General features: G+C 48.6%; 9 protein-coding genes and 1 long non-coding RNA gene across 30 annotated transcripts in view; 8 read left to right on the top strand and 2 right to left on the bottom strand.

Moving 5' to 3' along the window:
* Positions 1–6,941: 6,941 nt before the first annotated feature.
* On the top strand, positions 6,942–14,497 carry LOC122390504. Of its 4 annotated transcripts, none has more exons than XM_043383517.1 (6): positions 6,942–6,960; positions 8,896–10,260; positions 10,666–12,681; positions 12,957–13,426; positions 13,705–13,762; positions 14,102–14,497. In XM_043383517.1, exons 2-6 carry the CDS (start codon positions 8,983–8,985, stop codon positions 14,210–14,212), a joined length of 3,933 nt encoding a protein of 1,310 aa, XP_043239452.1. In that variant the 5' UTR covers positions 6,942–6,960; positions 8,896–8,982; the 3' UTR covers positions 14,213–14,497. The 4 variants fall into 4 exon arrangements, with proteins under 4 accessions (XP_043239452.1, XP_043239451.1, XP_043239454.1 ...); XM_043383516.1 differs by lacking the exon at positions 6,942–6,960 and adding an exon at positions 7,180–7,284; XM_043383519.1 differs by lacking the exon at positions 6,942–6,960 and adding an exon at positions 7,180–7,284 and having other exon boundaries at positions 14,105–14,497.
* A 945-nt stretch (positions 14,498–15,442) lies between these two features.
* Positions 15,443–16,270, bottom strand: LOC122390500 (NAD(P)H-hydrate epimerase-like). Its single transcript, XM_043383511.1, has one exon. The coding sequence runs from the start codon at positions 16,268–16,270 to the stop codon at positions 15,443–15,445; it is 828 nt and encodes a 275-aa protein (XP_043239446.1).
* Positions 16,271–20,602: 4,332 nt separating this feature from the next.
* Positions 20,603–31,705, bottom strand: LOC122390505 (phosphoenolpyruvate carboxykinase, cytosolic [GTP]-like). Of its 2 annotated transcripts, none has more exons than XM_043383521.1 (3): positions 31,387–31,705; positions 27,282–29,733; positions 20,603–20,751 (listed from the first exon to the last, which is right to left on the bottom strand). In XM_043383521.1, the coding sequence occupies exon 2, from the start codon at positions 29,722–29,724 to the stop codon at positions 27,793–27,795; it is 1,932 nt and encodes a 643-aa protein (XP_043239456.1). In that variant the 5' UTR covers positions 29,725–29,733; positions 31,387–31,705; the 3' UTR covers positions 20,603–20,751; positions 27,282–27,792. The 2 variants fall into 2 exon arrangements, with proteins under 2 accessions (XP_043239456.1, XP_043239455.1); XM_043383520.1 differs by having other exon boundaries at positions 31,140–31,540.
* Positions 24,641–26,411, top strand: LOC122390507. Its single transcript, XR_006258167.1, has 2 exons — positions 24,641–24,773; positions 25,924–26,411. It is a non-coding gene; the product is annotated as an uncharacterized LOC122390507 (long non-coding RNA).
* Positions 31,706–31,856: 151 nt separating the features above from the next.
* LOC122390506 (organic cation transporter protein-like) lies at positions 31,857–42,558 on the top strand. Of its 8 annotated transcripts, none has more exons than XM_043383529.1 (13): positions 31,857–31,897; positions 34,371–34,549; positions 35,032–35,248; positions 35,431–35,534; positions 35,916–36,073; positions 36,276–36,444; positions 36,991–37,192; positions 37,601–37,716; positions 38,282–38,385; positions 38,852–38,962; positions 39,447–39,628; positions 40,479–40,615; positions 41,292–42,558. In XM_043383529.1, the coding sequence occupies exons 1-13, from the start codon at positions 31,883–31,885 to the stop codon at positions 41,338–41,340; spliced, it is 1,743 nt and encodes a 580-aa protein (XP_043239464.1). In that variant the 5' UTR covers positions 31,857–31,882; the 3' UTR covers positions 41,341–42,558. The 8 variants fall into 8 exon arrangements, with proteins under 8 accessions (XP_043239464.1, XP_043239461.1, XP_043239458.1 ...); XM_043383526.1 differs by having other exon boundaries at positions 31,889–31,986; XM_043383523.1 differs by lacking the exon at positions 31,857–31,897 and adding an exon at positions 31,907–32,095.
* Positions 42,559–43,416: 858 nt separating this feature from the next.
* On the top strand, positions 43,417–45,559 carry LOC122390509 (UPF0729 protein AGAP000931-like). The gene is made up of 2 exons (XM_043383531.1): positions 43,417–43,524; positions 44,670–45,559. The coding sequence occupies exon 2, from the start codon at positions 44,679–44,681 to the stop codon at positions 44,934–44,936; it is 258 nt and encodes an 85-aa protein (XP_043239466.1). The 5' UTR covers positions 43,417–43,524; positions 44,670–44,678; the 3' UTR covers positions 44,937–45,559.
* Positions 45,560–67,004: 21,445 nt separating this feature from the next.
* Positions 67,005–76,457, top strand: LOC122390510. The gene is made up of 3 exons (XM_043383532.1): positions 67,005–67,397; positions 71,213–71,486; positions 75,370–76,457. The coding sequence occupies exons 1-3, from the start codon at positions 67,380–67,382 to the stop codon at positions 75,732–75,734; spliced, it is 657 nt and encodes a 218-aa protein (XP_043239467.1). The 5' UTR covers positions 67,005–67,379; the 3' UTR covers positions 75,735–76,457.
* An 11,237-nt stretch (positions 76,458–87,694) lies between these two features.
* Positions 87,695–135,213, top strand: LOC122390512 (oxidation resistance protein 1-like). 2 transcript variants are annotated; one of them, XM_043383535.1, is made up of 16 exons: positions 87,695–90,084; positions 90,387–90,484; positions 97,135–97,202; positions 110,322–110,484; positions 110,796–110,965; positions 111,692–111,876; positions 112,114–112,629; positions 113,107–113,229; positions 113,388–113,491; positions 113,784–113,952; positions 114,307–114,419; positions 114,578–114,657; positions 129,754–129,904; positions 131,782–131,903; positions 133,860–134,029; positions 134,330–135,213. In XM_043383535.1, the coding sequence occupies exons 1-16, from the start codon at positions 88,367–88,369 to the stop codon at positions 134,463–134,465; spliced, it is 4,086 nt and encodes a 1,361-aa protein (XP_043239470.1). In that variant the 5' UTR covers positions 87,695–88,366; the 3' UTR covers positions 134,466–135,213. The 2 variants fall into 2 exon arrangements, with proteins under 2 accessions (XP_043239470.1, XP_043239471.1); XM_043383536.1 differs by having other exon boundaries at positions 87,718–90,084; positions 110,799–110,965.
* On the top strand, positions 98,274–106,943 carry LOC122390511 (mucin-5AC-like). Its single transcript, XM_043383533.1, has one exon. It carries the CDS (start codon positions 98,509–98,511, stop codon positions 106,078–106,080), a length of 7,572 nt encoding a protein of 2,523 aa, XP_043239468.1. The 5' UTR covers positions 98,274–98,508; the 3' UTR covers positions 106,081–106,943.
* Positions 135,214–135,778: 565 nt separating the features above from the next.
* LOC122390513 (vacuolar protein sorting-associated protein 52 homolog) overlaps positions 135,779–141,163 on the top strand; it is an 8,268-nt gene continuing 2,883 nt past the window's right edge. Inside the window, exons 1-9 of one of the 9 annotated variants that reach the window (XM_043383540.1) lie at positions 135,896–135,970; positions 136,316–136,381; positions 138,062–138,180; positions 138,596–138,688; positions 139,092–139,267; positions 139,583–139,680; positions 139,963–140,116; positions 140,262–140,394; positions 140,664–141,005. In XM_043383540.1, coding sequence (XP_043239475.1) covers positions 138,082–138,180; positions 138,596–138,688; positions 139,092–139,267; positions 139,583–139,680; positions 139,963–140,116; positions 140,262–140,394; positions 140,664–141,005 — 1,095 coding nt within the window. In that variant the 5' untranslated portion in view covers positions 135,896–135,970; positions 136,316–136,381; positions 138,062–138,081. Of the gene's footprint in view, positions 136,136–136,315; positions 136,382–138,060; positions 138,181–138,595; positions 138,689–139,091; positions 139,268–139,582; positions 139,681–139,962; positions 140,117–140,261; positions 140,395–140,663; positions 141,006–141,163 lie in introns of all 9 variants that reach the window. The other 8 variants (XM_043383537.1, XM_043383544.1, XM_043383538.1 and 5 more) reach the window with 8 other exon arrangements.

Here is a 141,163-nt window from a genome sequence, read left to right on the forward strand (position 1 = left end):
GGTTTATGTGAACCCGGAAGCAATAGCAACGTGGGAGCCTATCCTTAGTTGTGAGCAAATCTAATGGGGGAACTTACTTTTGCCGAAGTGCCGAAAAAGCCGGAACAAAACACAGATGAACACTGAAAGAAAAAATGACACCCTGTACGGGGTATTGACGGTCATGTCAAAAATAACACCCGAGTGGGGTGTTTTGAGGGGAGTCACTGAGCTATTATAAATGGGGTGTTTGGCGTACACCCCAGGAGGGTTTCGACGCATAGTGGGGAGTCGCAGCCGCTAAAGGGGGGTCAGCGCCGGCCCACATGGGGTTCCGTTAGACTGCAGGTGACATCCCTCAAATATCAGCCGAGCACCCCTTTTTGGTCCCTATAAGCACCCGACAGGGTGTCAAACTCCCAAATGAGGGTGTATAATATATCAGCTCGACTCCCCCGTTCTTCTGATATACCTCCCTATATTGTTCCAGATCCCCACGCGGGGAACCGCGTGCCTTCAGCAGGGAATCGCTCAGAGCAGCTCTACTCCCCTATACTTCCGAAAACCTCCCGGCGAGGATTAAATATATTCGGAACGAGAATCTCAGACTATATTTATAACCGGGTGAGGAGTTACTCTTTCCGTTCGCGGCCTTGCGGCGCCCTGTAGTGTGCACGACCAACGTATGACACGGTAATCAGTCTAGATATCATCGTGATATAGTTGGCCACTCTACGCTATGCACACTTTTGCCTTAGCTCCAAACATGCACCAGCCATTCGTGAAAAACAGGTCCCGATTTTACCAACTTTAGTTTGCGCCATCTATCGGTAGGATTTGAAGCTCTACCTTCTTGGTCCCTAAGCACCCGACAGGGTGTCAAACTCCCAAATTAGGGTGTAAAATACAGCAGCTCGACTCCCCTGTTCAATTATGATATAACTCCCCACATTGTTCCTGACCCCCACGCGGGGAACCGCGGGCCTTCAGCAGGGGGTCGCTCAGAGCAGCTCTACTCCCCTATACTTCCGAAAAACTCCCGGCGAGGATTTAATGTCTTTCGGAACGAGAATCTCATAGGGGAGAGTGGGGTGGGTTGTATCAGTTTTTACTCCGAGACCCATAACCTCGTAACTATCCGTGATAAACTCATTATTTCCATACTATCTCCTTCCTTGATTCTTCTGCTTTTTTGTGCAAAGTAACTTTTCCGCTACCTCTACCAGTTTTTCTTCTACGGTCTGCCGAATAGAACAATGTTTTTGATACAACTTGCCCCATGGCTTGGGTGAGTTGTATCACATGGTGGGGTAATTTGTATCACTAGGTATTTCACGTTTCAGGGAGTGTGCTTGCTACTGGTTTTGAACATAACAACAACATTAAATGGGGTTAATACAATGTATATGCTCAAAGGCTTCACTTTTATGAGACCAAACTTAGGTCAATGCAATCCGAACGAAACATCGAAACGAACGAAACATCAACAGACTAGATGCAAAAGTGGCCCGTTAAGAGCAAAGAAGTCAACACATTTTGTGCCGAAATGGAACGAGTATTGACTAGCTACCTATACAAACGCGAGACAGCGCTTAGCTTTCGCGATCAAAAGCAACATACCCATACATACATACATGTTACAACATACCCCACCCGGCTCTGATACAACATGTACCTCGCCGCCATCTTGGAAAAAACATCCTCGTGCTCAAAAACAGCGGACAGCTGGAGAAATCCATTTTCACTAACGCAGCCTTAGAACCTACCCTCACCACCGCTACGGAGATCTTTCAAATTCGTGCACATCTAAATGCCCAAAACACACATTTTCTTGCAACTCAATTTTTTAGAATGACATTAAAAAAACATAAAATCGGCTCTCACCTCGAGACGCGTCCACCCAGCCACACGACAGAACAGGGAAAGATGGCGCCCGGAAAACCTCGTCGGCTGGTCGTGTCACGAGCGCTATCTATTGGATAAGTTTGGCACAATTCGCCCTGATACAACTTGGACATGATACAACTCTCCCCGCTCTCCCCTACTATATTTATAACCGGGTGAGGAGTACTCTTTCCGTTCGCGGCCTTGCGGCGCCCCGTAGTGTGCACGACCAACGCATGACACGGTAGCTTTTTTAACCAAGAACTTTTGTAGGTTGGAACAGATTTTTTGCGTATATCTCAACTTCTAGACGTCCAATCGGCTCAGGGAAAACACCACGCGAATTCAATTTTTTTCGCCAACCATATATATCATTTCCATGCGTAGCGATAGCGAGCAAAGATTCCCTAGCGGGCCTTCGGCCCGCGAGGGCACTTTTTTTATTTTTGCCCAAGGGGGCCCCCTGGGCACGTCGCCGCCAGCCATACCGCATTTGCGGTATTTGCGGTATGGGCGGTACGCCCCTGACTGAGGGTCGCAGCGACACTTTGGAATGCAACACGGGGTGTCACTCCAGGATAATGACACCCCAGAGGGGTTTCAACGGGGGTGTCTCAGCGACACTCCAATTTTTTGGCCTGCAATTTTTGGGGAGTTTGCTAGCCGAACCTCTCCCAAGGGGGTCATGTACATTTTTGGGGCGTCAAAAGGTAATGGGGCTCCCGTGTCGGGTGTCACAACACCCATGACATCCTAAAATCATGAAAACGGAGCCTAATTTAGGAGTATTTTGGAGTATGGGGTGTCAGATTGTAAGAAATGGGGTTCCACGATTTTTTTCAGTGAAGAAACGGTAACATTTATTTACATCACATATTCATACACTTGTGTAAGGTGTCAGTGTACTGGTGTGGGGTGTATTGGTCAGGGAAAAAGTCCTAAATAACAAAAAACCTGACGCCTATTGCAAAGGGGAAAACCCCGCGCTGTAGCCAAAGAGCGCGGGGAAAAAACCCCTACAGTTGTTTAATCTAATGTGTAGGAGGTAAAAGGGAAGGGATAATGACGGCCCGTGCTGGGGAGGGGCGCCCGGCGACCACAGGCGTAAACACCTTGGCTGCCAGTCGGCGTTGGCTCTCAACGACTCCGCCTTAGCGGGTCGGAGAGCGCAATAGGGGGCCGCCAGTTACACATGCCAGTTACACAGTGCAAGAAACATCAATGGCTAGAGCGCGAGCACACGATGCAATCAAAAGGAAAATGTAAATAAACGACCGGGATTTAGGTTGTAAGAGTAAGGAACTGGGCGCCGCGTTACTATCGTCCCCACGGCGCCCACTCATGCCCGTGCTCGGGGTTCCTTTTGTCTCAGTGAGGTGGTTTCTATATGCTGTTAATAAGACGTGCCTCCTGGAGAAAGATAAAAAGCAAATCATGAAGCTCTGGGTGATGGTCGCCAAGGATAGTTGGCAAATCCAGACTGAGGCCATGTGTGGTAATGTGTCTTATAATGTGTCTTCTGTGGTGCTGTAGGCGTGGGCAGTGGAGTATGAAGTGTTGTATTGTGTATCTTGGATGTGTGGGGCAATAGTGACATATTGGAGGTGGTACACGGTCGTATATATGCGAGTGTGTAGGATACGTGTGTCCTAGCCTCAGTCTGGCCAGCACGGTTTCTTTTTGTCTTGTAGGTTGATTTGAAGAAGAGAAATGGGAAATTGATGGTTTAATCGGATAGAGATGTGGATGTGGCCCGGATGATTAGGTAGATGTGCTCTGCTCATGCGTGATTGAGTTGACCTCATCGCGAGTTGTCTAGTAGGAGTGACCGTCCTCCAGGACAAGGAAGTGTGGTGTTCTTTTTTTGGCGCCGAGAACATTCCGCATTTAGCGTCGCATGTTTGCCTGTCGCACGGACGGAGCGAGTTAGGTTTATAATTTTCTGTATAGGTATGCGAACGTGACAATATTCGTCATTCAGTGTCCCGTGCCTACATACGTACCCGCTATACATATGAGTACCTACTGATTAGGTATATAGGCATAGTGCCTACTCTTTAGGCAGGTCTACATCCGGTTCCGCACAAGGAATAGCTGCCCACGCCTTCATGGCATGACGGATCGCATTCGGCCGTCACCGAGAGGCAATAAGTCGCACTAGCGCTGACCCGGGCGGCGCCGGCAGCCCGTGCCGTAATGCATTACCGGCCGGCCGGCGTATACATAGTTCGTTACCTGCGCGTCGTCATGGGAACGGTGGGTTCGCGATCGCCACGGAGCGGCGCGCACGGCCCTATTCGTCCCGGGAAACCCTAGGCAGCCCGTTCTCATCTGGAGACGCCCTGGCGGCGGCCTATACGGTGACAGCCGGGTCGATTGGTCGGCCGGCGCACTAGTTAATTGCGCCGCCAGTAATAGAACACTGACTGACTGCGTGTCTCCTGTCCGAGACCAAGAGCTATGAGCGCACGTCTTCTCTGGAACACTTTACGCTCCCTTCCATCCACCTATACAGTTTAAGCTGGTGGCTATTTCTGTCTCACTACTTTTAATTGACGTAACTGAATTAAAGTTTTTTTCCTTTGCCTACCCTAAAATAAATAGGTAGGGTGCCTAAGATGCCTGTAAGATCAGGTCCGTACAATCGTTTTCTAAGTCGTCCGTCTGTGTGTTCCGAAAACCATTCAATTCATCTCCTTCAAATGAAGTGTTTTGTAACATTTTCGATATGTTTTTTGGGCTTAATTGCTAGCTATTCATCCTTTCTTGCGTGAGTAATGAGTATGGTCATTACTCGGGGACTAGTCGTTGAAAGCAAGAAACAGGCGAACAGCGACGAGGAGAAGGTCTTGTAAAAAGTCGTGTGAATTTTATTGTTTTACTTTGCCAGCTTGGCTTCACGCGTTAAGTGTCTGCTGAGCAGGTCGTTTGTCTAGGGGTATGAAAGTTTTTTATTTTTAGCCCAACTTCTAAAGCATTCGTCCCTTTCGGATGTAAACGTTACCAACTACAAAGAATTTGCTTTGTCTTGGAACAGGTATATTACATTACAGGCTATAAAAGACATGAGATTAGATTCGAGTAAAGCAATAGCACAGTTACCAGGCAATAGGCAGACAGGCGCAATGTTACCCGCTACACGCACAGTGAAGAAAACACTACTGCGTCACTCGGGCACAAACAGGTCCTGACTGGACCGGCGACCCACCGGTACTCACATTACTGCGTGGCGAGGCCGCGGAGGAGCACCGCTCCGTCCGTGACGAGGCGGACGAGTGCCAGCGAGGGCGAACAAGAGAGAGCCAGAAGCGAGCCAGTAGAGCGAGCCCCGAGCCTACGCCACGCGCGCGTATTTATACCGTCACACGCAGTGTGACGTCACAACCCGCGTACTTTCACGCAATCCGAGGGCCACAGTATAACATATAGAAATAATACACATACACGCACGTTACAGGCATGGCCGTGAGAATCCGTCCTTATTCGCGAATGACGACACCACCAGCGAAACAAGCGCTAACTCACAAACTCACAAGATGTCAGATTTTCATATAACTTGAATACCAGATAGGATATAAAGTCACACACTTTTTGTCAACAGTTAATATCATTACAATAAACAATGCGACCCGGTACCTCATCGTTGTTTATTGTACCAGAAGGCCCGTATTGTTTCTCGTAATGTTACATTGCCAATTTTTAAACGTACCTAATGCAACCGACAAACAATGAAACTAGCATTATGTTTTCTGCTTTCATGGAAAACCCGTGAAACCACGTAAAATAGTGAACATTCCGTGACACAGTCAGTTTTGTCTCTAAGGTATCTTATGTTATATGTGCAATAGACTATGCAACCCGTATCAAATTGGGCGACATACATCAGCTTAGAACGTGGCATATCGAACACTGTAAAGTACAATAAATCATGCAGTCCGTGAGGGTCGGTCCTGCAATAAGTTATTACGCACGTATTTACCGTAATACGTCGTAATCTATTTCACACAAGGAATAATGCGATCGATCCGTATTCCAGGTCTGCTCCTATTTATTCGTTGTTAGGTATACAGAGCTACAGGAGAAAAAGCCTGTTCCAATCCATCGCAGGGCTAATTACATAAATATAGAAACTACATGTTCTAAACGTCGGAGAAACGCGTACTTCACGTGGCACGGCTGTGCGGCGTGAAAGTCGTGACCTCGCGCGCCCGCCCGGTCTCGCCAGCGCGCCCGGCCCCAGGGTCGGGCTAAAGCCATCTCCTCGCGCTCCGTCCCGGGTTCACCGTCACGTCCCGAGGGGTCGGGCGAAGGTCGGTCAGTGGCCAGTGCGTAGGTTGCGACACCGTGCCGCCTCGCCGGTGCGTGTGGGCGGTACGGTCTCACCACGGCACCGGCCGCGGTCCACGCCGCCGCTGCGTGGTGTTGCAGCGAGCCTTGCGCCACCAGAGGCAGTGATGCAGGACGCAGGTCACATCCACCGCGATCGTGGCACGGTCACCGAAGGTGGCGGCGCCGGTCGCGCCCACCGCGACCGTGATTTTCTCACAGTCGCAGCGATTGCATTGAGCATTAAATGACGAAAATATGTTTACCCTGCCCATAGTGTTTACCCCCTACCAGATTCTTACAGATAAGGTTGGGACGCTAGTCACGTGATCCTTTTTCTGCTTTTCCCAACCCTACCCACGATTTTCATAAGCCTTGATTTATTCCTTGCACAGAGGCGTTGTAGTTATTGTATATACAAAAACTAATTCAATGTTATTTGAAATTAATAAACACATTTTTACTTGCCATCTCAAGCAAAAGTTAATTTATTCGCGTTTCATTAATTTAATCAGCTGGCAACCATCACCCATCGTCCTCGATGTAGTCGAACATGGCGCACTCAGATAGTGTTCGAAATTTGTGACGCTCGCTTGTTGCTATGGCGACCGGGCAGAACCTATGATTTTCATTTGTCATCAAGTGCTTGCGGAGCTGCCGCTCACACTTTTGAACAGTCTTTATGCGTCAGTTTGTTTGACGCGTCATATCTGAAACATGTTTCGTGAGGCTCCAAAACCATTCAATTCATCTCCTTCAAAAGAAGCTTTTGTAACATTTCCGATATATTTTTTGGGCCTAAATGCTAGCTCCATTCATCTTATCTTGCGTGAGGATAGTCATCACTCGGGGACCAGTCGTTGAAAGCAAGGAACAACGACGAGGAGAAGGTCTTGTAAAAAGTCGCAGCGTTTGCATTGAGCATTAAATGACGAAAATATTTTACCCCCTTCCGCCTCAGGCGGTCACGTGCCGCCTAAACCATATACCCTGGCCTAAACCAAGGCCTAAACCATGCCTAAACCTGGCGCATTTTGTCTTAACTTTGTTTCACTGAACCTTTATTTTTACTGCTGAAGCTCAAGGTGCAGTATAGTAAGTGACATCTCCATTTGACTATTGACTTTGATATGTTCCCGAATGGTCACCAAATTCAGTGGAAGGCATTTCATTTTTATTTTTTATTTTGGCAGTTACCTTCTCTGGCATATTCTGATTTATTTCAAAAATGGATACAATGATGATTGACATTTTCCATTCTTGCAACTTGCATCAACATGAAAATTGAAATCATGCTAAACAGCAATGCATGAGAAAAAGAAAGTTGGTGAATTTTGGGAAGTTGATCATTTTGGCTTTTTTTGATGAGTGTACGGCTCTCGCGAGATTTAGCGGTAGGTTTTGCCCTTTTACATTTCCGGCTAAATCTCAGAAACAAATCGATCTACGATTTAGCCATTTTATACAATAACGGCAGGCAGAAATGCTGTAGTTGATATGCCAATGATGTCGCCTTGTTTTCACCACTTTTACTTGCTTGTATGGCTTTGGGGTTATGCCTGTTACATTGTGGTAAATGTTAAGATGAAGTCCAAATAAAAAAACATAATTTAACCTGACCTAACCTCATCTACTAACCTACCAAACAATCTAGGTACTAACCTAAAACCTACATCCCTCCAGTGACCAGTTCAACTACCAACGTCCAACCTGCAACCTACCAACCTACAGTATATGTGTAGATGAAGTACAGTTGGTACCTATATCGGTAGGTCTAGGTTGTAGGTTTTAGGTTTAAGGTTGGTAGCTGTTGTAAGCTTGTGGCCTGTAGGTTTTAGGCACATTTTAGGTTGGTAGGTTTAAGGTTGTAGCTCAGTAGGTAAGGTTAGGTCAGGTTAGATTATGCTTTTATCTTCAGCGTGCTTCATCTACACATTTACTGGTTGTTATGAATTTTTATTCTGGTTTGAAAACAGCCATACAAAGATTTTCTCCTGAATCTGAATCAATTTGTATCAATAGGAGGAAAATATTTTGTTTTGTATGGTTTTTACATTTTTAAATCCTTAATTTTAAATTTAGTGTTTTGGAGTGTTACTGTGCAAAAACTTTCATTTTTTCATAAAGCTGTTGATCTTTCTTATAACACAAGGAAAATAATGCATTTTCATATAATCTAATTGGTTCTGTTGGAGCCTGTGAGGGTCACATGCCCCAACTAAACCAAATGACCCCCTGGATCTGTCATTGGTAAATATTGGCATGTTAGTAGGCATGGGCTGTTCCATGATGACCTGAGACCAAAAGTAGCAGCATCAATATGTCTGTTCTTTTTATCCTAATAACCATTTTTGGCTATCATCTTACTTTTGCGATTTTGTTCTGTTTGTATCTTTTAAGTATCTGATTCCACAAGGAATTGAATTGGGTATCATGAATGTCTCTCAAAAATGTTATGACATTGGCATTTGCTTTTCTTGGTATTGATTTATCTCAGTAGCAATGAATCTGTCTGGATAATGACAATGAACAATAACAGTGAATTGGTACAATTATGAAATATTCACTGCTGTTTGAATGTAATAGACACACTACTATACTCTGTTTGTAGAATGCAGTCTCTGCAGAGTTCATGCTATCTATTAATCAGTTGCATGTTGATATCTTTGCCTAATTTGTATTTACAATTTCCTACTTTCTTTTCAGTTGACTGCAAATCTGAAGTCATGACAGCACTCAGCTCCAAAAAGTCCTTAAGCTTTGTTTATCACAGTAAGGGAGTGAGCGGCAGCAATGGAGGTGTGTCCAGCTGAGCCGCCAGCGCCGCCCGGCGTCCGTGGGAAGCAGACGTACTCAGCGATCCATGGGGAGCGGCCGGGGTCCCCGACACCAGTCTGCCCGCCGGCGGCCGGTGTGACGCTCCGCCGCGATGCTCACGTCGTGGGGCAGGGTGACGCTGCTGGTCGGGGCGCTGGTGTCGCCGCGAAAGACCGTCTGGGAGTGCAAGAACGAGCTCTGGGTGCGCCACGACGCCCTCTGGGTGCCGCAGGGGGACGGCTGGACGCGCCGCAACGGCCTGTGGACACGCGAGAACGGCAACTGGGTGCGCAAGCAGCAGTGCTGGCGCCGCCAGGAGGACGGCCACTGGACGCGCGACCTGGAGACGTGGCGGCGCGCCGAGCAGACGGGCGTGTAGTGCCGCGACACTGGCGCTCCGAGTCGGACTTGGCCGGCTCCTCGGAGGGCGCCGAGCCGCCCGCCGACAGCGACTCGGACTCGGAGGCGGTCGGGGCGCGGCAGCGACAACCGTGGCGCAGCGAGACTCACCTGGCGCCGGCGGCCGGCCGCGGCACCCTGTCGCAGCGGCACCGCAGCCAGCCGTGTCTGCTGGCGGCGCGGCCCGACTACAGCGCAGTGTCCAGTCGCGTGGCCGCCTACATCCAGCGGCGCCGACAGCAGGACCGGGCCGCGCGGGCGCGCCGCCGCCGCGACTCGGACCGTTCACCCGACCCGGCGGCGGACGCCGAGCCGGATGTATCCGCGGGCGGCGCCGAGGCCGGCGACACGGCCACGCCGGCCGCAGACTGTCGGGCGCTGGCCGAACGGCTGGCGGCCGAGCGGGCCGAGCGGAAGGAGCGCGAAAGGCAGCTCGAGCAGCTGCAGAGTCAGTACGAGCAGCTGGTGACCAAGTACGCCGAGGCCGAGACGTACATCGACAGGATGAGGTTCCAGCGGCCCATGGGCGCAGGGCGGCCTGGCAGCCAGGCGCCGAGACCGTCCTTTCACGCCAGTGACGGCTGGGAAGTCCATGATGGAAAGATGATTATGATCTCGCCCAATGAAACGCACACTAGTCAGAGTTCTCGGTTCTCCCGGCTCAGCGGTGTCAAGAGTGCAATTTTGAGACGGCACAGCGATGAGGAGTCTAGTTTTCTGAGATTTGTCAAGTCGAAGAAGGAATTGTTCCCAGAGGGTGTGGGATCAAAGGACTCTAGTTTTTCTGAGCGTGGTAGTGTTGATTTAAACGATAGTGTGAAGAATCTCGTTGAGGAAGGCCACCTTTATCACATGGTAAGTTATCCCTTTCTGGCTTTCCGTGAATGACCGACGTGAGACTAAAAAGATTGCTGTTGTCACGATTCCTGATCTGTGTCGCGGTATTTACCATATCAACTCCTTTGATAGCGTCAGTTACTCATAGTTCATCGTCTTGGAAAAATGTACTGTTTCCGTGTTTACCATATGTCTGAGAATCGTGCTCACTTACAATAGGCTTAGGCTCAAAAAAGATTATTGTGACAGCCTGATGCGAACTATTTTAGGACTCAATGCTAGCCTTGTAAGGACGGTTATATAAAGGTGGACGGTTATAGTGAGAGATGATGTTAGCGATAGGTTATATAACTTATACAGCCACCTGCTTCACGCAGCACAGAATACCCACCGTGCGGTTTTGACGCGTGCCGTCCGTTGCAGCGCTGTTCGCCGGTGTCTGTCTCCGGATGTGTGCTGGGCGGCGAGCGGTCTCCGTCAGCTGAGCTCCGGGCCGCACCTGCCGGCTGGGGGCCCACCTCGGCTCCGCCTGTCCTGCCCCAGTACCACAGTCGGCACCGCCACCCGTCCCAGGCACTGGACTCCGGAGACGACGACCGGACCGGGAGATATCGGCGAGAGGGAGAGGGGACGGGAGAGACGGGACGCGTGCAGAGCGGCGAGGAGGGAGAGGGAGAGGAAAAGGAGGTGAGGGAACGAGAGAAGCAGGTACGGAGGTCTTCGGGATCAAAGAAAGGAAGAGGAAGCACAGGGTCCTCAGCGCATAATCGGGCTGTGAAGGCAGATGTCCGTGATGAGAAGTGGCACTTTGAGAATGGCGTGAGTATTCGTGTAGGAAGTCGATCACGTGGTTCTTCATCGGAGGACTTGCATCGGTCACGTGGAGAGTATGAAGGTCATGCTGAGCAGTCACATGACCTGTCGGCGGAACATCATCACCGGTCACGTGATTCCCCATCTCTGAATCTGAACGAGTCACGTGACCATTCCATAGAGAAAGAACTGAGTTCACAGGATTCCGAGCCATCACCCTCGTCCGTGTCATCACGTGACCCTTCGCCGGAGCAGCGGCATTCGTCACGTGACTCGGACATGGTCAGTCCAGAACCGAGACCGAACAAGATGCACGGGTCAAAATCGCACAAGCATCACTGTCTTTCCAACTCGGCCGAGGAAAACTCTGTGGGGAGCCGCCAGTCGTCGAGTGACCGTAAAAGGAAGACGCGCTCACTGTCACATGATATTGTGCCGAGTCCCCGTCCCCAACCCCGCGTATCGTCTCCAAGAGACTCCCGTTCATCTCTGATCTCAGAGCACTATGCTCCGTCCGTGTCGCGGATCTCAGAGCACAACAATCCGTCCGTGTCGCTCACCGCTTCCCGGGCTTCTCGATCTCATATCTCTGACGGCAGTGAATCACCAAGACACAGTGACAGACACGCCAAGCGCCGTCCGATGTCGAGCTCTCTGTCCCGCCTCTATCGCCGTCGGCGCCGCCGCTCCTCCTCCGAGCCTGGCTTCCGCGGCGCGTCCCACACCTCCACCGACACAGCCGCGGCAGTTCAGCCCGCGTCCAAAGACCCTCCGGCGTCCCGTGACCGCTTGCAGGGCGTGCTGAGTGTGCTGGCCTCACAGGTGGAGGTGATTCAGGCGATGGTGGCACACCGCGGCCGGTCCAGCCGCACGGCGCGCCGCTGCCGCAGCCTGTCGCGCAGGATCTCACGGAATAGGGTGTCTGTCTCACCAGGAGGAGTGTTAGACCGCGCGGAGGTAGTGGGTGTGCCCGTGACGAGGAGGGTGACGAGCAAAGGGCGTTATGAAGGAGAGGATGCCGGGTGTGAGCGGTCAGAATCTGTCGGCAGAAGAGTCGTGGACTGGTCAGGTGGATGTACTGCGGTGGACTGGACGGGTGGACAGTCGGTGGTGGATAGGACAGGTGGACGCGGCGAGGGCGAGACGCCGACCGGTCGGAGGAGTAACAAGAGCGCCGTTGAGCCGGCTCGGAGCTGTGCTAAGGCGGCTGCCTGCCGTGAAGAGCGATCTCAGTCTCCTAGTCGGTGTGCTGGTCAGAACGGCGGTGATCCGGCGCCTCAGGAGCTGCCAGTACGACGACGCCACCCTGCCGGTGTCGGCTCGGTACCGGAGGGGGACCTCGCCCTGGGCCGACTCTCCCCTCACAGCGTCAGTGACGGCGGAGTGCCGCCACAGGACGGGCGCGCAGAGCCCTCTGCCGGCACGGGCGGCGCTGCCGAGCGGTGTGTGGCGCCCCCTGCTGGCTGTCAGCCGGGCGGCTTCCGGGGGTCGGCGTCTGCCGAGGGGGACGCTCAGAGGACAGCCGTGCCGCCCCTGCCGCTGTCTGAGCTGGAGTCGGAGCACGGAGACGGAGCCGGCTCTTACTGCAGCCTGATGTCGCCGCGCACAGTCAGCCCGACCAGGAAGGTAGGTGGGACGGGGATGATTGGGCTGTAGTGTATCTGACACAATAGTTGCATCTATCCTGCTAGCCCATAGTTGCCGTCAGATACTTGATCTCTTTGAGAACTGAATATCGCCTGTGCTTGTCAGGATATTAGTGAGCTATGATGCTTAGTGGACGTATCATCAATATGAAAGGCGTAGGCGAAGAGCTTTTATTATGGCACAGCGAGGCATGGCCTGTGTTTTCCCTACAACCTTGGCACCATTCCGTGACGGTTCTGTCTGTGGTCGGTCAGGTGGAGCAGTGGCGGGCGCGGCTGGCAGAGGTGTCCCCGGAGCCCCCTCCTGACGGGCGGCCGGCCGCCGGCGAGCCCACACCCTGCCGGCCCGGTCCCGAGCTGCGGCGGCTGGCCGGAGCCGTGCGCGGTCTCCAGCGTCAGATGAGCGGCTTCTGCCGACTGGTGGACGAGCTGCGCACGCCAGTGACGCCCGTCACTCCCGTCACGCCCGGGTCTCCCGGCTCCTCGGAGGCGAGCGGCGCGCGCCGGCGGCGCCGCTACCTGCGCGAGCGGCGCGGCCTCCAGCTGCCGCTGCTGCCCGACAAGCCGGCGCCGCTGGCCGCCGAGCCGGCTCGCCTGCAGTGCTCGGCGCCGCCGCCGGCCCGCCGCTGGGACATCCGCCGGCCGGCACCGCGCCGCGCTGCCAGCTGCGAGCGGGCCGTGCAGACGGAGACGGAGGCGGCGGCGCCGACGGCGTGTCAGCCGCGGTGAGAGAGGGTGCGAGAGGGAGAGAAGGATGAGGAAGGGAGAGAGAATGGAGTATCGGAGCGGTGTCACTGACCCCAAAGGATGCCGTCAGCAGCAGTCATTATAACACCGCTGTTGGAGCTGACGGTAAAATTGAGTGTTTATTCTGTCACCTAGCAACGCTGTGGTAATATCATTATCCCCTCCTTCCGCGTGTAATTCCCTCTGAGTGTGTCGCGACTCCCGTGTCACACAGTCGACCATGTGATACTGACACTCCTGTCTTTGTTTTCCGCAGTCCAGCGGCGGTCTCCCGTAGTGACGGGGAGCTCACATCGGCCACGGCCTCCGCTAAGGTGCGTATGTACGGCTGACTGATAAAGTATGTGAGGGAGGCGGTGGAACGCTGTTCCGCCAGCTGTCTGTGTAACTATTGACTCGCTATCAGACGAGATTATCATCGAGTGCTCTCAGCGACGCCGGGCTGTCCAGATGCTACAATACCACGCTTGTGAGATTGCTGCTACGTGGGAACAGTCTGCCCACTGCTTCGCTTGTTTTGATTTTAAGTCAAGCTTCCTGTTTCATTTGTTCTTCATGTCAAGCCTAATGTTGCGTCGCTTTCTATGTATGGCCCTTCCCCCTATCAGCCGTCCGAAATCCCGGCTGACCGCCTTGCGCCGTGTGTTCGGCAGCAGTACCGAGACGTTCTCGCCCCGTGGGACCGGGCCAGCCTGCTCGCCAGAGAGGTGAACCTGCGCTCGCGCTGTATCCTGGAGGGCGTGATCCGCTCTACCGCCTGCTGAACGCACACAGGCGTGCCCACAGGCGCAGCGACCAACACCGCCCGCTGCAGCACTGCCTCCAACGCAGATACGTGCCATTCCCATATGCATTCCGTGGGTCAGTATTTTATTTTGCAGCTCATGCTCACCATAGCGATATTCTAGTCTCTCAAACGTTTGATCTCATAGTATTGGAATGTTCAGGGTCGAAGGCGTCAAGTTTTCGTAAGCCCAGTGTTGAAAGATGTTCTGAAGTCTTATTTATTTATGTTATGGAACGGAGAAATATACTGTGCGATTGCTCAATGGTTTCCGTGTGGTCGATGCTGGTCGGTATCTGTATGTAGGCCAGGACGGGCCGGGAGCCATGACACCCGCTCCCAGCGTCGCACGCTATTCTGATTTACACCCAGCCTTCTTACCCGGCACGCCAGCTAGTGATTACGGGACCACATCCTGGCGTTCTTAGTACGGTAAATGGCCGGCAGGTGGCCAGGGTCGAGCATCGACCTTGTTTTTGCCGTCTGGTGAGTGGTGTTGCATATGCAGCTGGTATGGCCAGCTGTTTGTTATTATGTAGTTTGCCACCCTTCCCCTCCAGCCCTCTCCGGCGGTGTGTGTAACCTCCCCTCCCGTCCCGTCCTGTCCCTCGCGGCCAGAAGCCGTCTGTACGGCCGGGCTCTGCAAACAAAGTATGGTTCACGCTGCAAGATCGGTTTATTATCGCTGCAGACAGTGCGTTGCACGGTGTAGTTTTCCACTCGCTAGGCGCCGTATCAATCCATACAGCCGCACAGACCGCCCTACTTCGAACGGCTATTGTAACCAAGATTACTTTACTTATACTGGAAATCATTTTCCGACACAACTGGAGTCCCATGAAAGCGCAGACGGCACTGCTAACGTTTCTCGGCACTGTTGCGATACATGCGTCTGTCTTCACTGCTAATTGTCCACAGCCAACAGCTCACTCAAACAGAGACAAGAGGTCTTCTAAATGGTTCGAGATACGGAAAGTTTATCGGATTGCTTTCGTAACAAGCGACCGTGTCACGTGTCTCAATGCCGGCCGTCGTGTCTATTTAGGTAGCGTCGCTACGTTGCACAGCCCTTGCTCCTTGCTCAATGCTCCTGTTAGTGTTTATATCGTCACTGGGGTGAGAGGATAAGGGGAACGGGGTGATCATATGATCTGACCGAGAAGGGACGACACCGAGATCGGCATCCACCTTTTGCCGCCCTCTGCGGAGATTAGGCAGCGGGGTCGCCGGCGCCGTCCAGCCTCACCACACAGTCGGTGCCGGGGTACTCGGGCAGCCGCATGTCGTACTTCTCGGCCAGCGCCGTCGGCACGAAGCGGCCACCCAGGTAGTGCGCGCCGCTGAAGTGTTTGGCGCACACTTTGGGCGCCGTCAGGGAGACGAGCAGCGCGGGGCGGAGTGCCTCGGGGCCGTCCGGGCCGTTCTCGACGTGCCAGCCGGACGGCACGTCCACGCTACAGACGGGTACTTTGGCCTCCGCCAGCACCCGCAGCGCCGGCGCCAGAGTGTCGCGCACCGGCGGCCGGAAGCTGAATCCGAACAGGGCGTCCACCATGATCTGGAAGTCGGCGACATCCGCCGGCGGGGCGTCCAGTACCTGAACGCCGTCCCGCCGGCACTGGTGCGCCAGCCGCGAGTACAGCGGCACCTCCTTCTGCACCGGGTACAGCACGGTCGGCGCGAACCCGAACAGCCGCAGGTGGCGGGCGCACACCAGGCCGTCGCCGCCGTTATTCCCCGGCCCGCACACGACGAGCACGCGCGGCGCCGGCGCGGCGCGCGCCGGCGGGTAGTGGCGGGCCACGGCCGTGGCGCAGCTGAGACCGGCCAGCTCCATCAGCTGGTCCACCGAGAACTGGTACTCGTTGAAGAGCTCCTGGTCAACGGCCGTGGCCTCCTGCTGGGTCAGGTGGCGCACGGTGCTCGGCCGACGGGCGGTCATCGTCAGAGGTCGGCGCGCCGCATACGTCTGCGGCACAGCGGAGGAGCAGCGGCCGGTCAGCGCCACGCGCAAAGCCAGACCGAGCAGAGCGCGCATACCGCCTGCGGGCAGGTCACGGGCCACACCTCAGGGGACGGTGGGGGAGGGACAGGGCACACGAAAGGGGCGGTACCTGGGACGGCGACACCTCGGGGTACGAGGTTCGGTGAGGAGGGACAGGGTGGACAAAGGGGCGGGACGAGCCTAGCGTGGTTAGCTGACGCGAGGACAGATTGCAAAATGTGAGGCTGTGGGCTATCGATCTTATGCCATCTGCAGAACAGTGCCGAGTTGTTGACAGATGTCATCAATCGATAGGATCGATTGCCGATCGATAGCAGTGTCAAGCTCCCAACACAGTCAACGTTAAACCAAGCATACCCCGTCCCGGTGAAAATCACGTCTCCGTTTATGGCCTACTCTTCTGCATTACCTATAATTTAGACGGTTCATTTAGAATTTAGACGGTATATGGGTTAACCAATGACCAGCACATGATCGTCAGTAAGCACCGCTTGTACAATGCATCGATGCAATGTTGGCGATGCAGGCAGTCCAGATATTTCCGCCTCTGGTCTGGTCCGGTCTGGTCCGGTCCGGATCATATTGACCCTATACAACCACCAAACGCTAGGTGAGCTTGGCGGTCAAATGTATCACTATCAATGATTCAGTGTGTTGTCGGCCGACTGTCAGCAGCCGTGAACTGTTGCTAGCCAGCCGGCGGGTCCACCACCGCGCAAGACCCGGCCGACATGTGTCGGTCTATACCGGCTCGACAATGAAGTCTGACGGTGTCTTGACTTTACCTTCGCCTGCATAATTGTAGGACTAGGAATATGTTCCGCTGTACTTTCGTTCGTTCGTTACGTGGGATCGAAAAACACGCTACTCTCAAGAGCGGGGCCTCGCCTACCTACCGACCGAAGTATGATACCATCGGACCATACTATTCCAGCACCTGAGCTCTGTCTGGGTCACTATTTTGCACCTCCACTGGGCCTACGGGGCCAATAATCCGGTTAGGGCCAGCTACCGGCGGCCGACAGCCCGGGCTCTGACGTCACGCACCGCCGGCTGACGCAACCGGGGGTGTGTGTCGGACGCGGCCGGCCCGATAGGCGCCGAGCCCTCCAGAGAGGCGGCGAGGTGACCAGCCGAGGCTGCACCGCCCCGAGCGCCGGCCACCACTGTCGGGAATGTCGGCCGCGCCGAACCGCGCCGGCGAAAGGGAGAGCGTTGACCCCACCTGACCAGACTGAACCAGCGAAAGGGTATCATGCAAGGCGGTTGTGGGAACAGAGAAGCGAATAACTCCCGGGGAATGAATTCACGCGGAACGATATGCCATGAAACGGAAATCACAGTCCGCGGTGGGAATGAGAATGTCTGAGATCACGGACATCTTTCCGAACTAGCCACGAATTATCTTATCTAACCGTTCATCAGTAGTCACATAACTATAAATAGGGCAGTGGCGCAGCCAGGATTTCATTTCGGGGGGGTCATCGCCTCCAAAGCGGGCCCCCTAGTGTGCGGGCCCCCCACCCATTTTTCAGAATCTCTCCATATTTCATACACATTCTGCTGAGCGGGCCCCCTTTACCTGCACGATAACCCTGAGCGAGTTTGAATCAGAACATTTGGATAGAACAATAGCTCGGTAATCACCCGGTGTTCAATTTTTGCGCAAATTGACCACGACAAAAATATGTTCTATGACGTAAAAATTCGTATCTTTCGAGGCCGAAATGTGCCTCTTCCGCAATATGCATAGCATATATGCAATCGGAACTGTTGCCTGCTTCCGTCGGACAATATTTAACTAGTCCCATGTGCCTGTTCTATGTCAGCTATTGGCTGCTGTAGTAAATTGTGCCTTTACTCTTCTTCATTACGTGAATTCGCTCACAAGAATTTTTAACCCTCGCGGCACAGAGGGGAAGGGTCTGATGCCTGATGCAACCCCCCTAAAGTTTTTTTTTCGCAAATAACTCGCGTAAAAAGCGGCTGATCGCGACGTAACTTTCAGTACCCTCGCGTTTATCAATTTTACACCTACCCTAGAAATTTCATGACTCTGGCCCAAATGACCTAAAGGTCAATTCAAGGTCAAATTCCGATCTAAAGGTCGGAAAGTAGGCGAAAGCTGGCCGACTGTCCGAGACCATGTTTGGCCAGAATCGCGGTTCGGCGTATGCCGGCTCGCATTAGCGGCGCGTTTGCAGTCCTTTCGTGGTTTCAAGCGTTCAAACATGTGATTTGATGTTGCTCCCATGCATAAGGGTGGATGTCAATGTCACCTGAAGGTCAGGTCAAGAGAAACGTACCGCCTCTCATGGAAAAATTATGAAAAGCTAATTGATCAAAAACAAGGTGGAACAAATCGCTGAAGAAAATGACATTTGTTCATGACTTACCTACTTAATTACACGGGTTTTGCTGCATAAACTGGTACGTTTGACAATTGAAAATGGCATAGTTGAAAAGAGCATGCAATTTTGTCCAAGATCCATTCATCGCTTTTGCATGAAGAGCAACAATATTCTTAAAAATATTAACATTTCAAACCTCTACATAGTAATTCATCGATGGCCTCCATTTTTCAATAGGTAGCCTACGTCAACCTATGCTATAAAATATACTTAGCATGTTCTATAGTAGAACGCATGGTTATCAGTTATCACTAGACACGAGCACCTCTATCATTGTCTCCGATGTTTCTTGTCCTTGGTTAACAAAACATACTGTACTGTAGGTACTGTACTGTACTGTACTGTACCTCGATGCGATGGATATTTTTTTCCCAAACCAAAATACTTTGCCGTCAAAAGGCAATCGACCGAAATGGATGCATAACCCACGGACACAAGACCAACCAAACGCCCACCGATCGAAAATACCCCTTGTTCGCGTTGCGGAGCAAGCGGGTCACCCTAGGGGGCCCCATTCACCCGAGGGCCCGGGTCCTATCCACACGGGGGCCCGAGCCCTATCCACACGGGGGCCCGGGCCACGTCTGACCTGGGCTCCGGGCCCCATCCACCCGGGGCTCCGGGGCCCGTCCACCAGGGGGGGGGGGGCGAGCCCCATCCACCCGGGGCCCGGGCCCCATCCACCCGGGGGTCCGGGCCCCGTCCACCCAGGGGCCCGGACCCCATCCACCCAGGGGGCCAGGGCCCGTTCTCCCAAGGGCCCGGGCCCCATCCACCCAGGGGGCCAGGGCCCGTTCTCCCAAGGGCCCGGGCCCCATCCACCCGGGAATCCGGGCCCCGTCCACCCAGGGCTCGGGGTCCGTTCTCCCGGGGCCCGGGCCCCATCCACCCAGGGGGCCCGGGCGGCGGGCCCGTTCTCCTGGGGGCCCGGGCCCGTTCTCCCGGGGCCCGGGCCCATCCACCGGGGGTCCCGGGCCCCATCCACCAGGGGGCCCGCACCCGTTCTCCCGGGGTCCCGGGCCCCATCCACCCGGGGCCCGGGCCTCATCCACCCAGGAGGCCAGGGGGCGTTCTCCTGGGGGCCCGGGCCCGTTCTCCCGGGGGCCCGGGCCCATCCACCGGGAGCCCCAGGCCCCATCCATCCGGGGGCCCGGGCCCGTTCTCCCGGGGGCTCAGGTCCCGTCCATCCGGGGCTCGGGGCCCGTTCTCCCGGGGACCCGGACCCATCCGCCGGGGGCCCCGGACCCCATCCATCGGGGGTTCGGGCCCAGTCCACCCGGGGGCCCGGACCCATCCACGGGGGCCCGGGTCCCATCCACCCAGGGGGCCCGGGCCCGTTCTCCCGGGGGCCCGGGCCCCATCCACCTGGAGCCCCAGGCCGACCCCTCACCCGTGGTGTCCCAGTAGGCATTTCTCGAAGCGGGCTCGTCCAATTAGATTGCGACCTCTCTCCTCTCTCTCTCTCTCTCTCTCTCTCTCTCTCTCTCTCTCTCTCTCTCTCTCTCTCTCTCTCTCTCTCTCTCTCTCTCTCTCTCTCTCTCTCTCTCTCTCTCTCTCTCTCTCTCTCTCTCTCTCTCTCTCTCTCTCTCTCTCTCTCTCTTTCTCTCTCTCTTTCTCGAGCGGGCCCCCGACAGAAATTTCGGGGGGGTCAGCTGACCCTCTGACCCCCCCCCCTGGCTGCGCCACTGAAATAGGGTGAATCGACACTGGGTGAATGGAGTGAATTTTGGGAAATGCTGATCGGAGATGCCCGCATCCACATTGCACATCAACCCGTGGGGGTCGAGAGTTGATGAGCTATTGGACATCGAGGCGTACAGAACGTAGCTATCGGTAATGCAGTCACAATTACAACGTGAGCCGTAACCTCACATTATTTCGCTGAAATTGATCCAATATCGTTCATAGGCGGCGATCGTAAGCTATTCTCCTGCGGGGTGGGCGCAAACGCACATTTTCAAGAAATCAGATATATTTTTACACGACTGCGTCTTGGTCACAGGAAGAGACGTAACGTTTTTAAGCACCGTTCTGGTCTTGTCATGATCTAGGCGCCCATAAGATGTTACAAAAACAATGCAGATGACTCAGCCTAGGTGAAACCATGGATGAAGTAGTACCTGGATCGGCAACTCCTCGATGTTTGTGACCACCGCTAGGTGGCAGTGGTGTCGAGCGCTAAGGACGCGGGGGCAGGGGGGTTCGCTCCCGTGCCTTCAGCATTACGAAAAATGGCAACAGCCCGTGAGCAGCATCAGCGCTCACGCACATGTTCAAGGAAAACAACATGTAATTAGCTGCTGACGACGGCCCTCTCCACCAATCAGCGCTCGGTAACTCGAGCGCTGATTGGCTGGTAGCAAACGCGTCATATGTGGGTCTCATTTTTTGCTATCAGTGAACGCGTTATTTAATACACAGTGGCCTATGGAGAATGGCACGCGGAATTGAAGGTCAGTGTTTTATTGTTTCATACATGCGAATGGGGGTATTTGAGTGGCATTTGACACCATTTTCGAAATCTACAGTGAATTTCTGATCGACTCATGTATATATTTTTATGAATTTGACAGTATTAGTGCTACATAGTCGGTGTTTTATGTTGGTGTTGTTTCTCTCGACCTTTGTCTTGGACTTTAATCATATCTTTTCTCGAAAGTGCTTGCCATAACCAGGTCTAAACTGTATCTGTATAAAGGGAATATGTGTTGAATATGAGGGGAAAGTAGTAATGACCATTCTGCCTATCAAACTGCCAGAAGGTGTGCTTGTAAGGTGATTGAAACTGCAGTACGGGTTGCAGATGTGGGTTTGACATCAGCATTGTTGTTGTAACCCCACTTGCTCTAATAAAATGGCAACATGGGGTTATGTACTCACTATTGCACAGCCTGGTATCAAGCTGGTTGATATGTGGAGGATAATGAAAGCATAAAAGAATAGGAGCGTTGCGTCTTGTGACTTATGTTGTCATTTTAAATCAAATGATTGTGATTGTAACTTTTACTTCAATTATTATTGCAAGTTTTGACCTTTTTAATCATCAAATTTTATGTGTACCAATTTCATATGCCTGTGTAATGTCTGTGCGGCTTTGTGCAGTGTGCATGTCTTGAAACAAACCAATTTATTTTGTACCTTTTTGTACTTCAACAAATGTATGTCAAAGGACAAAAATGTCATGTCTATTATCATTGACACTACTACAGCTAACCCTGCCTGTATTCCTATCTTTCAGAGGCATTCAATTCAATCTGCTTTCCAGTGCAGTACCAAGGAGGCTGCAACTGAAACTCGCACAAAGGCAATCAAGTGTCACTTCATCAGCCTACAGTAACATCCCATCTGTAATCAAGATGTGGATGAAGGGGCATAGAAGAACAACCAGTTCAAACATGAAAAGATTGTATTTTGTTTTGGATTATTTCTTAGCATAACAGAACAGTAAACTTGCTGCTTTTTATGTTTGCCCTGTGTGCAGTTTTGAATAATTTTAACCATGAGATGCTTTTGTCAACTATTCTCTTTACATAAGCTTCCTTTGTCATGCATGTGTAATTTTGAGTTTACATGCATGATGTAGGCACATTTCCTTTGGCTTCATAGAAGTTAAAACTACTTGCAAGCTTTGGTTATGGACATTGGTGCTATATATGATGCTTTAAATGTGTCCAGTAGTTGATGAAGGGAGAAGAGAAGAGGAGTAGGACAGCTGATAGCTATTACCAAAAGTATGTGCTTGTCTGCACTTCGGGCTGTTTTACTTCCTTGAGTTAAAAAACCCTCATCTTTTGTTTCTTTCCTGTGTGCCCATTGTTTCCATGGTGCTATACATAGGGGAAAGTGGGGTAAGACGGTCAGGGTAGGTAAGACGGGCACCCCTTCTGCAGACCAAACCAATAGCGCTACGAGCAAGAAAAGTTAGGACCAGAATTGCCTTTCCCACTACACACCACCATTCAAGTCTGGTGAATTTGTGTTCAGTCGATAATCTTTTATTTTGATTTCTTTAAAACACTCATTTCATTGAAAACATCCATAATGTATTGTGCAAGCTTTTGTGTACAGCACTATAGAGTTAAAAACTCGCAATCACTTGTGGTACACTCATATGCCAACAGTGTTCATTTACGGCGGATTTGCTTTGTCTGCATCAAATTGTCCACAGCGAAAAATCGTGCTGAACTTCTGACATTGAGTTTGGGGTAAGACGGGCAACTATGAACCCAATGGGTCTGTAATGGTGAAAATATTTTTGTTGCTGTAGGAAAAAAGAAGCATTTCTAATAAGAATATGTTCGATTCCGATACTCACAGACATGTTAGCAATATTCCTTCGGCACAGTTTATTCTCGAATAATGAATGTGAAAAACGGTTCTACATGGCTTCTGAACTAGGGCCTATATAGGAGCATACGCCTTCTGCACGAATCTCGTATACTGCCATTTCCGAAGCACTTGAGACCAACGAGCGACTGTATAAATGCGGCTAATCTCGGGCATTTGTTGCGAGCTGCGCTGATCGGTGAAAGAAGCTGGCCGTCTTGCCCTACCCATGTGACCGTCTTACCCCATGGGGTGGGGTAAGACGGGTTTTTGCAAGGTTTTGCAAAAATAGCTGCAGTTTATTTGTTGAATCAGGTCTAAGTCTCATCTTCTGGCAAATGAAAGTAAAATGTCTGAAAAAGGTTTTCACCCAGTTTCCCGTTTCTATGATGTTTCTAACCGGCCGAAAAATGGCTCCAAAGTTAAGGTGCCCGTCTTACCCCACTTTCCCCTAAACGTCAAGTTTGAAGTTGGTATCCAAGTGAGCAAAATGTGTATTATTTCAGTCCGTCTTGAATCATTCGTCTTGAATTATATCCCTAGCTGACATCCTGTTATTTGTCCTGCAATGTCTGTGCCTGTGTCCGCCCTTACCTCCGGCTCCAGCCTCCAACCAGCCCTACTGAGCTCTGTCGCCGGCGCGGTGTGTCGCAACGTGCTGTTTCTCCACTCCAGCCGACAGCTGCAAGGATTCGTCCTGTGCCATGCGCCATGCGACACAGCAATTGTAAGCTGCAGGTCACATTCGGACTGATTGGCTCCGCGTATGTGCATCCGGCCGGGAGCTAGTCGATATCAGGGACGTGGGTCGGACTGTTGTGGCGGCGTGCACTGTGCTGGTTGAAGTTGTATTTCTGTTAGTGAAAAGCATTAATACATAACCGTGGCCGCAGCCCAATGTTATTGTGGATTTCAGAGGGAGTGGCCAGTCAGGAGGGCCCCATGTGGGTATGGATCCAGTGTCCAGTGGGATTGGCTAAGATTTCCGGCGATTGATAAACGTTTCTATGATAGTAAACCTATTGAGTTATGAGGGGAGGTCACGTGACGGACCTGACCTTACTAAACTCTTGTGAAAACACGACACATACGAACGGTAAGAAACCGACAACTCTTCTTTCTGCCAAGTGTCATCTTTCTCTGAAGGATTTCTTGGCACTGAGTGTTCAGAAATTGCGTTGTTTTTGGACTGTGCAGAGGCTCACGAGCGACAACATAGGTCAACAACCTGACCTACCTTAAATATGCGACTTGTACCATAAGATCCAGCTTGATCAAAAGATAGGACATGTCAAATTTCATCTCTTTATCTCAAAAGAATTTTGAGCTATCGTAAAAAACCGCCAGTGTGGCACCATATCGCCTCCGCGCGCGGTCGGAAGGTAAAAGTTCGCCGGCTCTAACTAAACAAATATTCGTCGTATCGCAAATTCATTGACGGCGTTCGAAGCGTCGTTCAATTTACTTTCGAAACATATCCTAACATTACCATTTAACTGCCTAGCGCAATCACCAACAAGCAAAAGTTCCGCGCATCCCTCCTCATACAGTGTTAGCGGAGGCCGGCCGCCGGCCGCTGGCCCACATTCGCGTCATCAGGGAATGCCGCAACTAATTTATTGTTTCCAACTTTTTTCCCGGAGCGTTCTACCTGGTTTATATAGCCTTGCGCGGGGGAGCGGGTGCTATTCAAAACAATGGTCGGCGTCGCGTCGTAGGATCGTTTGCCTTGTTTTTTGAAAAGTTAAGCCCCTTTGGAGCAGATTGGAAGGTTTCAGAAGATGGAGGAAGATGGCAAGGTAAGATTGGTAAGGTTTTTTTGTGGTTGGAGGGTCTGAGTGGCCTAAAATATGACTGTAAAGAGCGGCTGTTGACGATACTGGCGCACATTGCTTCTCGCCATATGTCGTTAAAAATCGTATAATTTCCGTAATTGAATGGTTAATCACTTATTTATATGTTTAATTTTATGTTTTTATATGTTTGTTATATGTTTGACACATCATATCTCAAGCTTATACATGCCGCTGATATAGCCATGGTTTTGCTTGTGATACAATTTCGGTCTTGGCAGCGCATGATAGGTGGTGGATGATGCATTGTTAGTTGTGAATTGCTTAAGTTTTTGTGAAGTTTTTAGTTTAGCAAAATCAGTTAGTGTGCCATTATTTTTTAAGTCAATATTTGTTCAACTATTGAAAATGGTTTCTGTTTTATATTGTGTAGTGCCAATACCTACCTATAAATTGGTCAACTGCTCACTGTTCAGACTCACTGCTCACCCATATCAGTTTCCTACGTATTTCTCTGAACGGCTGACTAGAGTGCAACACACTTCAGGAGCAGTTGACTGGCATCATGTCATTTCAGCTAATTTTTATAACCTGCTTGCCAATGCCCTGATTTCATAAATAGTTGAATGATATTGAATAAAAAAACACATTTAAATAAATCATGTTCTCAGCCTGAAAAACTGAACCATTTGACAGTAAAAAGAAAGCCTAATGGCAGCCAGTGCCATTGTCAACCACAAATGACAAAAGAGTGCCGACCCTGCTCCCTGACATCAGCTTCCTTCTTTTCTCAAAGCCAAAAGGTCCAGAGTAGTACGAAGAAGTTTGTGAGTTTCCCTCTATTGAATGATATATAACAATCACCTTTTTAGAACGAGTGCTAGCCAAACTGTGTGTAGATAGCAGATAGATTTAAGTAAGATAAAGCCATTTTAAACTATGTAAGCCTAGCAGATAAGGTGTTAAGCTTTTGGGTACTTTTGTTTGGGAGTATCTTGTCAAGGTATTATTTATTTTATTTTTTGCTAACATCATCGCAATGTAAAATACTTTTTGTGATGTTGTGGGGAAACAGTTTGCCTTGGAATGCCCTCACTCTCCATTTCATTACGGTATGCTCAGGTATCTAATTTCCCTCTCTCACTCTTCGTTTCAGATCAAAGAGATGGGTTCAGTTTCCACGGTGTGCTGACTTGAATTGGCATCCTGTGATTTGTGATGTGAATTATGATGCACGCACTCGCAGGTGCACGCCCACTGCGGACACGTGTGACGTGACGGCAGCAGGCAGCCGGGGTGTGAACTGTGAACTGGCTCGGCCGAAAATGTTTAAGGTATCACAGCGTTTGTAACTGACTAACATACCCACTACGGGCATACCCATTGAGCGGATAATGCGTTCGTGTGCATCGTGTTTGCATTTATTCCCGATATACTCTGGTGGTAGGTGTGAATGGAAACCAGCTTGGTGCTACGACACCGTTTAGTAGGCATGTGGCACGTCGTTTCTCGAAACCTACCTATCAGTCTATGCAATAATATGCATTGTATACATTGTGTGTCATCGTTCACCTTAGTTGTCATTGAACCTGTGTTAAATTCTGAACTTCAGGCCGAGACAGACTATTTCCACAGTCAGGAAATCGCATACGAGAACCTATTCAAATCCATTAAGTTGCAATAGCATCAATCGCACGCAAGGAGGTGCGTGTTATGGATGCGAGTGCGACCGGGGTTTATTTGAATAGGCTCTCGGTCTCGCACATGATTTCTGACTGCGGAAAGAATCGGTTTCAGCCTGTACTCAGTAGGCAATTCGCTCATGCGACGGCAAATATAAGTTCAATATGGAAACAGTTTTTTAACGAAACGGTGTATGGTAAGCTTATAATCCTGGAATGCTTCTTGATAGAAATTGTCAGTGGTGCAGATATTCGTTAATCGATATGACAGCATTTGTCTTGATCTTTATAAGTCAGTCAAAATGGCTGTAGCAATGATTCGGATGTTTCACGGCGGACGGCACATTTCCTCTGCGGTCTACCGACGACTGAGTTGGAATGCTCAAGCTGATCAGGGGCAACCCGAGTGATAGACAAAGTCGTTTGATCGAAGGTATTTTCAGGCAGCTGGCAGAAGGCGCCTGGCCTGGCCATGAGAGCTAACAATACGACGTGCTGAGGTAAAATCGGCCAGTCGCGCTCGGTAAACGACCCACCACACCATTCTTTCCAAAACGATACATAGTCTATGGAACCGCCCTGGACCGCTCTTCCGGAACCCGACACTGTTGGCCTATGTCAAACTTAGCCGCGGCTGGTTCAGGCCATGTAACTTGCCGGTCATTTTCGGACTTTGCTGGTATCGGCCGCTGTCTGACTGGGCGGCGGCGGCGGGCTGTCCTTAGCAGGGATCAGTCTGCTCGATAGGTGGCAGCACTTTCGGGCGGTCGCGCAATACAATGGGAATTCCGCGGAGTTGCCGATCCAGGTAGTAGGTAATCCATGGTGAAACCATTGAATGGTCGAAGAAAAACTATAAAAAGGAAGAAAAGTGACATCTGGGAGGTGGGACCCTCAGTTGAGACATGCGTAATCAAACTAGGAACTGCCCTTAGAGGGAGTGGTGGAAAAAAACACATTTGGAATCATTGATCACAGTCTCATGAAATGCGCCACGAGTATGTAAATAATGTTAAAATATACTTTTGCCACACATAAAATCGATACAAAACACAACCAGCAAACCAAGCGCAGAGGGGAATGTGAATGGAATGTGCAATATCAAAGATGCACTCCAGTAAAGCCCTTAACCAAGTATTCCGTCTCTAACCCGCTCTAAGCCGAATGCACCAATCTTGAATACCAATACAGCCAGAGGACTTCACGTCGAGCACACAGGGCCACCACCCGCTGAGTCGCTACTGGCGTCTACAACAGGTCCATATAACGGACGGCGCGACAGCTGGCGAGTTGCACTGGCGGCAGTAGGGGACAGGAGCCACCTTCGCGTCCGGAAGGCGCCTCTAGAGCTTCTCCACCCGCTGGCGAAGGTGCTCCAGCTCCTCGACGATCGGGTATGGCAGGTCCTCGCCGACCTGTTCATCCAGGTACTGCGCCACAGCCGATACCTCCTGCTGCCAGAACTCCTTGGGGATGCTGAACAGCTCCTGCATGTCCACAGCCTCCTTCAGACCCTCCAGGTTGAGCGAGCCGGGCTTGGGCACCAGGCCGATGGCCGACTCCTGGGCGCAGTCCTCTCCGTCGACACGGCGCAGCACCCAGTCGAGCACGCGCGTGTTCTCACCGAAGCCGGGCCAAAGGAATCCGCCCGTAGCCGCCTTGCGGAACCAGTTGACGTGGAAGATCTTGGGCATGGTGGCCGGCGTGCCACGCTGCTCCATCGACAGCCAGTGGGCCAGGTAGTGACCGAAGTTGTAGCCGAAGAATGGCCGCATCGCGAACGGATCGTGCATGATCACCTTGCCCTTGTGCTCGGCGGCGGCTGTCGACTCGGACCGCATCGCGGCGCCAAGGAACACGCCGTGCTGCCAGTTGAAGGCCTCGTAGACCAGGGGCACTCCCAGAGGTCGGCGGCCGCCGAACAGGATGGCCGAGATGGGCACACCCTCGGGCGACTCCCACTGCGGGTCGATGATGGGGCACTGAGCGGCCGGCGCGCAGAATCGACTGTTGGGGTGCGCGGACGGCGCTCCGCTGCCGGTCGTCCACGGATCGCCGTGCCAGTCGACGATGCCCACGGAAGTGTCCACCTCCTTCTCCAGGCCTTCCCAGTAGACGCCGCCGTCACTCGTCTTGGCGACGTTCGTGAAGAGCGTGTTGGAAAAGATGGTCTTCATCGCGATCGGGTTGGTGGCCGACGAAGTGCCCGGAGCCACGCCGAAGAAGCCGTTCTCGGGGTTGATGGCGCGGAGCACGCCCTTGTCGTCGAACTTCATCCAGGCGATGTCGTCGCCGACGCACTCCACCTTGTAGCCAGGAAGTGACGGCTGAAGCATGGCCAGGTTGGTCTTGCCGCAAGCGGACGGGAATGCGGCGGCAATGTAACGTTTGTGGCCGGCCGGGTTGGTGATGCCCAGGATCAGCATGTGCTCGGCCAGCCAGCCTTCGCGACGTGCGATCGTCGAGCCGATGCGCAGCGCGAAGCACTTCTTGCCGAGCAGTGAGTTACCGCCATAGCCGCTGCCGAAGGAGATGATCTCGTTTTTTGATGGCACGTGCGCGATGATTGTGTTCTCCGGGTTGCAGGGCCAGTTATTGATGGGCTTCTTACTGACGGGCACCGGCCGGCCAACCGAGTGCAAGCACTTGACGAAGTCGTCGTCACCAAGCGTCTCGAGGACCTTACTGCCCATCCGGGTCATGATGCGCATCGAGGCGGCCACATACGGAGAGTCGGTGAGCTCGATGCCGATCTTGCTGAGCGGGGAACCAACCGGTCCCATTGAGAACGGCACAACGTAAAGCGTGCGGCCGCGCATGCAGCCGGGGAAACGCTCGGCAACTGCATGTTCCAGCGCCTTGGGCGACATCCAGTTACCGAGCATGCCCTTGCGGCCCTTGCGCGGAATCGGCACGGTCTCGCGTTTCTCCTCTGTGACGATGAATGTCTTGGATTCGACGCGCGCCACGTCGGCCGGGTCAGTGCGGGCCAGCCAGCAGTTGTCGTACTTAGTCAGCGGCTCAAGCACGCCGCTCTCGGCCATCTGGTTCAGCAGGTTGGCGTTCTCGGCTTCCGACCCGTCACATACGTGTACCTCAGCCGGCTGGCACATACGCACCGTCCGCTCGACGAACTCACGCACCTTGGGCCGCAGCGTGTCCATCTGCCGCTGAGCCTGCTGGCTGATGGCGCGTGTCGGCGGCGGCAGTAGCGGCGAGCCCACTCGCCGCGCGCAGAGCGCCCGCGCCCCCACCAGCCGCAGCAGGTGCACCATAGTGCCGCACTGTAGGCAGAAGGACGGCAGTATGGTCGGAGCTCCACAAGCCAGCTGCCAGCAGGTGCCATAGTTCAGCAATGTGCTAGTGCACCCAGCAGAAACTATTTGAATTGATGTTGTTTATGGACTTTATCCAGCAGACCACAGAACATTTATCATTTGTATGGCCTAGTGGATATGCCATCATCCCCCAAACTTACACTGAAGCTGAGTCAGATGCAAGTCATTTGTGGTTTGAACACTTTCAGCAAAGCTAGCTCAAATGTTTGTATGAATGGATTGGCAGAGCTGGAGTCCACACAAAGCAGCGCTAGCTGTGCACTGTGCAGGCCAGGCCCCAAACCTTACAGTCTGACTCTGATCATCAGACAATGCTGGGCTGTTGAGACTACAGGGACAAAACTTATGCTAATCAAAGCTGAAAAGCTGCTTGTTGAAGCTGGACAATGGAAATGGTCCTTTCTGCTAGTGGACAAAAGTAGGTGCAGCTGCTCCTGCACAAGGCTCCTGATGAAGATGGCCTGTGGCTAAGACTAGAAGATTACCTGAGTCTCAGCCTATGCATCAAGCACCAGAGCAACTCAGACTTGAACCCAGGCTCTTGCCAGTTGCCACCAGGAGTCAGTGCTCTATCATCTGTGCTGAAGATAAAAATGGATACCTAAATCCTGATGTTATTTTAATGTAACTATTTTAGGTCAAGCTCTTTTGGACTGAAAAATGTCATTACAATGCTAGCTATGGAATGATTGGATATGATGTAGGTAGATTATAGACTGTAGTCACATTGGCCAGTGACTGCAGACAACCATGAGCTGCAACAGCAGACTATCCTAGTGGGACAAGAATGTCCTGATAAGAAAACCAGCCCAGTCTCTCAAATTGAAATGGTCACCCCAGAGATAGGACTTCCCACAACACTGGTTGTCTGGTACTTGGTAGTGGTGACTGGTGACTGCTAGCCTGGAAAGAGAGGCATGAGGGGATCAGGATGCAAATCAAGATGGGTTTGTCCTGAGAAAGGCAAAGGCAGATGATTATTTGAATGTGCTGACTACTGCCTTCAACCGCAAAATTGGGTGGATGGTGAAAACAGGGCATTTTAGTCATGTGACTATTACAAACTTCTTCCCATCTTATGCCACCCACAAAACGACTTTCACATGCTCATTTCGAGAGCCTTGATCAAATCGCCCATGGCGCCCTGTTTTCACCTTTCACCCAAAACTGCTGGGGTGTTTCAGTTTCCTCACCCAACACAGCACACCAGCACCCTGACCCTGGGCAGTGGGCATCAACATCCCAATTTGCGGGGGCTTGGAATATGAAAAGGAAAACACTGAATAGATGATTGCAATGTGAAAAGAAAATGTAACGTAGCTCTTACTTTCTGTGAAAAAAATAACACCCACCTTCAGCTATGCAGGCAAAAACAAATGACACCTGCCGCCCCGAGGCAAGCTTGAGCTTCCCTGCAAACATACACACACACAGCAGACACAAGTCTCGCTATCAAGAATTTTGAGGACCTCTCAAGGCTCTCTTTGAATCATTGTCGATTGATTTCTATTCCATCCAATAGTTTTGTTCCGTGACGTCATTTACTTTTGAGCAGCTCATTTTGATGAAAATGTTTGCATTTCTGGTATTTCTACTTACATTTTACAAGAATCCAGCAAGACTTTAGTATGTTCCAGTCTGGATGAAAAAGAATCACCGGCAAAGATTGAAATTCGAGATGCGATTAGGCTCATTTCAATCTTCTTGCTAGAAATCAGCAAATGGTTCTGGAGCTGTTTGTGTACGTCATTAGATCGTTTTCTCCTCCAGTCTGAATTTTCGAATATCAACAAATATTAGGCACGGTTCACACCACAGAAATAATGTGCAAAGAAAACTTCATGTGATGAAAGTATAAAATTTCGCAACCATTTTTTTTCTATTCTTCAAGGTTCAATTTTGAATATTTGAATGAAGATGAACAGAGTTTTTCCCAACATCTAAGCGTTTTTCCAAAGATTGCTCTTAGGTAAGCATAGCAGCAAATCAATGGAACTGACCTACCAGAAATGCCTAATGTAACTCAGATCAGAAAAAGTTGGTAGCAGTCTCCTTCAAAATATGGAAGCAATTATAAATTGCTAATGCAGTTTGAATGCAGTGTGGACAGGTTCTTTTGACGATTATCTCAATTCTCAATTCATTCAATTGAATTCTAGGACTAGTCCAAGTCAGGACTAGTGGAATTCTATTGAATTTGGAATTCATTTTCCTCCTCTGTTTTTGGTGATACAAATTCAGATAAAACAACTTCCTAAAGTTTAAAGCATTTTAGTGTAAGCACTTGCCCTTGTGGCACAGTTGGCAAGTGCGTTTGCATTTCAATTTAGTGTGGGAGGTCTTTGGATCAAAAGCTGGGTGAAATCCAGAGGTGGAAATGACCAAAAGCTGACCTCTGAGTTCTGTTCGGTCACTGTGTTTATATCAGCGTGCTGCCAGTTTTGCCATATTGATATAGGGAAGTTATGGTATCGGTAACCCTGGCGTCACCGGTAGCGTTTTCGTTCAAGGTTAAGGTTTCCTGCATTAGGCAGTATTAGGCCACCGTGCCAAGCCGTAGCATGCTGTGACGTCACTGGGTGAGAGAACGTACCACGCTATCAGTATCGACTGAGACTCACATAGACTCAGAACGACTCAGGCAGACTCAAACTGACTCAGGCAGACTCAAACTGACTCAGACCGACTCAAATCGATTCCGATCGACTCAGATCGACTCAGAACGACCCAAACTGACTCAGACCGACTCAACCGACTCAAATCGATTCCGATCGACTCAGACCGACTCAGAACGACTCAGGCGGACTCAAACCGACTCAAATCGATTCCGAGCGACTCAGGCAGACTCAGAACGACTCAGGCAGACTCAAACCGACTCAGGCAGACTCGGGCCGATACAGATAGACTCAGGCAGACTCGGACCGATACAGATAGACTCAGGCAGACTCAAACTGACTCAGGCAGACTCAGACTGATTCAGCTCGATTCCGAGCGACTCAGAAAGACTCAGAACGACTCAAACAGACTCAGGCGGATTCAAACCGACTCAACCGACTCAAATAGAGTCAGTTTGAGTCTGCTTGAGTCGGTTTGAGTTTGTCTGAGTCGTTCTGAGTCTGTCTGCGTCGATCGGAATCGATTTGAGACGGTTGAGTCGGTCTGAGTCAGTTTGAGTCGTTCTGAGTCGGTGTGAGTCGATCGGAATCGATTTGAGTCGGTTGAGTCGGTCTGAGTCAGTTTGAGTCGTTCTGAGCCGGTCTGAGTCGATCGGAATCGATTTGAGTCGGTTGAGTCGGTCTGAGTCAGTTTGAGTCGTTCTGAGTCGGTCGAGTCAGTTTGAGTCTGCCTGAGTCGGTTTGAGTCTGCCTGAGTCGTTCTAAGTCTGTCTGAGTCGATCGGAATCGATTTGAGCCGGTTGAGTCGTTCCGAGTCGGTCTGAGTCGACCTGAATCGATTTGAGTCGGTTGAGTCGGTCTGAGTCAGTTTGAGTCGTTCTGAGTCGGTCTGAGTCGATCGGAATCTATGTCGGTTGAGTCGGTCTGAGTTAGTTTGAGTCTGCCTGAGTCGTTCTGAGTCTATCTGAGTCTCAGTCGATATTGATAGCGTGGTACGTTCTCTTACCCAGTGACGTCACAGCATGCTTCGGCTTGGCACGGTGGCCTAATACTGCCTAATACAGGAAACCTTAACCTTGAACGAAAACGCTACCGGTGACGCCAGGGTTACCGATACCGAAGTTATTGCTTATTGTTTTTGGCCTCTCATCATAATTGGTCTAACGAATAGACCACTTGAATTTGACTAATGACGAGCATGCTTGCAGCCTGCTGATAAAAAAGCTGTGACCGAACAGCGCCCTGGTAGCCTTTTTCCCGTCCAGCTGCTATCCGGGAGATGGGGTAGTTGTAAAGCAGGCGTCACAGTTGTTTTTTGCAAACAAGGAGATGTGCTATGCCCAGAGGCCAGAGATGCTTTCTAATCAAGCCAAGCCAAACCAAACCTAACCAAACCTGGCCTTACCTTACCTACAACCTACAATCTAAAACCTACAACCTAACACCTACAACATACAACCTAACCTATCACCTAGTTACAACCCACAACCTACGACTTTACCTATAGCACTTCTCCTTGGCTGCACAAAACAAGTGTGACGCCTGCTCTACTACTACCACTGGTGTAGTAGTAGTCTACCAGAGCTAGCAGTAGCCAGTAACTTGAGAGTGCTTGTTGGGACAGGGATGACAGCAATGAGCAACCTGAACTGGGGAGTGTGTTTGGTTGCTGGGATTAATGCTTGTCAGCCAGTGCCCCGGCTGTATGGCATACAGTAACAGGCCTGTTCCACCTTTAAACAGATCCTTTGGTCCAGACCAGGGACACCTCCTGAGAGCACCCGCCCGCCCGGTATGGCCTTGCCTCATGTCATGTCCCAGATTGGCCTGCTGACATGCCAACCCGAGCAATTGGGATAGCATCAGGGTGCCTGGTGCACACCAGTGCTACCAGGGGTTAAGTTTCAGCCTTGGTTTGATATGATTGACACACCCTCCCAATTGTGATGACATTCAGTGTCTTTTCAGGTAAGAGTCATTTTAGTCATGCCTCGACACGAAATTGATTTTGACAAGATACTCTCTGAGATTGGTGACTTTGGCCGCTACCAGGTGGTATTTTACTGCTTCCTCTGTGCTGCAACTGCTATTGCTGTTTTACCAGGGGTAGTGGCTCTGGTGTTTCAGACATATGTACCACACTACAGGTAAGAGTAGTTATAAATATGGAAGTTCCCCTGCACTCTGCAGTCTTAAAAAGTCAAAGGCTTGGCTTGGGGCAGTCAGGAGCTCCTTGGCCCATACAATACCCAGGGCCCTCAGCCCAGACCCAGAGGCACTTTTTACTTAAGTCCATGAGGTAAGCCTAACACTGACTGCAATCTGTTCAGGTTCTGACTTGCATCAATTTTGTGGGTGCCTGTCACTCATTGGTTAAGTTTTCTTCATGCTGGCATATTTTTGCATTTAATTGTTCCTTGGAATTGACAGGTTACTGGAATAGAATAAGCTTACTGCAATCAGATAAGGTTTCTGGAATAGGATGAGCTTTATATGAAAGTGGTAATTGACATCCCAAGTGAATGGCAATTATTATGTTTGCGCTTCTGTACTACCATCAGTCAACTCCCGTCTCATTTGCTGCAGCTGCGCCAAAATCATCCTAGAACACTCATCCCTTCTGCCACAGATGTATGGTACCGGGATGTGACAATGTCACATCACCGCAGTACGTCGAGCCCTTCACCAACTTCACGATCCCTACCGGCGACGAGTGCCGCCGCTTCTGGCGCTACAATCTCACGGCGGACACCTGCGCCGACGCCGACTTTGACGATAACATCACCGTTAGCTGCACCGAGTTCGTGTTCGACGACTCCATGTTCAAGACGTCCTTTGCCACTCAGGTCGGTCTCCGGAGGGCTGGGTGAGTGCCAGTGGGACAGGGAGAACCTTCTGCTAGTGAAGATGGCATTATGATTGAATTATTTAGTGTTTTAACGCCGTCTCGATAACTTGCGAACTGTTACCGACATTGATCAATGACGCTGGGTTTTAAGACGACTATCCTGTCCCTTCACTCTGCCAGTGGAACCTGACGTGCCACTACCAGCCGCTGGTGGAGCTGCCCAACACGCTCTACTTTTCCGGAGTGCTGCTCGGCTCGGTGGTGTTCGGTGTCATCAGTGACAGGTCAGTAAACTCAGCATCAATGGGATCGATCGGCGTAACTGTCGCCAGATTGCCGTAAAACGTCCAGGTGGTACGAATGCAGAGAAGCTTGCTGCTCGTCGGGCCATATGCTTTTACCAGCTTTGGATGGGTTTTCTTTTAGAAAATGATGAATGGAGTTCTAAGGAGTGGCATGGTAGGCATTCTGCATGGTGTAATGTTCATTGTGCAATGTGTGAGTCTCGCTCCCATTTGCCTTTGGCTATCCACTCTCCCAGGTCATATCTTCTTGATATCCGCAGTCGTCAGCATATCCTAACAGTATATCCTACCCACAGCCCCCGACGGCCGCCAGTCTGTCCTCCTCCACACGTCCTAATCGCTGTCCTCTCTGGCCGCCAGGTTCGGCCGCAAGGCGGCACTGATGTTGGCTGTGCTCATTATAAACCTGGTGGGCTACCTGGTGGTACTACTGCGCTCCAGCTTCGTGGCCGTCTGTGTGCTGCGCGTGCTGCTCGGCCTAGCCAGCTGCGGCATGTTCCAGACACCGTTTGTCATGGGTGAGTGGCGAGTGCTTTGTAAAGAGGAATGGGTTTTGTGGAGCAGGCTAGGAAGTAGGATATTCCTGTAAGTGTTGCCACAGAATTGGGGGGTGTTTGGATGAATGTGGTGTGCAAGTCATGCGATGAAAGCATACCAATTACCATCCACTGTGTTGTATTTTTATCTCACCAATCTGGCTCACCCTATCTTCCCCTGCAGCGGTGGAGCTGGTCGGTAAGCGATGGCGTGTGCCGTGCGGTACGGCTCTCAACTACTTCACCACTCTGGGCGCTCTGGTGGCCGGCGGCCTGGGGTACGCCATCCGTGACTGGGTGCAGCTGCAGCTGGTGGTCACGGCGCCGCTGCTCCTGCTCTTCGCCGGATTCTGGTCAGTGCGAGCGAATTACCGAGGGTGTGGGATGAACGAGGGAAGAGGCTGGGATGGCGATAATGGTGGAAGAAGAGCAATTTAAAAGCCCGCAAATAGTGATGACAGTGATGATTGCTAACCTGCACAACCCTGTAACGCAAATAATAATGACCTTTGGTCGTTCAGTCTCAATTACGGTGTGCGGGAAACGATTATCGGCTCTCTGTCCCATGAATTCTTAATTTCGACATCTGAACTCTCTGGTGTTCCAGATAATAAATTTAAAAAATACGCGATCTCAACTCGATACGATACAAGTAATCCCGTGGACACCACCGTCTACACATACCAGTCTATTAGTGACCACGTGCCCCCTCCCCGTGCCTCAGGCTGTGTCCGGAGTCGGTTCGCTGGCTGACGGCTGAATTCCCCGGTCCCCCACCGTGCCCTAGGCTATGTCCGGAGTCTGTTCGCTGACTGACCACTTTGCCCTCTCCCCGTGGCCCAGGCTGTATCCGGTGTCAGTGTGCTGACTGACCACTATGCCCTCTCCCCGTGCCCCAGGCTGTGTCCGGAGTCAGTACGCTGGCTGCTGACCCAGGGCCGGACCCGTGACGCCGAGCGGCTGATCCGTAAGATAGCCGAGACGAACGGCACCACCGTCTCGCCGCACCTGCTGGCCGACTATGACGCGGGAGGCGAGGAGGAGGAAGGGGACGGTGCACCGTCACAGCGGGAGCTGCGGGATCCCGTCAGGGATGCAGAGGTGAGGGCGGCGGTTTTGGGCAGTGGAGGGAGGCAGACGCCATGACGGGGAGAGGGGAGAACGGTCAGTTGTCGTTAATTTGTGTTTGTTTTATGTATAAGAAGGAGATTATCGGCTAAATGTCGTAAATATCGTTTGATTTTATTGTTTTCTCGGCACCAAAGCCTGTGATTTGCGAAATAACTCGCAGCATCAATACGATCAACACACATTGATAACGTAGCACTAACACACTGATAGTGCCTGCTCCTCGTCAGTGGCTCAAATTTGCAGCAATAGTCACGGTCACTGTCGTATCTCGCTGTCTCGTTGTTTATATCTGTCACTGTCTTGTCTGTCTTGAATTCAGACAAATGTGTCTGCCACTGTCATCTATCTCTTCCACTGTCACGTGCCTTTGGCCGCCAGGAGACGAGCAGCTCAGAGGAGACGCTGATCGTGCCGGCCGCTCCCAGTGAGACGTTCCTGGACTGTATGCGCAGCCGAGTGCTGCGACTCCGCCTGCTGCTGGCGCTACTCGGCTGGTAGGTGTCCGTCGGCCATATAACTGTAGCATGCACTCCTATATTTATTCACCTGACATTTCGAGTTCCGATTCTTAGGCACAGTCATTCGGTCCTGACTGTCGTCGTTACCGAAGCCTCTCAATTTGTACTGGGTTTGCACACGAGTTTCTCAAACCCTACTGAATACCGAGCCGTGATTGACTCTTATTTGATTGAGACTGAAAGGAATTCATCGCGTCTATTCGAGTCTCGTCGCTGTCAGTAAAGAAAAATGGGACCGGCGGAACAGCAGCTGTGTGATGATTCATCCTTTCGTATTTGGAAACAGCTGCCGATGGAAGCGGTCATTGTGGCCGGGACACTTGTTGGTGTGTTGGTGTGACACCTCTTTAACCGATCAATGAACTAGCCAGAGTTTCATCGTAATTCACCAGTTCATGGCCGCCTTTGAAAAAAAAAAATGTTTCGATAATAGTATTGCTAGTTATCAGGTCTCAGGTCTATCTTTTACGATGCTTGTTTTTTTATATCTTCATTAGTGTGATTAATTTTAGTATTTACCGCTTTCCGACATGATTTTCAGGTTTGCAGTGAACTTTGCGTTTTACGGCATGGTGGTGGACCTGCCTAACATGCCGGGTGACTTCTTCACAAACTACTTCGTGGCCGGTGTGGCAGAGATACCGGGTCAGTGGATAGTCCGGGGATGTAATCTGGGAGATACTTGAACAGTGGGATGGTGGTCACTGGGGAGATACTCAGTAGGGTCGGTTAGTGGCAAGACGACCCGGTCAGTGGGATACTCGAAGGAGACGCATGTAATGGTGATGTATTTGCATTCGGCATTTTTTCAAATAGCTTCGGACATTTTTACGTCTTATCAGGCTCATCACACCACATCTTTCGGCTTCTCGCATTTCGATAATTATCTTTTGTGTGAGCTGCGATGGCTCCAGCGTACCAGCTGAACTCTGAAGTACCCGACGACCCGTTAATCACGCGGCACGCTCTCCATCCCCCGGACAGGCTATACTCTGAGCTGGGTGGGTAATGGGTATGGACCGACTGGGCCGTCTATCCCCTCTATAATACCCCTGTCCCCTCTATAATACCCCCGTCCCCTCTGTAATACCCCCGTCCCTCCCTTTGACAGGTTACACTCTCAGCTGGGTGGGTATGGACCGGCTGGGCCGGCGGATCACGTTCGTGCTCGCCACCGTGCTCGGCGGAGTGAGCATCATGGCGTCGGGACTCATACCCAACGGTCAGTGATCGTCGGGATCATAGCTTATGACAGATATTGATGGTGTGAGACAGACGACGACTTTTTGGCTGCTGTGTCAATTATAATGTGACGTTGTGCTTCCTGTCATAAGTGGCTTCATTGCTAAAGCGATTTGGAGCAGATATTCGTTAGAATTAGAATGCTGCACAATAAGCATTGCATGTAGTTAAATACCCCGCAAATATTCGGTATCTCAGAGTGTCAGACTGAATATATTATCAGAACGGTTCAGCTGCACCTTTGTGAGGCTGCTGTCTGCTGTTAGTTGCTACCACTGATCAAAGACCTTCGTTTGAGTGTTCACTTCTTTATCGCAATCACAAGTCACAACGAATGATACTGGCCTCTGCAATAGAGAAAGGGTATCAGAAAGGGACAGTATCAGGGTATATACAGTAACACATACAACCACTAGGTACCCCAACCCGACCTTACACTGATCGTGACCTCCGCCGCCCCGCAGCGATGCCGATTCCCAGCGCGGTGCTGCTGATGCTGGGCAAGTGCGGCGCGTCGGGCGCGTTCGCCGTCATCTACATCTACACGTCGGAGCTGTTCCCCACGTCGGCGCGCAACACGGCCGTCGGCGTGTGCTCGATGACTGGCAGGATCTCGGCCATGCTGGCGCCCCAGCTCGCCGTCCTGGTAAGATAATAAAGTCATAATATGGCCCCCTTACTAATATTATTGGGGATGGTTTACGGATACCTCGCGCGAGCCCCCGCATTGTTTAGGTAAAAATAAGGCGGGACAGTGGTTTTACGTGTGCAAGTCGCAGCTCCGTTCTTCCCACTGGAATGTGTGGCGTAGTTTTCGCTCCCAACTCGCAGCGTTTCAAGCGGCGATTTGGGAGCGAGAAATATGACCTGCATTCCAATAGGAGCGTAAAGCGATTTGCACGCTGAAGCCTGTGATCCAGCGTTTAGTCATACAAGAACGAATTTTAGCCGTTATTGACCCCGAGTGACCCATCCCTACCTCCTCAAAGCCCTCATGAAATTCGTGACTGAACTCTAGATGGATGATTTCATAGGCTCGTAGAAAACAAAGAGCTTAATATTGTTTACTGGCATCTCCACTTCAGTTGCTTTTCTTGTGGTCGGTGGCTGACATGACCGTGACAGCTCTATCGGTATGTCTATACAGCCGTAAATCAGGAAGGGTGCATCTCTTAATTAGAATCTGTCTTTGACCTTTGATCAGCAGACGTTGTCATGTGCATGGATAACTATCCTTTTGTTCAATTGACGGTCAATAGTAAGCTTTTGATCCAAAGCGCTTTAAAATAAAATGGAATCAAGGATATGATATTGGGACATGGAATTGTCGAATATTGCCGAACACCATGCCAAATTGCTTCCCACCAAAGTTCGAATAACCAACAAAGTTATATGCCGATTTAGAGCATACGGGTTACGTTCAGCAGTAGTACCCCAGTTTGACACCAGCGTACCGTGTTTCCTCGGCCGTGACACACGCGTACCGTGTTCCTCAGTCGGTGTACGGCGAGAGTATCCCTCTGCTGGTGATTGGCGGGGTGTCAGTGGTGGCCGGCCTGTTCACTCTGCTGCTGCCCGAGACGCTGGGCCTGCCGCTGCCGGAGACCATGCACGACGCCGTCTCGGCCGCCAGGTGAGGCTAGCGACTAGTGGGGTTAGAAAGGAGAGACTGAGAGACTGAGAAGGGTACATACATCGAGTCGGGTAGATGCGGTTGAGACGCTACGGCAGGTACTAACCATTAAGTTGCAAGACGTCATGTGCAGCTGTTATGGCAGATACGCTGCGTGCTACTTTGAAGTGTTTAACCCACAGTTATGATACAGACTGCAGTGTTAACAAACGTCACAGAGCTAATATTGAGGCGTATTACTTCAATTACTAGCTGAGATGGCCATCTTGCTTGTTATTAGCTCAGATTGTATCAGAAAATACTTCCGGTCGTAAAAAGCGCCATGATGTTGTCTCAACTCCTCACGACAGCATCCAGGGTATTTATGCGATGAGGTCACCGCTAGTTATCCCATTTTCGCGTTTATGGTGTGCTCCCACTAATGATCCATTCATCCGGCATACCACTCCCGACAGATGCCCAGATTTGTGGTTTACTTAGTGGAAATCCTCTGTGGTTCATTCGAACTTCGTGACGACATCGTTATGCCTTCTAACGCCACACCTATTTGAAGGCGGTCGGAAGGGCTGGTCGTTTGCTTATGGGTGAGACTGGTTGTCCCGTACTTCTGAAGCATCACACGGGTCACGACTGTCAGACTGTCCACTGACAGCTCACCCCTCCCCTGTCCCGGCAGAACGGTGGAAGTGCGCACTCCGCCCCATACCGACGAAGACAGGGAGTGATCTGTCCCAGAGACATCGATGACAACGCCTGAAGGAGGCGTGTGTTGGCAACGTCGGGTGGTGATCGACATTAAGCGCATGGTGCGGCTACTGGCTAGAATGATCCGTCACCATTAACGCTCAGGTGTACTTTATTGTGACATGGCCACATTGTTGAGGAACTGATGCTAGGTTTGAAGGAATTGCTGAGGATTGTTGCCTTCCGTGCGCTTGTACTTAGGCTGTTTTATCAGTGCCTAATCATCGTTCAATGTCTCAATAGCAAGTTTTTAGATTGAAGCGGCCTTCGCTAAATTGAGATTTTTTACTTTGCATTCAAAGCTCGGGTTGTAGGATGTTAGCTGTGTGTGTTTGCTGTGATACTCGCCTGGGACTGCCTATCTACAAACACACGGTCGTCGGTCAGGTACCGGTGTGCGCGAGCTCGCTTGTGCTCATGCTTGAGGGTTGCATTTTACCGTTTGGGTTGACTCATCACTTAATCCAAATGAGTTTGTCGTTTATCTGGAGACATTTAGGGTGGCCTAACTTCATTTAATTATTTATGTTATATTGCTGCCATATTCTCTTTGCATGTATCAACATATGCTATTATTTATATATTCCAGTATTATTGTAGCTGACCTGCTCGCCTCTGCAGTTCTGCACTGCATATTTGATGGCAACTGACGATATACCTACTCAGCGTTATGTTATCAGCTTGCTGGCGTTGAGCGTATGTTGCGTCATATGTTATTGTGTCAGTTCGGGCGCCTTCCATTTGTATTTCACCGTTCCCCTATCATATCCGAGTTGAGATCTCAGTGCATTTGATGAATGCATTCAGATGCATTCTGATGAAGAATGTGTATGTAATTAGGTTTTGCGTTGACGTCCTCACTTTGTTTTGCTCTGCTAATTCACACTATTCCATTCCGATGGATATTTAAAGTTTCTCACTCGTCGGACATTCTTGTTTCTGTTGTAAACGAACTTTGCATGCCGGGGATGTATCACGTTTTAGGGAGTTATATTTTTAAGCTTCTATCCATGTTTGTTTTACGTGTGTTTTAGTATTTGTGTATTTTAACTAAAAGATTCCCATCAGCCTCGCATTCTCCATGCTTCGATGTGATAGGAAAAACCATATATCATCTAATAGATTACGACATGCATGGCTTTTAATTGACGAGCGTGTTACATCAATCAGTTGTGCAAAATATAAAGACCGAATGCTTATTTCATCTTCATCAAGTATTATGATTCGGTGTCACCCAACTCGCGCAACTGTTTCGCTGAGCTCTCTGCCTATCATCGCGACCTTCATTGCTATTTTCCATTTCATGAAATCGCTGACCGTACGGGTCGGATGTTGCGGATATCGAGTCATGGCCCAGCATTAACTGGTTAGAGAGGGCAAGAAGAGGGCTTGCCCGAGCCCATTTCTCCCTGGTATTTACGATGATAAATTGACTTAAACTCGTGTGAGGTCTCGAGGAGTCGATGCCAGCCGCTGAGGGCTCCATCTTAGTTCGACAGCAGGACCTGAACGACGAACGCCGTTCTGTGAGAGGAATCGGGAGGCAGTGCTACTGGGTAGACGGTTCGAAGCCAACGAATGTCTAAATAGTAAAATAGTGCCACACTGACACGACTCTTTCATGCTCTCCAACGACCAAGAATCTTGGAACGACCATGCTCGTCATACAGTAGGTAAGTGCTTGCAACTGCGAGATGCTTCAGGAAACAACGCATGAATATGGAAATGAAGTCGATTCGATTTACAACCGGGCCTACAGCTTAAGTGGCCAGTCGCGACCAAGGTTCTTCGGATAGTCGCGACTTTAGCAGTTAGCACCCTATTGTTTGTATGCATGCTGTTAGATTGTTGTGCTGAGTGGACCGACATTCCATTCATAATTAAAATCCCCGCTCAAAAAGTGAGCGGGCATATTTTCCTTGACATGGCATAATCAAGGCATAACATATGAAATATATTTAAAACTAAAAGAAATAAATCTTAGAGAAGTCTTTATTTCTGTGTTGGGGACAATCCATCGGTTTTATGACGTCATCGTCACTGAGCGGAACAGTGTGGAATGTGGATTGCTACTTTCATACGTATATTTACGTCACCTTGAAGGAAAGCATTCGTGGCATTGTTTTGTTCCTTTTTCGTTAGATCCGTTTCTCGCGAATAGTGTGGTAAGTTGCACGCTAATAAGGCTTGTCATAATTGTTTCTTGAATTCCATCATACGTCTGAAAAGCTGTATTTTGTTTGTTTTAAACCTGGTCATTCCTTTCGTTGTGAAATATTGACTGAAGTTTTGTCGGTTTTGTCTCAAAAGCGTCACATGAGTTTCCCTAGCAATATTAATGTATTTTAGTCAGTTTTTCTTCAAAATATACAATAATTTGTTTTTAATATTTTGTATTTATGATCATACATGTCACAAATTGATTTTTCCTTGCATGAATTTTGTCATGAGTTGCAACTTATGCCTGCTGCATTTACGATAATCAACTTTTTTATGTAGGTACCTAGCTACTTACTTGAGAAATAAATTGATTGTTGCAAAGGTGGCCCTCAAAATTGTTCACTGATATGTTGAGTTGTTTTTTATTTAATTTTTGGCATAGCTTTATTTATAAAGGTTTATACAATAAATACAAATATTGCGTTGAATTTTCATATATTCACAGTCATTTGTCTTAAATTATTTATGATGTATCCACCCCTCTGAAGCTTAATTGCTTCAGTTGGTTTTTTAGAATAACTAACTATGCTTCATTGTTGATCTCATCCTTTTATTTTCATGTCTTAGTTACCTTTTTATGACATCAACAAACAGTATATTTTTTCTGAATTTATTTACAATATCATCCAAATTCTTTTTAGATCATCCAATATCTAGCTGTGTCTAGCTGTGTCTAGCAAGTGTCTAGCTGTTTTTTATTCCAAGCTCTTCATTATAAAACTTGGTTGAATGGATGAGTGGGTGGGTGACTGGGACTTTGAGTGTGACTTCAACTTTGGGTGGGTGACTTTGGTGCCTTGCTAAGTAGTGACTGTTGTGAGATAATTCAAATATAGTGTTGTTAAGCTGGATTTAGAGTTTAGACTTAGACCTAATCTGAGTTAAGTTGTGATCATAATGGACCATGTCCAATTAAGTACGTCTCATTATGTAGATATGATGTTACATCTTATTCTTACTGCATCTAAGTGCTTCTAGCACCTTACTAAAAGAGTACTGTTGGAACAGTTAAGTCTTAGACGTCCTGAGCGCATGAGAGTACCTACTCCCTATTTTCTGAATTGGTTTATGACACCTGGCTGTGTTTCAGGTCGGCATAATGGTGTGCATCTCGTGTGTCGTGGTCCCGGTGGTGCTGTACATCTGGCACCGGTTCCTGCAGCCGCTGATACTCCGATTCTGGAACCCGTGGGGCGCAGTGGAGGCGAGCGGCACGTCCCAGCCGGCCGCAGAGCCGCTCAAGTGTCCGTTCAGCGGGCCGGGCGCCGACACGGCGGCCGCCGGCGCCGGGGAGAAGAGCGCCGCAGCGCCGCCGCCGGCCGCCTGTCCCGCCTCCGGGCACGTCAAAGGAGACTGACGAGCCGGGCGGGTAGCGGCACTGGGGATGACACTTGCGGACTGGAGACGGCATTAGGGTCGGGACAGCGACTTTTCTGCACTGGACGAGCGGACTGACCGCCGCCGGCGTACTGATCTGACGCTGGCGTGGGAGCGACTGTGACATCGCGAATAGGAATATGTTTATGTTTTATCTATAATGAACAGCTGTGCTTGTGGAACAATAGATCCGGGGTCGAATGGTCCTGTGCGTCAGTAACTATAATTGGAAGGCAAGATGTAGATGACTAGCCATGCCATATTGTGGTGGTGTTAGCGTCAGTTGGTTGTTGTGCTGGTGTGCATCGTTTTGTGTGAATGTGCATCGTCACCCGTCAGTTAGTTCATTGACTGGGCTGTCATCGCCCAGTGGCATTTATTTTTGGATCTATCAGTTATTTGAGCTATTGAGAACCTGTCAACAATAATCATGTGTACCGTGTAATTCGCGAACTAAGGTCAAGAACCCCACGATATATAAAGCTATAGCCGATAGAAATCAGAAGCACATAATCTTCCGTCGTCTGTCGATGTTCATATTTTCAAATGTGCATCGTTATGGATCGTGGGAAGCATGCAATACATAATAAAAATATGTCTATTTCCACGCGTACACAACGTTCGAAAGTGCTTAGCAGGTGCTGGGCTTCAACTGCTAGGTTATACTTATGTTTATGTCCGTGTGTTAGCGTTGAAAATCATTTAGGTGCGTTTCCGGATATTTACGCACAAAAGCTTGTACAGGAGAAGATATTGAATGGTCTCCATATTACATTTATTATGATGCTACGTACGCAAGCGCTGGGTAACTGAATGCAATTTGTTTGTGTCTTTAATTTCCCTGCATCAAACTCCATAAACCCTTTGACAGATTTAGTCATTAGGTATATGAAGCACTCATTTAGCAAACATTTAGTCTTTGCCGGTAGGTAAAGCAAGGAAGCCAGCGGAAGGGTTTGAAGCGCTAAGATTTCATTGAATTGAAATTCAAAGAATATTGGAAGACAGAAATGGATTGATCCGCAGATACCAATACGCCCTAATATTCAAAACGTTGCCATTGTCGAGATATAAATGACCGTTGAGGGCAGCCTTCTGAGCTCAAATACCAGTCAGTCGTAGAAGGCTGGAAGCAACAGTGGAAGCCGGGAAGAGCAAGGACATCCGCACGGTAGCCGCCGGAATGGGGGGATAATATCCGGCTCTCCTCTTAAAGCGCAAGTTCAGGCAGCTGGTTGGCGTGTATGAAATGCGGAATAAATGCCTGCCCAACAGGATCTGCCAATAAAGCTGACAGTTGATCATTTAATCAAATGTAGTTAGCTCTAGTAGTGCTTATGCACTGCTCGTCGCGGCTCTGAGAGGCCGAAGAAGGGGACACTGAGACGGAAATGAGACCTGTACAGGCGAACACTGGCCGCTGAGGATGTAGTGCCTATGGGCGCGAGATTTACGCGACATTGACACGACAGACACTTACATATTGCAATATATTATTTACTGACTCGAGATCATAAAATACCTACAAATGTCATGAAGTCTTATTGTGCAGCATTGGTGTTACCGGTATTATGTTTTTCTACTTTCAAAATGTCGACTGAACCCTAATTTGAACTTTTAAGGTCGACTAACCCGCGCCGGGCCGGGGGTTTTTGAACACACACCCCCCCCCCCCGCGGTTTTTCGGAGATATCTCAATAACGGCGGCGCGGAGCGCCGCCGTTTTTGGCACACCTGTTCGTGCATCTTTTCCGCACATGTGAAAATTTCAGACCCAGGTCGCCGTAGGTCAGGTCACCAGGTCACGCCAAGTGACCTCACCTCAGAAAAAAATAAGAATGAGCTCATCATAGCTAAACCGACTGATCGATTGCCTTGAAACTTTCAGCGATTGATAAGAGCACCATTATCTATAAAATGTGCATCTCGGAATTTTGATATCGGTGACCTAAGGTCAGGTCAATTTTGCGGCCTCTCCATTCCTAAGTCAATGGGAGAAAATTGAAAAGCGTCTGTTTTGCACGAACGCTATTCTAGACACTCTCAAACATCGAGATGTAGGTAAAATTGACGCACTGAACCGGAAAGTGGCAACTGTGACCCCTCGTTATGTCCCAGAGGTCATCTCGGGTCACGAACAGAAAGTTTTTCGCTAAAAACTTCTGATAGAGAGGCGTGCTAGAGCGCTGAAAACGCCTTACATGTGTTCGGCTCGACGTTGCTAATCGACTGACATGCAACATGACCTTTTCCGGTCAGGTCATGACCTTGACCTGGGGTCAAATGTTCAAGTTGACCTATCAAGATCAAATTACAGTTCATTCGACGCGTCTCGACGAGAGGAACACGATGCTGGCAAAAGAAATGTCATGGCTCTTCTGAGTCAAAAGTTATTGCCGGAAAAAAAAAACGTTTTTCGTAAAAACGGCTAATTTTGGAGTTTTTGCCCTCTGGAGGCTAAATCGTTGACCTGAGGTCAAATCTGAGAACAATATTCAGAAAGTTCTGTAAAAGGGCTATCGAATGCGCTTTTCCGCGGCGTTGTAGCTCTATCGGCTCCCGAGATAGCCGTCGGCAGTTTCCAAAATGTTGAAATAGTCAATATTTTACCTTTGGTGACCTCTGGTGACCTGACCTTGGACCTGACCCAAAAAAATGACCGAGATGTTTTCGGCTTTATTTTGGACGTTCTTTCGGTTGCCGCTTACCGCGTGTCGCTACGTGACCCAGGAGCCGAGTTAGAAGGGGGGGTGTTCTGACACCCCCGGCCCGGCGCGGAATCTCGGAGCACCGGCCCGGCGCGGGTTAAGGTTCGATTGAAGGTCTAGGCCATGACCTGTCCGGGAAAAAAAATCACGTTGCATAACATTCGGTCCGTATCGTTCCGCTGAACACATGCAAGCTATTTTCGTCTCTCTACTCTCTATAACATATCAACCAAACAAACGTTATTATCGAGAAATGCTGGTGACTTCTCACGACTTCGCACATGCAGTCATGATGACCTCAGGGGTATAAATATGGTTCTTAGATAGATCCGAGGTCGCGAAATGGACCTGACTTCATATCACTACATAACGAGATGAAGAATAGGTTGCTTGCCTACATCCTGTCTCCCTAAGCAATAACCGGCTCTAGGGCTCCTGGATTTCCACGAGAGGCGGCTATCACGCTGGTTAGAACGGCTATTCAAAAGCTTCCTTGCTAACTACATACCTGGGCCACGGAGCGATAGGCTGAGAGGGTGGCGTTCGAAAGAGCGTAAGAAATTCACCACGAAAGTTGGTCGTTGTCTAGGCAGGTCTGATCATTGTGTTGCAAATATTCATAAAAAAAAAATATGCAGGATTAACAAGCAGATTCTGGGACATTCACCGTCTTCTGCTTCTTTCGTTGAAAACGTTCGTTCAGAACAGCAAAACGGCCTTTTTACAACAAAATCTAAATTCAAGGGCAGTATCGTCAATCAACCAAGTGCGGTGCACGACGTTGAGCCATTCAGCGTTAAAGGGACCCTCCCACCTTAAAGGGACCCTCCCACCTTAACATTAGTTTTGAGCTGAGATAGCCAAGTTTGCGGCCAGGCTCAGAAACCACCATTTATCCTGGTCGCAACCCCCGCAGCTTTATGGTGTTCAAGAAATTTCTTCCCTTTACTTGCAGGGTGGGACCAGCGTGGTCCCTATCTCTTAACCATTACGGGAATCTGATGACGTCATCAGGCTTCCGAACGTCCGTTAAATATTTGACTAAAACGTTTTGTAGCACGCGGTGGTATATGCTGCTTTGCGCGCAACAAATGCCGCACTTTCAGATAAAGTCGCTAGGAACAGCGGAGATCCCAAAAAGTAAACAAAACTAAAAGTCTAATATCTTGAAAACCGGTGAATATTTTTCGATGAAATTTGGTAGATATTCGTTTTTGCTCTTTCTGAACCGAGCGACATCACTTTCATGCCAATTCATTAACTTTTTTGAAGGTGGGAGGGTCCCTTTAACATTAGTTTTGAGCATAGGCGGCGGAACGATTTGAGACAAGGGGGGGCACCATGGCTCAAGGAGCCAAACCTAGGGTACCCCCAAATCCTGTTTTCTCATCGGATTTAGGCCACTTATTTTTCGTCACAGCCCTGACACGATGATTTTTTTTTTTTTTTACTAAACGAAAATTGCAGTTCACCCCCGTATGCAGGGGTGTACCTAATTTTATATCTCTTTGTGGGGGCATATGCACCCACAATCCTGAATTATGCCCCCACAATGATGAAAAAGCACCCACAAGTCTTTTACAAGGCTGCAAGCGTCCTTTCGAGAGCACGGTGCCCTTCGCATGCTCTAACGGCGTCCTCCTAACCGTCTCGCGTTCATGTACCGGGGTTACATGAGCAAGTAAATGCGTATCAGGAACGGATTTTCCTATTCGCTCACCATTGTAGTCCGTTTGTAATGCGTATTAACTCTGCTCATGTAACCCCGAGCATGGATAGCGTTTTTAATCATCACTCGGCGCCCTTCTGGGAGAATGGCGCACTTTTGACAGCACCGCGCCATTCTCATGGTCTAACGGCGCCCTCCTGACCGTCTCGCGTCCTTAGGTCTCTGTTCACCGTGCATCCCTCGACTATTCGGCGCCCTTCTGGCCTCTCAGCGCCCCTGAACCACATATAGCGTTTTCAATCACTCGGCACCCTTTTACGAGAATGGCGCCCTTTTCATGATCTCAAGGCGCCCTCGTAACCATCTGGCGCCCCCACGTCCCCACCAACGTAGCACTACTGACTGTGCGGCGCCCTTCTGGCCTCTTAGCGCCCCTAGACCACATAGCGTTTTCAATCACTCGGCGCCCTCCTAAGAGAATGGCGCCCTTTTCATCGTCTCACGGCGCCCTCGTAAGTCGTAACCGTCTGGCGCCTCCACATTTGGTGCCCCTCCTACTGGATGGCGCCTCTCTACATATTTTTTACGTCCTTCCGGTCAGTTTCCACTTTTAAGCGTGTATTTGCTTAGTCAGACACGTCACTTGAAGCGCCATTCGGCTAGCAATGTTATCAAATTCGGTGTTAATTTAGGCTCCCACATAAAGAATATCTATCGCGCCCCAAAACGGCCTGGCGCCGGGCGCCCCTACAGCTGGGCACCCACAATCATTTTAGGAAAATTACACCCCTGCCCGTATGTGTGGTTAACTTTAAGCTGATCCTCAAGTACCTATGTGTTTGTCTCTTCCTTATTGTCGTTTGATAAATTCCATTTATCCTACATGTATAATTCCCAAGAAGCCATCGCAGTACTAATCAGTGGCGAATCCCAGGGTGGAGGTCACATGTGTCATGACTTAGGGCCTGGGGTCACCACATGCCTGCCAGGAGCACCACAGGCCTGACAGCCGACAGGGGCACCACAGGCCCGCCAGGGGTGCCAAAGGCCTAGCAGGGGCACCACGGGCCTGTCAGTGGCACCACAGGCCTGTCAGGAGCACCATCGGCCTAGCAAAAGCACTACAGGTCTTCCAGGGGCACCACAGACCTGCCAGGGGCACCAGAGGCCTGTCAGGGACACTATCGGCTTCGCAGGGGAACCACCGGCTTCTCAAGGGCACCATGGGCCTGTCAAGGGCACCACAAGCCTGTCGTTGGCAATTTAGGATTGTCAGAGGCACCACAAACCTGTCAAGGGCACCTACGTTCTAACAGGGGCACCACAAACCTGCCAAGGCCCAGGGACACCACATGCCTAGCAAGGACACCACAGGCCTGTCAGGGGCACCACGGGCCTGTCAGGGCCCATGGGCACCTAAGTCATGTCAGGGCCCACCGTAGGCTTGTCAGGGGGCAGGGTAGGTAGGTACCACAGTCTTTCCAGGGGCACCAGCGGCTTAGCAGGGGCACCAGTCATCACATGACTAACCAAAAATAAAGCAAAAAAAACTGAAAATAGGGCACCACCAAAATTAAGTGGGCGAAATCCGTTGAGGTTTTAATTTTGGGCATAGGTACTAGGTAGGGGCACCACTTCGATTCATGAACCTCCCCTTTCCCGAATTTCCCGAGTTTTCCCGAATCCGCCCCTGGTACTAATACATCAAATTTAAGGGGGGGCACCTTGCTATTGGTGCCCCCCTTGCAGAATCCAAGGGGGGGCACGGTGCCCCGGTGCCCCCCCCCCCCGTTCCGCCGCCTATGGTTTTGAGTTGAGATAGCCAAATTGGTGGCCATGGCCTGAAAATACCGGTTTGGGCACTCACAACATCGAAAAATGCTTTAATTCGGAGATATGGAATTTCAAACTTGCAGTTTTCGGATTCTAAGGGGCTAATGTATTGGTATGCCCCCTTAGAATTTGTGACGTCAGCGGAGGTCTAACGATTTTTAAATCTTTTACTAAAACGTTTGGTAGCACGCGGTGGTATGCGTATTTACAAATTGCAACCGAGCTCCGCCGTGCGTATTTACAAATTGCAACCGAGCTCCGCCGTAGGGTATTTTATTTCCGCCGTAGTGTATTTCGCTTGGGGGATTTTCTACCATACATCTGCCTGGGATTAGGGTAATTACAATTTGTCGGCGACGTTAAAAAATGATGCACTTTTTTTCGCAGTATAGGATATCGCATGTGCATATTTCTGCCTTTTTGGGTTTTTCGTGAGTAACTCGCGTAAAAACCGTCCGATCGCGACTAAACTTTCAATGCCCCCGATTTTATCAATTTTACACCTACCCTGAAAATTTCATGACCTGACCCAAATGACCTTTGACCTGTGACCTATTTCTCGAGACCATGTTTGGCCCGAATCGCGATTCGGCGTATGTCGGCTCGCATTAGATGCGCGGTTGCAGTCTTCACGTGGTTTCAAGCGTTGAAACATGTGATATGATGCTGGTCCCATGCATTAGGGTGGGTGTCAAGGTCACCTGAAGGTCAGGTCAGCTCAATAACCTTTTATGACCTCGGTTCACTTTTTCGAGTTTTACATTCCTCTAGGCTAGTTTTTGGAGCTGATTTCGAATTTAGCAACCATTTGAACATTACAGGGAGTGTAACGAAATTATCCGGACACCTTTCTTGCAGCTGTAATTAAAAAGCAAAACAATCTGGTACTTTTTCTTTTAACTGAGCTTGCAGCCACCTTTCATAAAAACACAGTGGTGAATGTTCTGGAGCATTTCAGCCAATGAATTATCCAGCACACTGGCTTTGATGCGGACCAACGCCGTCTAAACCTGTGCCTGCGGTTGAGCAGTGCTTATGGCGGGTGGCTCTTCATGCACCTCCTGCTGAACAAGAGCCCACAGGTTTTCGATTGAATTGGGATCGCGACTTTTTCCAAGTCATAAGCGTTAGCCCAGAATGATTGAAGGTTCTATCGGCATCACTTCCCGTTCTTTTAGGGACTTTTAAGTAGCGCGCCGCCCCGCATGAAGACACCGTGGCTTGAATCAGGCATCAGTGCGCGTTCAGAAACCGTGCCCTCCTATGCCGTCTGGTTGAGCGCCTCTTATCATGCTCCACCACCTTCCCTGGAAAAGCTCCACCCTTGCCTATGGGGCAAAATATAAGGGACAAAAACATAAAACAAGACAGATAAAAACAAAGCAAAATTAACTCATTACCTAATGAAATTCAGGCTGGAGCAAATACATAGGTAACTAATAGGTATCTATGTCAAATTAGAATGAAAGATTAAAATCAACCTGACCAGTCCTTACGGTCTGGCCTGGTCCTAACCACCTTACTTCGCCTAACTTAACCCAATTCAACCTAGCCTACCACAACACCTGCAGAGGTACCTTCCTGGGAAAATGACGCCCAGAGAGGTGACTGTCCAACTTATTGGAATACTACCATGATTGCTTGTCAAAATGTGTGTCATCAAGCTCTTGTTTGACAAGTGATGTATAATAAATGTGATATTCAAAAATTATCTCCTGACTGCTCACTGTTGAGTGGTCAAAATATTCAAATAGGGGAGAGTGGGGTAAGATGCCCAGGGTGGGTAAGACGCCCCACCCCCTCTGGCGGCGAAACAAAGAATCGAACCTGGAAATTTATGTTCTTAGCGTAAAGCAGAAGCCTGCCTTGTTAACTGCACAAAAATTTGCGAAGCTAAGTTGGGCAACGGCTGGCTGGTGATTGCATGTTTTTTATTTGCTGCTTTCAAAAAATATTTTGGTGTCAAAACATTGTAAATATCAAAGAAGATAGATAATGTTTGGTCCCTTGCTATAGTCGTGATACATTAACATGCGTGTACTGTGTCCCAAACAGTTTATTTCAGGGTGTAGTTTTATGGCTAACAAATTGTACTGATTTAATGTTACTTCGGTACCTTGGGGTAAGATGCCCTCTGACCTGATGGGAAAAGATGCCCCCCTAAATCCGTAGGCTGTCCTTCAAGCAGCCCGTCAAATCATTTATTACATACTTGTGATGAGAGACAAAAGCCGATCTGGGACTATTGAGAGTCCAGTACGGTCGGGTGCTCCCCATGCCGGTCTCTCGGCCCACACAGCGACTTTTTGGGCGGCATTTGACTCTGAGAGCCCTCACGACGGCCTCTGTGGGCCCCATTATTGGCTCCAGGGCCCCTCACGACATCCTTTGAGGGCTCCCACGTTGGCTCCACGGGCCGCGCTGGCATCTGAGGTCCCCACGATGGGCTCGAGGGCCCTCAAGCATCATGAAGACCTATAAGGGCTCCACAGTGGTCTCCGAACGCCACCACGGAGGCTTGTTTGGCCGCGCTGGACTATGATGGCCCTAACGATGACCCCTGAAGCCCCTTACGACTACTTTTGAGGGCCCTTACGATGACGTTTGGTGTCTACTGCAGGCTCGAAGGGACTACTGATTCGTTCAGGCGATTTACGTGCCCATTTATGCCACTTATAGTGCAGGGGGGCATCTTCCCCAACGCCAGGGGGCGTCTTTCCCACCCTGTGGGGTAAGATGCCCCCTTTCACTTCTTCAGGAAAATGCTTAATAGCAAAAAAGTTATCATATTTCAGGCACGAAATTGTGATATTTTTGGAGAAAAATGATGTCGGCTTCCGTTGAAACTCCAAGTTTTTGCTTTCCGATCGTCATTTTCGAATAAAATATGACATAGTAAAACCCTGGGCATCTTTCCCCACTCTCCCCTAATCAGGGTACAATGCTGTGCATAGTGCACACTTATCATGTTGTTTTGTGTAGGCTCTCTGCACATTGTTGTGTGCACTGCTATGTGCACCTTAAGTAAAAAAGTGACTGGTGGTACATGACAAAAGGTTGTGCAACTGTGAAGTTCATGCCCTTGATCAAGCTGGTGCCAAATGCCTATAGCTATGGCAGGATCAGTAAGGGTTGTAGACATGCTACATAGTACATACATTGTGCATTGAAGATATTGGCACAAAGTTCATCCATAATTACTATGCTTAACACCTAATGTAAGAAGCGACATAAATGCCCAGATGATAAAACTCTCTGGTCAATATCACACAAATTTATTGACATACTTTGCAGGTACATATTTACATTCATGGCAAATACTTTCGATTTGATTCTGATTCAGAAACTAGTTGCTAGTAAGCTTGCATTTTTGTAGGTACAACAACGACCATATATTAAATAAAAAACCTTCTCATGGCATTCATCACATACCTTTTTACTGAACAAGTACCTAGCTACCATGCAATGATTCTAAATTTTTTCCGCAATCCATCTATATCTCAACTGACACAATGAATTTGAAATACGCTAACAAAACCTATAACTGTACATAAGAAGAATGCAATACTACAATGAATTTCTGAAATTATCCTCACATGCTGGAATGTTGAAACTCTACTTTTGTCGTCCATTTCCACGTTTGATTGAGCCATCATATCAAACTGTTTTCGTTCTTCAGTCACAAGCTTTCGCACAAATCTTGAATTTTTACGCATCATCTTGAACCATGCTCCAGTCTTTCCAACAAGGTACTATGTAACATCAAAGCAATTTGGATTTGTTACAACAGCTTCAGATCATGATAGGCTTGAGGTTTGTTACACCATTTGCCAGACAAATCTCTACAAAATGTGTATCAATTCCCAAACTAAGTAATTGATCATATCGGATCAGTATTTGCAGTTTCCACAAAATGTTTCATAATACTATACTATGTTTATATAAAGAAACTCAAATAATCCACAAATTGTTATTGAAACACTCCCACTTCAAGAATTCACAGCAATAACAGTACAAGTTCAGAAGCAAACAAACATTGCGCCACATTTCGTATGAAACGCGCCATCGTCCTGAAGTTTCTACCACAGACGGTAGTTCAACCGCAGCCGTAGTGCAAAAACCCCTGCCCACCTTACCCCACGGCGGAGCTCGGTTGCAATTTGTAAATACGCCTCCGCCGTGGGGTAAGTTGGGCGCATATTTACGTCTGGACAACGAGTTGCGTTGGAGAGGCCGGAAATAGTGGCGATTTCAGGACCGCAAGAATGGACCGTCATTGGAATGATTCTTTTTTAAACCGTGCACTGTTTTCGGCCGGAATTTAATAGTTACTACAAAATATTTTGTAATTACGTTTTCACCAAGAACGAATGCCATCAGGGCTAAATTTTTAATACATTTTGTCAAGAAGGATATAGTGCTGTTATATTGCAGTTTTAGCGCGTTTGTTACAAAATATGAAGCGAATAAGCGTCAGTTGTAATTCATCAACAGTGCCAGAAGTGAACTTGAGGGAAAGCTATGCTAATTTGAATTGCTCTTGTCCATCCACTAAAATTTATCAAATATTTTGCTTTGTGTATTCCAAAAGGAGAGGGAACTATTTCATTTGTGCCTTCATGTCAGAATTGAAGGTGGATCATTAAATTTTCAACGCAGTTTACAAACAAGCATTTGGTCTTTCTCGTTTATAAGCAGTGGCTAAGAAAAGGTTGATCAATCCTGAAGTTCATTCATCGTACCTCAACTTGGCAGCAAGATCCCCCAAGGACAAAGGATATATTGTATACATGTCCTGTAAATCAAAACAAACAAGCATTTGGTCTTTCTCGTATATAAGCAGTGGCTAAGAAAAGGTTGATCAATCCTGAAGTTCAGTCATCATACCTCAACTTGGCAGCAAGATCCCCCTAGGACAGAGGATATATTGTAAACCTGTCCTGTTAATCAAAACATTTTGTGCCTTCAAAGGCAATTAAGTTATCTGTGGTGTGTTCGGAGTTAGGCTATATGGCCGTTTTTGTTGTATGTTTATGTGGAGATTGAATATAACTGTGACCCTGTGCTTGTTTGTATACTTACGGTCAAACAGGGAACAGCACATTCACATAACATACTCTACTCACCTAGCACCTAACTCATAGCTGTACCCTGCAGGATCTGTACTTGTTCATGTCTCGAGCATTAACAAAGCACTTAAGTAGCTTAGTAATCATTTCCCACATTTTCTGAGCATCTAACATGGCATACAGCAGTGCAGAGCAGCTTCAGAGAAGAAACACTTTAAATGCACAGACTCACACCAGCCACCCAATGAGCCAGTTCCTCAGTTGACTGTTTCCCTGGGCACAGCTTGGCAATGTGAGCTAACTTTTGGCAAGTTGAAGGTTAGCAGGTAAGATTGAGTTAGGGTGAGTACCTACCTATAACTGGGTGCTACTGCCATGCAGGTCTTGGGTAGGATGCAAATATGTGTGATGATTGAGGTTAGGTCAGCCGTCGGGTTAGTCAGGTTCAGGTATGCTCATTGCTCAGGTCACATTTTTATGGACATTTGGCAAATTAAAAAACTAACAATCTGATCTAAGCTAACCCGACTAAACATACACAACTGTCAACTACTGACTATAGGAACTGAGCACCTACCTACTTGTGCCTACATCTCATACCATGTCAAAGTAGAGTTCCTTGGTGGAAGAAGATTACCCTCAGTACTTTTTATTCCAGCCCTGTGAAGAAACCTAATACTTCTAAGCTCTGAGTCATTGCTGGCCATCCACAGGAAGAAACGCTGAGACTGAGAGCTTTGCCATTGTATATTGGACCAATAATGACTATTACGAATGACTATGAACACATAATATGATCACATCATTGCATGTATTGTCACATTGACAATTTTACTACAATCCTTTTTTAAAGAAATACAGTGATGATGATTAACATCAAAATCAACATAAAGTGGATTTAGTGATCCAAGCTTTCTCCTCCAGTAGCAATGGAATGATTGCATGTTTCATTTGCCAGACACTGAGTACCGATGCACATTACAATCTGCATAGCATCTAAATATAGTAAGCATAGTAAAACTGCCCAAGTCCATTCATTCTAGATTTTAACTTGATAGTTAGCACTAATTTATCTTGCTGCTGTAAGTTACCATTCATTATTCATACCAATACATCAATATGCGCTCATCAGTCAACATTTTCTGGCATGATCCTGCTCAGCGTGCTCTTCAGTATTGCTCCAAGGTCTGCAATATTATAGCTTGTTTTTGGACAATAAGCTCTTTTAATTTTACTTTTTCTTGCTTATATATGAGCCCGATCAACTTGCGTTTATCAACCAAAATTTCACAACTTGTTCAACTTGATATTGATATTGCTCAGTAGTCAGGACCTCTGTCAGCCTCCTGGATACTTCAGATTGTTTTCAGTCAACATGCTTCTTAAATATGATATAAGTCAATCTCAAGGGATTCAAAACATCCAACAAAACGACGTACAAAAACTGGCCTTGGAACAGAGCCAGGTTGTGTGCTCCATTTGTTTGTTTACAACAAGGTTTACAATGATTGTAGTGCTGGTGTATTTTTAGGACTCTGAACGTCGGCTTATAAAAAATGAAACGTTTTTACAAAAGTTGTAAGGCGAGTAATATTTATCTGAAAGAACTAAAATATTCAAAAGCCAAACACTATGAAATACATGAATCGGAACGAAAAAGTAACCCAAAAATCCAGCCTAATCACCGGCTCCTAAAACTGCAACACAATCAGCACTTTTCCCCGCAACTCGTTGTCCAGACGTAAATATGCAAGTTGGGCAGGGGTTTTTGCACTACGGCTGCGGTTGAACTACCGTCTGTGGTAGAAACTTCAGGACGATGGCGCGTTTCATACGAAATCTGGCGCAATGTTTGTTTGCTTCTGAACTTGTATGTAATGTTATTGCTGTGAATTCTTGAAGTGGGAGTGTTTCAATAGGTAACAATTTGTGGATTATTTGAGTTTCTTTATATAAACATAGAAAAGTATTATGAAATATTTTGTGGAAACTGCAAATGCTGATATGATCAATTACTTAGTTTGGGAATTGATACACATTTTGTAGAGATTTGTCTGGCAAATGGTGTAACAAACCTCAAGCCTATCATGATCTGAAGCTGTTGTAACAAATCAAAATTGCTTTGATGTTACATAGAACCTTGTTGGAAACACTGGAGCATGGTTCAAGATGATGCGTAAAAATTCAAGATTTGTGCGAAAGCTTGTGACTGAAGAACGAAAACAGTTCGATATGATGGCTCAATCAAACGTGGAAATGGACGACAAAAGTAGAGTTTCAACATTCCAGCATGTGAGAATAACTTCAGAAATTCATAGTTCTTGTAGTATTGCATTCTTCTTATGTACAGTTATAGGTTTTGTTAGGGTATTTCAAATTCATTGTGTCAGTTGAGATAAAGATGGATTGCGGAAAAAAATTAGAATCATTGCATGGTAGCTAGGTACTTCAGTAGGCGGAACTATGGTCAAGCGTACCCATTTTCGGGAACGCATTTTCGTTCCCATGTTTGGGAACGATAAACCCAAATATGGGAACGCCATGTAGGCATTATTTAAAACAAGAAAAAGAACCGTTAAATGACGTCCAAAAAATATAAAACGATCGTGAACCACCTGATATTTGTCTCAATATTGTTGGGAAAGAGTTTGATATTGTAAGGCCCATCGTAGTTAAGTTAGTTAAGTTAATAGTTCCCCTATTTCTAAAGCAGTCCATCATCCGGGCCGCGAGCCCAAATTTGGGAACGCTCTCGTACACTGGCGCTGCAAGCGTTCCTTATTATGGGAACGGCGTACCCAAAATTGGGAACGATTTCACCGACGCCTTTCAGGGGCTCTTTTCATTAACAAGCATCACGTCCAACGCCGCAAATTATTTACCGGGGTTACATGAGCGATCCGTTCCAAATACGCACTACGCTAATGCGCATCAGCTCCCCACAAACGGATCTACGGCACCGGTTACATGAGACTAATTCGTTTTATCTACGTCAAACGGATCTTGTTTGGCTCACCCGGGCTGACTCCTCGACGGCCGGTAATTCGCATCACAAACGGAATAGGATTAGCGTACAGTCATGGCGCAGTTGCGGCATTTACCGGGACGACTGAGCTAAATTTTAAATAATTATATCATTTGATAGGCTCAAAAACATTTAAAATTAACATGAAATCAAAAAATGAAAACAAAGTTTTCTTGTTTTAAGTCAGTGGGCACTGATTCGCCATGCAGCGACAGCAGGGTGGTCAGAAAAAATTATCTATCAAAATATTTCATTCATTTTATTTCACATGCAAAGACTAAACCAAAATACCAACATTTTTTTATGTTATTTTCTACGAGGCAGCCAATAAAAAAATGCTTAGTATTTTGCATTTTGACGCTTCCAGTCAGCAAAGAATAGTTCTTGTGAAATACGGCCCGAATCGTGTGCCTCGGACGTTTCGGTTACATGAGCGATCCGTTCCAAATACGCACTATCGCTAATTCGCATCAGCTCCCCAAGAACGCATTCAGTGCACCGACTACATGAGCAAATTCGTATCAGTGACGTCAAACGGATCTAGTTTGGCTCTCGGCCCGATGCGCATTACAAACGAAATAGCATACAAATGTGGCGCACTTCCGTAGCAATAGAGGTGACTAAATTAAAAATTTATTATCTTATGTCTTTTTTGCATTTAATCTGCTCAAATCATTCTCAATTAACTTAACAAAAAAAAGTTGAACATAAAGTTGTCCTGCTTTGACTCATTGGGCAATTGCCTCTCTTGATTCGTCTGTAGTGCTGTCAGAAAAATGTTTCAACTGAAATTATGTGGATATTTACTATTTGGTTTTCACAATAATTATTGTTGAAAACTTGACAATATACCGACATATTTTTTAAATATTATTTCAAAAGAAGAAATTGAAAAAATACCTATTATTTTGCATTTTAATGTTTCTTTTTGCAAAGAAATAGTTCCTGTAATACGTATCTTGGTCCTATTCGCTTCTAAGCCTGTTTCTCAGCGGATTTTGTTCGGACCGCCGATTCGTATTAGCAGGTGGATACATGAGTCGGTAGTACGCTCCTGATTCGCATTAGCGGTGAATCCGATCGTGATACGTATTTGCTTTGCTCATGTAACCGCGGATCGGATCGCCGATTCGTACTAGCAGGTGGCTACATGAGTCGGTAATGCGTTCCTAATTCGAAATAGCGGCTAAATACGTATTTACTGTGCTCATGTAACCCCGATAATTGTTAACGCAACAATCATCAGATGACCTTTCCGGCAAGACCGTCGCATGTTTCGCCCGGTCTTCTGCGCTTTTATTCCCGTCGATCTCGCAGCGGGCACGCCCCCCTCTGCAGGATTACGTAATTCACAACGCTCAGCGATGTTCAACAAGGTCTTCCATACCTATATCCAACGTCCGCGCCGAGGGTAGAGACATGTCAAGCACCTGTCTGTTTATCACCGATAGTTGACGAGCACAAGGAAGTATCCAAAAATGGGAACGCTGAATATGTTACACCCTCAAAACACCTAGTCCCAATGAAAATCTAGTTTTTTCCTTTCTTGATGAGTGTAAGTGGCAAAAGGCCTGGTAGGATGGGCACGAGGAATGATCGAAATCAGCATAAAAATTATAAATAAGCCACACAGAGCGACCTATATAAGAGAAATTCCCCCAAAACGATCACGCTTAGAAACACGGAAGACAAAAACCACGCTCATGACGCTCCTTATAAAACAACTCTAAACAGCTAGCATCCAAATAAAATATGTCTATCTGGGATGATATAATACAGCTGAATAATTTTAAACCACTGAAACTGAGTTTACAACAGTAGTTCGGTAAAATCACTGACGTTCCATGCGGTCGTGCGCCCCGACACCAAATGTCACCAATATTACCCCCGGACTGTCCGCGTGTTCGCTTGCATATGTCAGCATCTGGTGTCGCTAGTATGAAACTTCATAACCAGGCGAAAATTATTATACTTGACCTCAAAATGTAAAAAACGCTTCATTTTCCTTAAAATTGCAAGTTAAATGTAGTATAACCCACGTTTTCACCATTCCGTCATTTCAAAAAATCATTAAAAATATCATTCGACGGTCAATTTCCTTGTGCAACGGTCAGATTAAAGATAATTTTATAGAGACTTAGTAGATACTTAAATTAACGTGCACTTTTTTGAGACGTGATGCACTAATGAGTTTTAGTGGGCGAACGGCCGAAAAATTACCTTCCGTTCCCATAAATGGGAACGCCCGTTCCCATATTTGGGAACTCCGTTCCCAAAAATGGGAACGTTCCTATATTTGGGTACTCATGACCATAGTTCCGCCTACTGACTTGTTCGGTAAAAAGGTATGTGATGAATGCCATGAGAAGGTTTTTTATTTAATATATGGTCGTTGTTGTACCTACAAAAATGCAAGCTTACTAGCAACTAGTTTCTGAATCATAATCAAATCGAAAGTATTTGCCATGAATGTAAATATGTACCTGCAAAGTGTGTCAATAAATTTGTGTGATGTTGACCAGAGAGTTTTATCATCTGGGCATTTATGTCGCTTCTTACGTTAGGTGTTAAGCATAGTAATTACGCATGAACTTTGTGCCAATATCTTCAATGCACAATGTATGTAGCATGTCTACAACCCTCACTGATCCTGCTATAGCTATAGGCATTTGGCACCAGCTTGACCAAGGGCATGAACTTCACAGTTGCACAACCTTTTGTCATGTACCACCAGTCACTTTTTTACCTAAGGTGCACATAGTGCACACAACAATGTGCAGAGGGCCTACACAAAAACAACATGAATAGTGTGCACTATGCACAGCATTGTACCCTGATTATTTGAATATTTTGACCACTTAACAGTCAACAGTCAGGAGATAATTATTGAATATCACATTTATTATACATCACTTGTCAAACAAGAGCATGATGACACACATTTTGACAAGCAATCATGGTAGTATTCCAATAAGTTGGACAGTCACCTCCCTGGGCGTCATTTTCCCAGGAAGGTACCTCTGTAGGTGTTGTGGTAGGCTAGGTTGAAATGGGTTTAAGTTAGGCGAAGTAAGGTGGTTAGGACCAGGCCAGACAGTAAGCCTTACTGAGTAAGGACTGGTCAGGTTGATTTTAATCTTTCATTCTAATTTGACATAGATACCTATTACCTATGTATTTGCTCCAGCCTGAATTTCATTAGGTAATGAGTTAATTTTGCTTTGTTTTTATCTGTCTTGTTTTGTGTTTTTGTCCCTTATATTTTGCCCCATAGGCAAGGGTGGAGCTTTTCCAGGGAAGGTGGTGGAGCATGATTGGAGGCGCTCAACCAGACGGCATAGGAGGGCACGGTTTCTGAACGCGCACTGATGCCTGATTCAAGCCACGGTGTCTTCATGCGGGGCGGCGCGCTACTTAAAAGTCCCTAAAAGAACGGGAAGTGATGCCGATAGAACCTTCAATCATTCTGGGCTAACGCTTATGACTTGGGAAAAGTCGCGATCCCAATTCAATCGAAAACCTGTGGGCTCTTGTTCAGCAGGAGGTGCATGAAGAGCCACCCGCCATAAGCACTGCTCCATCGCAGGCACAGGTTTAGACGGCGTTGGTCCGCATCAAAGCCAGTGTGCTGGAGAATTCATTGGCTGAAATGCTTCAGAACATTCACCACTGTGTTTTTATGAAAGGTGGCTACAAGCTCAGTTAAAAGAAAAAGTACCAGATTGTTTTGCTTTTTAATTACAGCTGCAAGAAAGGTGTCCGGATAATTTCGTTACACCCCCTGTAATGTTCAAATGGTTGCTAAATTCGAAATCAGCTCCAAAAACTAGCCTAGAAACATGTAAAACTCGAAAAATGAACCGAGGTCATCAAAGGTCATTGAGCTGACCTGACCTTCAGGTGACCTTGACACCCACCCTAATGCATGGGACCAGCATCATATCACATGTTTCAACGGTTGAAACCACGTGAAGACTGCAACCGCGCGGCTAATGCGAGCCGACATACGCCGAATCGCGATTCGGGCCAAACATGGTCTCGAGAAATAGGTCACAGGTCAAAGGTTATTTGGGTCAGGTCATGAAATGAAAAATGATTAAATCGGGGTCATTGAAAGTTTCGTCGCGATCGGACGGTTTTTACGCGAGTTACTCACGAAAAACCGATAAAGCGCACCCAAAAAGGCAGAAATATGCACATGCGATATCCTATACTGCGAAAAAAGTGCATCATTTTTTAATGTCGCCGACAAATTGTAATTACCCTAAGCTCAGGCAGATGTATGGTAGAAAATCCCTCAAGTGAAATACACTACGGCGGAAATAAAATACCTTTAAAGGGACCCTCCCACCTTCAAAAAAGTTAATGAATTGGCACGAAAGTGGTGTCGCTCGGTTCAGAAAGAGCGAAAACGAATATCTACCAAATTTCATCGAAAAATATTCACCGGTTTTCAAGATATTAGACTTTTACTTTTGTTTACTTTTTGGGATCTCCGCTGTTCCTAGCGACTTTATTTGAAAGTGCGGCATTTGTTGCGCGCAAAGCAGCATATACCACCGCGTGCTACCAAACGTTTTAGTAAAAGATTTAAAAATCGTTAGATCTCCGCTGACGTCACAAATTCTAAGGGGGCATACCAATGCACTAGCCCCTTAGAATCCGAAAACTGCAAGTTTGAAATTCCATATCTCCGAATTAAAGCATTTGTCGATGTTGTGAGTGCCCAAACCGGTATTTGCAGGCCATGGCCACCAATTTGGCTATCTCAACTCAAAACTAATGTTAAGGTGGGAGTGTCCCTTTAACTCCGATTCCAGGCAGAACTGTCGACTCCGACCGACTCCAACTCTGACTCCGACTCTTACTCTGCAGCCCTGGTCGAAACTGCTGAAACCCTCTCATGTCCCTAGGAATAGGTATAAAAGGGTACAATTGCCGTGTAGGGTACAATTGCCGATTTATTGTTAAATGCTTGTTTATTTGAATAATGACCTTATCCTCGTATTTAAAAAGGTTAAATCAAAACACTTTTTATTAATGATTTCGAGCACAGCTCTTCATCAGAATATCAAGTCAAAAAGTTTTTTGACTTGATATTTTGATGAAGAGCTGTGCTCGAAATTATTAATGAAAAAGTGTTTTGATTTAGGTAACCTGTTTAAATATGAGGATAAGGTCATTTTTCAAATATGCTTTAATATCTTTCTCGCTCAAGCACTGAGAAACTGCTTGTTTGTTACCCATTGACTGAGTGCTTATTTATAAGTACCTACCTAAGATTAAATCCAAAAAAGGTAGGTACAGCTCAATTTTCTCACAGTTGCTTACCTACCTATTACATTCAACATCGAGAGATCGCTAACCTGACATTAGGTCACCGATAGCGAAATTCCGATAAAACTTTATAAGAAAGTAGGTTGTTATGCTATCGATGGCCAGTAGCGGAGGAACACCTTCAATTAAGAAGGGGGCACTGCCGACTTTTGGTCCCATTCTTTCCACGCAACGCCCATAGGGCTAATGTTAAAATATGCCCAAATCAAAGGGGAGCACGGTGCCCCGGTGCCCTCCCCGTTCAATGATTTTCTTGAGGGCCCACTTGACGTGACGTAGTATTGACCTTTAATTTATTTAAATATATAATATTATCAGATGTGTTGGAAAGATAAATCACCAGCACCTTGCGTAATGCGTGCCAAGCACTTAGCGCCGCTGAAAAAAAAAAAAAACAAAGAACGGGAGATCGCGTAAATAGCAGGTATGGAACATGTTCCGAGCAATCGAAATAAGACAGTCAGTTGTTAATGGCTCAGGTTGCAACCGGGCTAGATAAAGTGAATCCAGATTTTCATGTAGGCACGGAACATAACAGCTTACCCTATTTCGCTTCAATATGAACTTTATATAGGCAAGAAGGTGCTTTATTGCAGATCAATCATCAGTCATCTCCTTTAAATCGACCGTCGAGATTCGCACGGTTCTTGCATTGCCCCCCAAAAAATGGCAAACGTTAATTGGCACCGGCACAGTGCACTGGCGCAGTCAGCTCTTTTGTCCAATCCGGCTCATCTCTTCTCTCACGACTAACTGTTTTAGATGAAAAACATTCGGCGATAAGTCACTCCGTCGGAATACCACTCATGGAATTGTCAAAAAACTGTCCAAAAGTTTCTGATATTGGCGCAGCCTGCCGGCGACGCCACATAACTGCGATCCCTGCCGGTTCGTCGCCTGTGACGTCATATGCTCTGTGCCAGGAGGTGACAGATCCAACTGCCACCGCTGCCCGCTGCCGTGACCATGAGCACCAACTGTTACGTCACTGGTCGACACAACTGTATAGGCAGCCGCGGATGATCACAACGATATGATCCTGGGATTCTCAGCCCAACGGCACTGAAAGGAACAATTTCAATGGAAAATTGTCTGTCAATGTCTCCACACTGCTGGCTTTAAAATTGATGCGGCGATCTCAGTCACGATGGTACCGGATAAAAAACATACCTTTTTCTGTCCGTTTGGAAATTCTTGATGGGAAATTCTCGATAGATGACATTCAGAAAAACGCTTTCTTTTCAATGTTTACGATGCACAGCCCACAGCTAAAGTAATGTGAGGTTCTGCCAATCGACAGATGGCTTTGACTGGCGGTTTTTGAATATGGAAAACAGACTACAGACAGCAAGTTTGAATAATAGCGCTTGCCGCTTATGCTTCGGCTCTGAAGTTAGTATGCGTTTCAGTAGCCCCTGCACAAGCCCCATGACCAGAAACTACATACCTACAGACGATTGTTCGGATATTGGTACATGCTTGCGGTAGCTGAAGTACGACACCATTTCTGGCTAACTGCAGTGCTATTGCATTATTTGATTTACCTATATTGATTAATCAAATTTTGAATGAGCTAAATGAAAGTAGAAACGACATGCCCAGAACGAAGCCACGAAAAAGGCATGAGCGAGACTTCAATTAGTTTTAGTTGTTGACCCAGCCTCGGAGGTCAAAGCAGCGTATTTTGACCCATGACTCAGAGTCTCTCGCACTCGGGGTGCGTCTGGCCTTTCCGGTAGCTCCTGTCCTGTTTGGACGGACGGCTGGTATTCTCCACCAGAGGCGGACGTGTCTGGGGGACCAGTTGACCGCAGTACGGGCTGGGCTGGTGATCCAGTGAAGACGGTGGAATATGGTGATTGGTAGGAAGGGAGGGGTTTTCCAGTGAGGATTACATACTGATCGAAAGCATTTTTTTTCCTAACGAGAGCGTCATTGTCCATAAACAAAGGGCCTTTGGATGATATGCAGTATACTTCTCTCTCTCTCTATTGACATTCAGTTGGAATATGCGCACTTGTAAGATATGACATCGTTTTCTGATACTACCTTATAGGTACGCTCCAATAGGACGCTTGGATCTAATCGGATTTCCTCAGAAGTGGTTATTTTGTTCATATAAGGCACACATGCATGCCATTTAACAACAGAGTAATTGTGGTCAAACCCGTAATTCAATATACCCTGGTCAAACCTTCTTAACAATATATAATAACCCAACCATGTTATGCGGCTCATCCACAACATGGGCTGATCAATAAGTGGATTACCGGTTATAATGAGGTCGACGCACTATCATTGCAAGCTGCAACCATGAACCAGATGCTTTCGGCGACACTAGCGCCGACATAAGACTTGTTAAAATTAGAAATAAAGATCTAGACACAGAACATAGGCAGGCCTAGACGGAGTTACTTGTGACTTCAGAGTTGTCTGACCTTTTTTACAAATAAATAAGCACCCTAGATGTCCACTGATATTTTTATTTGATATAGATATGTTGTCATTCGTCACAAACTTTTAATTGACTCATTGAGGATCGTATGAAAATGTGCCCTCATTTATAAAACAAGCTTATAAATCCAAAAATGCATGTATGCGTATTGCGTACGTATTATGAGTTACGTACCCGAGTCGCTGTCGCCGCGTGCTTGCTGTCGTCTCCACCTGGACCGGTCCTGCTCGTGCCTATATAAGGCCGCTGGCCGCCCAGTCGGCCCAGACCCGCCGACATCGCCCCGTCGCCGCCGTACGATCGCAGTACCTCCCCAGCGGCCGCGCCATGGATTTCAAACTGATGGTAAGTGCAGGGGAACGTGGGGCGAGTGGTACCGCTAATTGGCTAATGATCTGATTGCAAGTGACTTGCACAAACTGCATATATTGCATCCGATGTGACCTAAGAAATTTTAAACTGAAACTGCCGTAAACGGAAATTTTGTACTTCTTGGTTTACAATCAACATCATTTATTAAAACGATTATAATTTACAGTTCATAAAAGTAAGACATGTTTTGTGTGTATAAAAGTTTGGAGCCTATTTTGGTAACATATTAGGCATGCGTAAGTGACCGTCTCGTCTTACTGTTCCGATTATTTTTTCTTTGAGCACCACGTTACAGAGACGACGTTTAACAACTATTGGGCGGTACCGAGGCATGTGTAAGGAATGCCTGGCATGACACTTAATACAGTAGACTCATGCATTAATGCCCGTAAATAAAGCGATTCTTAATTTGAATTATTACCTATAACTACATGTTAAAAAAATATAAATGATCTATTTTGCTTGCATTGTACAGCTTTAAATAACCAAAAAATTTCAGTGGAAACGAGCAGAATGGCCACTTGAACGTTAATGGCCTCAAATGTAAGTGTCCTTAACCCGGCGGCCGCTGGGCCTCCGCGCTACCCGCCGGCCACTGGGGGGGGGGGGGCATATAGTTCCCCCCTTTACTTCTGCGACGATATCGTCGTAATGCGAAAAGACAGAGAGGCGAAACTTCGCACACATCCTTCTGTATACCTACCCGAGGTTGTGTCCAAATTTGGTGTCGATCCCATTTGAAATGACGTCACAGTGACGTCAGAAGTAAAATTATAGATTTGCGACTCTCGGGTTTGTCACGATATATCCGATATGTGAGACCGAATATAAAGAACTAATTATTGGTCAGGAACTAGTTGGAAGTGTACTTAGATGCTTTAGGATGACAGCTGGTGCTGTCTGGTTCATTTACAGTTGAGTTTCATGCTCAGCGACATCAGAAACTGTCCATATCAGAAAACGACAAAAGTTTATGACGTCACTGTGACGTCATCTTAAGTGCTACAACCACCAAACTTTCCTCAAACATTGCCTGGGTATTGATTTGAAGCTATGCCAAGTTTCACGTTTGTAGCACATCAGGTTTCGGAGATATTTTACAAAACGTAAAGGGGGGCAACTTTATGCCCCCCCCCCCCCCCCCAGCCGCTCGTGGGTTAATTAAATCAGACGACCAGTAAGCAATAGGTACCTACGCATTTTTAGCAATGCCGTTCAGTTAATGTAATTTCTTCTGTAGACCAAGTTAAGTGTTCGTAAACCAAACTACTTATTTTGAAAATCTATTTTTTATTAGGTTCTTAAAGTACCTATATTTATTGTTCCCTGTCCACCGAAGATAAGAGTCGATCTCTATTTCCATTAATTCCATCTTTTTCTGCCTTTTGAAAAGGTAGTTATAGTATATGTATTTTGTTTATACCTAATATAATTAATTTTTGCTATATTTCCTTTTCTAGTAATTATTCATGCAATACGTTTTATAATATGTGTATTATTTGCCGGTAATATGCGTGTTAAAACCACTACAATTGTACCACAGGTGAAGCTATCCCACGAAGCCGGCGGATTAAATGTCGTTCATTCCAAACTGATAGTATCAGATCATTGATGGTCAAGCCAAAAAAAAAGTGCTTGCATAAAATCGCTGCTGCCCTCCCAGCGGTCGTTTTTATCTGCACGGAGCAGTAGGGAGCGATTAAGCGCGAAAGGCTCATTTTTATGTCTAGAAGTCCTTCAGTCTGATCCGAATTGGTTAGGATAAATTTGATTAGTGGGGTAAACGCCCCACGTCCCAACAGAACTGTATATGGAGGTGGAAACTCCACCCATGATTGCATCCTTTTATCACTAATCAGTGTTTTCAATCGAAATCTTGCTTCTAATCCCAAAAGTTTATGCAAGAAAGAAAATAATCGCAGTTAACAGCCGGCATACCTACAGTTAATATCCATAGCATCGGGTATCTATCTATTCAGGTGTGCTGTCACGACAAGTGCCGTTGGTTCCTGCCCTGCCGTGCGGTATATCCTGTTCTCCATCGCCCGCCGCCATATCGGAGCGTGCACGACCCAGTAGGTCGAGGCTACCGGCCGGACAGCGGCCGGTCTCACTGGGACGGCCTCCCTCGGACCACTTCCTCAGGGCGCGCCCTCTCCCCTTCTAGAAAACAGGGCCGCTTTGTGCCGTCACAAAGCCGGCCACTTAGCCAGGCGCGGGGTCACAATGTCACCATCTCATCATAGCGGTACTGGGAACGGTGGCGAAACGTCTTGTCAGGAGCGGTTTAATGACGGGGAGGATGCAACTGCATCGTTTACACATCTGCCGCGTGGGACGGTTGGTGCCATTAGAGATGCATTCTTTTGGCACCGCTATTGCTGCTGCCGCCTAAATTGCATATAGGCGCTCTTGCTTTGTTGGCTTCTCGTCTTTAGCATACCTGTTAGACGGTGATAGCAGTGCATGACGTAACGTTATGGACTTTAAGTTGAGTTCAATGGTTTGTCTTCCATGATCAATCAAATGCACTTCTTTGATTGTTCATCAAAATTAACACGTCTGCGCATTTGCATCAGGCGCGGATACAAGGGGGGGGGCCATGGGGGCCATGGCCCCCCCTTGGCCGATTTTTTTCAAAAATAAAATAAAAAGTTAAAAAGTTGAAAAGCTGAAAAGGGGGCCTCCTGAAAATAAAGTGGCCGAAATCCGATGAGTTTTTTTTTTTAACCTACCCACTTAGTTATTTCTTAGAAGACTAGCTGAGAAGACTTCTTTGTTAGAAGATTGGTAAAGCTTTTCATAACTTGGAGGTCTCTTATACTCACAGAGATGACCACTTTTACAGGGCCTCCTAACCTGCACAGAGGGCCTCCAAGCCTGCACAGATGTTGAGATGTTGTCTGAACAGCTAGATAAGCTCAATAGACGCAGTTTTTTTTTGGGGGGGGGGCCAACAAGTGGGAAGATGGGGCCTCCAACAGGTGGGATTATGGGGGGGGGGGGCTCCTGGTTTCTAATGGCCCCTCCCTTGGAGATTTTCTGGATCCGCCCCTGATTTGCATCGATGTATTTGCCGGGACAAAGATAATTCCCATGCAACAGGAAGACGCTAGATAAACAAGTTGTTAACTTGCAAACCTAATAATTGTTTATATAACTTCACTTTTATCATCAGGCCCTCACATTTGCCTGACAATGAAGATATTATGTTCTCCTCGCTGATGATATCATCTATGTAATTAGACAGAAAACAACAATTACCCCTTCATTCTGAGCAGCATAACAAGTCAACACTTCGCAATCGAGGATTTCTTATTAGCGTCGAGGAAATACCCGTTGACTACCTCGGTTCCTTGCCGTCCTCCCCTGCGCCGCTCCGTCCCGCCGTCCGGAAGTGCCGGGCGCCTCACGAAGGCCGGGAACAGGGCGCTGTTTTCTGACCGGGACCCCGACCCCGCCGTCGCCACTCACGGCGCTTCTCTGTCACTCTATCGCCGATTGTGCGTCGAACAATGGAGCGTGACGGCTGTGATATATACACAGCCTGCCGTCGTCACGGTCACTAGACAGACTGAAAAAACGTCAACGCATCCTCAGAGCGTGAACAAACGATCTGAGTGCCTCTCTGAGGTATTCAAGTGGTCTTTTTGTTAGAACTGTATGACCGCCTTGATAGTAACACTCATTAAATGCGAAACGACGTCACACTGAGGTGTAATGTGCTGCATAAATGTAGGTAAACCATGATATCCGAATAAATGTGACACTGCGCGTTTGTCCGGCAGCTGGTTTTGTCTGCGCTGGGCATGACCTGCGGGGCGTCCATCCAAGACCCGTACATCCACGACTCTGCCGAGGACCAGATCGCCATGGAGTCGGGTCCGGTGCAGACGGTGGTGATGGCGCCTCCCCACCTGCAGGCCGCCGCCTCCGAGCCCCTGCCGACGGAGGTGCTGGCCGACCAGCAGATCACCGAACCCGAGGTGGCCACCAACGAGCTTACCGAGCCCGACACCGAGACCAAGAAACAGTCGACACCCTTCACCGTGCTGGTGAACGGTGAGTCCGTCACGAGTGTGACCCGGGGTCTGTTAGTGGGGCGCTGAGAGCCCCGTGACCTGCAGTCAGGGATTCGGGACGGATCGAATGTTCTTTTACGCTTCGTTGACGATGACAGGCAGTGGCAGAGGTGACGGTATCAGCAGTTTTTATTGGGTGATTCCGTTAGGTCACCACGTCGCTCGTGGTATCGCAGGTCGCCCAACGGGTGTCACGGTGAGCTAACGGGGCCCGTGTCGACGACCGTGACCACGCGCCGCGCCGCCGCGCCGTTCGTGACATGGACGCGAACCGGAGGCGCCGCGTCGCCGCCGCCTGACGTCGCAGCTGAGTGGCTGACAGCCGGTTCGGCGGCGTTCCACCTGGCTACAGACTGGTCACGGAAGCTCGGCCGGATTGGGCACGGCGTGTTTGACGACCCGTCGGCAGCTCACACAACGTCCGTTTGCAGCTTTCTCTTGGCACAGTGTGGAGAGGTGGCCTGACGATCGGCGCACCCACTTCCGCAAACGCTCACCAGTCTGTGCGCGAGGTCGACCCGGACATGCGCCGGCTGATCGCGAAAGGGCAGGCCGAGGGTCATCCATCAGTCACGTTTTTCACGTTCTGCCACGACTGGAGGCGGGATCACCGGGTCTTAGTGTGAAGGATGCCAGCGGGAAGGGCGATGGACCCAGGAACGGAAGAGGTGGGCAAGAGCTTTCAGGAAAGAGACCGCTCAGTACTTCCTTTCGAAACGGGAAACATGACCGTGATGTTACAGGTCAGCGACATATTAGCGGTCTGACGATCTGGTTTATGCCAGTGCCTAAGAGTCAGCGGTCAAACCTGCCTTTCCCTGACCTCTGACTGGGTGAGCGGATTCATGGCTCATAAACACCGCCAGACTGGAGTCTCTTCCAGCATTGAGGTCGCACGATGATGAGCGGTATCACGCCAGCGAATCGCCGGTGCATTAAAACTGGTCTATCCGCCCGATCTGTACCGGTCGCGGCGATCTTGCAGACAGCCTGGAAGCCCTGCAGGCCCCGAGTGCCAACCAGGGCCGGGTTTCCCGAATTCCGGTAGTCAGTTTATGGCACGGATTTAGGCCGAGGTAAGCCCGTTTCGTGCCTGGACCGAGAACCTGACCGAAACAAAGTCACACAGCGGAATTGTTTCTTAGTTGTCGGAGCAAAAAACATCGTAACTAAAAATCCTTCAGAGTCGTGTTACAATTAAAACAAAACATTTCCACAGCTATTCCATTGTCAGAATAAAACAAATCACTATCAAAACACGACACGTTGACGCGCGGCCCAACTTCCTGGAACTCCAACCACAGCTCTGACTGGAAACTCCTGCGACTCGTTTCGCATGCGACAAACGGCGTACTTCTTAAACGCCTTTCGCTGCATTCAGCTCTATTGTAATACCTCACCGGGCCGGTTAATGAAAGCGGCATGGTGGCCGACCGGGCGTGGACGGGCACTGTCCCGGCATTCCGATCGTTCCCCGTGCTGAGCCGTGCCTGGCTCCGGGGGCGGCAGACGAGCTTCAAACGGAGAGAGACACCGCCTTATATGGCGGGCGTGGGCTGCAGACGCACGAGCCGCACCATCGCCAGCCATTAGCGCGTGCTGAAGGCGTTAATGTGGCGCCACAGCCAGCGCCGGCGCCCCCATCGATTAGCAAGACGCCCTGGAAGGAGGAAGGATGTCCAGGGTGAACGCTGGGGTGAATGTCCAGCTGTGCAGCGTACCTGAAACATAGGCACCGACCTTGGTAAGGTGATAGGCCAATAGCTGACTCACAAAGAAAATTACTCACTGCAAGGCTGCGACAAATGACCTTGGTAGCAATTGCTGTAAAAACGTGGAATGATTTTAGGCATGAACATGGGTTGTGATCCCTATTTGGCTCGTATTTTCATACTTTTTACATAGGCGCCAGAGCTGAGTCAGCCTTATTGCCTTTCGAATGCCGTCATCTCGGTTACCACGGCAGGTTAGCCTGCATGTAACCAGTCGTTTACGGCGTTAAGTCCGTGCGTCAGTGGCGAATTGTCCAGTTGGTCTGCGACCGAGGTTACATGCCTGTGGCTTTGGCGACATGGCATCCCGCTGTAGGCACTCGGCGGCATTAGCGTCAAAAACAGCCAACAAAAATATCAGGGGCTCAACGGTAGATCACATGCGGCGAGCACAACACATCGGGCAAGCCCATTCCGAACCCTGCACGTCCAAAAGCCCGTGATAACAGTTCCGTGTACCTCTTTTTTATTTCGGCTTGACAACAGACCCATTTATCGCTAGCACCCGCTTTTCTCACCACATTTTAAAAAGCTCATCTGAGATCACTCTGTGTATGTGGTGGGCGGTGGCCTTCAGGTCGCGTCACACCCGTCTCGGGGTGCGGCTCGGACGCCTCCTCACGAGCGGATGGTTTACGGGCTCGGATCACGGTCCAACGGGCAGAAATAGTCGTGACCGGCAGAGAGGGTCGTGACTGTCACGGAGAGGGCGCGCGGGTCAAGGGAGACCTGGGAGCATATGCGTGTGGAAAGGGCAGACGTTAGAGAGGGGAGGGTATGCAGGGGCGGGAGGAGTGCAGCCACAGACATGTGTCGCTGCTCGGAGGGGATTTATGCAAACTAGCCACTCCTGTTTTGGTGTGGCTTGGGTTTGTCCCGTCGAGGGGACTGAGTTTAAGTCTCTGACACGGTAATCGCCTCCGCTATGCTATACTGAGAAATTAACGATGGTGAGACCGCGGCCTACGCATTGTTTAATGCTACTTTATTATCCGTGTCTGGAACGACATATTTGGTTGCTGATTCCCGTGTATAACGGAGACGAGATGCGGTCTTCTGAGGCCGTCAATGATAAGGGATTCAGTTCACCCCTAGCCACCACTTCAACTGACAAATTTGTAGTTATATTTCTCAAAACACATTTTTACAGTGGTCAACGACTGTTCTGTAAGTTTAATGCCCGGGTATATGTACTTCTTTGCAAATACCGCAAAGGAAACATGACGAAAATTTGTCAGTAACGGTCGAAATTCGTTGAACCACTACTTTCCGTACTTTTATGAGGCGTTTATAAAACTTGACTGAGATGATTCTTCGAAAATACGCGACCACATGTAGCGATTGACCAGAACTAATTTACCATAACCATTGTAACGTAATGACTACTGACGTGTCTACATTCTCGTACACTTCAATTGAACTGTTGGTTTTGTACGTACCGAGAAGTGAACAGCCACAAACAAAAGTCAATCATGCGATTTACAAACATCTCGAAGCTCTGCATTATGGCACAAACAATGATTTATGACCCCATTACATGCACGACCTAATTAACGGTTGAAGGTCCTTGATTTTTAGTGCCGTTAAATTCCTTAGTCCGCCTCATGACGGCACTCAACACTACTGCCCACGGTCGGTGCGTCTGCTGAGTTCTATTGCATGACTGATACAGGGCATTAAACAAGGTGCTTATCACACGATCAGCCCCGGTGCACGCGACTTCCCGGCCGGTTTTCCATGCATCTCTGTATACGCAGTTGGGGCAGCGGTCACCTGTCTGGTCACAGATCCTTCACCTTATTCGTACCGGTATTGCCGGTTATATGTATAATTCGTAGAAACAAGCGTGTACATGAGGTCAACTCAGAGTCTGCCTCGCCTCAGTTTCCACGCTCGCCCATGGTGCTGTGTCCATATACGACAATCAGACAACGCGTAATTTTAACATTACTTTTATCGATGGCCAAATCCCCTTCCCACGAGCTCTGCAACACTCGTTTGGAGCGGAGCTCACCATGTTCACAGCGCCCATCTCTCACGTTTGAACTGCAGCTCTGACGGTATGTGTGTGTTTTTTTTTTCCGTCCGCAGATGAGCCGATCGAGTCGGTGGTGGAGGCGGCGCCCCAGCCGGCGGCCCAGCCGGCGCCGGTGCGGCCCTCGTTCAGCGCGTTCGCCGTCCGTCGTCCGGCGCTCTCCCCGCTGATGCAGATGTCTCTGCTGAGCCGGCTGCAGCCGCAGCTGCAGTTGGGCGGCGCCCTGGGCGGCTTCGGCGGCTCGCCGGTGATCCTCCTGCAGCCCATTATCGTGCCCGTGCCCGTAGCGGCCCGTGACGCCGAGCAGCGCCCCAACTCACTGGCCGACTCGGTCATGTCGAGCCTGGTGCTGCGCCGGGCGCCGCGGCCCCGTCCGCTCAGTCTGATGGACATCCTGCAGCGAGGCTACTACGGATTCTGAGCGGTCCCCTGCGTCCGACCGAGACCGCCAAGGGTCTGGTCTTGACGTGTGTCGGTCTGTCGGTCAGTTCATCTTCCAGTCCGTCCGTTCCGCGGTCCGTCCGTCCTCCATCCGCCTTTCCTCCGTCCGCCAGTTCATCCGTCATATGTTATTGAGGTGTGGTGCGCCCGGTCCCTCATCCCCGACCGCTCAGACCTCCTGCCGACCTCCTGTATCGCCAAGCGAGCATGCGAACGAGCAGAGGCACCTGTCATAGAAAGGTCACCTGTCACAGAAAGGACACCTGTCATGGAGTCAGGCTGACAGGACCGTTGGTCGAAGCAGACAGGCGGTGTGGTTGGGACCGGAGCTGCGTCCCCCTGCGGTGCCTGGTACGGGCCGTCGCGCGCCGCGTCCGAGCCTGATCGCTGCACGGGAGATTTGTGGACGAAGTGATGAGATGAGATTTAGGGTGCGGCAGAGTGGCTCAGAGGCGATCCATGGCATTACTGTACTTGTTGGCTTGTTGACAGTGTGTGAGTGGGATGAGTGGTAATTTATTGCAGGCTCTGATACAGCCAAAGATTTGAGAGTGACACGCAACTTGGCCCTCATTATCGTGACCCCGTAACGAGAAAGAAAAGATTATTGTTCTTTGGCTGCGCTGGAACGCTATTTAACACGAGTGTGATGATCAATTGGTTGCAGTGTCATTTTCATCAATAAACGGTTATATATTTCAAATATCTTTAGCATCTTCAGCATCTTTAAGATCTTTACAATTCTATGCTCGCAGCTGGCTTTAACCCCTTGCATCGTTCCGAGACGCATGCGATGACAAACTTCAACGCACTGAATCCCACGCATGAAGCATTGTGAACGGATACTCGTCTCTCACAAGCTTAGAACCTGATTCGTAGATTTACGCCAGTAATCACGCATAGAACTAATTCGTAGCGTCATCAGATGGTCAATATATGCAACATTCGGTCACAGTAATGCGCGATTATTTGGCTGTTTAGCTTATAAGCCCCATCGCCCACGTCAGATGAAGCAGGATAACGAGTTTGTGGTATTACATCCTGTAGAGGACATCACCATTTGTGTAATCGTATTTTGTGCTGGGCTCATTATGTAACAGCGAGCTTCAGCTACACCAAAAATAAGAACAATGATTTCTAACTTTCCCTCGATTGTTCACAGTTCCATTTCACGTGCTCGCACGCAAGTGCAAAACGGCATCTTTCCTTAGGGAGACCTGTGTGTCTACCATAAATGCGTGACGATCGTCGCATTTCTAGGGGCCTAATCACAAATCTGAAGAGTTTAAATAGAAAACAAGTCTACAGTCACCTTCGGCAACTTATTACCGTATGCATGTTGAATGACGTTTATTCATCCCAAAGTTTGGTTATGAGAGAATCAAAGTCTAATCAAAGATCAATAGCTTCATTGGCAAGATAAAAGTTAAAAATGGGGTAGGTAGGTACAGTATGTCTACAATATAAGTCCTCTCCGTATGCGGGCAGGTGGCGCCCGAGTAGCGCTCAGGCGCTAACTGCCCACTGGTGACCCGCATACGGCGGGGACTTATTTTGTAGACCTTCTGTACCTAACATTGAAATGACAACATCAACATCAAATAGAATACGTAAACATTATACACGGATACAAAAAGAAAATGCTGACTGTTCACAGATCTCCCAGCACACAAGACAAGACTCACCAAATATTTATGAATACACACAACATGACAAAATGAGAATGTAATTAACTACCAAGTCACGAGCGGTTCTCTGGAATCCCGGGGTGATGTTTTTTATTTTCTGCTGCCGCCACAGTCCGTCTATTCCCGCCGTATAGCGGTGGGCCGTACCCAGGGTATATTGAGGGCCGTACCCGGATTTGGGGATCAGCGCGCGGATGAGCTCGCCCGATAATAAAACCGGTCCGTTTCCGGTCGAACAGACGATCGATATAAATAACATCGCGGACGGCCTAGAGAAGAATAAATGGCTATGCATGTCATTTGATGCATGTCACGCAAACAGACTGAAACATCCGGATATCTATGTCAAAATCGGGTATTCTGTAATGCTACATATCACGATTCAGTGCGACTATTTTATTGGACGAATAAGTAGAGCAAAAGCCCGATCTAAAGGGTGAGGCTGTTAGATGTCCTTATAGTCTAATCAACAGATTCGGCAGAATGTCAGTTCAACCAAATGTCATACTTAGCTGCATACAATAATGCAGCAAATTCGGCTAGAAGAACGTTTATCATTTGAGTTGTAAACTTTGTATCATAGTTGTCATTATTTATTCCCATTTTTCGTGTCACGAAAATACGCATATTGTTACGAATACGAAAAAAATAAACTAAAATGTGAAAATGCGAGAGAAAACGGTCGGGGTTTAGATGCGCCAGCGATTTCGTCTTTGATTAACCATACTGTTGTTGAACCTTGGTGGCTCTCCAAAACTTGTCAGGCTTACCTTTAATTAAAATCATTCATAAATCTCGATTGCTCTCAGCAGTTGTTTCGCGGTGACCTCATCGTCCTCTCATGGTCACTGTTTGGCTGCTTCCGTTGCTTGCGGTCTCACATGCGACCAAACCTCGAGCACTGAAAAATATCATAACGGTCGACAAGGGACCAGAGCTGACGATGAAATAACGTTACAAACACCCCTGTCCCCAGCAGAGATGAGCGGGGACTCTCTGACACATACCCCAGGAATGCAGGATGCAGCCTCAGGTGCTGTTAGGTATATGACGAAACCAGAAAACACTTCTGATGATAAGCCGTAAGCGCAAGGTGACATGTGGTCAGCTTCACGATTTGGAATGTATCGTTCGGTGTGGTTAGGTTTAGCATAGGTATGATTGGGAAGGGAGTTGTGGTTTCAAAGCGAACATGTGGGCATACAAAATAATCGACCACGAAGGAACGGTGACGATGTGCAGCTGTTATAGATGCATTAGCATATAGCATGCCTGCCAGCAATGGGAAAAATATATTTGTGCATAATGGCGCACGATTTACATATGTTATGGACAAGGATTCAATCGAATGTCGTTTCAACTTACATTTCGCATGCATTTCCTTTAGCACGTTAGCATAGAAAGTCTCAGACCTTTCAGCTTTGCATGTCAATTCATGTCTATATAACTGATGCTTGGATTTTCAAATAATTAACATGTGTGTTTGTCGTTTAAGTTGGGAGTGCCTCATTTTATTGCGAAATTGAAAACTTCCCGCAAAAGCCCAAATACGTAGTCTAGCTGAAAGCATTTATTGGATGTATTTGGTATTTGAAATATCAGTCACGATGGCAAGTTACAAGTGAGCAAGGGATAGTATTTCTTTAAAAATAATCCCCACTTCATGATGAAGGAAGAGGAAATAGCACAAATTACCGCGTAGCCTTCTATACGGGTAATAACACATCTCGAAATGACGAGAGAACGAGGGGGGATGATGGGGATGACCTTTTCTTGGAAAACCGAGTACACTGAACAAAGATTATCGCGCAGATAAAACGTGTTTGTGAGCTCTACAGCGTGGAATGCGGAGACATCGAAACTGTTCCGTGTCCACCGTTCGCAGCGAACAATAATGTCCTCTCTTCACTGCCCATGGACAGAGAAGACGACACCGACAATAGAGACGTAGGCGACGACGGAGACAATGACGACTGCCAACACCGACAATAGAGACGTAGGCGAGTTAATTTGCAGACTAGTTCAGCGAAAAGTCAAACGGGTCAGATAAGTCAGCGGACTCGGTCTAAGTCGCGCAGACCATGACTGCTCGTCATTTAGCCGGACAGCGGAAGTGACTGCGGCCTTTGACCCATGCCGACCCCGTTTGGGCAGAGCCGCCGGTTTTCGGACCGGTACGGACCCGGTGGGAAGCGGGTGGGATGGGGAGGGGTCGGACAGGGCTGCAGACTATGCCGATCAGACGGTAGCTGGCGCAGACGCCGCACCGAATGACCTTCAGGTCACTGCGGCCACCCGCCCCGTCTGCACCGAACTGACGTGGGCTATGTGGAGAGAGGAGTGGCCTGTCACGGGCCGCTGGGTAAGCAGTTATGTTCCGATCACAATGGCCCCAGCAGATCTCTTCGGGTGACCGCAGACAGATGCTTCTTACTTCTTAGTCAAATGCATGATGGGATTTGGCTGCTTTTTTCATCTACGTTGTCACATGCCAATTGCTATTGGTTGGTATCTGTGGGACACGGATATTTTTTCATTATATTAGAAAACTGTTTTTTGATGCCGATCTTATTATTTTCACAAGTGTGCCATACCATAGGAAGTTATTTTGGCAGGTCTTTTAACTTTGTGACATTCAAAATGTTTTCAAGCTTTAATCATTGCTTTTGCTAAAACAAAATGTCAACCTAATGGAGTGCAGGGTGGCAAGCATGCTTAGATTAGCCATGAGGAGAATGAGTATAACAGTGACACTTCGGAGACATACTTTGACACCTGTGGTTCTGTGGCATTACCCAAATCCATAACAGATGACCGATAGTGACCACGGCTGAGTGCTCGTAAAACCTGAGGAATGTACGGAGACGGGCGCTGGTGATCCGCAGCTCATGATGAGGCTCGAAACGGGATCGACACGACTCGGGAAACGTGCTCGTTTTCGTGTATCAGAAAACAAAAATACCTATACGGCTCTCGGCTTAACCGGTGCCTGGCACAATCCATGAGCCGTGCCGTGTAGAGACACCTGTTACATGCAGACGTTGCATCAACAGGCAATAAAACAGCAGTGAGTAACGCTACGATTATCTTGTGTGTGAGAAAAGCTTAATGTAGGTATACATCATTTTTTATACATATCTAGGTACCGTGTTTCCCGAATGAAAATAAGGACCACTTTTTACCTGTGCGCTCCAATATCGCAGAGTCCTTCTGTTACCAGAAACTGACTCATCGCTATAACCACCTTAGAGTGTTAAACCGTTTTAAATAAACAGTCTCTCGAGGATTATCAAATGACAGATGTGACATATAAGGTATGGCCAAAACTTTTGAATTCATTTTAAAAGGGAATTATAAAATAATTTTAAAGTGGTAAATTGCGTTTTTATCCCTTTTAAAATGAATTCAAAAGTTTAAGTCATGCATGCACTTATAAAACAGTCTCTTGTTAAAAACCGCTTAGGTCTACACCATTTTCGAACCTAGTTAAGACAAATGAAGCCCAATTTAAAACTGTTGTTTTTTTAATTAAAACAATCGAAAAAATTGTTAAAACACGTGATATTCAGCTTAACCCGCGCCCAGATGGGGTCTGCCGAGCAACGCGGTCTGATGGGGGGGGGCCATTTTGGCCCCCCCCCCTCAGATCTCGAGAACCACGCAACATAGCGACAAGCGGTAAACGGTGTTGGATAGCCCCAGCGGGGAACTACCTTGTGACCCAATTTCATTGACCTCGGTCAAACCGATGACGTCACAGGTCAGGTCAAAGGTCGAATTTTCACCGTTTACAGGCATTTCAAGAAATGCGTTGTAAAATCGAGTAAAATGCATTTCATTGAAAATCATCGATGGAGAAATGTTCTTCAAACACATATTTTTCTATTTGAGGTCACTGATACCAGGTCAGGTCACAGAGGTCAGGTCACTGGGGGGGTCACAATATGAAAGTGTCGTGTGATGCATGTTTTATGGTCCATTTTACATGACAAATGCGATTATGTGGGTCAGACAGACTTTAGGGCCAGCTTAGGTCACGTTTTGGTCAAGGTCAGGTCAAGGTCAGGTCAAGGTCAGGTCAAATTAGGTCAAATTTCAAAGTTGATATTTTTGCATAAAATGGGTATCGATTCGATGCAGCTCGTCACGGGGAGTTCAATGGTGGTCTCCGTTTTGCGCTACGAGGTCTAGAATTGCTAAAAATTGAGTTCAAAAATTTGACGTCATCAATTTTTAACAGTTTTTTCGCTATAACTTGGCCAAAAAAAGAGGTATCGATCTAAAATTTGGTATGTATATCGAAGAGCGCAGGGACTATCACATATATTCCGGTTTTTTCGAAATTCGAAAATTTTTTGGAAATTTTTTGAGTTTTTCTAAAAAAATCAATTTTTTTGATTTTTTGGGGTCAAAATCCCAAAATTTCGAAAATCCGAGATAGCAGTTTTGTAGCGCCGTCTTTTCTCTACACAACCACATAAAGAACTTTAAAATTGCTTGTTAACTGTAGAATTGGTGAGCGTTTCAAGATGTCATGTTTTTTGCTCATTTTTGCTCGAACATGACCTCAGTTTGACCTCAATAACTCCTGACCTGAGGTGACCTGTGACTTGAAATTTTGTGTGAAGGTGTCAAATTGATGCCCGGTAAGGTACCCAAAATTTGGCGGCGCTGCGCGCCGCCGTTTTCTCGCTATTTAAGAAAAACCACAGGGGGGGGCCAAAATGGCCCCCCCCATCAGGGCGCGGGTTAAAACGACCAACACGTAGTTTCGCGTGTCAGTTGTTTTAAGCTAGATGGCACGTGTTTTAACCCACTTTTCGATTGTTTTAATTCAAAAATCAACAGTTTTAAATTGGGCTTCATTTGTCTTAACTTGGTTCGAAAATGGTGTAGTCAGAGATTAACGATTAACATTTTCCTTTAACAAAAAAACTTCTAGATATAGGCACCTACATGCTAACTACTTATCAACCTCCAAACCAGAGAAAACAAACAGATAGTCCACAAATTCCCAGGCATACTTTGTCTCGGTCGTGCCGTTATCGTTTATCGGTATCTGGTGACGTTCCGCCTGCAAAGGAGCTATCCCCATTATTACGGAGCGAGCGAAGCGAGCGTAGTCTTTCCTTAGATTAACGGAAATTTCTGAGTATGAGCGGCCGGCCGGCCGGCCGGTGGTCACGCTTTTGCGAGGCTTATATCTCAGCAACCACTTGACCGATTTACACGCGGTAATTTTTGTAGGGTAGCTTCATTCCTTCTCCCAAGTATTGGACTATTCCTGATGCATGTGGGTGACCCCTTATGCACGTGCCACGTGCAAAACGAAGAGGTGTCCGTTTTGTAATTGTTGCAATATCTTGGTAACTACTTGGCCGATTGCGCTGAAAGTTGGCATGTAGGTAGGCACCCACTAGGCACTGCATATCCATGTGCCAGAGTTGGGGTGCTGCTGCACGTGCGCACGTGCAGGGGTCGATTCCAGATCTCGAGAACGGCTGGACCGATGGCGCTCAAATTTGGCACATGGGTAGGGACCGGTTAGTAGGGTGCCGTGCAAAAGTCAGTTGGGACCCATTTTGCACGTGCGCACGTGCAGGGTGCCGCTTCCAGATCTCGAGAACGGCTGGGCCGATTGTGCTCAAATTTGGCACATCGCTAGAGACCGGTTAGTAGGGTGCCGTGCATAAGTCAGCTGGAGGTACCCCCTCGAAATGTCGCACGTGCAAGGCTCACCCTCTCGCTCGCTCCGTTAGTCGCCCCAAAAGGCGTTATACTGGTTATGTTCACTCAATAATTACACCAGGACTTGTCAGCCAAATGACGCATGTCTCCAAATCCCATAGAACAAAAGTAATGATGGAATCTTCTCACACTAATCAGTCCTTCTCATGAGGCTACATCACTTGATAAAGACCGCAGGACGAAGCTCGACCGATAGTCGTGAAGCATAAAAATGCAACTGGTGAGTATAAAAGTCACCCTCGTTTGTAGCCAGACAGTCGGCAAAACCGCTTTGCGTGTATCATCGATAGAAGTGTAGGTCGGTAGGTCATATTTTGTGAGCATTTTGCGAATGCCCATTTGATACAGACCACTGGATAGCTGAGGGGCAAGCTCAAGCGCAAATAATAAATGTTACGAAAATGATAGTTGTGTGACTGCTGACTGTGTCTATTCATATTGGCCTATAAGTACCGCTACAGGGACACGGAATGGAAGAATTAAGTATCAGACTAGGGGGGAGGCCAGGGGGAGGGATTCGACCATCGACTGGTAATCGCAGCCGCTGAGCCCATCCGTTGCTTGGGACGGGGCCACGGGACGGGGTCACGACGGGACGGGACTCACGAAAGGCCACCCAACCGCCCAAACAGACACTTCGGACGAATGGACCTTTCTAAAATATGCCCTCAATACCTACCTACGGTGCCAGACTGCAAAACGTTATTGTAAGGAGTGCACCTGTCACCACAACGTCTACATAGGTTAGGTAGGACTCGTACTGCAGCGCATCCTTGTGGTAAACACAGGCAACTATACTAGCTCACTAGAGGGCGACGTGGTAGCGGCCAACGACGCAAGAAAATGTGTGGTCTTCTGCGCAACACGAAAGTCGACTGTATTTTTACAGTAAGGAAAGAGTTCGAAAAGACCGTTCGACCTTTCCGTGCTTCTATCCTCAGGATACTGAAATCCTTCTCCTCCACGCCGCAACCGCCCTCCGGGCTGGACAGGCAACTTTATCTCATGCGGGCTGCTCCCTTGGAGCGGCACCGCTGCTCCTGAGGGAGCGCACCCCGTAGCCGGGTGCAGTGAGTGCCTCGGGGCTGGGTGGTCTGTCCTCTGGACGGGCTCAGCCCCGGCGACTCACTAGGGTGCCTGTCCAGACCAATGTCTCCCCCTAATTCCTATCATCCTTCCGGCTCTGCAATGGTCTTGTCGACCGAAAGGGCCTAACCCAACAAAACAAACAAAAAGACCGTTCCGTGCTTCTATCCTCAGGATACTGAAATCCTTCTCCTCCACGCTGCAACCTCCCTCCGGGCTGGACAGGCAACTTTATCTCATGCGGGCTGCTCCCTTGGAGCGGCACCGCTGCTCCTGAGGGAGCGCACCCCGTAGCCGGGTGCAGTGAGTGCCTTGGGGCTGGGTGTCCTGTCCTCTGGACGGGCTCAGCCCCGGCGACTCACTAGGGTGCCTGCCCAGACCAATGTCTCCCCCTAAATCCTATCATCCTTCCGGCTCTGCAATGGTCTTGTCAGACCGAAAGGGCCTAACCCAACAAAACAAAACAAGTTCGAAAAGTCAAAGGAAATGCTGAGGACGTTTGTAAATTAAATGAAAAATTCAGTTAGATCAAAGCGTTTTAATCGTTCAACTTCGTCAATAGCTACGTCTTTATACGGCTCGTCCGTTCGAGGCCCGACCTTATATATGTTATGTCAATTTATATCGCGCAGAGGTCGAGAGCATTATGCGGATATCATGGAGACCAAGCCTATACATAAAACTTAGGTGGAGTCCTAGTTCAAACTTCAGAACGGGACAAATTTAGCAAAACATGATACCTATAAGAGGAGCGATTAGCCGAAGAAACTCCGACTGCAAGCTTGATATGGAACAGACTATAGTCTTGTGCTTCCGGACAGTTATGAATTATGATGGCTGTGAAATGAATTCTTATAACACGTGCTTCTGATGATTCATGCACATGCAGCCTGGTCCTGATTGACTCGATAAAATGGGCTGTAAGGCATATTGAGGTTAAAGGGGAATTATCCCGCACCGTAGACAGTGTTTACACTTTACAATTGCTTCACATGCAAAGAGAGAAAATTATCAGATGTCCTGATTTGTTAACCCTCGCCCCGTTGGGGGGCCATTTTGGCCCCCCCTGTTGTTTTTCCTGAATAGCAAGAAAACGGCGGCGCGCAGCGCCGCCAAATTTTCAGTACCTTCCCGGGCATCAATTTGACACCTTCACACCAAATTTCAAGTCTTAGGTCACCTTAGGTCAGGAGTTATTGAGGTCAAACTGAGGTCATGTTCGAGCAAAAATGAGCAAAAAACATGCAATCTTGAAACGCTCACCAAATCTACAGTTATCAAGCAATTTCAAACTTCTTTATATGGTCTAGTAGACAAAAAGAGGCGCTACAAAACTGCTATCTCGGATTTTCAAAATTTTTTGTTTTTGACCAAAAAAATATTCAAAAAATTGATTTTTTAGAAAAATTTGAAAAAATCCAAAATTTTCCGAATTTCGAAAAAACCGGAATATATATGATAGTCCTAGCGCTCTTCTATATACATACCAAATTTCAGATCGATATCTCGTTTTTTGGCCAAGTTATAGCGAAAAAACTGTTTAAAAATGATGACGTCAAATTTTTGAACTCAATTTTTAGCGATTCTAGACCACGTACGGCAAAACAAAGACCACCATTGAACTCCCCGTGACGAGCTGCATCGATTCGATACCCATTTTATGCAAAAATATTAACTTTGAAATTTGACCTAATTTGACCTGACCTTGACCTGACCTTGACCTGACCTTGACCAAAACGTGACCTAAGCTGGCCCCAAAGGCTGCCTGACCCACATAATCGCATTTGTCATGTAAAATGGACCATAAAACATGTATCACACGACACTTTCATATTGTGACCCCCCCGTGACCTGACCTCTGTGACCTGACCTGGTATCAGTGACCTCAAATAGCAAAATATGTGTTTGAAGAACATTTCCCCATCGATGATTTTCAATGAAATGCATTTTACTCGATTTTACAACGCATTTCTTGAAATGCCTGTAAACGGTGAAAATTGGACCTTTGACCTGAACTGTGACGTCATCGGTTTGACCTAGGTCAATGAAATTGGGTCACAAGGTAGTTCCCCGTTGGGGCTATCCAACGCCGTTTACCGCTTGTCGCTATGTTGCGTGGTTCTCGAGATCTTAGGGGGGCCAAAATGCCCCCCCCAACCGGGCGCGTTGCTCGGCAGAGCCCAACGGGGCGCGGGTTAAACGTCTAGACGATTGTCAAACTGTTAAACGTCTTGTAGACATTTCGTCTAGTCTGAAATGTGTCGTATTTTTATATAAAAAAAGTATTTTTTTACCTTTAAGCGCCCGAAAGATATCGGCTGTCGCTCGTACGTAGAAAAATCTTTTAAACGCCAGGCCTATCGGCTCGACGTTTAAAAAAATTATTCTACCTACTCGCGGTTTAATATATACCTTCATTTGAACGGTAATGTAATAGAAAGGTCCATTTACGGTAATAGCTTCATTTGAACGGTAATGACTAATGACATTATCCTTGGATCCGGCACTATCCTTGGACGGCAAAGGACAGTCTGTCTTAAAAGTACTACGCAAAGCAACGGTGGATCCATCAAGCCTGACTAAGGAAGGACTGCTAAATTTGAGTCACCGAAGCAATGGACATCCTCGTCCATTCCCCAGGTCAATTGGTTCGGTGACTTTCAAATTATAGCACGCCCTTCCTAGTTCCTCGGTCAGGCTTGATGGATCCACCGTCACCTTGCGCGGTACTTTTAAGACAGACTGGACAGTGAGTGAACAATGCCTCGGGGAACGGACACATTTGAGCCATACGTAGGTATCTAGGTAGGTGCTTTTGAGATGTATCGCTCGAGGACACTTGTTTTCTTTTTTGGAAAGCTATTCGAAATGCCTAGCTGAATCGAATTTCACTGGCATAATGTATTAAACCCCTCTTCCCACGTGCTTTTGGCTAAAAGGTAGCAGTGAGTTGTGCAGTCAGTGGGCATTGATAAGCTTATCCCAGCGCGTGGGTGTTTGACACGCGTCACACGGTTTGCCTTATCGGTCAGTAGGGAGCCGGCGGTCGATACCGAAGGCCGCGCAGCGTTGCGTCACTGGCCGCCGTCATTGCGCCGTTACAGGCGCCGAGAGCAGAGGCAAGTCTGCAAAAGGAAACCACTGCGCAGTGAACATTGAACAGTCGTGAGATGAATGCTTGGACTTCACTCTCGATTGAAGGCTGCAATGCTACTACTGAATATGGGTGGTTACTGGTTAGAGCCGCCAGAGTAACGTTTTTGCAAAGGGAAAGCTGCTCTCACAATCGCCGTGAGTTCGGGCTTACACCGTGCGCCAAACGTGTATAATCTGGCCACTCTACTACCGAACGGTGCAGCGGCAGGACCGGCGCAAACCGGCAGCTCGGTCACGTGACTCTTGCTAGCTGCAGTCTGTAATCAGCTGTTCCCGCACCGCCGCGGGCGCCGGTCGCCGGCGAGCGGCCCCGTGTCACGAGTCTGAGGAAAGGGAAGCAGTAGTGAAGTGTGGGCCGCACAGCAACTGTGAAACACGTGTTCTACTGCGCACCGGCTGGCGACTCGCTCCCCGTCTCATCGCCCATCGGTGCCGAGCCGGACGAGTCTGCAGTTTTTGCTGCCTGATATTCTGCGCAGCTGGCTGCGGCCTCCAACGGAACGACACGGTGACGATCGACAGATAGACCCGTGAAGCACCGACGGTTCAAGCTCTCAAGCTCGTCGGCGCGACGCCCGCCAAGGTCACGGCGTCAAAACAATCGGTGGGCGGGCGCACGTGGAAAGTGCCGTGAACGGGTAGTGTTCGAACTTCGTGACCGCCAGGCGGCGTTGAGAATCCCGGTGCCGATCACGTGAGCCGCCGGAACGGAGGATCGGATCACGGTGTCTGGTGGCTCTCCTGACCGTCTCGTGTGCCGACAGGACACCAGACGCGTTTGTTTATCGTTGTGAAACGGGAGATAGATCACGTCTTGCGTCAGCGCGGGCGTGGTGTGCTGTTGAGTGGCCCATCCACTGTGTCATTACGCTGTTGCGTCGTGCGTCGCCTGGTCGTGACTTGCATTAGGTTGTGTTAGTTCTGAAGTGCTGCAATGGCCGAGGGTCGGGATCCGACCGTTCCGCGGGCATCTGAGGCTCCCCTGGGCTCCGGCTCCGGCTCCGGCTCCGGCTCGGGCCGCCGCGCCGTCTCCGGCTCCGTCTCCGTGCCCCGCTCCCGGCGGTCAGAGGACTCCTACGAGCCGGGCTCCCTGAGCCAGTCGGTGGACTCGTGTCTCTCCGCCGGGGAACTGTGCCGACAGGAGGAGCGGATGGCCTCCATGAGCGACTCCCTGTACAGCACTGCCAGTGACGTGACACTGGTCGGGGAGTGCTCCTGCCCCGCCGGCGCTCCGTGCCTCTGCGGTGCCGTGAAGGATCTAGGAGAGGAGGTGAGCAGCAGCACGGACAGCGGCGCATCGGTGAGGGAGTGTGCCAGCAGCAGGAACGGCAGTGGTGCCGAAAAACTGATGTCAATCGAGGCGGCAGCAAATTGTGAACGAGAGGGACGCGAAAAAGCTGGTAAGGTATTAAAGTCTGACACTAGGGAGGAGAAAGGTCGCTCACGCTCGGTTGGTAGAGATAATAACACGCCAACTCTTCCTGTTGTTACAATTCATGACGAGGCAGCTACTGCAGCTGCTGAAGACGATGACGAAGCGACGCCTCGAGCGCCGGCCGCCGGCCGCCCGTCCGCTCCCGTCACTGCGTCGGGAGGCTCGGGTCTCCGAGTGCCCGAACCTGAGCGAACCCGACGTCTGTCGCTGGATTCGTCGGGAATACTCGCTGCGGCCTTCCACCAGAGCGAGCAGTTCCACGAGCTCAACGACGCCCGCGACGACCGGCCGGTCAGCTTCGTCGTCTCCGGCGGAGCGGACCGGTCCCAGTCGCGGAGCACGTCGGCTTCGGAGAGCCGCAGCGACGAGGGCGAGGGGGGCGACGACGGCGGCGACGACGAAGACGTTGTTGACGACGACAGCCGGTCTGACAATGAGCTCGAGCAGGCGCTGTATCAGTTCCACCATCAGCGGCGGGAGAGCTTAACCTCGGCCTCGGATGTCAGCGTCCAGGAGCTAGAGTTGGAGACGACCGGAGACTTTCCTCACGACTTCCAGTTCCCGGGCGCTGGCGGCTCCAGTCGGCACCCGCCCGCGGTGTGGCCCAGTGAGGCCGAGGCGGCACGGAGACTCGCCGAGAGGGTCGGGATGAGTAACGGATCTCGATCGCGACGTCAGGCCGCCCGGAGATCGTCAGAGGACAGAGGGAGACGAGAGACAGCAGCACAACCCTCTAGACCTCCCGTGGTGCCTGCGGTTGTCATAGAGCCTGCCGACGAGCCTGCCGCCAGCGCCGCCGCCGCGCCGCCTCCCGCCCGGCCCCCACCCGTGCGACGGGGCCTGCTGGCCAGACTGGTGGACTCGACGGCCGCCTTTCTGCTGGGCGGCATGCAGGACGACGGTGGCGACCGGCGGCACCGCTCGTACACGGTCAGCGCCTCCGACTACCGCCGCTCCGCCGCCGCCGCCGCCGCCGCCGCGGCGAGACGGGCCGCGGCAGAGGCCGGCGAGGACCCGACCGCCTCCCCGGCGGGGTCCGCTGAGCCGGACGCCGCCTCCACTTCCTCCCGCTCCCCGGTGCTGGGCCAGGTGGAGGAGCCGGCCACGGTCTGCCGGCAGTGTCAGGAGCCGAGCTGCTCGCCTGAGGTGGCCTGTCAACGGCCGCTCGCCCGACGCCTCTCGGTACACAGCGACGATCGACCGGTCGCCATCATCTCGTGAGTGCGGGAGATGGGAGGGAGGGACACGGGGTGGGGTGGCTCCGCAAATACGCATAGGAAACATTGCCGCTTGTGTAGTGCATTATCTTGATAGCGTGTCAGTGTCTTATTGAAAACGGCATTTGATGTGATTGTTACCCAATAAGTTAAATTGGTTTTATCAATTGAAATTAATGATGCAATTGTGATATGAAGTACCTGTGAATTGCAACTATGAAGTACAAATATTGCATCTTCAATATTCTATTATTCTGTAGCAGTAAGAACTGTCACTCACCCACGCCTCGTCCGTTTTCCAGGGAGCAGCGAGACGGCCTTCTGGCGCCACCTACCGTGGTGGGTGGCGGTGGTGGCGGTGTCGGCAGCGACCGACCCCCGTCAGCGGAGGGACCGACAGGTAGGTCTACTGGCCATCCGTTAGACACGCTGAATGAGCTGGTTACAGTGGTTGGGGTGCCGTTCTTATTTAACGCCGTCCTGTTTGTGCATCTGTCTTGAGTCTTGCATCTGTCTTACCAACAAAAAGACCGTTACAACGCGAAATCAGAAACATGCTATGTAAAGACAGGTTACAGTGGGTACGGGTACCAAAATATACTTGTTTGTTGCTTAGACCCTATTTATTTCCATTTTGTCTGTACACTGAGTTCATATTGTACGCATTAAGTATGGCTGACACAATCGCTAAGTGACATGTTTGGTTTCTTATTGAACGCTTCCAGAGCTCGGACATTATTGTATCTATACCAAGGTCAAGAGCCGAGAGGCCCTGTTTTCGTTTCTCGGTCCTCCCACCGAAACTTGGAAATAAACACGCAGTCCTACTGGACTGTATCATTTGACGAATAGCAAGTTTCATCAGTGTTTCCAAACATTTGAATTTATTAGCGAATTCAAATATTTTATTATCGATATGTACAGGGGCGGATCCAGAAAATCTCCAAGGGAGGGGCCATTAGAAACCAGGAGGCCCCCATAATCCCACCTGTTGGAGGCCCCATCTTCCCACTTGTTGGGCCCCCCCCAAAAAAAAAACTGCGTCTATTGAGCTTATCTAGCTGTTCAGGCAACATCTCAACATGAATAGCCACTTTATTTTCAGGAGGCCCCCTTTTCAGCTTTTTAACTTTTTATTTTATTTTTGAAAAAAAAATCGGCCAAGGGGTGGCCATGGCCCCCATGCCCCCCCCCCCCTGTATCCGCGCCTGGATATGTAGCTGTTGCCTTGGAATATCGCCGCCGTCACCGCCGCAAAAATGTCCAGAACTGGTAACATTTGAGGCCACCAAAAATATGTTTGGTATCAACTATCAAGCGATACCAATCAAGCGATTGGACTGGATCTTGGCAGACGTCGTCGATACGCAATATAGACAATTAATTCCCAATTTGATTTAAATCGGTTCCCTGGGTTATAATTAAGCGTTAACCGGTAAATAAATCGGCGGTCATTAACTCGCTTTGTAGAAGTGGTAAAACTGTCCCCGGACGGGCCAATTAATTACCATGGAAATTTATTTTTTGACACATCGCTCAACTGCTCCAGTGTTATTCAGTCCTCAAAGAACTGTTGTATTATAAAAAACGACTTGTCGTCAAGCGCTGTAGACTGATAAACACCATTCATCTCGTTTCGTTAACGTCGACAGTCGACTACGTTTGGCTTATCCAAATATCCAGCCACGGCTTACCCCGTTTACCAATATCACCTGGCCTGTACCGCGAGAGAAGCCGCTGACCATCTTTAGCTATATCAACCTTGGGAGCCAATACGAGCGTGGTAGCGGCCTGAAAGGGAATGTCACCATCTAGCGTGGCTGCTTCATGAGATAATGCCTACTTCCAGGGAGCTACTGTACTTGGACGGGCAATGGCATTTCGTCGCTTTAAGTTCGGACGACAGGTAGATTAGCCGGAGTCATTGGATATACGCTGATGCTCAGTTCTTTCGTTTATCATTTATCACAATTCTGAGCTATTTCCTTAGCCCGATATTTTGTTTTTCCCATGTTTGATTACTTAAAGGGACCCTCCCACCTTCAAAAAAGTTAATGAATTGGCATAAAAGTGATGTAGCGTGAATCACAAAGAGCGAAAATGAACATCTACCAAATTTTACCGGAAAATATTCAACCGTTTTCGAGATATAAGACTTTTATTTTTGTTTACTTTTTGGGAACTCCTCTGTTTCTATGACGTCACATAAAGGTTTTCCTTACGTCGGCATTTGGAAGCAATAATTTGGTATCAAATTGCGACAAATATTGCGCGAATGATGCGTTTATCTTATCAAGGTCAATATATGATGGCCAACAAAGGATTCCAGGACAATTCTTCTTATGGCACTTTTTCGTATCGCAATTCTTCGTCTGCAAATCTTCGTCAGGGCATTTATTCGTATCGCATTACTTTGTCTCGCATCAGGGTATATGAAAATCGGCTCGCATTTCTTCTTCAACGCAAATATATGCAAGAGTAAGCATTGATGGACAAATAAATGCACCGACGAAGATTTGTAGACGAAGAAATGCGGACGAAGAAATGTCATGCGAGGATTCGTTCGGGTACCATGACATTTATGTGATTTCAAAGTCAAGGTTCACAGCTGATCTGCTAAATCAAGCCAAGAATCCAAACTATCAAAAAACTATAAATATTTGTTTGTCTGTCACAGAGGTCTCAAGCAATATAAGGTTGACATATGTTGAATCAAAAATCTACTGCCACAACTCACATCTCCTGCCTTAGTTTATCATTGTTGTTTTAACTTGCTTTCAAGAGAAACAGAAGCCAGTATCTGATATCACTTCAGATGATTGTTTCAAGATCTGAGTTCAAATGGAATTAAAAGCAAGATCAAGATGAAACAGGGATTATTGCTGTTAAAGTAGTTTGGCCATGATACAACAGGCACATAAATCATTAGCCAAATCAAATACTGGTTGGTTTGTCAAGATGTTTGTTGTCTGTCGTCTGTCGAGCTGCTATGAACACTGAACGCTCTCACTCTTACTTTAAAGAGAGTAGTTTAAGTTGAATGGTAGTGAGCTGTAATTAGACAAAGCAGCTATTCAGTGCTCACATCAAGCCAGGCTAGGAAATGGCATCAACTGTGGTGGGAGGAAGCAGGTTCGGCAGGCCTATGTTGTAAACTTCTGTTGTGTCTTGTGTTTGATCAACTGATGTTTTCTGCTCTGTTTTGTGCAGTGATAGTAGCAGGTAACTGCATGCTTGTCAAATTATGTGAATAAACGAATTCATAACATTGCATTTTTCTCTCCATGCAAGGAACAAGTAAGATGTTGTAGAAAATGTAATAGAGGGCTGCATTGCTGATTTCATGCACTTTATCAGAGCTTTATTTAGAATTGCTTTCCTGAAAGCTACACACAGGCCACAGCACTGAAATTCACAATGTCATAGCTTTTGGCAGAAAAAACAAAAGACTTGCCTAGGTGAAATTGGCTGAAAGTATGGCAGAGCAGGACTTGATGCGTATGCCCAACCGTGTGCTTGCCGAAGCCGAACTGACTGCAACACATTAACTCTGACCCACCATGGTGGCTGGCATATCCTGAACTTTCACCACTCTAAACAAGACAACTTTCAGCCCTCAGCATTGTATTAAAACACTGTACATGGCAGTTGACACTCAAAATTTGTTTCAGTGCCATCCACAGACAACATCAGTCGCCATTCACCAGGCCAGTAAAAACAGAATAGATAATAGCTTCAAACCCATGTAGTCAGAGTTACTAGGTCTGCACCTCAAAACAAAATCCAGGTGACATTCACCACGCCAGTAAAAAAAAAAAAAACAGGTAGGTACTTAGGTAACGTAACAGCTTCAAATCTGGTAACATGTTGGTCGGACTTAACACTACCATATGTACATGGAATAATATGATACCAAACAATAGTGCAACCATTCTGGACAACAAAAGTGTATGATAAAATTAATTTAGAATACTTTGGCAGCATGATTTACGAGCACAGGCAGGTGTTACCTACCAGCCTTCTCAATGCTCGTAAAACCAACATTGTAGTTTTGATTTTACCTTACATGATAACACACTTGGCTGCAATGGCACATTTAATTTAACACTGTGAAAAGACCAGTTATAACCACTTCACAAGCACAATTGCACCTCATGCCGACATCCTTTTCCAAGGACAGTCAGCAGCGTCTTTTGTCAAAACTGGAAGATCAATCCCCTTTCAACTGTTAACATCAAAAATATTTCTTCATGGTGTGATCTCCTATGGAAACCTTGCGGGAAAAGAATTAATGTCAATTGTCAGCTCTTCAAATTTCTTTGGACTTAAACTTGCAGTACCATATCCAGTTTGCTTTGATATTTTGTTTTTCATTCCATGTTGAAGTTGAACACCAAGCTCCAGATATAGCAGGCAGCTTGATCATCTTCGGCCTTGGTATAATATCAGTCCAAGTTCCAGTGGTGGGTATTTTCTAATATTCAAATTACAATGAAAAGCAATAGGCTTTCTCAGCGCCGACGACGGATTTCACGTTGATATAAAAGGGAGCTCAAGGTCAGCAAAACTCGGGTTCAAGGAATGGCGGGCGTTGAAATGACTGCTGACGTCATCAACAAACCGCTAATGGTTAAGAGATAGGGACTAAGCTGGTCCCACCCTGCAAGTAAAGGGAAGAAATTTCTTGAACACCATAAAGCTGCGGGGGTTGCGACCAGGATAAATGGTGGTTTCTGAGCCTGGCCGCAAACTTGGCTATCTCAACTCAAAACTAATGTTAAGGTGGGATGGTCCCTTTAACCCGCGCCCTGGTGGGGGGCTATTTTTTTGCCCCCCCCCCCCCCTCCAGACTTTTCGATATATCTCCAGAACCGCTGCGCCGATCGTCACCAAACTTTCAGTACCCTCCCGGACATCAATTTTACACATTGTGACCAAAAAATTTCCAAAGGCTATGATAGGTTGGCCACAAATGACGTCAGAGTGACGTCATGTTCTGCCGTTTTTGACCCAAAAAAGGGTTTCGCGGGAAGAGCTGTCAGGCCTATAGCTTTGCAAATACAGAAAAACGATTAAGACATAAAAGCTGTAGAATTGACAGGGCTACAAAACTGCTATCTCGGATTTTTAAAATTTTTGGATTTTGACCCCCAAAAGTAAAAAAATAGATTGTTTGAATATAATAGCCGAAAAATCCTTTTTTTGTATTTCGCAAAAACCGGAATACATGTGATAGTCCCTACCATCTTCTATCCACATACCAAATTTGAGATTAATACCTCTTTTTTTAGCGAAGTTATAGCGAAAAAACGGTTCAAAATTGATGACGTCAAATTTTCAAACTCAATTTTTAGCAATTCTAGACCCCGTAGCGCAAAACAAAGACCACCATTAGACTCCCTGTGACGAGCTGCATCGAATCAATACCCATTTTATGCAAAACTATCAACTAAAATTTGACCTTTTTTGACCTGACCTTGACCTGACCTTCACCAGAAAGTGACCTAAGCCGTACCTGATAGTCTTATAACCAACACCATTGAGTTGGAAATGAAAAATTGGCCATAAAACATGTATCGCACAACCTTAGTACCTAAAGTTAGGTTCATGTGACCTGACCTGTGACCCTTGGTGACCTGACCTGTGACCTGACCTGGTAATGTCAGTGACCTCTTATAGCAACATATGTACTAGGCAACTGACGCCCTATCGCTGATTCTCGACAAAATGCGTTTTCTTCGGTGTTGCAGCGCATTCCCTAGATGACCCGTGAACGGTGAAACATTTCATCTTTGACCTGACTTGTGACGTCATCGGTGACCCCGAGGTCAATGAAATTTGGTTTCCTTCGACAAATTTGACAGGCCTTTCGAACGTCGTTTGAATTTGGCGGATCCGTCCAGTAGTTTCGGAGATACGAAGGGGGCAAAAAATAACCCCCCCCCCCCCCACCAGGTCGCGTTATAAACAGACCCCACCAGGGCGCAGGTTAATGGAGAAATATGAAATGAATTTAGGAAAATTATTTTATCCTACTGTATGTAGATTACATCACCGCATTACATTTCCCTGCATAACCATTGCGCAACATAACGGTACACATTTATGCACAGCATCCAAGGCATCGATCATTATTCCCACCATTATTCCCATTCCCTTTGACCCTCGTCCCCCACCCTGCTCCGGCGGTTTGTCCACAACACTACACGACTCTCCACTCACGCCACCCCACACGTGGCCTGACCGCCACTCGCTGGGGGTCTGGTCTTCTGTCTGGTTCGGGGCGGTGCCCTGTTTGGACACTGAACAGACCAGGCCAATGAGTGGCGCAGTGTAGAATCAGGGGTCAGAGAAGCTGCACGTGTCTGCTCCTGTATCAGTGTAAAGGGTTTTATAGAAAAGAGTCAGAGAAGATTTGCGTGGTAGTGTTAGTTATGCTTCTCAAATATTCGATAATGGAACAATTGCTAGATTGCGATTCTCAGATGGCCATGCAGTATAGTATATCGTGACAATGGGCTGTTTGCTACATTTAATTTCAATATGATATTGTTCCGTGGTTAAATCGCGCCCCATAAAAGTAAAAAATGGAAGTCATTGGGCTGCTTCAATATCATGGTAAGTTTGATAAATAGGTTGGCTGTTTAGATCCACAAGCGTCAACTTTGATCGAAATGTGATATTTTTACGCGTAAGAGAGGTGCCACTCACCAGCAATGCTGGAATTGTGAATTTTTGTCCTGGTCCCGGAGAATAAATTCTGTCCCAAATCTGTCCGGAGAACCGGCCAGCTTGTAGAACACTCAATATGAAAATCATATGTTTGGCCTACTAAATGTGACAGTTGATAAAATGTGTTCTCTTAATGCTATAACTGCATGTTTAAGTACATTGCATGGAAACATGGAAATGGCCATTGGTGACAATAACTATAGGCATGTGTTAGTTTTTTCTTTGCTGGCGTAGCCATTGACCTGGCCCGGAAAAGTGCAAACTTCTGACTGAGACAGAAATGCCTCTTTGCAATATTTGTTTTTTCTTCTGTTTCAGATGAGAGGCGAAAGATGCGTCAGCAGGCAATGCAGAACGATTTGAGGGTGAATGTCACCTATCACAATGTGAGTAACTGGCCGCTACGTTATTCTTTCTCTTCGCTCTTCCCCCTGGACAATGCTGCTTACCTGTTCCATTTTAGTATGATTGTGTCAATTTAGAACATTGATTTCCATTCGCAAACGTAGTACGCTTATGGACTAATTCCCCTTCCCCGGTTTGTTTTTGTTTGTTTGTTTTGTTGGGTTAGGCCCTTTCGGTCCAATTAGACCATTTCAGAGCCGGGAGGATGATAGGATATGGGGGAGACATTGGTCTGGGCAGGCACCCTAGTGAGTCACCGGGGCTGAGCCCGTCCAGAGGACAGGCCACCCAGCCCCAAGGTAATCACTGCACCCGGCTACGGGGTGCGCTCCCTCGGGAGCAGCGGTGCCGCTCCAAGGGAGCAGCCCGCATGAGATAAAGTTGCCTGTCCAGCCCGGAGGGGGTTGCGGTGCGGAGAAGAAGGATTTTTGTATTCTGAGGATGGTATCACGGAACGGTGTCCCCTTCCCCGGGACAAATAGCTCATTTCAATGGCGGGGTGGCACCGACCTGAACTTTGACCTTTCTAAGAAGATTGTGCGCTCCAAGTACAACCTATTCGTGAAAATGTTATTGAGCATCGCACGAAACTGCTATCATTCTTCTTCCGGAGATCACAGTAACCGAATTACTTCAGTCACCGAGCCATGTGCGTTTTAACGCCGTATATGAGCAATAAAGTTATGTTCATATTTTGTTCTATTCCTTATCGAGTCGAAATTGCTTATTGTACTTTGTCATGTAATCAGACAAAAAGTTTTATTTGTCGTGAAACTGATTCAGTGCAGGATGACATTTTTATATTTATTGGCGCGTCATTGTAGTTTTGTGTGTTGCATGGGCAATTGGCAACATATGTAGTGTCATTAGGCATCATTACACTGCACATATTCTCTTGCAAATATGCAAATAATGCGCAAAATAAAATTGAAAGGGTGCTGTCTTGCGCACAGTTTGAATAAATAGAACTGAAAGTAAACCTAGACCAACGGCACGCGCTACACCTTTGTTGGAAATCAAGTCCTGTTAATTTGACATCGTCAGCATTTTGTTCAAACAGTCCGTCCTCCAATCTGTCGTTATTTTGGTATTAAATGTAAATGCATTGTGTTGTTACAGTTTCTATTGGACACTTAACAATAACAGTACCAGTAAGTGGTGTTGTCGTACATGCGTTCTTCTCGTATTTTAAAGATGACAAATTTATCATTGTATCCATATAAAATCATAAGCTGATGTGTGACATGTGCTATCGCGCCGAATCTGCCTTGAGCTGGTGACTCTTGAATGCCTGGAAGTGAGCTTCTCGTCTCTCCTCATGGGAGGACGGGACGCAGTCAAGCCTCGGAGCTGCTACTATCGTCCGCCGCCGGCCCGCTCGGTGTCTCACCGGGCGACAAGTTGGACACTGCCGGCGATGCAGTGGCCATATTGGACGCCTCCCTAGTCGGTTCGGAGACCTTTCACCGCCGTCGGACCTGTCGTCGGCGATGTGTCTTCGTTGTGATGTGGACGGCTGTCATGCTGACGGCGGCGGCAATAGCTGTGCTGGTATACGAAATATTTAATGCCAAAGAACATGTTTTGGTACTGGAAAATAGGAAAGAGTTCATGGCCAAACAAGCTGATTTAAAACTGAAGGTAACGATGCCCGAGACGACAACGAAGCGAGCGACGACAACTCCATCCACCACGCCGGCTTCGACTCCATCTACGAACAGCATATTTATTCCTTACACCGGCACTGTTCCACCGTTGGACAAGGACATGGATTATGAGATATACGATGGAATGTTGGCCGTGCCGTCGATCGTGGACGGCCAAATCAATCACACAGGTGCTGTTGGAGACTATATGGGCAGCATCTTGAGCGACTACGGGAGTCTAGTAGGGGACTACAGTGATCCCCAAGTCGGAGATAGTGCCACTGGCCGCCGCCGTAGACACGTCAGGGATGTCTCTGGAGGGTACAAAACGCGGAACACCATCCAGCAAGATGTTGGTGGTGATCGTAAAATAAAGAAGTACTCTGCTGGCGCTGGGAGTTATCTACCATCTATCACTAGCTCTCTTAGTAAAGCCATGGGACTGTTGAATAATATTCTGACAGGGAAAACTTCTGCTAGCAGGCTGGCCTTGCTCCTAGGTATGCTCAACGACACAGCGACAACCGCAGCAGAGAAGAGACACAGCTTGGGAGAAAAAGGCCAGCCAAGTACGACTGAAGCAGCAAAAGGGACAAGTCTTGATATAGCTACAGCTTCCGAATCGACACAACATTCAACTGAAAGTACAAGACTGAGGTCAAGTGAGCTCGAAACCGGTACTTCCAAGTCTGTGCCAACAGAATTGACTCAGAAGCCGACTCTTCCAGATGGATTACAGAGTGCGATCGACAAGAATGGGCCTGTCGCTGCAACCGAGGTAACAATGGAGCCCACGTATATCAACGCTAAATATGTCCTAGATGATGGGAGCATCTCAAACTCAACTGAGAACCAAACATCGACAGAGGCTGGAAGTGGCAGGACTTACATGATTTCAACTCTTGATGAAGACCAACATCCAACTGAACCTGCCAGCATGGGGTCAATTGTCGACCGTGCCGAGAATATTTCCAGATTCAATGGGAACCGGACTACGTCGGAGCCCGGAAATGACGAGAACGACAGTATTGTATCTCGGCAATCAGCCCAGCATTTTACTGAATCTTCCAGTCTTGGGGCGAGTGTGAACCAGACCGGCTCTTCAGAAACAGTTCCTATAGCGTCGGCAAATCTAAATCTGAGTGCGGCACATGGATTGGTAATTTCAATTAATATCACTAATTTGGTCATAGACATTGATGAGACGACGGAGTCTGAATCGAATTCTGAACGGGTAACAAACAATGATCAAGCCATTTCAAGTCCAGAGGATGACGACTGCGCACCGTCATCGACCATGCCGTCTGTTTTCGATTCTGATGGAGACGACTTGGTCGCTAGCGGCTTGGACTACACGTCATTATTTCCGGTTGATTTAGTCGGCAGCACAGAGAGCCTTAGAGGTAACGACAGAGTAGAGGCCTCGACGGTGGCTTCATTTGAGTGTGCTGATAGTGGAGATCATATTGGCGTGGATGGAGGCTGCCAGGACTCGCCGTCGTCTACACCGGGCTCAACAGATGCCATCTCAGAAAAAGATGGCTCACAGAAAAGTAGTGATTTGGAATCTGGCAAAAATGCCTCAATAGTTTCTGAAAGCACTATTGTACCTACTCCGGGTATCGCACATTCATCTCACAGTTCACACGATGTCACAGTAGGGACCAACAGCTCACAACTTCCGTGGAGTTCCACCTCAGATGATAGTGACTTTGGGACGACGGTGATGAGTGCCGGGAAAAGAAGCTTTAGTGCATTACCTCCTTCTCAAGATCGCACGATCAACGATATGGAGAGCACTGTCACAGAACAGGTAACAACAGCTTCGCCATTTTCAGCGTCCATTACGGCTGCTGATCTGACAGAGAGTGACTGGACCGGTGGTGGTTTGAAATTCGGATCAACGGACGCTCAAACTTCGGCAAGCAGAGCCACTTCCCAACCGGACCTCGACTTGATTTATACCACTTCACTGCTCAACCAGCCAGACACTTCAACTTTGGCTGCCGACATCCAGCACAGCTCAACGTCTGAACCTTACTCCAGTCCAGAGCTGACGAGCCAATCGAAGGAAGCAGTTACTATGCCAGCGTCAACATCCGAGCGGCCTCCCATAGGCACAGACGAAATTGAGCCATCTTCCCGGCAAACTACTGGAACTGTCGATGACATAATCGATACCAGCGAAAGTGTTACTCAATCGGAGGATGAACTCCTATCGACACAATTGACCACAAGAAGTCCTGATGAATGGTTATCTTCGTCGGAGCCGAAACAAACTACAGAGTTCTGGGACAGAACTGAAGTTTCGACTGAGAAACGGAGAGGCGAAAATGAAACGCAAGGAATACACGAAACGACCTCGATACCAGAGACCACATCGAAAGCAAATCCGTCAGGAGATCCATTTTATTTGCATACAGCAAAGCCGTCACTCAAACCGCAACCGTCTAGTACAGATTTACATTCAGTGTCTGAAAAGCCGACCGAAGAAGCTTCTAGATCAACGTCTGAAACACCCGAGGTAGATGCAACATCAGCATCTGATCAGCCGACTATTGGAGAGCCAACATCATCAGCCAGTAGCCATGCAACATTTAAAGAACCACCTGAGGAAGAGATAACACTGGCAGAGGGAGAGGCAACGTCAGCATCCGGTCAAACCATGACTTCGCCTGTTGTTGTCATGCGTAGATTCGGCGTGGACCGTGAAGGTGGATTCACATCATCGTCCGAAACAAACAAGGGGCAGGAAACCGAGGTGGCCAGTTCCACTGGGCCTCTTCATGAAGCGGATTCGACCTTCGAGTTCGGCGAGACGACGACGAAGCAACTGCTGACCGATCCTGAGCATCAAAGCACAGAGAGTATCTCGGAAAAAGCAACTGGGAGTATGTTGCCCTCGTTACATACGACCGAGAGAATGCGGACAAGTTATGGAAATGATGGGCCAGAAGCGACAACAGGTGCTAAAGACATAAGCACTGCGCCAATGTCTTCACTCGATGATGTTACTCAAGGAGAACCAAAGATAGAAGAGCTGACAACCAAAGGCAAGAGCGTAACAGAAGTATTGCCGTTAGAGTCCATGGTAGGCAACGAAACCGAGAATAGCCAACCGTCTCATCGTCCTGTCACTACCAGCTGGGGAACGGAACACATGGATAAGGGTGGAACGACATCAGCACATCCAGTAGGAGAAGGCGAACTGACAACTGATCAAACGTTAAGTGACAACTTAACGACACTACCCCAGGAGTCAACAGTTTGGGCACCTTCTTCAAACAAAACTGAGTCGACTGTACTCAACAAAAAGGAAACTAGGCATCAGACGTCTCCGATCTCGCCGAATTACAATGAAGACAGATTTTTCACAGTGGGTCACACAGATGAGTATAAAACGATATCCACAACAACAGAAGAATCTGTGACAACGGAACAGCCATCCAGTGATGTGATGCTGTCGTCTCAGCAACCAACAGGTTTCGCTGGTGCGATGAACAGCACGGAGTCGACTACATGGGACACGACGAAGGATTACCAACAGACATATACAGTTCCGACGCCTACCGGTGAAGAGGAGGCTTCAACTACTGACTATACATATGAGGAACGAACGACACCGGAAGTCAATCAGTCAAAAAGAGGGGAGGCAACAACAGATCACCCTCATAGCGATAGCTCGACATCACTGCTTGGGCAGTCAACTGTTGATGCTGCCACGATCAACAACACCGTGTCTGCTGCATTGAACGGAACGGAAAGTCGCACTCAGACTTCATTCTCAGCGACTACCGGGGAAGGAGGGCCTGTGTCTTTTACCAGGACAGTTTCCGAGGAACATGATACAAAATGGAATACATTGGAGGATTTGAGCACAATCCAACAATCAACACCAGTGTTCGAGCCAACAAATGGAGTTTATGTGCCTTCGGTCTCCGGTAATGAAGTGAAAACATCCGTACAACCAGTGACGTCTTCTCAGGATCAAACTATCCAGGAATCGAACGTAACGTCCGAGTACAAAACAACCACTGATGGTTTGACTCCAGAACCACTCGAAAGTACTGAATCTGCGATTAATGGAACATTCTCCACGAAAACATCCCAACAGCATTCAAGAACGTTCCAAATCAATTTAAGAAGAGCAGGTGTTGGAAGGAAGACAACAACGAAGAACATCAATGTGTCTACGCCATTATCTGTGGCGGCTCCGAAAGAACAAATGACAACGGAAATATACCAATGGTATTCAAAAACTTACCAGGATAATTTCACAGAAGTTGAAGTTGGAAGAACGACGCCAAGCACAAAGAAAACCAACGAGTCAACGATACCGGAAGAGCATTTGTTAACCTCAACAGAACTGTCGACAACTGCTGAATACACTAACAGCGGGTCAACGACCAGATCGAATGATAGCGCTCAACTGACGTCCGCCTTGTTTGATGAGCTAACAACCATGACCTCGGAAAGTACCGTTGACGATGGCTTCTTGTTTGAGACGGGCACGACTACTACGAACTCATGGGGCGAAGGCGAAGAGACGGCTACTGATTGGAATGTAGAAGAAGGAAACGAGGACTATTTCCATGAGACGCCCACATCCAGCACAATGAATGAGAATGGAACCCCGACGCCGGAGAGGACAAACGTCTCTGGGTCTGCGACTTCAACCGACAAGGCAGTTCGGGAAGATTCAACAGAATCGGTTAGAGAGGCGTCTGTTTCACCACAACATCACCGCTCAAAAGGAATGTTGGCATCAACCAAACAACATACTGGAGAAGAACCGCTAGTAACGTCTGAACTCCCAGTAACGATGCATCCAACAACAAAATATGTGCCGTCGATCACTATCAACCGCAACAATGTCACCGTAATCGACGATATATTGCACCCAGACTTTGTGACCCCATCGACAGCCGTGCCTTTTGATCAAGCTAGTGATGATTCAGCAACAGATGCTTACCAAGAACCTGATATGACGTTTACAGCGGAGATGCCTACCACAGCGTCTGGTAAACCGGATCGTCTGATGACAGGTCAGGATTCTGGAGAGGAAAGTGGTGAGAAGTCGCAGTCGACCCAGACACATGCGCAAATGTCCACAACTCAGTCTGAGTTCCAGTCAACATCCAAGCGCCCTGATTCCTCTGGTAACGGAACGCTTGATGAAGTGCTGACACAAGAAGATGATAACGTCGGGGAAACGTCTGCGCCAGGTGGCTACGCAGGTGTAACGACTTCAAGGACGATAGGTGATGACCGCGATTTAGATACGACATTGGAAAAATATTCAACCACAGAGACGCTAGGCGGATCTGAAGATTGGACCTCGAGCTGGTCTGGCTTTGTAGAGCATTCACGAACACCTCCAATAATCGATGGACACAGTTCAGTTTCCACTTTTGAAATTAATGCAACCACAGAGGCGTTCAGAGAAGCTGAAGAGGCGACTACGAGCTGGTCTAACTTTGGAGGATATTCACGAACGTCTCCAACAAGCGATGAGCGCAGTCCAAATTTGACGGTCCAAGAAAATGTTACCACAGAGATGATTAGCAAAACTGGAGAGACGACCACGAGGTGGTCGGACTTTGAGAAAGGTTCACGAACACCGCCAGCGCCCGATGAACACAGTTCAGTTGCTACGATCGAAGCAAGTGCCACCACAGAGGCGCTAAGCGTAACTGAAGAGACAGTCTCGAGCTGGTCTAAATCTGAGGAGGGCTCACGAACACAGTCAACACTCGATGGACACATCTCAGTTTCTACGGTTGAAGGACTTGCTACCACAGAGACACCAAGCGAAACAAAAGAGACGGTCTCAAAGTGGAACACATTTGCTGAGACGTCACAAACAGTGGCGGGGATCCTTCAAACAAAGACCTCAGTCGAACCTTTCTCAGCACCAACAGACAACGTCACTGATGCTACGAAGGTAGACCAAACGCGAGAGTCCACAACAGAGTATAATGGCAAATTTGGGGTAGACGACGAGTCGACGACAGCTGCATCCCAGTCGAAGGGAACGTTAGAGCCTCAAACAACCTCATTTGGTATGGCTGACTGGGAACGTACCCACGAGACAACACCGATTCTAGTTCGAGCAACTCAAAGGAACCAAATCTTAGAGCCGTCAGAAATTCCAATAGATATATCAGATGCTGGACGAATCCAAGGCTCAGGAGCGGACACAAATGGTACAGTCGATTCGGAGCAAAGTCTGGAGTACTCGACCAGCCCAATCGGTACAACGGACACGGGACAAAATCTAGAGTCAACGACCGGTCTAGCCGACACATATAATACAGAGGAAATTACGGAGCCTGCAATTATCGTTAATATTTCAACAGGTACGGAGCTAACTCTTGAATTAACAACAACACTGGATAATGCAACAAATACGGAAGGACTCATAGAGTCGACAGAAAGCCGACTGGGTGGGAAAGATGTGGAGCCAACCCTAGAATCGACAATAACCCAAAACGTTACCGCAGATACAGATGTATTCCTAGAGTTGACAACAAATGCAAGTGTTACATCAGATGCGGAGGTTATAACAGAATCAACGATAAGCCACAGGTCTACAACAGTTACGGAGCGAATCCTGGGGTTAACAACGAGCTCCATTGGCACAAGTACTAACAATCAAATATTGGATGCTTCAAAAAGCTCAAGAAGTACAGCAGATGCGGAGGGTATGGCCCAGTCAACAACGCCAATCAGCCGAACAATCGCAGAGCGGATCATGGGCTCAACAAGTGCCAGTGTTACAGCGAAAACCGAGCAAATACTTGGCAAGACCTATAACAAATCGGCAACATCCGCGACAAATACCACGGTGGAAACGACGACAGTGATGGCTACAGTGTCGAAACCATCGACATACGTCACAGACAAGGTTGAGTATGAGTGGACGGGGCCGGTGGTGCGGAGGAGAAACAAACACGCAGGAGCTGACGAAGGCACAAAACCGACAACAAAGCCCCTGCCTCTCACCAGGAAAACGACAACAACGACGAAACGACCAGTGACTAAGAAAACAGCGAAGCCATCACAAGCGTGCTTCAAACATGGATCGAGTGGCGCGGTTCTTGCTACAAAGCCTTTCCCTGGCCGGTTCCCTGGACGTACGCTCAGCTGTTCTGTCAAAAACGAAAGGCCAGCCTGGCCAGCGTCCACAGCAACGACGAGAACTTCTTCCTGATGGGTCGTTTCGGTCCGGTCTGCCACGAGGGCAAGTGCCGCGCCGTCACAGGCCTCCACATCGGCCTCACGGACGCGGCCGAGGAGGGTCGCTACGTCTGGACGGACGGCAGCGACGTCGACTTCCTCAACTGGAGCGACTCCGAGCCGTCCAACTCGCCGCCGCCCTACGGCGACAGCAAGGGCGAGGACTGCGCGGAGCTGCGCGTCGTCTTCGGCTTCGGACAGTGGAACGACATCAGCTGCTCCTCCGTGAAACGACCCTTCGTCTGCAAGGCGCCGGCCTTCGAACATCTGCGCCGCTTCGGCTACTGATGGAATGTTGATCACACACAACTAAAGCTCTGGCAGCGAGTGTTCGCGCATGCCACTAAAGCTTGAACAGCAATAAAAGTTGACGCTGGCTTCTTGAGCCGTGGCAGAGGTTATTGCCTTCAGTTTGAGGATCTCTGAAGCCAGCTCAGCGGCCTTTGAAGTCAAGTCGAGGAACCGATGATACTTATTACTTACATCTCGATGTTAGCCTCATATTTCAAGATTTAGACGAATCTGCCCTGAAAGGAGGGTAGTTACGCATTGCAGCTTTCAGATATTGCGTTTTGAGTGATGTGATTGCTTACCATGTCAAGAGCTGTATGACGCAATGCGAAATCGATTCCGATCGAGATCTGTGTGGTCCGTTTTTGTTAATATGAGCATTGATTGTGTATTGATGTGTGCATTAATGTTCCTATTTTTGTTCAGTAGTGTTTAAAAATTTATAGTTTCCGAGCTGTTCCTAGGAATGTGAATACTTTTTAACGTAAATATTTACTGTCTAAATAAATATTATGGCCACGTTTTCCTTGCTGGCTTAAGTCTTCATTTTTGTTTTTGATATGCGCCTTATTGGAAAGTATGAATTTATAACGATGTGCAGGATAACGCACGTAGTTCCTTTTTCTCGAGTTATGTATGCAAAACGACGAGACTTAAGTCTCACCGCTGATAACTTCATTTCTACTATAGTTCGTTTACTAGGGTTACCCGCGTGCTCCGCAACGCGAAGAAGGGTTATTTTTGACCAGTGGGTATTGGGTTGGTCTGTGTCGATTTGGTTGGTATCCATTTCGTTCGATTTCTTTTTGACGGCCAAGCATCTTGTAATAAAACAAAAAAGATACATCGCATCGAGGTGCCCGTGTCGTATTATCATGCGTTCTACTTTAGAATGATTCGAAAACTGGCGTGAAGTCTTTTGAGGGCCATCGATGAATTTCGCTAAAAATGACGATGCAATGGTTTGGAAAATTTACATTTTTTAAGAATACTGTTGCTAATCATGCAAAAATGAAGAGTGAATATTGGACAGAATTGCATGCTCTATCCAATGGTACCATATTCAATTACCAACGGTATCAGGTTATGCAGCAAACCCCGTGTGATTAATAAAGTGACACAAAATTGACAAACACCATTTTCTCCCGTGATTTGTACCACCTTGATTTGGATCAATCAGCTTTTCACAATTTTTATATGAGAGGCGGTACCTTTCTCTTGCAAATAGGCGTTGATTCAACTCGCTCCATTTAACGGTCACCTAAAAATAAAATTAATTCCAAAATCCCTCAAAAACCGCAATTTTTCAAATAAAAGTGCCCTCTCCGGTGCACGTGGCGCGTGCTATCCTCTGCACTGCACACCATTCAATAGCCCGTTCAATTCTGTACACGATGGTGTTTTCCCAGTGCCGATCGGACCCCTGGTCACCAAGATATTGCACCGGGACCGGACCCGTGTCGGGCAAATTTGGCCGTTTTCGCCCGATTTCGCGCGCCGATTTATACATGTAAAGTCTATGACGCGAATTTGCACTTTTTGGGCACGCGCCACGCGCTCAATATCGACCCGATCGAGCTGAGACCCCTCAAAGGCACGTCGCGCATCCTTGATCTATAAGTTGTGCAAATTTCACCGGGCTAGGTGCAACGGTCTGGCCTGTAGTCCACGCAAAGCACCACCAAGTCGGGACCTCGGTAACGGACAGACGCACCCTCCTCAAATAGTAATATAGACTAGGTGCAACGGTCTGGCCTGTAGTCCACGCAAAGCACCACCAAGTCGGGACCTCGGTAACGGACAGACGCACCCTCCTCAAATAGTAATATAGATGGAGGTGTGGAAGGGGTGCGTTTTTGGAGAATCTTTTTCTTCGCGTGATGGTAAATCATCTGGTAAATATATGCTGTATGCAAGTTTGCAAGTGTTCGAGGAATGCAATGTGCAATAACTACGGGCATTTTTTTCGCTCCTGTGGCGAACTCAAGGTCGACCGTATAGGTATTTGACGGGTTAGTGAATTAGTGAATTAGTGGGCAGGCTGACTGACTGACTGACTGACTGACTGACTGACTGACTGACTGACTGACTGACTGACTGACTGACTGACTGACTGACTGACTGACTGACTGACTGACTGACTGACTGACTGACTGACTGACTGACTGACTGACTGACTGACTGACTGACTGACTGACTGACTGACTGACTGACTGACTGACTGACTGACTGACTGACTGACTGACTGACTGACTGACTGACTGACTGACTGACTGACTGACTGACTGACTGACTGACTGACTGACTGACTGACTGACTGACTGACTGACTGACTGACTGACTGACTGACTGACTGACTGACTGACTGACTGACTGACTGACTGACTGACTGACTGACTGACTGACTGACTGACTGACTGACTGACTGACTGACTGACTGACTGACTGACTGACTGACTGACTGACTGACTGACTGACTGACTGACTGACTGACTGACTGACTGACTGACTGACTGAATGACTGAATGACTGAATGACTGAATGACTGAATGACTGAATGACTGAATGACTGAATGACTGAATGACTGAATGACTGAATGACTGAATGACTGAATGACTGAATGACTGAATGACTGAATGACTGAATGACTGAATGACTGAATGACTGAATGACTGAATGACTGAATGACTGAATGACTGAATGACTGAATGACTGAATGACTGAATGACTGAATGACTGAATGACTGAATGACTGAATGACTGAATGACTGAATGACTGAATGACTGAATGACTGAATGACTGAATGACTGAATGACTGAATGACTGAATGACTGAATGACTGAATGACTGAATGACTGAATGACTGAATGACTGAATGACTGAATGACTGAATGACTGAATGACTGAATGACTGAATGACTGAATGACTGAATGACTGAATGACTGAATGAATGAATGAATGAATGAATGAATGAATGAATGAATGAATGAATGAATGAATGAATGAATGAATGAATATTAGATAGATAGATAAGTTGGTGAATAAATGAATTTGATAAGGACTGACCGACAGAATGAACGTACCAATGAATGAATGAATGAATGAATGAGGAAAGGAATGAAGAAATGAAGTGATTTGAAAGTTAGGCTTTATTTTCTCACAACGGCATGTTTGTCTAGTGTCCTTTCGTCACCATGTTTCTGGTTTATGCGAGACAAGATGATAGGGGGATCATGAGGAAAGCTTTCCGATTCATGCTCCCTCGCCACTTTCTCTCTTTCTCATATGTCATATGTCATGTGCCGCGACGCAACATATACCGTCTCCGAGAGGTGTGTTTTACATGAACTTTCTTCCCTGAACATTTGTACATAGAAAATCAGTTTCGCTAAACACACTTTCGACCACGATCACCGGTGTAGGTAAGACTTAGGTAGGAGTAGGACTTGGTACAACCGATGCTGGAATAAGTCGACGACATGCACGTAATGCACATACGTAATTACAGTCTTAACTCTCTCTCTCTCTCTCTCTCTCTCTCTCTCTCTCTCTCTCTCTCTCTCTCTCTCTCTCTCTCTCTCTCTCTCTCTCTCTCTCTCTCTCTCTCTCTCTCTCTCTCTCTCTCTCTCTCTCTCCTCTCTCTCTCTCTCTCTCTCTCTCTCTCTCTCTCTCTCTCTCCCCCCTCTCCCTCTCCCTCTCCCTCTCCCTCTCCCTCTCCCTCTCCCTCTCCCTCTCCCTCTCCCTCTCCCTCTCCCTCTCCCTCTCCCTCTCCCTCTCCCTCTCCCTCTCCCTCTCCCTCTCCCTCTCCCTCTCCCTCTCCCTCTCCCTCTCCCTCTCCCTCTCCCTCTCCCTCTCCCTTCTTCCCTCTCCCTCTCCCATTTTAACTTCGATTCACACGTTTGTCTATTTCGTGTCGCGCAGGTGAAGCCCGGTGAGACCATCCCAAGTATCGCCGCCTTCTACGAGTGCCTGCCGGGCGAGCTGAAGGAGCTGAACCGACTGCAGTTCAAGAAGACCATTCTGCCGGGCCAGGTGTTGCGTGTTCTGGATCGGCGATCCACTCCAGAGCCGACCCAGAGCCAAGGTCAGACGATAACACAGTGATAAACGGCTGGCTGCAGCTCTTTTTCAATATCCGTAATGATCGAAATGGCTAGCTGACTGACGTGTTGTCGTTATATTTTGTGTGGCACAGGAGCTGATGCTCTGCAGTGCCTGATAGGCTCGTGCCACTGCCCCCAGCGCCTCCAATCTTATCTATCGATGTGTTCTTTTTGTGAGGGTCTTTCAAAGGCCTGGATGTGGTGTGTTACTGCCAGTTATCTTGTTTATTGCTGTCCAGTATCCAGTTCCGTCGTAATTAGTGGTGCGTCTCTGTGTGTGGCGCGTTCTCAGGAGGCGGTGACGCCGACCAGGAGCCCCCATCGGACAGCGGAGGGCTGTCGATCAGACACCGCTCGCGGTCCACACCGAGCGGCTCGCACGGAACGGCCCGTGCCGGGGACGACACGAACGGCAAGCAGCACATCCAGATCCGCCGGACGCGACTCTTCACGGAGTCCGAGGTGATTACGGTGGTGGTATAGTCTGAAATGACCAATTTTTAAAGGGACCCTCCCACCTTCAAAAAAGTTAATGAATTGGCATGAAAGTGATGTCGTTCGGCTCAGAAAGAGCAAAAACGAATATCCACCAAATTTCATCGAAAAATATTCACCGGTTTTCAAGATATTAGACTTTTACTTTTGTTTACTTTTTGGGATCTCCGCTGTTCCTATAGCGACTTTATTTGAAAGTGCGGCATTTGTTGCGCGCAAAGCAGCATATACCACCGCGTGCTACAAAACGTTTTAGTCAAACATTTAAAAATCGTTAGATATCTGCAATGACGTCACACATTCAGAGGGGTATTCCTATGCATTAGCCCCTCTGAATCAAAATGCTGCAATTTTGAAATTCAATATTTCCGACTTAAGGCATTTCTCGATGTTGTGAGTGCCGAAACCGGTAATTGTGAGCCAGGGACCCCATTTTGGCTATCTCAACTCAAATCTAATGCTAAGGTGGGAGGGTACCTTTAAGCTTTTGATTTTCTGCAAGATCGAATATCCAGCGTGGTGGTATTCAATCTGATGCTCTTTGCGTGAAAATCTAGCGGATGTTGTATGACGGAGCATTTTTGACGCTTTTCATGACGCGGTTTCTATTCTGACCGTCACGACTCCCCACTCTGCTATGTCATTACTCTCTTCGGGATCAGTCATTACGGTTGTACCTCTCTGTGTCGTCAGGGCGTGGCGGTGGGCACGCTAATCATGACGCCCAACTCGCTCATGTTCCGCCCGAACGTGTCCGACCCGCTGGTGGTGGACCGCGGCGTGGAGTACTACACGGTCGACGTACCGGTACGGTACCTGGTGACGGCCGAATACTATACGGAGCCGCCCCACCACAGCCCCGCCGCCGCCTCACAACAGTGAGTGGATGATACGAGCTAGTTAGTGAATAGTGGGGTATGCTGAGAGATGTGATGTGGGGACGGTAAAGTGATATGCGGTAGTTTTGTTGAAATTGCGCTTAGATTGGGATTCCGTTTGCGTTGTTCGTCAGGTTTTGTTTATCATGTTTTTTTTTTGTTTTTTGTTATCGAGAACATGTGGAGATAATATGTTTCGGAATTTAATATTAACATGTCTATGTCATCGTTCCACAGCCGAGAGGCACATCGAGAATCGTTCAGCTCCAAGGAAAAGCGTCGGAGCTCGGCACCGGACCCTACGACTTCGGAAGGGGGCGCTAAGGTCGAGACGTCCACCACAGATGACTCGCACATCACCGTATCTGGCGGCAAGCGACCCTGTTCCACCAGCTCGGACGATGGACAGGGTCCAGAGGGATCCACCACCGCTCTCGGAGACAGTAAACCCTCGTCACCACAGAAGCCAAAGACGGACACTGGATCCAAACCCGACCCGGGTGAACCGGGCGACCCGGGCAGCCCGGAGAAGCGTAACGACTCGAGCCCGGCCGGCGCTGACCGCTCGCCGTCTTCCCCGGCCAGTGCGGGCGAGGCCAAGCGGCCGGCGTACGGTAGGGGGTCGAGGGACGGTCGGGCCAGCTTCTCCGCGCCGCCGCCGCCGCAGGAAGGAGACGAGGAGTACGGATCGCCTCTGTCCAGTGTCATACCCATCGTGTCCTCAGTGTCGTCCGCGACAGAGGGCTCCGAGTGGTGAGTCCGCTGGGTGACTGTCAGAGCGGGGCGGCTTAGCCAAGTAGTTACCAGGATGGCGATTTTTTGCTTAAATGTCCCTCGACGGGACACTTAGAGGACATTCATTGCTTGTTGTCATGCGGATTTGTGTGATCTGCAAAAAGGAAGCCGGGAATCTCATTTTCATATACATTCTTTGCAGAGACCGCTATAAGCTGCATTTAAGAGACAATGCGGATTATTCAGTGTCATGGAAAAGAAGCTTGTTACGGTCTGGAAGCCTTGCGTCTTATGCTCCTGCTCATAAAGGCGGGGCATAATACCGTCTTTGTCAACCAGTTAGCAGCCGCTGTGTAGTTTTCCGTCGACTGTTGTCTACTAACTAGAAAGCTCCTTCTTCCACCCATGTCTGAGAGGACTGTGCTGCCTGCATATATCCCTTTCCCTGCAGTCCCGATATCCCCTTATCTGACTCGACCTCCGTGTCTCACGCAGCTCACTGCCGCTGTCTACGAGCCTGCGCAGCCAGGGCTCAGTCGGTGTCCCTTCCCCGGCACCGGAGGCCACCGCTACGGGAGAGGCGCAGGATGATAAACAGAACACCGAAGCAGCTGAACGGTAGGACAAATAGTCTGATGTCTTGCTTGAAACTAAAGGTTTATGTGGAAGAAACGAAAATCAGGATTAAGGTTCAATGTCCCTTGGAATTATGATTCGTTGATATGTAAGTCAACATTGTGGATAGTTCATTCACTCACATTTTTGTCTCCTTTCAGCGCAAAGACCATTGCTCTCCGGAAAGGCTCTACTGGCTCGGAACACTCGCTCAAGAACGAAATAGCTTTTGACGAGAAGCCTTCACTGTTCAAGGCAGCAGACGGTATGTTTTCGGTTTATTCGTTTTGAACGTCGAAAAGCTTGTTCGATTTTGTTAATCGCCTATAACTAGTCACTTTCCATTTCAACGAATTTTGCCGCTCTGTTCGTATAAGCTGCTGAGTGTTGATTGAAACACTACCCCCTCTCTCCCTTGGCCAGCCTGTCTCTAGTCTGACCTACCTTCCCCTTATTCAGAGCTGCTGTGGGTGTACACCCCGATGGTGTCTGTACCTCCTGTCCTGCCCCTCCCTCTGCCAGCCTGTCTCTGGCCTGATCCCCCTCCCCGTATACAGAGCTGCTGCGGGTGCATACCCCGGTGGTGTCGCAGCCACCTCTTTACCTGGAGATGGTGACGGGAAAGACGCGCGGCCGGCTGCTGCCCCGCTCAGAGCGCACCAAAGTCATGTTCTGTGGCCAGCGCCGTCTGCCCTCGCGTGTGCTGTTCGCCGTACCCCGAGACAGGTGAGGTGGTCTAGGAACTGTCGTGGGAGGGTTCTCAATAGTGTGGTTTACGAGAATGTGACGAAAGCATTATGCAGAAACCGATATTGGAAGTAATCGGTAAATGTGAAAGTTCGATCAGAGGCTGTAGGACGTGGTATTTAGATATTGCAAACTGCATACATTACGTCCGTTTGTGCCTGACAATGCAAATAACCATGCATGTGATTTGTGTGCTGAGATGACCTGTTTTATTGCTGTCTCGTACTTTATACCTTATCTGCGCCTGCCGTTCTCGGATCATTCGCAGTATATTCCTTGTCGCACGAAACATCGCCGGTGCTTGACTGACCCGAATCACTCCCCCACTCTCAGATGCGAGGAGCTGCACCAGTTCATCACCCAGTGGACGCCGGAGCTCTCTGACGATGTCGATCTAACAACCAAGCTGCAGCGCCAGGGCTTTGAGCAAATCGACTCTGACGACGGTAAGCGGTCCCCTGTCTTATTCAATCGCTCAGCCGAGGCGGCTCGTTTTTCCACTGCTATTGAATCTCAATCGCGCATTCATCCATTCCGGATTTGTGAAATCGCCCATCCACGATGCGTTGGACGCGTGTTGACTGAGGCGGGCTGTTTGTGGCAGATATCTGGGAGCCGGAGGAGCTGGAGGGCGACTGGGAGGAGGTGGATTTCGGCGGGTACCCGCTCGGCAGAGGAACAAAGGTGAGTACAGCTGCCGGTGCTCCTATGGGTGCTGGTGTGGCGGTGTGGTGTGATCTATTAGATAAAAACATGCTTTTGTTCTATCCCTGATGGTAGACTGTAGAATAACCTGATTGCATGATTGTAGAGTAAATGATAACGGATTGACAATTTTTTTGCCTGCCTTTTTACTTTAAGTAGAAAAATACGAGAAAGTTTCCAACACTCCCGAGAACCAGTCTGTGATTTAGCTGTGTTGAATTCGACACAAACGATAGTCCTTAAAAACGGATTTAACAAGATTATGTCGTGCGCAATTCACAACCGCAGAAAAGAATTTAAAATGGCTCAATGCAATCTTCAACATTTGATGAATGGTATTTTACGCAATAGTATGTCCGTTCGGTATGTTTAGTTATGATTGATTCATTAGCAACACATTCATGTAGTATTACAGCCCACAATCATAAATTGCATCCCACTCAGCAATGAACTAATGCTAGCACCGAGCCGGGTTTGTGATTCCGATCTCCGTCGTAAAGCTTGTAGCGTCAACTCTGTCTCCGAGAAACTAGCCGAGAGAGCCCCAAAACTGGCCCGGGGAGGCCCAGAACTGGTTTCCGCCTACCTGGATTTGCGTCGAAATATGTTTCTCGGTAAACACCTTCATCAATAATGTTGTGACATTTTGCAATTCCTGCCGTCATGCCTCGGCCGTGGTTCGCCTTGCAAAGGCTATTGTACATTGCAGAGCGCATATTTCGGAGAAAGATGGACGGGATCGGCGGTTGATCCAAAGGGCGTATGGGCGCGGGGCTGGTGAACAAACCTCAGCCGTGTATGTCGAACGGCGCACGTGCCGGCCGATGACAGGAACGGACAGATATGACAGCCGGCCTGGGACGGCGATGGGAGCACGGGTTTGCCGTCTCGTACACGTGCCGTGTGACCTATGGGTGACCTGGTTGTGGTGTGGGGTACACGGGTCCGCTGACCTGATGTTTCTGCTGTTGCACATCTTAACGTGGCGCGTCATAGACTTATCTGGATAGTCTTTAGAAAAAACTTCGCCACATTTTAGTGGCATGGTGACGAAATTGCATGTGCCATTGCGACATCTTGTGCTATTTGCCATACTAAAATTATCCATCTGAACGTCATTAATAGGATCCTGCCAAGGTTTTTCGACGTGTTCATTGGCAAAGGCATTGCTAGTTTTTGCATCCGATTGCGTTTGCTGTTTTTTTTTCCAAATATCTTGCGGAGCGGAACGGGTGTTTCGAACGCATTCACTTGTTACAGCTACCACTTAGAAAGTCGCTTTCGCTCTGCAACTAGCACACTCACGCTATTTTTAGGCGTAACTATTTTGTAAGTAGCTTATTTTTATCTCTTCGTACCGACCACAGATAAACTCTAACGCTGGATTACCATTAACCTCTACACAGTCAAGTAGAGTAAGCACGCCAAACTTAATAGCTGACTCAGGCTGACTAATACGGAGATTTGCTAATCGCCTGTGCAATTGCATGTGGTGTGGTGTGCGCGCTGTGGGCGCTGCCGAGTGGTGTCATTTCCGATCGATTCTGTCGCTCACAAAACCGGTCGGTCGGTCGGAGGGTCGGGGGGGGGGTCGGGGGTGAGTTGGCGTGTCTCGATGACCCACTAACCCGCCCAGCCGGGTCGGCGTGCAAAATGCAACAACTCTATCTATCTGCAGGGGCGTCATTAATTGATGAAACGTGGTATTATGTTCCAGAAATGGCTGGCCATGGCCCGTAAAAAGAAATCACACAACAGTAGTTCCGACGTGTCACTTTTTAAATAGGTCTCTGATTAGCAGAATGTTCAGACACTGCACGAAATGAGATAAGCAGCTTTGACTATCAACTAAAATGTCTCAATAATTAAACGAAGCCAAGTTTGCATGTGATGCTTTTCGTGTCTGATGCATAATATGATTACAAGAAGCAAGAACATTTCAAATAGGAAATTAAATTGCACCTAATCTTAGACCACTTTATAATGCATCTAGTCGTCTATAAGTTAATCTCATTTTGGCGTCATCAAATTATATTTTCCATGTCTGTGACAGATACAAAAAGTCGATCTGGTGTGCCTGAAAAAAAAACTTTAATAACAGCCTCCCTGTTTTCTGAGAAAGCGTGCCCGTCAGTCGATTAGGTGCATGTATTTAGGTACCTACCCTGGATCAGCGGCGGATAGCCAACAGCCATGACGTCACTTATTCGTGATAGTTTCAGCTGACCCATCATGACTTAGTTCATTTCTCCATGTTCACATTCATCATCGTTCGGTGATTGTGCGTGGACGTGGCATTGGAACGGTTTGGCGGAACTTTGCAGCGGATGTCAGCTGATCTGTAGTCAGTGTTCTAAAATTGGATATTGGTTGGGTGTGCCGATGAAGAAAAAAATCTTAGGATGAAAAAAGAGAGTAAATAACTGCAGTATTTTTGCAAAATGGTGTAATGCCAATTTTTATGCTAACTGATAAACCAGGATTTCATGTCAGGATCTTGACAGGGTGTGGAACAAAAGGATGTGGGTGCATCAACTGTCAAGTGACAAGTGAACTGGCTGTTGGGAATACATGAAACTCTTTTCAGAGATGAAGTAAAGTTGGTCATTCATATTTTAGAGATGAAAATATTTTCCCCATTAGGTGTGATTTGCCACCAAAAAGGCTGAAAAATGAAACACTGTCTGTAGTTGTAGAAAGAGTTGTAATGAGGTTATACCGGATCTTCTGGTCCATTGAGTGCCAGGCTTGGCTCCACGAATATCCGTGAGCATTACCACCCCGTTGGTCACGTCGTGCGAGCCCGTGAAGCCATTCTTAGGGCACGTCATATGTTTGGTCTTCCCGGTCCCAAGTTTGTCTCGTGAAACATGACTGTCGGAATAGGGCTTAGTCATGTTCCAAACTTCTGCAAACATAGTTGGGTATTCCAAAGCTTGGCGACTAGCCGTCAGAATCTACATACTCTCTTCCTCGTTCTTCTTCTCTCGTGTTATCGCCCTTATCACTGAAGCCGATTGTCATGATGGGTTACGAAATGAAGGTCGTTCTCTCGTAGTTGAGTTCATAATAGATGACGATCCGCCATCCGGGACTTTCGGGTTGTCGTCATGATTTGAAGTTCCGCTTCCGGCTCCACCACTCCGATGCCAGGCCGTGCCAGGCATCGGAGTAGAGATGTCAATCGTATACCAAATTTTTGGTATACCGATACCAAGCCGATAACAACTTGGTATTTGGTATTTCAATTCTAATGTGTTTGGTATTTTGTTGGTATTATGAACCCTTTCTAATGTATAAGAGGCTAAGAAATTGGTAAAAAGTTGGTATTTCCTTCATCTTTCAAAGTTGGTTCGGTTTCGGTATTTTCCCACGGTTTTGGTTGGTATTTGGTTTGGTATCGGTATTCCGATTTTCTGTAATTGATATCACTACATCGGAGATCTTTTAGATCGTTTTCAAGCGTTTCTTTTTTCGTAAAGTGCTTACAGCATTGCAGCTTATATGTATGAACGGTAGTAATTTTGGGAAGTCCAATAATATACCAAGATGGGAAATGAGTGGATGCATGAGGAAAGTCGTTAACTGGAGGGGAGGGTCTAACGTAACTTCAAAATTTGCTCTATTTGGTGGAAGTTTGCCTCCTACGTTCAACAACTATTTTGTGGTGAGACTGGAAGTTTGAGGTCCATCTTCCCATGACTATAGAGTCTTACCTGGGAAGTCTAGCTTAGTCGATACGGCGAAGAAGACTATTTTAGTGGGACGCAGCGCAGCGAGACGTTTAGAAATTAAGCTCGACAAGTTTAACGTTAGAAAACTTATCAAGGCCTTTCAAAGGTAATTGTGCACCTAGGCGTATATGTGCCTTGAATTGGCCTTTAACCCTCGCCGGACCTATTGGTTTTCTACATACGCGCCGGCCGAGGGGGGGGGGGCGGGTACGACCCCCCCCCTCGCCGTTTCGCCCCTGGTGGAGCTAGCGCGTCGCGGAAAAAACGAGCGTGTGCGCCGTTACAAGACGCAGAGATTGGTACCCGATTTTAAGGTCCTAGGTCAACCGGTGACCTCTGAGGTCAGGTCAAGTGCCCCAGGGTACGGTTCAGTTTTTGGTGAATAACGTCGCAAAAAACGGCCGCAGAGCCGCGATTTTGGCAGCATCGTGTTCGCCTCGCTCAGGCGCTTCGAATGATATACTTTTTGTCCGGGTCAGGTCAACTTGGGGTGTTGACCTCAGGTCAAGGTCAGGTCAGCACCCCAGGTCACGAAGTTGGTCGAAAGAGGTCATGTCGCATATCATTCGATTCGGCAGGTCTTCCTGAGTCCATTGGTGGCTTTCTCGACTCGCTAGCTCAATTTGATCGGGAGTTATTGACGAAAAACTAATATGACCTTGATGACGTCATAAATGACGTCACGGAAGGTCAACATTGCAAAAGTGACGCATCTAACCTTGCAAGGAGTGCATCAAATCACAATTCTGTGTGCTTGAGATAGTTGGAGATCGTTCCCGGCGCCAGAATAGCAGTTTGAATTTTTCCCCATTGACTTATAATGGTGAGGTCACGAAAATGACCTGACCTCATATGACCTTTAGGAAAAATCCGAGATATACAAGTTGAGACTCATAATGGATACTAGATCCTGCAAGTTTCATTTCCCTGTGACATCTCCTCTGGCAGTGAGGGCGTTGCGAAGTTGCGACATCTGAAGACCGTGCAGAGGTTCACTTATGACGTCATAGGTCAGTGACCTGACCTGACCCAAAAACGCGGTTGGTGTCAAAAGATGCGGCTTGGATCAAAGGTCAGGTATGCCAAGTTTCAGCTCTATCGCCAGCGTGTTCGGAGCTATCGCGAAAAAAAACCTAGGGGGGGGGCGGCACCCGCCCCCCCCCCTCGGCCGGCGAGGGTTAATTCATAACAAGCTGAATTTTGTTACAAGCTAACGAGAAGTCATTGATCGCGGTTTGTGTAGATACATGCGTTAGAGTACCTGGATTGGTCTTTGAAAACCCAGGTAGAATGACGTGATTTGGGAGTGATCATTTCGCTAGCGTATGGTGGATTTCCTGTTTTATGACCACCTTTTATTGCCAATCAATTTCCCTTAGCTCGGTTTATACTATGTCTAATCTTGTACTGGAATTCGTTCCGGGCGTCCAATGTATTGACATCGTGCTCTGCGGCAATAAGTAATAAATTATGTTTGTCAGAAGCCGTAGGAGTTTTATTTGTTATGCGACTGGTTAAAGACCGCTCATTAGACTAATCTGGTTTATGTTTTACCAAATAACTGGACTCTGCCCTGGAGTCTGAGTGGAAAGTATGGCTGCAACTTCCACAACGAACGTTACGCGCTGTTGATGGAGCGAAGTTGGTTTTGCCCTCCTCAATCGAGGCATACATAATCAAGGCAGATCGTTGCTTTCCAATTCGGCTGATGCAAATGACCATGCGTGCTGGCTAGGTCTGTCGCCCACTCTGCAAGCTCGGCGTGAGTTCATGGTAAGCCACTCTCGGCCGGACGCAGCAAAAAGTGGAGGTCGACGCCCACTGTGTCCGGCGGCGGTCCGGGCCAGCCCTTTCTCTGGTCGGAGCGGCCCGGCCGGCCGGGCGGCTGCCGGTGGCGGTGCCTGGCGGCGCCGCGCCGGCCGGGCCGCCGCGGGCTGCCCCGCTCACTGGACCGCTCACCGGGCGGCACCCGTCAGTTGTGTGAGAGCCGGCGGACGGTGAGGGCGCACGTGCTGTGCCGGTGATCAGAGGGAGCTGCGCTGCGGTCCAGACATGACCGAGACCGGAGTTCACCTGGAGATGCCGTCGCCGGGCTCGCCGCGAACGCCGAAGACGGGTAAAATCCATATCCGAGTGTCGGACTGGATCGCCTCAGTGAAACGTATGGTGAAGAAGAAGAAACTGCTGCCCAAGCTGCGTCTGCGGAAGAAGGCCAAGAAGGTAACTACGAGGTCTTGATGCATGTGCCGCATGTTTCGCAACATGTTTACTGGCTGCATGATGTTGAGCGTACCATGAGTGTCCCGTGATCAAATCATGCTGCCGATTGAACTCCAATGTGGACCTAGTCGCAACAATCCGCGGCCAGAAAACTGACTCTGAAACCAATTAGGGAAGCGTTTTCCTGTGCTAGGTAATGGGTTTTACTTTCCGTTCGCCTGCCGAACTTTTTTGCAATGGAACAATGATGTTCAAACTTCATTGTGTCGGTCGTGAGCTCCCGAGTCATTGTGTCAGACGGTCCTCAAGGCCCGGAGCCCGGTTAGCTAGTGCAGCCAACTCCAGAATGTTGACCAGCGTTAATGGCTGCAGACTATTCAAACAAGCGAACTGACCTTCGGCTGCCCCAGTCGGGATTCTGTACGGCAACGTTTTACAATGACGGTTTCAGGCAGGTCCGTGCGATTGTGAACACTGAACAGTTCCGTTTAGTCGCAACAAATGTTTCGTGAATCATACCATTAGGAAGTCTATGATGAAAGGCATAGCACCAAAGTGTCCAAATAGTCAGTTGGACAATTGCCATTTGCATTCCACTGCTGTCGACCGTTCTGTTTGAACGTGTGAAGCATGCTTTACTCTACGGTACACGTTTACGCCCATAACCACATGGTGCTAACCCAACGTGACTTCAGTAGGTCAAGCGTGGCATAGATACGACGTTCCACGCTTCACCGCTCCAGACATGCTACTGTCAGTCGCGTGACACAGCTCAATGACAGCTGCGGCTCTATCATCTGCCACTGACGTGCCTCTCATGCCCGGGGTGCCGCTGCGTCTCATCCGTCTACCCCTTCCCGTACAGCACGGCTCGTCAGCCCTCCGTACGGGCCGCCGCGCGCGGCTCGGAGGTCCGACCTCCACCGCTGACCCCGTCGTTCAGCTCCGACGGCGGCGGCGACCTCGGAGCGCCGTCGGTTACGTCAGCCGACGGTGGTCGACGCTAATTTGCGCGAGGCCCGTCTGCGACCCAGATCGGGGCTCAGTTAGTGAGTCCTGCCGTCAAACGAGGCCAGGACGGGGTTCTCGTGGCTGCCTTCTGGCTTTGGACAGGAAGCGGGATAAATGGTGGAGGAATGAACGGGTTTTAACCCTCGCCCTGGCAGGGGGGGGTCGATGCGACCCCCCCCCTAAGGTTTTTCGAAGGTAGCGTAAAAACGGCGGCGCGCAGCGCCGCCAAATTTGGCACAGCCTATGGGGCAACCTTTTTACATATGACCTGAAAATTTCAGGTCCGGGTGACCTTGGGTCAGGTCACCAGGTCAGAAAAACCGGTACAAGGTCATGGTCAAATTTCAATTTTCTTTTTGCACCTGTCCAACTCACAGTTTTTGACTGATTTCCTTCAAACTTTCAGGATGTGCTAAGTTCACCGAGTTGTATAACATATAGTTCGGGTTTTTTGAGGTCACTGACCTGAGGTCAGTTAGAGGTCATTACGTCGTAATGTTAAGCCTATGGGAAAATACTAAATTCGGAAAATACTGGAGATATCCGCTTCGTTCTATCACTTTTGTGCTTTGAAACCACAGTACTTAACAGCAGGTCACATGGTGCTTCTTTGTTTGGTGTACTTATCCATGGGTCAGGTCAAATGAGGTCAACGGAGGTCAAATGACGTTTTTGCCAATAACTTGGCACATAATGACGCTAGAGCTTAAAAAATGGTATCATTGTGTTCCTGGTGATCAGCCGAATCGAATGATATGCGATATGATGCAATTTGGTTAACCTGAACTTAATTTATTTAGTTAAGTTTACTTAAAATTTAAGAAAAACTTTAAGTACACTTAAGCAAGCTAAAAAGTATACCATTCGACGCGCCTTGACGTGCTGAGTTTACTGGTGCTTTTCTTTTTGCTCTATCTTAATTAGATCAAAAGTTATAAGCGAAAAACTTTTGACCTGTTTTTAGCGAAATTTTTACATTTATACCCCCCAAAACCCCCCTAAATATTGACCTAGAGCAACCAAATTTGCACAGGGGCGAGAACTCCAGAGGGCCCACCTACCTACCAAATTTGGTGTTTCTAGGTGCCATAGGAGCCAATCGCGAGGGGGGGGGTCGCATCGACCCCCCCCCTGCCAGGCCGTGTTATGAAAAATGCCCTGCCAGGGCGAGGGTTAAAGGTGATAAAGGTGACGATAGCGAAAAGGCGAACGGCTAGGGAAGGTCGTGCTCCTGATCCGTACTGGGATGGATGGAAACTGTAGACGGTTACGTAAAAGTCAGCTTTGGAGGGTCAGCACGACGCTGCAGTCCCTACCAGCTACCTGAGTGCGGGTTCCATCACGTATCAAAATTTGTCGGTGGATGGGCCAATCCCAGGCCCTGAGATGGCCTACTGTGTGCTTTAAGATCTCTGATCTTAAAGTGCTTGAACAAAGTTACGACCAACGAAAGTCGAACCATAAAAAAAACATGCCAAAACGCCTCTTATTGTTCGAGCCTACCGTTAAAGGCATGATAAGTTCGTTTCCCAGGCACGTACGATCGCAATTTTGTCACTTCCTGTCCTTTAAATCCACAAAGTGCTGACACCATGGAATCTGAATCATTATCCACCCTTTTGAATGAAAGCGGCGCTGGCTGCTCTGATCGTGGGGTCACCGTCACCGGCCAGTAGCCACCGTTACAGTCACCTCTGCCTGTTGTTCCGCCGGGATACTGTGACACAGCACAGCCTCTGTCTGTTGTTCCGCCGGGGAACTGTGACACAGCACAGCCGACCGGATGTCAGTCGGTTACCCGCCCGTCAGCCGCGGTGGGATTGATGGGCGCGATTCGGTCAGAGATCGACATGCCCTGAATATTGGTGCAAAAGTGAGCTGAAGTGCAGCGGGAGCCGTGTGACGCTAGGTTTGGGCAGTTATTGTTTTCGTTCTCCGGGATATTATAGGCTAATGTTATGTAATCTTTTCTCCTTATTATACAGATCGTAGCTTTTCTCATGGCATTGACAAGTTGTGGTAGAGGGTGACGGGTTGGTATCCTTGAGATAATGAGATTCCTTAGCGCATTTGATCAGCTTCCTCGTTGTTCTGTCCCTCGCATTTCGACATTCAGCATGTTTTCCTCGCATTTACCTATCAGCCAGGCTGCCCGGTCAGGGTCTGTTTTTACCTAAACCTGCCCGCCTTACAACCGTGGCGCTGTCGCAATGGCCACGCATTAGCCAACAGACGCGTGTATCTCCTCACTCTGATCCATTGTTATCCTCGCTTTAGTCCCTTTGTTGTCTGCTAGCAGTCCGGGTAGGCGCCTGCAGACGCCACCGGACTTCGCAAACACCAAGGACACGGTGTGACGCAAACGGAGGCGAGATTTGTTATTGTTTTGGGCATTATGCGTCTGGTCTGCGCCGCCGGGTAGGCTGCCTGCGTGGTAGGCTGTGCCGCACTACACACATGCCTTGCGGGGCAGTCTGCCAATCAGGCGTCTTTTTTAGCGGCTGCCGCCTAGCGTTCTGCTGCGCCGCAATGCATCAGAGGCTTGCCGCGCAGTATGTCGTAAACTCTCACCTTTCGATGATCGTTTCATGACTCAATTGTACGTAATGTATTCACAGTGTGATATTATTTCGCCGTATCGAAATCTGCTGCAAGACTTAGTGGTGCTGGCTATTTGCTAACTAAGCACAGCTGAAATAAAAAGGTATTTCATCAACACTGTCGTTCTAGATAAATAACTATTTTACCCGTCCTTCGGTTTTGCATTTTTTTCGATTTCTCAGTCAATTATTGAAGATAACCGCAAGCAAGAAATGTTTTTGCAAACGGACTTGCTTTTTAAGCTTTGTTTTTATTGTAGCCCGTTGTAATGCACATTTGCCATGCTCACGCGGAGCTGCGGTAAAAATAACACTTCCTTGACGTCACATTCATGGAACAGATTCGGTCAGTTCCTAGAACGGTTACGTTACGGCCAGCGCAGTGTGGGTGCCGTGCTCAGCGACCCGATCTGATACAGCTGCTCAAGTCTTCAGTCGTCTTTGTGGCGTACAGCCGCCCTGACCGGTCACCTCCGATCTGAATTTCAAATTGTATGTTGCAGAGGATTGATGACATGTCCGGTTGCCATTATTTACCGTACAGGCTCTGAATAAATCATAAACCTTTTGATAGGTCGAGAGCTTCCGAGGAATGCTTTTTTTTGTTGACATGCGTCGGTGGTTTGAAAGCTGTCGCTCTTTTTGTGAAAATCTGATACGATTGATATACCTGATATGTAAAATTATTGTGTCGCACAAAATGTAAGCTCATTGGTTTTCACTAGCCCTTGAAAATGCGCTATTTCTAAGCAAAAATCCTGGAAGATGGAGACCTGTTTTATTGAAGGGCATATTGTTTTGGGCGTTCCGCTTTTTCGTTCTGAATTTGACGTGTTCCCTATATTGCACCAGAAGTAAGCAGCTAATTCGCCGCATAAACATATACTCGCGTAGGTCGATATCACTGGGTGCAATTGCTGGCTTGCTTCCTGTCCTCTCATTGCATATGTTCGTTACATATAAGCTTTGACCCTGACCCTGACCTAGCTTTGAGTAGAACAAATCGAGTTCATCGGTGGATGATAGGGATTTCACGCTCCGCAAAGCTTATTTTCAACGATCCAACAGGAACTTAAACCACAGCTTCAGGTACCGCAAGTCGCAGATTATGGGTCTCCGCCTGGGCCAGTCCAAAAGTCCATTGGATTTCCGTGTCATTTCTACTTTCTAGTACATGCTGCAGAGATGTTCTTCGGAAATGCTCGAGAGACTGCGATTTATAGAATTCCGTAAGAAAATAGACTATTGTTACTTTGGCATCCGGTACATGGTGATTACATCACGTTTTGACTCCAAAAGTCCCATTCATAATCCTCGCACCGTATTCTGACCATTCCCCTCACACCTTGAACAATGTGCTAGAAAGTGCGCCGTCGGCACGACCGCCCCTGTCGCACTTTCTCTCCTCTCCCTCCCGCACTGCCGGACTGCACACGTAGCGGCGTGTTACGCAGACGGCGCCGCCAGTCTCGCCTCCCCCGCCGGCGGCGCGTCCGTCCGTCCGGCTGGCACGGCGGCCGGGTCAGGGTCGCGCTGTGCGCTCCACCTGTGAGTGCTGCCGTCCCCGGCAGCGCCACTAGGCCACCGAGCCGGAAGGCACGGCTGGGCCTCCTCTGTACACGGAACACCGCGAGCGCGCGCGCGCCTGCAACCAGCCCAGGGCCCTTCCGGGACGGTCACGAGACTGCCGGCGAGGCCGCGACGTACCGGTGTGATGCAACCGTCCGCGGGATCCCTGGTGTCCTCATCAGGGATGACATGGTTATGCGTGTGCTCTGGATGACCTTAAATGTCATAAAGGATAAATAGAAGTAGGTTATAGTTGATATGCGTGCTCACTGCTCATCATATGGGATGTGGGAGTCAATGCGACATATTCGCTACTGAGTGAGAACTCTGCAGCTTGCACTATCCAGATTGTCACAGACACGGCAGATTACAGAGTTGTTCTACCTGTTCCGATGATATATATCTTTTTAATGCGTCATATAAAGAGGTAAATGAGACAGCTAATTAAGTACAATTACGGAAGAGTTCTGTTCCCACAAGTGACAAATACGCTTTCGTGCGGTGCCGTCCCATAGTCCTTCGCATCTCTGATGAATGCTTTCAATATTTCGCCTTTCTCCCCCGCCACCCGTCTACCACCTAGCGGTGTATCATTCGGCTCTTCACGGAAAACCCAGCTGAGTTTGGTGGCCGTCCACTACGCCGGCAATGCATCCCCGGCGCTCCCTGGGCTCCCCACATCTCTCCCCGTCTCTCTCAGTCTCTCCCCGTCTCTCCCCGTCTCTCCCAGTCTCCTCGTCCCTCCCCCGGTGCCGGGCCGTCCAGCCTGCAGACCGGACGTCCCTCGGTTTCCAGCCGTCACCTGCAGCGTCCCGCCTGCAGGCGGGCCGCGTACGGTACCGGTAGGCACGCCTGCCGCGCCTCCGGGCCAGGCAGGCGCTCTGTGCAGATATGTGGGCCACCGAAATGGGACGGTGCGACCCGGCGGGGGAAAGACAGCCTGGGAGAGGCTGGCGTGAGGATCGCAATGTAGTAATGCGAGTTGTTTGAGAGATTATGCAACTTAAAGAACGCAGACGGATAAGAGATTTAAATGAGGAAACCCAGGCCGCGCCGAGGTGGGGCTGCACAAAATGGGAAATCCGACCGACTGGGCGTCTGACGTCCGGTTCGCCGGCCCTGGAGTCGGGTCTGTCACCTGGGATAGTGGCGTCTGTCTGGGCTGGCCCGCCCGGCGGCGGAGGCGCACTCCGGAGCAGTTCGGTACCACCCGGTGCCGCGCGGCGTGACCAACGGATCCACGGTAGTACGACACTCTGTCTGTCTGTCTGTCTGTCTGCCTGTCTGTATGCCTGTCTGTCTGTCAGGGCTGCGGAGTCGGAGTCGGAGTCTGTCGTAGTCGACAGTCGTGACCGAAGTCAGAGTCGGAGTTGGTTTTTGAAGGCCGGAGTCGTAGTCGGAGTCTCCAAAAATCCATCGACTCCGCAGTCCTGTCTGTCTCCCGTGTGACCCCAGCTGACTGACCCGTGGACGCTGGACCGTTTTGGGCGCGGTGTGGTGCCGCCCGGTGCCGTTCCCGGCTGTCCGTGCCTTGTCGACCGTGTCGCCCTGTGCCGTGCACGGTGCCAGACTGTCGGGGGTGGAACTATCGCTCCAACAGATGGTCAGATCGCACGATGGACGGTGTGCCGTGATGTGTATCAGCGGGGGCGGGTGGCAACTGAGGGCTGTGCAGTGGTTGGGAGGTATAGAAAGGCATGTTAAGGCCGCCGTGAGAGTATGGGGGAGGAATGCGGAGGAGTGGAATTAGAATCGCAAGGACCTCGGGTGGTGCAATGGAGAACAGGATGGCGACCCGCCCAGCTAGTTTCGCCCGTTCGGCGAGCCAAAGTGCCGGAAATCTCGCGCAAAATGCGTCGTGTAAACGTCATATCTGCAACGAGCGAATAGCTTAAACGTCACTTTGCCACGGCCGGCTAGCCACAATGAACGGCGCCAAGGTTGCGTTACGACAAGAGGCTCGTTGGACCGCGCTCGGTTCTCGTTTGTGGCGCTCTCACTGGGCTCTGTGGCCGCCATTCGTCTTGGCCAACACACGACAAGGCTGGGTAACGGCCAGGGACCCGCGGCGGCAGGCAGCGGCGGGCCAGGCACCCGGTGACACCACCACTGTTTGTCAGCCGGCGCCGCGAGCTCCATGACGCCGGCGCTCCGGACGTTTTGGCCAGATTTGGTGGGATTAGCCGCCGAGTTGTGGGGCTATTTATTACCTCGGCGGTTGGGGAGCGGTGGCTGCTGGACGTGTGACGCACGTCGGTGAAGTTTGCAGATGTTGACGCTCGGTGACGGGTGCCGGCATGCTGTCGTTGACGGTTGAGGTAGGCAGCTGGAAGCCGGATTAGCGATACGATTTGTCCATGGCCATGAATTAGCATCACTGTCATGGTGAGATGAGCGTCCAATTGATCTTTCTGATTCATTGTCTTTGATTTTATTATAAAAAGGTTGATGAACTCGTCCTGCAGAATATTGCAAGTGCATATCTACATATACATTTTCACCACCGGTCGGTATGTAGAAAGCTATCCTTTCTGGTGACTTGCAGGTTCTGCTCGAGCCCGTCCCGTTCTCCCGCTGCGGCCGTAAGTTTCACATTTTCCGCCTCCGGGCCGACCTTCTATTTGGTGCTCCACCGCGAGACATTGCGTCACGGCTCACGGCACAGATCGGCCCGGCCGTTTTTCGCGTCACACTCCGTCCACGTGACAAGGTTTCGCACGCTTCTCACCCGGTGGTGATCCTCTTTTCCATGACTGTTTGGGCATGGAATAGGCAGTATTTCTGTGGATTATTACGCTACTACGATGCCGCACCCGGTGCTTAACTTTTCCGGGAGTTTGTGCAAGGTAGTGGCATACCACCAGATTTTTTCATTATTCATGATCTCGCTTCTCCGAAAAAAAGCTAGCCGTTGACAGATTAAATATGGTAGGTATTCATCTGACATCTGTTTCAGCTTGTTTTCAGAAAATTGATGCCCGGCTTGTTTGTTTTGCCTTTTAGGGATATCTCCACTCTCCACTTGGCTGCACATTTGAAATGCGATGGCATTTTTCATACGGTTGGAGTTAAGCGAACTAAATGCCAACTCATCAGGTGATCTTCCGTAAAGAACATCTTATCCCTACAAAAAAAAACCTAGTGCTCGCTGCTGAGCACAATCCCGAGTAGTGTCGGGAATTCCTCTAAGTCCCCAGACATGTGTCTGCCGTTACTTCTCTCGCACACTCCACGATGAACAAGAATGGCAAGCAATGAGTAAAATCCGTGCGCTTATGCCACATTATAGTCTCGGCTGAGTTGACGGGTGTGCCCCTAATGATACCAGTCACTCCGGTATGCGACTTTAGGCACCTGGCACCGAGCCTGGCACAGCCTTGCGCTCACGCCGACGTAAGAAACCAGTCCGCTGCTTACAATTATCGCGGTGTTTTGTATTCCTTCATCGTAACACGTAAACACGTATGGCTGTGCTGTGGGGGATAAGATTGCCGAATATGGTTGGTGCACCCCATCAGGGCTGGAATGGGAAACCATCATCGATATGCACACCGTCGCTTCCGACCATCAGCGTTCTTCAGGGCCGCCTCTCGTCGGGCGTGCATGCACGCGTGCTCACGTGCTTACGTCGCCTGGCGCTGCCTGGCATAGGATTGCGTTGCAGCCTCGGTGCGTGCAGGGTGCGTGTTTTTGCGTTCCGTCGCCGCCCCAGCCTCATATCAATGCGCCGATGCCGGCCGATGAGTCAGCGGCAGGGGCGGACTGCCGAGAGCCGCGCGGCACCTGACAGCTCCTTCCCCCGCGCTCAGCAGGACTGCCGAGCGCCTTCCTGCACCTGACAGCTCCTTCCCCCGCGCTCAGCAGTCTGTCATTACGCCGTCATCTCATTACAGCAGTCTGTCTTTATGCCTTCTGTCATTAACATCATGTTTCGCTGACAGGCTGGAGAGGCGGCTGACGGACCCGCCCAGCCGGCGGCGCCACCCTCCCCTCTGGACGCGGCCTTCCTTCCGGAGCTGGTCGGTAACACGGAGCTGCTGACGGACGAGGCAAGACTGTGCCTGCAGCGACACCTGCCCGCCCGAGTGGAAGGTGAGGACGGAAGGGAATGGAACGGGAGCGGGAGAGAAAGGAGTGGCAAAGATGGAGGAGCGAAAGATATGCTTGTTAGTTATTATTCACACATGTAGTGTGTCCCACGCTAAATCTAGACCGAGAGTAAACCAGAGCACTGAGGAGGCCGGTTGACCTTAGTGATTCGGACACACTGGCCCGAAATTGAGCGGACTCTAAAACGGCAGCGTACAATGGAAGTGAATGGCATGGCTAGCTGGCCTTGCGATGCGTCAGACCACAGGCAGTTGATAAAAGAAACGTCACCGTTTTCAGGAACCGGACAGGTAGCAAAAATCCGAGACGTCCTTGTCGTACGACTATCGCCTGTCACATTGGCCGTTCGCCAATGCATTGTCTGATGACAAGCATGACTATGTGATAGCTACTGTCTTTGCATTTTTAATTAAGGAAGTGCGGTTTAATTTTTAAATGAGCGAGGTTCATGACCGAACCAAGGTCACTATTAGCTGTCACGTATTAAGTGAGCTCATCCAATTACGCTGTAACAGCAGCGATCGACCTTGCAGGGCGCAATGATCCTTGACGTCACCGTGGGCCGCTGCCAATCATCTTCAACTAGCCCTGACGCTGCACCCACTACAACATAGCTGCACCGTTAACCCGCGCCCGGCTGGGGGTCCTGGATTTCCACGCCCTGCTGGGGGGGTGTTTGAACACCCCCCCCCCTTCTAACTCGGCTCCTGGGCCACGTAGCGATACGCGGAAGGCGGCGTTCGAAAGAGCGTCAAAAATAATGAGGAAATCACTTCGGTCAATTTTTTGGTCAGTTCAAAGGTCAGGTCACCAGAGGTCATCGAAGGCAAAATTTGGCCGATTTCCAGGTCGAATGTCGACAATTTCCAAGAAGCCAACACATAACTCGGGAACCAATAGAGCTACAGCGCCGCGGAAAAGCGCATTCGATAGCCCTATTAACGCCCTTTCTGAGTAATTCTCTCAGATTTGACCTAACGTCAACGGTTTTGCCTGCAGGGGGCAAAAACTGTAAAAATAGCCGATTTTTTCGGAAACAGTTTTTCTGCAATAACTTTTGACCCAAGCCTTGTACGAGCTTACTTTTACCGGCATCGTGTTCCTCTCGTCAAGACGCATCGAATGAACTATAACTTGACCTTGAAAGGTCAACTTGAAAATTTGACCTCAGGTCAAGGTCATGACCTGACCGGAAAGGGTAATGTTGTATATCAGTCGATCCGTATCGTTGAGCTGAACACATCTAAGGTGTTTTCATCGCTCTAGCATGCCTCTATCAAAAGTTATTTGCGAAAAACTGTTAGATACCATTCGTGACCGAAGATGACCTCAGGGCATAAACAGGGGTCACGGACACCATTTTCATGTTCAGTGTGTCTAAACCACTTGTAATTCAGTGTTTGGGAGTGTTTATAATGTCTTTAGTCCAAAAGAGGCGCATTTCAATTTTCTCCCATTGACTTATAATGGGGAGGTCGCAAAATTGACCTGACCTTAGGTCATCGATATCAAAATTCTGAGATATACATTTTGTACATGCTATTGCTCTTAGCAATCGCTGAAAGTTTCAAAGCGATCGGTCACTCGGTGTAGCTATGACTGACATTGAAACTTTTTATGAGGTGAGGTCACTTCAAGTGAAATTTTTACAACATGGTCTGAAATTTTTACAACATGTGTAGAATTGATGTATGATAAGGTGTACCAAAAACGGCGGCGCTCCGCGCCGCCGTTTTTGAGATATTCGCGAAAAACCACAAGGGGGGGTGTTCAAACACCCCCCCCCCCCAGCAGGGCGCGGGTTAACGTATCGTCTTGTTCTCGATGTGTGTATAACCCCGAGTTTGTGTTTGTTTCAGGTCACCCGTGGCAGCTGGTGTATAGCGCCTCGGAGCACGGCTTCAGTCTGAAGTCGCTCTACCGGCAGGCCGTCGAGTTTGACTGCCCCATGCTGATGGTAGTCAAGGATGCATCCGACAGCGTGAGTTTGTCTGTGGGGAGTTGTCTCAGCCAGTAGTGGAGACACAGGCTGGATGGGCGGCCGATGTGCTTCGGTGTGAACAGTGCAGTGCTTTTCAGTGATGTGATTTGAATCATGTGACCGATCGTCGGCTCAGACGGGTAGTCTCCATTAAAGCGCTTTAATCTGGTTAAAACTGGGTGATCTAGGTCACGTGCTAAACCCTGTTCAGCTCAAAGTCGAGGATTGTGATTTCGCCACAGTCCATTCAGCTGTTTGGGAAACCCGTTTTAGTACAGCTCGCCTAACTCAAGTTGCCAAACTTCTACCATAATTAGACACGCGGTCTCACCGCTAACACCCAGCTGTATAATTCTCACCACTATCACCAGGCGCGGATCCAGGGGGGGGGGGCGACGGGGGCGGCCGCCCCCCCCCCCCGACATCCAAAAAAAGGCGCCCATAGCCCGCGGCAGAGAGGGCGCCCCGAGCAAAACAGAGGCGACACAGCAAAGGTTGAGCAGAAATAGGGCGCCTCCAGCAGAAGTTGGGCTCACCAAGCAGGAGAGCGACGCCCAATTGCCCATTCCCAGCAGATCAGAGTCGCCCCAGAAGCAGATGGGCGCCCCCAGCAGAAGAGGGGCGTCTTATTACAAGAATTAAAAGATGCCTTCTGTTCAAGAGGGGCACTCCTGGCAGGAGAGGTGTCCCCCTGAAGAGGAGCGACGCCCCAGCAAAAGTAGAGAGGCGCCCCCATTCCAAGAAGAAGAGGGGCGCCCTAACCGCAGATAGGCGCCCCAACAAAGAAAAAGAGAAGCCCCATAATAGAAAATGGGTGCCACTGGCAGAAAAAGGGCGCCCCCGGCAGCGGAGGGGGCCCAGGAGGAGAAAGGAGCCTCCAGCAGGAGACGGGCGCCCCAGCGAAGGGGGGCGCCCCAGCAGAAGAGAGGAGCCCCCTGCAGGAGAGGGGCGCCCTCAGCAGAAGAGGGGCGCCCCAGCAGAAGAGAGGCGCCACAGCAAAAGTTGATCAGAGATGGGGAGCCTTCAGCAGAGGTTGGGCTCGCCAAGCAGGATAGGGGCGCCCCATTGACAATATCCGGCAGAAGACAGACGCCCCAGCAGCAGATGGGCGCCCCCGGTAGAAGAGGGGCGCCTCATTACAAGAAGAAAAGGAGTATATTCTGCACAAGAGGGGCGCCCCTGAGGCAGCGGAAGGGCAACCCCAGCAGAGGGGCTGTGCCCCAGTAAAAGGAGAGTGGTGCCCCGCTCCGAGCAGAAGAGGGGCGCCCAAGCAAAAAGAGGAGCCCCATAAGAAGAAAAGGGATGCCTCTGGCAGGAGAGAGACGTCCCCCGCAGTGGAAGGGCGCCCCCAGAAGAGGCGTCTCTAGCAAAAGATAAGTGCCCCTGCAGGAGAGGGGCACCCCAGCAAAAGTTGGGCAGAAATGGGGCGCCCCCAGCAGAATTTGGGGTCGCCGAACAGGAAAGGGCCGCCCCATTCACAGTAGAAAAAGGGACTCCCCAGCAGCAAAGGCGTGCCCTAACAGAAAAGGTGCACTCCCAGTAGAAGCGGGACGCATCAAGAAGAGAGGCACTTCTAGCAAAAAAATGGGCGTCCCAGATAAGTGGGCCGCCTACAGCAAATTGGTCGTTCTTAGAAGAAATGAGGCGACTTCAGCAAAGTGAGCCTCCCCATGACGGATTGGGCGATCCAAGCAGAGGTTGGGCGCAAATATCTTTAAAACGGCGGCGCTGCGCACAGCCGTCTTATAGATATTTGCGAAAAACTTAGGGGAACGTGACAACGCACGGCGTGGGTTTTAAACTCTCGATTTTGACGACGGTTTGGCGCCCCCGGATTGCCAGGTCGCCCCTATTTCAACTTGCCGCCCCCCCTCCCGAAAATTCCTGGATCCGCCCCTGACTATCACACTGTTGTATTCTCAGCGCACTAACACACTGTTGTGTTGTCTTCCTCAGGTGTTTGGTGCGGTCTGCACCGATCCGATACGGTTCGGCAAACACTACTACGGCACCGGCGAATCGTTCCTGTTCACGCTGCGGCCCCAGTTCCGCGTGTACCGCTGGTCCGGCGAGAACCAGTACTTCGCCAGGGGATCGACCGACTGCCTCGAGTTCGGCTCTGGAGAGTGAGTGAAGCATGAGAGCGGGGGAGGGTAGACTGTGGTTGCCCAGTGGTTTGGGGATCTGTGGTTTAGCAGGTGCCTCAGTGGTTTAAGTTTAGTGGTTTGGTGGGTCGGTCTCAAAGGTTTTTGAGGTTCAGTGGTTTGAGTGGAGGGGGAATTCGGATACGCGGTAATTAGAGTTTGGGTAGGAAGACTGTATGACGTGGATCTGTAGAAAGCTGTGTTATATCGAGCTCTCTATGACTGACCTCTCGACTCTCAAGTATGCCCCTGACTGACCTCTGTGTATCGTTCTGCCCGCAGTGGTCGCGCAGGTCTCTACGTAGACGAGGACCTGGCGCGAGGCATCACAGAGCCGTGTCAAACCTACAACAACGACCCGCTCACGGTCGGAAAGGAGTTCTTCATCACCGCCGTGGAGCTGTGGGCGCTGGGCTGAGCCGCCTCTTCGACAGACATCAGCATTTCACTGCGGCCTGTCGCCCCCGTGCGGACGGAGCCTGCTCTCCGCGCAGTGCAGGACACTGCAGGGATGGGCAAGCCAGTGACACTGGAACCCGAGTGAGCGCTCCAGTCTTTTCAAAGCCGCTGAGAGTGGCAGACTGGTGTTCGAAGACTGTGTCAAGATGGCGGCGTCAAAAGCGAGTCGGCGTCACACGCCAGAAGTGACGCCGTTTGTCGCTGGGGTGACTTCACAAAGCGAACTGGGCCTAGTGAGCCGACCGTCACACGAAAAGACAGTTGCGCCGCAGCCTTTCTTCAATGTGTCAGTGTGTGCTGTCGTGTGTAATTTAATGTGAGCAGTGGTGACGTGTGGAATTCTTCAGGCTGTGAGTCCCCTGTGTATCGTGTGTTTGTATGGCGATAATCTGTCCCGCCCAATGTACGGAGGGTGCAGTCTTTCGCCTTAGGGCCAGAAACCACGCGTCACAGCTGCGTTACGTCGAATGTGTAATAATCGCCAGCTCTTTGTGTGTATCCATCTCGACCGTATCCACCAAGCTATGGTTTGGTCATTCCAACGCCGCCGGCTCGTGCTTCTGGTGTGCCAGGGCCGGCCGGTCCGATTTCCCGTTGTTTTATGTCTGTACTTTCACATCGTCACCGTCTTTTACTACTGAATGTGCACTGTATGCTACGCTGCTGGTTAAGATATGTTCAATTGTAAATAAACGGACAGTGTTTGAGGAGATTGTTACTGGAGCCTGTTCATTGTATGTTGGTAACGGGCCCGAACACGTGATCCGTCCCGAGGGCCGAGGTTCATTTGTATTTATTTAATGCTTATATAGTATTATCAATGTCACACCAAGAAATGACAAATTAACAGACAGCGCAGACCAGATACCTATGGCATCCATTGCTTGCTCTAACTTCTAAGTATAATTTGAACTGAAACGGAACGAGTAGTTTGTTCCTTTCCCAAAAACGACAGAATCTGCTCTGCTATGCGATATGAGGGGAAAAAATGACTGCTTGGCTGTTCGTTATTTTTGATACTGTAGAAACAACTAACTGGGGAAATACTGTCAAAGCAGCAAAACAACTAATATAACGCTCATTTTTCGCCCTTTGGCAGTTCAATCGAAGTCCTTGCGAACCTTGCGATGCTTGCGAAGCTCAGCAGCATAAAGAAAGGAAAACTTCATTTGGTAGCATCTTGTAGCAGCGCAACATGTTTCTCTATCTGGCGCAAATAGGCAAATAACCGTTTCGATACTTTTGTTCTTTTTTGCCCTGAACAGCTAATTTATGCGTTTATGCTGCGAGTTGCCTAGTAATTTGATATTGCTTGTGAAATGAAGCGCGTACATTAGTAACATTCTCAGCGCCTACCTCACAGTCGAACACTTATTGTCTATTCACTTATTCCTTTTCTGTGTCTGGATTGAAATTATTTACTATTTTCGGCATCGAGCTCGGTGGTCAGGTGATCACTGATCGGTATGGTGTTTTTGCATTTACCGAGTGTATGACGAACGAAAAGTGAATCTAGGATATCTGTGTGCATTGTGCAAAGATCAAAAGATATGGGCTTAAAATCGAAATGCTGAAACATAAGTGATAGCCCAGATTAAAGTTAAATGGTTATTTATCCACATTTCAAATGTAAACATAAGATACATTTTTATAAACTTTAATGCCATTTTATTATCATATACTAAACATGTACTTTATTTCTTAATACTACATCTGCTTATCACTTGTGTCAGTGTAGGAGCTGCTTTTTAATGGGTTGTATGGAAGGTTCCGAGCTTATAAGTGCTGTTCGCTCATATCTTTTTTCAGCAGGCTGCCAGCTTGCTGGTGTTTCAGCTTCTACAGCTTCTTAATCGAACCCAGCAAAAACAACTGGTGCAATTTCCTCCTGATATTTTAAGGCATCCTAGATAAAATGTTGATGTTTAGTTCAGTAGGCGGAACTATGGTCAAGCGTACCCATTTTCGGGAACGCATTTTCGTTCCCATGTTTGGGAACGATAAACCCAAATATGGGAACGCCATGTAGGCATTATTTAAAACAAGAAAAAGAACCGTTAAATGACGTCCAAAAAATATAAAACGATCGTGAACCGCCTGATATTTGTCTCAATATTGTTGGGAAAGAGTTTGATATTGTAAGGCCCATCGTAGTTTCAAATCGTTCCCCTATTTCTAAAGCAGTCCATCATCCGGGCCGCGAGCCCAAATTTGGGAACGCTCTCGTACACTGGCGCTGCAAGCGTTCCTTATTATGGGAACGGCGTACCCAAAATTGGGAACGATTTCACCGACGCCTTTCAGGGGCTCTTTTCATTAACAAGCATCACGTCCAACGCCGCAAATTATTGTTAACGCAACAATCATCAGATGACCTTTCCGGCAAGACCGTCGCATGTTTCGCCCGGTCTTCTGCGCTTTTATTCCCGTCGATCTCGCAGCGGGCACGCCCCTCTCTGCAGGATTACGTAATTCACAACGCTCAGCGATGTTCAACAAGGTCTTCCATACCTATATCCACCGTCCGCGCTGAGGGTGGAGACATGTCAAGCACCTGTCTGTTTATCACCGATAGTTGACGAGTACAAGGAAGTATCCAAAAATGGGAACGCTGAATATGTTACACCCTCAAAACACCTAGTCCCAATGAAAATCTAGTTTTTTCCTTTCTTGATGAGTGTAAGTGGCAAAAGGCCTGGTAGGATGGGCACGAGGAATTATCAAAATCAGCATAAAAATTATAAATAAGCCACACAGAGCGAGCTATATAGGAGAAATTCCCCCAAAACGATCACGCTTAGAAACACGGAAGACAAAAACCACGCTCATGACGCTCCTTATAAAACAACTCTAAACAGCTAGCATCCAAATAAAATATGTCTTTCCGGGATGATAAAATACAGCTGGATAATTTTCAACCGCTTAAACTGAGTTTACAACAGTAGCTCGGTAAATTCACTCACGTTCCACGCGGTCGTCCGCCCCGACACAAAAGTCAACAATATTACCTCGGGACCGTCCGCGTCTTCGCTTGCATTTGTCAGCATCTGGTGTCGATAGTATGAAAGTTCATAACCAGGCGAAAATTATTATACTTTACCTCAAACTAAAAAATGCTTCATTTTCCTTAAAATTGCATGCTCAATGTCGTATAACCCATATTTCCACCATTCTGTCATTTTCAAAAAATCATTAAAAATATCATTCCACGGTCAATTTCCTTGTTCCACGGTCAGATTAAAGATAACTTTATGGAGATTTAGTAGATACTTAAATCAGCGTGCACTTTTTTGAGACGTGATGCACTTTTGAGTTTTAGTGGGAGAACGGCCGAAAAATTGCCTTCCGTTCTCATAAATGGGAACGCCCGTTCCCATATTTGGGAACTCCGTTCCCAAAAATGGGAACGTTCCTATATTTGGGTACTCATGACCATAGTTCCGCCTACTGAGTTATGTCATTGATTGATTGTAATTCTTAATAGACAAGTTCCTAAAAAGAAGGTATCTATTTATTGTCACTAAGATATGTTACTATGCTTACATTATTTTGCAGACCAAAGACTAGTTAGCAAGATGGAGGATGAGATCAACAATGCTGCATTAAAGGAAGCCTTAGAAAGTGGCATCGACCTACGTCAGTACTCTACTGAAGTGGAGCAAAAACTGAGACAGGTGATGAGAATGAGAAATAAATGAAAATGATTTTCTAGATGCTAAAAACCAACACTTTTGTAGCTGAAATAAAGACAATCAGACAATTGGACCTTGGCTCAGTAATTGGATATGTCAGTGAATGTAGATTGCTCAAAGTGGTCCCTATTTAAAAGATGTTTTGATTCACTTTGAAATATTTGTGTATTATTGCTATGTTGAGCCAAAGACTATCTTATTTGTAACAGTAAATAAGTTTATGATGTGATTGGGCTCCAGAAGCTAACCCAACATAAATCATGCATGTCATGAACTTGATGGAATTATTGTTATGGGTCTCTGTTTTCAAAGCGTCCCTTAAACTCCCATAGATAATTGAAAATAATGCTTGTAATGTGTGGTCAATATTTACAGCAAAAATCCTATTTTGTTTTAGGTGGAAAATGCATCTATTCAAGACTACATCAAAGAAAGCAGAAATATCACTGAACTTCATGGCCAGATCACAGCTTGTGATGAAATTCTGGATGTGAGTAACCGAATAGTCTAGCAATAACAAACAACAAAACACGTTTACTAAACATAGGATGGAAGTGAGCATACAGTCTAGGTGGTGCAAAAGCTGATGTTTAACTGGGGGCAACACCACCTGGTAACATAACAGGATAAATGAATGTGGTCCTGCCCATGGCCGCCCAACGTCGTGTCGGCTGCCACGGCCGTTAGCAGTGATGAGCAGGCCGAGAGAGAGGTGTGCAGTGTGACCTGTAATTTATTCCATCATTGGCTTTATAACTTCAACATGTCCAGCATATTTTTGTATTAATGAAGTTTTTCAGGCAATAGCAATGCAGGTAATAATTCCGTTTCATTTTGTCTGTCTAACCCAGTCATGCTCCCACCCTCACTGAATTCTTACCGTCCGTCGCCAGCGTATGGAGTCGATGCTGCAGACCTTCCAGTCAGATCTGGGCAGCATCAGCTCGGAGATCGTTCACCTGCAGCAGCAGTCGGTCGACATGAACCTGCGCCTCAAGAACCGGCAGGCGGTGCGCGGCCAGCTCAGCCAGTTCGTCGACGATATGACCGTGCCGGAGGCCATGATACGGTGAGTGAGGGGGTGGTGTCGTCATCGTGGAGGTAGGGAGGTTTGGAATGGTTTTCGGTTTCGCGGAGTCGGTAATACGATATAGAATATGCTGCTGTTCTCGTGGCTGCTTCAGTTCGAAATCTGAATGTTGGCGGTAGGGCAAGGTAATAGGAATGGTAAGATAGTATATCGTGTCGACACAGATGCTACCATTTGTCAAATTTCTTACGATTTTGTCGTACCGAGTCCGAGAACCTTGCTATTATAATATGAACTTGTGAAATGAGATACTGCGATCGATCGGTGTGTTTTAGTCTGCTTATGTTGTTCCAGGCACATACTGGAGACCCCTGTCACTGAGAGGGAGTTTCTGGAGCAGCTTTTCACTCTCGATCACAAACTGAGCTTTGTCAAAGAGCAGAGCTTCAGAGGTCAGTCAAGGGTCATGGTAGGGATGTACATATGTGGTATCCACAACTTAAATTCATAGCCCATCAACTATGGTGTGTGTTTTGGGATTTTTTCCGTAAGTGATTTCCCAGTAAACATCAGGTGTTCGTTCAATTGTGAGTTTCACTACGCGACACTTTTTGGTAACTTTACTTATAACTAATAGCCACTACAATTTGGATATTACCAGTTACATTAGTGGTGCATTCTGCGTATTAATTGGAGGCTTCCTTGACAACTCACTTCCACTTTGTGTTTCCCAGAGGCGAAGTCGTGCCACGACGTCAGTGGTGTTCTGGAGAAGCTGAAGATCAAAGCCATCGCCAAAATCCGCGAGTACCTCCTACAGAAAGTGCAGCAGTTCAGGAAACCGATGACCAACTTCCAGGTTCCGCAAAACGCCATGCTAAAGCACAAGTATGTACGGCGAAGCCGTAAATGCGAACTTTTTTCTTGGTTTTCATTTTTACTGGCGTTGTCAATACAAAGTAATGGATTCTACCTACCTAATTCCACTCCTTATTCGCAGTACGCACACCTCCTACACGTTCATTTTCTGCAGGTTCTTCTACAAGTTTCTGGTGGCCAACGAGCGGGAAGTGGCGCGGGAGATCCGAGACGACTACATCGAGACCATGAGCAAGGTGTACTTCAGCTACTTCAAGTCCTACTCCACACGGCTCATGAAACTGCAGGTAGATGCATTTGCGATTGTGAATGTTTTTCAATATATTATTGGCATTGGGTATACTTGAATGATTACTTCCAGTCGATAATTATCTTTTTGATACAATTATTCAAATATAGATGAAGGCCCAAGCATCGTGTCACATGTCAAAGTCATGCCCTCAAAAAGCAGTATATTTACCACTCTTCTTCGCAGAGCGTTTATACCTCCCCTACCTTTTTCGTCGTGCTACTGTGGCGACTGCGCACGCTGAAGTGTTTTCATTTTATTCGCCAGTTCGAGGAGGGCCCGACCAAGGACGACCTGCTGGCAGCGGACGAGGCGGCCAGCCGCTCGCTGTTCGGCAAACCCTCCCTCCGTAACCGGTCCACAGTGTTCTCTGTGGGCTCGCGCGGCGAGGTGCTGAACGCCCTGGAGGCGGCCGTGCTGGTTCCGCACGCCGCGCACAAGGCAGACGCCCACTATCCGCTCGAAAGCCTGTTCCGCAGCATACAGTACGCGCTGGTGGACAACGCCTGCCGCGAGTACCTCTTCCTCACAGAGTTTTTCATGGTGCACGGTAACGCGGCGCAGGATCTGTTCGCCTCCGTGATGGGGAAGACTCTACACAGCTGCGCGGTAAGAGCTCAGGGCGATTTGGGGTGGATCTAATGAAGAATGTGTTCATGTGGCAGTCTGGCCGGTAAAAATTTGTTTTCATTGAAGCATATTTAAATGTTGTGCAACGTCATTTATTTTTGGAGTTCCTAGACACTATGAATGTTAAAAAAACGATA

Source organism: Amphibalanus amphitrite, unplaced genomic scaffold (genome assembly GCF_019059575.1).
Source record: "Amphibalanus amphitrite isolate SeventyFive unplaced genomic scaffold, NRLGWU_Aamphi_draft 000398F_arrow, whole genome shotgun sequence".
Lineage (NCBI taxonomy): Eukaryota > Metazoa > Arthropoda > Thecostraca > Balanomorpha > Balanidae > Amphibalanus > Amphibalanus amphitrite.

What these genes read in the sequence shown, in the direction of transcription:
- LOC122390504 (XM_043383517.1), top strand. Translation starts at nt 8,983, where the DNA reads ATGGAGGTGTGTCCAGCTGAGCCGCCAGCGCCGCCCGGCGTCCGTGGG. An exon ending in CAGTCAGCCCGACCAGGAAG is followed by an intron (nt 12,682 to 12,956) that starts GTAGGTGGGACG and finishes GTGGTCGGTCAG; the next exon opens with GTGGAGCAGTGGCGGGCGCG. An exon ending in CGGCCACGGCCTCCGCTAAG is followed by an intron (nt 13,763 to 14,101) that starts GTGCGTATGTAC and finishes TGTGTTCGGCAG; the next exon opens with CAGTACCGAGACGTTCTCGC.
- LOC122390500 (XM_043383511.1), bottom strand. Translation starts at nt 16,270, where the DNA reads ATGCGCGCTCTGCTCGGTCTGGCTTTGCGCGTGGCGCTGACCGGCCGC.
- LOC122390505 (XM_043383521.1), bottom strand. Translation starts at nt 29,724, where the DNA reads ATGGTGCACCTGCTGCGGCTGGTGGGGGCGCGGGCGCTCTGCGCGCGG.
- LOC122390506 (XM_043383529.1), top strand. An exon ending in ACATATGTACCACACTACAG is followed by an intron (nt 34,550 to 35,031) that starts GTAAGAGTAGTT and finishes CTTCTGCCACAG; the next exon opens with ATGTATGGTACCGGGATGTG. An exon ending in GACGCCGTCTCGGCCGCCAG is followed by an intron (nt 40,616 to 41,291) that starts GTGAGGCTAGCG and finishes CTGTCCCGGCAG; the next exon opens with AACGGTGGAAGTGCGCACTC.
- LOC122390509 (XM_043383531.1), top strand. Translation starts at nt 44,679, where the DNA reads ATGGTGTGCATCTCGTGTGTCGTGGTCCCGGTGGTGCTGTACATCTGG.
- LOC122390510 (XM_043383532.1), top strand. An exon ending in CTTCACCGTGCTGGTGAACG is followed by an intron (nt 71,487 to 75,369) that starts GTGAGTCCGTCA and finishes TTCCGTCCGCAG; the next exon opens with ATGAGCCGATCGAGTCGGTG.
- LOC122390512 (XM_043383535.1), top strand. Translation starts at nt 88,367, where the DNA reads ATGGCCGAGGGTCGGGATCCGACCGTTCCGCGGGCATCTGAGGCTCCC. An exon ending in CGCTCGGCAGAGGAACAAAG is followed by an intron (nt 114,658 to 129,753) that starts GTGAGTACAGCT and finishes TTTCGCTGACAG; the next exon opens with GCTGGAGAGGCGGCTGACGG. An exon ending in CTCGAGTTCGGCTCTGGAGA is followed by an intron (nt 134,030 to 134,329) that starts GTGAGTGAAGCA and finishes TTCTGCCCGCAG; the next exon opens with TGGTCGCGCAGGTCTCTACG.
- LOC122390511 (XM_043383533.1), top strand. Translation starts at nt 98,509, where the DNA reads ATGCCTGGAAGTGAGCTTCTCGTCTCTCCTCATGGGAGGACGGGACGC.